The following is a 144,179-nucleotide window of genomic DNA, read 5'->3' as shown; positions in this document are numbered from 1 at the left end:
AAGAAGCAGTTGACATTCATTGTGAATATACACAATGTGATGAACATGAGGAAAACCAGCCCTAACTTCACATGTGAACTGGCATTTGCAGCTTTGTCATTACCACTCATATGTGAACTAGTGCTCTGATAAATAGTTCTGTCAAAACATCGGCTTAACATTCAGCAGTGGACAAAAAGGAATGTTAAGAATTATTACAAAAGGAAGAAAGAACAAATGCTAAATAAATGTTTATGACACTTTCTAAATATGTGCTTCATCTTCTCCTAGAATAAAATATTTTTTTCATGTCACTACAGCAGAATAAAAGCTTACAGCAGAAATCGTAAAGATTCAAATAACAAATATGGCCTAAGATTTAGAGTAACTTCAGCACGAGTAATGACTAAAGTGAATGATTTTCAAATCAAAGCTAGATGACTGGATAGATATATGGTATATCTCTACAGACTCAACTTGTCATGAGATGGCTGAGGAGAGGCTGGAGGCACCTCTTCACTGTTTTTTATAGGACAAGAACTATGGACTAATGAATAAAGCTGGAGTGAAACTAGGTCAAAACAGAAAAGATGGTTGATCATGCAATGGGGTTGCATTTCCTTTGAACTGTTTGTCAAAGGATGTTTTATATTCAAAAAATTAATATGGGCTCAAGTCACTGTAAAGATACTTAGAAATGCGATGCAAGTACTTGGGAGAGGTTATTAAATGGATAAACTACATGATGTTCAGCAATTCCATAAACTGGAAATAGTTGAGGCAAGGAAAATATAGAAAAATAGTCTTCGTCCTGTATTTACTTTTCCATAGGTACTTCATTTGTCTTTTAAAGTCAGGATACTAGGATACTTACATTACTCTGAACTCATCATCTCATAGTTTTCTGTGCTTCAGTTCTGGTTATTTATATTTTCTACTTATTATTTTTTTATATTTATTCTTGTAAAAAAAAGTTGTTTCTGCATTTGTACATTTCAGTAGTTACTTTATTGAAGTGGATTCATTTGTACCAGCATTCAAATTCGTCCAAAATTGATTCTCTGTTTCAAACAAGTGGTCTGCCAACCTCTCTATTTAACACATTCAAAAGAAGAAAAGCATACAAGTTTCATGCAATTTATTCATGTGATTAATGAGGAGTATAAGTAAAAAGCATATACTACGGTACGTATATACTGGAAATTGCTGGATAAACTTTGCCATTAAACTAAGTTAATTGATCTAATATGCCAAAAGTTCATTTAATAATTATTGTGTATGAGATTTTGTGTGGAGCTTTTTCTTGTAGATTTATACTGACTTTCCTGTTCAGAAACCATGGTAAAGGTGTGGCAACGTAGGATAAAGTGCAAGGTTGCTTTAAACTTCTATTCAGAATGTAACTAGAGAAAAAATATATCTGAATGCAGAAATTAACTTGATTCCATGTCAGATTCTTCTGGAAGGGAAAAGGGTACTTGTTAATGTTTACTAACTAGTAGTAATTGCACGCTACTACCAGCGCAGCAACAGACTTCATACTCTATGTAACCAAAACTCCAAAAACCATAATTATAAAAACCTTAGACTGGCTTTCATTATTAAGTAAGTTTTTACCTCAGGGTAATTACTACAAAAAAATGCATGCAGTGACAAGGTACTGGTAGTTTTTTCTACCCGGTAAATAAATATACCAAAAAAAGAGACCTGAAGGCATACTGTTGACCTAATCCGTTTTACCTAAAGTCAAAGCTGAAGAATCTTGCCTCTACTAAGCTTTTACTTCAGCATAGAACTGTAACTCTGGATGAAAAAATAAAGCAAAGCAAAAGAAACAATAAAAAACAATCCCTCTCAACGTACCATTTTCTAAAGTAATAAAGGAGGAAATTATCTTCACTGAAAACCAAACCAAACAGGATTTTAAGAACATTATATGTGTATGTTTCATTTGGAAAATCAGGCAAATCAACAGAACCCTGGTTTAGGATTTTAAAAGAATGTAAAACTGCAGGTTACCTGCCAGGAAAAAAATAATTTGAAAACCCCTGTACTATCCAGCCTAATTAGCAAATTTTGCTAAGAATGGTCCTTAAGAAAGGACCAATATCTATCCCCACACATAGTCCACCCCTCCAGGGGTCATTATGTATTATTTGCATCCTAACAGTTTGAGAAACTTCCTTCTTTTGTAACACTAAAATGATAAAGATTACCAGACTATTCTCAGTGTAACCATTAATAGTCTTCTTTGTTTTCAGATGAACCCTAGTTTAGACCTCAGGTAAACTGAGAGCTCTCTCATACATCTCTTCTCTCAAAAAAATCAAGGTTCTCATTACTCAGTTTAGGTAACATATGATTACCCAGATTGCCAGTATGAGGTGAAGTCCTGATGAAGTTAAGTCAGTTCATAATTTCAGCATGAATTTGGAGATCAAGCTGAAGCTTTGCTGCATCACAATCTTCTATGGCAAATAACTAATGTTCAAAAACTGCAAATTGCCTCTCTTCATTAGGAATTTCTTAGGCATTTGCTACCAGGGGTGAACACACACCTAGTTTCCCAGTGAAGACACATCCTCCACGAAAATGGCTTCCATGCTTGGAAAATATTTTGGTAGCTGCAGGCAAGCAAGCAAGCAGATTCAGGCACACAGTTTACAGCCATTAGGAGTACTTGCCTGCTTCAAATTAAGCAGCTGCCAAATGCTTTATGGCTCATAGTTTACCTTTTGGAATTTGAGGCCCTTTCCTTTCCTCCTTTGGTTTGGGAGAGCGTGCTGTCAAGATATTTATGAAGATAGTGTTATGCTGACCTATAAAGGTTTTGCTTAGAACTGGATAAAGTGGGGTTTTGTCTAATTTGGATAGCTAAGGTTTGTCTTTTTAGCAAGGTGTTCCTTATTTTTGTTTTAGTGGTTTTTTTTTGTTCTTGAGAGTATGTTCATGTTGTGGTAGAAAGGTTGTGGAACCCAAAGAAAAAAACACTAATGACGCTACAGGGTAGTTAAACAACACAGCTAAGATTGATAAGAAAACTGATAGGAACTGGTATCTAAACAAATCAGTGGGTTTTTCTTTGTTTTCAAGAAAATTAACTGAAAACAAATTTAGCAAATGGCAAGATTCCAAATGCTGTAGCTAGAACATGTTGAATTAATCTTACCTTTTTTTCAGGTGTTTGACAAATAAATGATTCATTTTGCAATAACTGTTTAATATAGTACATGATTTTTCTTTCTCTCTCTCTTTTTTTTCTCTCTTTTTTTTTCTTTTTCTATGGAAGACAGAAAATAAAAACATTGGGAAACATTACTTTGCTATGCCAGTTATGACTGAAAAAGCAGGGGATAGGGGAACAGGCTGAGGGTGTAGAAAGGTACTTCCCTTGCTTTTACGGCAAAAATTGCCAATCCATTTGCAACTTTTCTGTGTCATTCATAGAATGGTAACTTGCCCAGTTTCCAGTCTTGACATGTTTCCAGTCTCCTAATAATACAGAGTGAAATTATTGACTTCTTGTAAAATAATTACTGTCTTCTGCAGGTGTATAGGAATAACAAAGATTTCACTTAGCTGATATATGTGGTACTGTTTCCATACATGTATAGACACATGTACATAGATGTATACAATATACTAATTAAGACATATTTAGCCATATTTTTCTTACAAGTACCAGCAATTCAACATATTAAAGCAAAACATATATTAACAAAAAAATAGTTCTAGAATTAATCCAAGAATTGAAATTGACAACTATTAACAAATATTAATTATAAAAAATGCCTTATATTCTTAAGATTAGATAAACTAATATTTTATTCTCCTATTTTCTTGCAGGCTGTGGTTTGAATCAGTTGTTCCATAGCAGCAGATCATTTTGGTATCCGTTATAAAATTATGCTTACCATTGCATTTTAATTATCCCTACAATTTTTAGCATGACAGACTGTATTTCCCAAATAAAAGGATCCTTCCTGGTTTTGATGTAGCTGTTCAGTAAAGTCTCGCATTTTCAGACCAATAGTTGTAGTGAAAACAAGCCACAGTGCACCAAAGCACCAAACAACAGTGCTCTCCCACAAAAATATTTCCGTAAGAACTGCTCAGTACAGATGTTATCTGAAAGAAAACTAATTGATAGAAGAAATATTTTTTTAATTGTTTATCTATCCTTATTCAGAACCAGAACATTTTATTATCAATCTTCCTTTGGATGCTGTGTTGCTATCATGCTGATAGCTTGCAGATCACTTACTGTAGAAAAATAAGGATATTTACATTTTAGTTTGAATTTTCCTTTGTGTGTAAAACAATGCTTTCAATTAATTTGACTCTGAATTTCTCTTATATTCTAAGACTAGATGGTTTATAAATTGAAAAATAAATGGTTTGTATAAAAAATTGAGATTTTCTATGACTTTGGTTATACTTTTTTGTGCTTAAAATATCTGAACCCATTTTTTGCCTTAGTCAAATTTTCCAATAACTGGGACTTCTGTATGTAAGAGCCTGTGTTTTTGTTCACGTAGCTATTCTAGGTTATAAAAGGCAGAGTAATTTTCTGTTAAGGGTCATATATCATGTCAGGGTTACAGCCAGTGTTCTAAATTAAAGTCTTGTATACAGAGACTTCAAATTTCTAGGTCATATGTTACGTAGTAATTTCATTTAGTTTGTTTAATGGCTAAATACTAACTGCTGAGTCTGAATCAACATGAAATCTCTGGAAAGAGAGCAAACTGAATTAAACATGGTAATAAATATGAAATAAATGTTGCATACAGGATGAAGCCTCATCCTTGCAGTTTGCCTTACACAGTTGAATGTGTGTATGTGTGTATGTATATCTTATGCAGTTGTGAGTCAGCTTGTTTGCTAGTTCTGTATGTGCCTTAAATAGGTTTTTCCTTAGAGACATAGAAGAAAGTCATACTTTAGTGATATATTTGGAATTCCAGAAAGGATTTGTCTTGCTTTTTTGGTGGTTTGTGGTTATATAAATGATCTCAAGAAAAAAAGTTTATAATACTAAGATATTCATTATGTTTTAGAGCCAGTATCAAAGACCTGATGTGAATTCCACAGCTTTTTCTGTACCAATAACACTGCTGAATAAAACCCAGGGCAGCGGGAAAAGCTATGTATGTTTTGGAAGTTTTACAGATGATAAGATTAGAAACTGGAGTGTGTCCAGTAAATTCAGACAACAGTAACCTTAGTGTCACAGTGAGTGGATGATTTTTTTTTCTTGTATTATGTTCTTATATGCTATTTCTCAATATACAGTGATAAACCACATGTGTTTTAGAGGCTAACACTGGATTAAGGAACCAACCACAAAAGAAAGGATGAAGCATTAAGAGAAACAAGTGGTTTTCCATTGCGATGTTTTACTTAGTTGTGCTTTACAAAACAAGAGCTGTCCTCCTGGCAAGGTAATTTTTAGGATTATAAATACAAAAAATATATTGATATTTGAAGGTGAAAAAAGTCTGTCTTTTTTAAATGGAAAGAAGCTCATACACAAAATCAAGATGTAATTTCAGTATGCTGAAACATTGTTATTTTTAATTAGCTGTTTTATCACCAGTGGTTTGCACTGTAGGTATTAGCAATGAAAAGTAGCAATGTGAGCTTTCCAGGCACTGGAGCATATAGAAAGGTTCTCTGAAGAATTTATAGTGTTAATTAATAGCACCATCTGAAGAATGTGCTTTATGTCTCTGACGCAGTTTTGCCCAGGCAACCTAGAATTGTGCTAACAGTCTGACAATTTAAGGCAAGTTGGTACTCTTGAATTGCAGATGTTTATTCAACAAGCGATCTGAGATACTGTGTGTTATTTATTTAGTGTAGGATTTTTTACACGTATGAATGCTGAGCAACAAAATAAAACAAAACCCCATGTTATGCCATGAAAACAATCCATACCTAAGAAATTCCTGGTATCATAATCAGCCATAACTCCTGAATATTAAATCAGAAGCATTTTTCATGCAATACAGAGTGAAAACATGAAACTCCATTCTACAGATGCTGTAGATATAAAAATTTTTATCTGCTTCAAGGGAAACGTCAACAACTTCACAGGATAAGACTCCACTAAGGATTTCTAAATATACAGAAATCACCTACAGCTTTGAGATACCTGCAAACAATTGATAATCGGGATTGCTCACAAAAGTTATGTTATCTGCTTTTACTGTTCTTACACCTTTTCTATTGTCTCTTGTCACAGACATATTGGATTAGATGGCCTTTTGGTGTAAGGTGGCATGGCTGGGTTATGTTTAAGTCCGTCTCAACCGTCAGAAAATTCTAAATTTGTATTTGTTCATTATTATTGTTATTATCTGAAGCAAAACCATATATAATTTTTGCTCCATTCCAGAGTAAATTTTACAAATTTTCAAGTAGGAGAGAAGTAGACTTTATTTCACATATTTTTCTGTGATTATTCGTCACTGAGTGTTAAAATACAAGTTCTACCTTGCAGGTAGACTCTTCCTACTGTCTGTATTGTCATGCAGATGAAATTTATGCAGAAGATTGACTCATTATGCAAAAAAAAAATAATATGGAAACTATTCCCAATAGAGAAGTTGTGTACTTCCCTGAATGGCAATTATCTCATGCTTATTGTTATTAGAAGTGTATTTATTATTATTATTCTTTTGAGAAACATTTTTTTTAAATCTCAATATGCCTAGTGGTAGCCAGAAAGACAACAAGGTGTTGTCAAAGACTAACTTCAGTCTCTAAGTCTGATTTAGGAAAAGGTGTATTTTTTGGTTTAGAGGGAGAATAACTATCTGTGTCATGAAGTTGTCTTTCTATTAAGTTCTTTTTAGTAGGGGAAATAACTTCTAGTCAGTTATGACATTTATCATGTCCATATAGAATTGCTGAAAACATATTCACTGTCATATGGCAGTTTAGAGAAGGCTTCTCTCCTTAGTGTTTTGTTTTTTTTTTTTCACCAGGGGAAACAAAATTATCAGAAATCATTTTAATATCCTGTTTTCCAAGGCATTAGCTTGACATATTTCTAAGTCAACTGGAAACACTCTTGGCAAGCTTAATGAACCTAAATTTAACATGTAACAATGAACTTATTACACTTTTGGTTTTCATACTGTCCACAAGAATATGTACACAACTGAGGGCAAAGAGAATTCTAAATATAGGAGATTGCTTTAAGTTTGAGAGATGTTTGTTTAAACTGAACAGAAGACCACAGGAAAAAAGTCTATTTTGCAGAAACTTTTGTATACTATTTTCCTCCTGTCCCATGTATTTTCAGGCTGAAAGAGTTCTCCATCCTCTTCTAGTAGAAAATGTGAAATGAGCAATTTATCACTGGTAGGAAAGTTCTTCACTGGCCCAGAAACCTGCCTCTTAAGTGGTTTTGAGGTAACAGGATCAAGTGAGTGCATCACGACTTCTGTACAAAGCTGACAAGTCATGCAAACAAGCAGTTAGGTAATGATAAAATAGAAGATAAAGGTTCAGGGGAAGAGTAATCTCTCTGTCTGATTTGTAGTGGAGTCATATTTTATTTCTCTCAATCCTACCACTGTTGCCCCCCACTCCTCTAAAGACATGAAGTAAAATTCTTGTACACTAACTTCCTGTGCTATATTATTTCTTAAAAGCCATTCTTCAAGGAATATAGCAAATGCCACTTTTTCAGTCAATGGGGAAGGCAGCTCATTCAGAATTTTCCAGGGTAAAAGTTAAAAACAAAGAAACCCAAGCAAAATATAAAAGGAAAACTATAACTAAGTAAAATATTGCTTCATTTTGAAGGAAATTTGAACTACTCAAATTGAATAATTCATTTCCGCTTTCAAAAATCTACATTACCACAGGGCATTTCAGCCATATTTGGTCTCCAAATCAGTTTGGTCTCCATCTCTTCTCTGGTCTCACTGCAATCCACTTTCTGACACTGTATACTCTGAAGAGCCATTGATATGATTGCATGATAGCAATGTTTAAAGCACTGTTTCATGCCACAAAAAAAGAGAAAAGAAAATAAAAAATTGCACAAGTACTCAAATTCATCCCTTTTGAGAAAAAGGATTTTTATTACTCTTTTTTTTTGGGCGTAGAACACTCCAAAACATCTGCTGTCATACATATATAGAAAGAAATGCATTCGTGAGAGAAATTCACTTTTGAGTTTGCAGCTTGAGGAGGCAGCAGCAAGCTTAGGATACAGCTGAAGATACGAGAAGAGAAAGAAGAGCAAAGGTCTCTGGCTTTGATTACACTGATAGGGAAGCGGGTATCTATAACTTGGTTTTTGGACTTTGTGTTTACTGTTGTGTGAAATGAAGCTTTCTGGTCACATGATACAAAAGCTTAGCACTGACTCTGTGTGAAAGAGGAACCAAAAGATATTCTGACTGTAGTAATCATAAATTTTACACAGAAATTTGTTTCTGTACTTTTCTATATATTCTCTAAGAGAAAAAATAATACATTTTTAGCTTATAGTAGATCCAGTGAAGGAAGGGAAAGGGAATATTCATCACATAGAATTGTATGATGGAAGACTCTCAGTCCAGGTGTTATAAACTCTACAAAAGCAGATATATATCTGGGATTTCCATTACTTTCAGTTAGTGTTTCTTAAGAACCAGTCATGTGTTTTGACTCCATCCAGTCTGACTCATAACAAAGCACAACAATATTTCCTCAGTACACCTCCAGCACTTGTGTTTTTCATGTAATTCCCCTCACAATGGGAAACCTCTCAACAAAAATAGCTATAGAATTGGAAACTAGAGAGTTTAGGGGAAATGGAAATGTATGGTACACATAAAAATTTGATTGCAATCTGTTTATTGATGCACAAAACCTTAACTTAATCTGTAGACCATGGGTCTGATGATAACTAGTCATTGTAGCATTCCAGAAAAAAAAGAGAGCATTTCATTCTTTGGCAAAGAATTCTCAGAAGTATAAGGTATACTTATTTGAATACTTTTCAAAATTTCAAAATGAATGGTGATGAAGTATTCATCACTTCTGTGTTCATAAATAGAAACAAACCTCAAGAATTTTTCACAGTGGTACTGTAAAAATAAAAATGGAGCTGATAGGTAGTGTGCTGATCAGTATTGTGGAAAAGACACTGTATCTGTAGAACAATTAGATTCAATTAAAAGTGCAGAATGTAATGTAGAGGAACCTCAGATTTTTAGTGATGATATTTGGATTCTATTTTTTGCAGTAGTAGTGATTGAACAGCTGTTTAACTGTCCAGGTGTGCCGGATATCACAACCACCAGTCTTATCCCTGCCTTTCTTGTGGGGATTGAGGCAGTGGTTCTTCATCACAAAAGCAGTAGGCTGGCTAGAATTGTCCTGGAGGAAAGACCTTAATTAATACATGTCATTAAACGTTGGCCATTTAGGGCTCAATTTCTTTCAGCAGCAGCTCTGTCTGTGGATAGAAGAGACTACCGTAATCATGGGTGTATACTATGAAGTCCTGACAGAGACTGCTGGACTGCTGTGCCATCAGCTCTGCTTAGCTGAACTATTCGTGCAATCATTCCTGGGATCATTTCAGTCAAAATGATTCAGTTAAAGCCTAGTTGCTTAAATAACCCGAATAATTTTGTAGAAAGCTGTTTAAAGACTCAAGAAACTGAGCTAACATTGATAGTCAGAGAAAGGCCTCAAGTGAGGACTTCATCAGCTGGTTCAAGAAATACCATAATTTCTTTTGTTCTATCAAAAACCCCCTGCAGAATTATGGAGGGAATTCTACTGCTTCTTCTGGTAATTAGCTTGGTCATCATTTTGCATTCAGAGGGGCAGTTCTTGAGATGTATGTTATACACATTGGTTCAGATTGGTTTGTTAGTAGAGTCCATTCAAAAAAATTTTGGAATTTTGTAGTTCTGATCCAGTAGCTCTAGGCAGTTTGATTGCTTTCTGCTTTCATTGCTCCTAACATTAAATCTAAACCAACAGTTATTGCACAGGCATTGTCCATACCAGGGCCCGTGAATGATGCCTGTTATTTATATGATTATTCCAGGACAGTCATGTCTATTTTTAATATACTGTGTTACATAATACAGACAATAAAATTTTTTGTTACTGTTAAAGAAGTATCATGAAAATTAAATAATTAATTGAAATAAATTAGGATTGTAAACATGATGACAGTCGCAATAAGATACATGACTCTTGTCACTAATAGGAATTAAATGACTTCAGCAGCCATTAGGTTATATATATTTTGATGTTTTGTTAATGATGTGGCAATCTCACTTTAGCCATCCAGTTGAAGAATATCTGGTCAGTGAGCAGAGATAAGTTCTGTTTTCTTTTCTGTCTGTTACTTACAAATTTGAATAAACTGTATGAACACACCACTAATAATCATCTCAAAGCTGAGAACAATTTTTATGTAGCAAAATCCTGAAAGTATTTGACTTTATGTGGAGATCTGTAATGGCTTATGTTGGCCAATGAATATTGTGGAAAGAATATTTGGCTGTGTTCCTGTATGTAGACAGATATAACTGGATAATGAACATTTCAGTGTAACTAAACAATGTATTATGGTTGGTTGTCATGTTGATTGACTAATTGTCACTAATTTTAAGATTCCTACCAATCTGAGATTTATAAGCCTTATTTAAACATACCAATTTAAATCATGAGGATTTCCCATCAGTACAAGACAAATCTAATTCCAAGCAATTAAACAAAGCAGTTTGTGTATACTCTTTTTCCTTCACTTCCATACTCAAAATTGAAATTTCCAATGCCACAGGTAATTTAAGGTCTAAATGTTAATAATGGGTCTTGAAATATGAAATGAGTAGCTCAGTTCTTTATTTTTATACATATAATACACTCTCCAATACATGCACATTTTTAACTATCCAGAAGAAATCTAGATCTAAAGATTAAGTTTGCTGGAAATATACTAAATGTAAATGAGTGCATTTTTGGGTGTAATCTTGGACAAATAAGCTTTTTCCTGATCCTCAGCATTTTGGCAGAATGATTACCTAAAAGAAGTTAGAGAAAATTGTGTTACGTCTCCTGAGAAACAGTGCTTTCCATACCTTTTGTATGCATTTTCAGATGATCAAACCCACTGAAGATCATTTTAAACTAAAAGATGTAGCACTGTCTCCCACGATCCTGACTTTGAGCAGCTCAATTTGACTATTCCTTCCCTGGTTTTATTGGTGAAACAGTCAGCTTAGCAACCTGAGTTAGATTTCTGAGGGGAGGCCACTGGGATGGTAAGAGGGAGAGAGCAGGGCTGTGTATCTGGGCATCAGAGAGGACAGTGGAAGAAATGAGATCACTTCTTTCACTGGACTAACTTCATTTTTATCACACCATCTTGAAAACTATGCTGACCACAGTATAGTAAGTGAGTTAGCACCGATTTCAGTAATTCCATCAACACCATGGCTGAACTAACAATAGTAAAAAGAGGTCCCACTTGGCTTTCTTCTGACTAATTGTAAGTCCATGACAGAGCAGGAATTGAACATATTCTCCAAAGTGGGTGCCCAAGTGAGTCACTCCTAAATAATACACTGTTTTTCAGGGTGTACTAAGGTACACTAGATCCTAACTAGTTCCTGGAAAAATATATTTGTTCTTGCTTTGCCGTTGTGTTTATCTAAAATAAAAATATTGTATAACAACTTAAAGTCAATAAAAATACTGGCTCAGGGCTGTACACCCAAAGTACATATTTTGCTTTGTCCTGACAAGAGGTTATGACATTTAATTCCTAGCCAACATTTCACATATCTCTTATTTACTGTTCACATGTATACAGTCAGATCAAATACTGCACAATGCCATGGGTAAAACGCATTATATAATAACATGTAGTTTCTATGTACAGGAAAACTTGTCTGCAAATACACGTGTGTGTGTGTGTGTGTGTGTGTGTGTGTGTGTGTGTGTGTGCATGCGCACGCATAAATATTCACACAGTAACAGAAACAGTTGACTACAAGGAAATTAGTCATTGAGAGAAATCCCATTCTACTGCAAGGCAGTCACAGTATTTTCCACAAAAGGAGTTATCTTTTTGAAGGCTTTTACCTCAGTTGGTTTCACTGGAAGTCTATTCCAAATCTTGAATGCTCTATAAGTTAGAACTCCTTCTTCTATAAGGAGATTTGGTATTGTGTCTTGTGCTTCTAAAGTAGTCAAAGGATTTATTTGGCAGTAACTGTTAAATGTAACTTAATCAACTGTGTCTACTTCTTAGAAGGAGTTTTTTTTTCTACCAGGAATATCTATGCTTAAGTTTTGATAAAGGCTCTGGAATGACAGAAGCCCAGAACCACACGGGGAATTTCCATGTTCAGGGTAATGCGAGTTTACCCATATATGGAAAATTCAGCCAGTTATGCCTTTTTCTTTTTTCATTGTCTCTTTTTATTTATGGCTTTAAAAAAGAATTGTGGTATTGTGTCTTGTGCTTCTAAAGTAGTTAAAGGATTTATTTAGCAGTAACTGTTAAATGAAACTTAATTAACTGTGTCTACTTCTTAGAAGGAGTTTTTTTCTACCAGGAATATCTATGCTTAAGTTTTGATAAAGGTTCTGGAATGACAGAAGCCCAGAACCACACGGGGAATTTCCATGTTCAGGGTAATGCGAGTTTACCCATATATGGAAAATTCAGCCAGTTATGCCTTTTTCTTTTTTCATTGTCTCTTTTTATTTATGGCTTTAAAAAAGAATTGTGGTATTGTGTCTTGTGCTTCTAAAGTAGTTAAAGGATTTATTTAGCAGTAACTGTTAAATGAAACTTAATTAACTGTGTCTACTTCTTAGAAGGAGTTTTTTTCTACCAGGAATATCTATGCTTAAGTTTTGATAAAGGCTCTGGAATGACAGAAGCCCAGAACCACACGGGGAATTTCTATGTTCAGGGTAATGCGAGTTTACCTATATATGGAAAATTCAGCCAGTTATGCCTTTTTCCTTTTTCATTGTCTCTTTTTATTTATGGCTTTAAAAAAGAATTTTAAAAAAAATAAAGCAAATAGTTACAATTCATTTCCAAGCTTCCGTTAATTTCCCATCCCCAGAGACATTTCTCTGAGCAACAACACCGTCACAGTGGTTTGGCTAAAGAATTTCTTCCAGACTTATCCCTGGTCACAACCAGCCCTTCTCTTCTATTACCTTGTGTTTTTGCAGTCACTTACACCATTGCAAACATATAAAAGATCAAAGTCAAAATAGTAGCAACATCTTCGATAAGGTAAATGCAATAATACCAGACCCCTCATCCAGAAAACCCATGGTTTATAATGTATTCTATCTTCATGTCTTTTTCAAAAGGACAAGTCTCTTTCGGCACTGCAGGTATAGCATTACTAAAATAGTATGCTGCCACATAATTCAATGTATCTAGTAAACAATGACAGTCATGAAGCATAAGCCACAGTGCAAGAACCTTATTAGAAAAAAAAATCAGGTGAAAAGAACAGTAGACTTTTCGTGAAACCTTGAAATTCTCAACATATTCATTCCTAATTACTGTACTTCACAGAGGGCGCATAAACTGGTCTTCTCTCTCACACTTAGCAGTCAAGAGATGCAGCTGATACTGAACAGGGAAGCAAAAGGACAGTTCATCTTCACCAGTTAATACTTAATGCCTTTTCTTTAGAAAGTTCTTAACAGAAGAAACAACCCACAACATTGTTCAGTGAGCCTGAGACAGCTAATATCAAATCAGCCTCCAATTTCACCAAAGAGCTTGCTTTTAATAGATGAAATACTTCATTGCCCTCCATCTCAATCTTGAAATTAGCATCCTCTTGTGTACACATTTTACACAGCTAATAACTATATGATATTAAAGTAATTGAGAATCAGATCTATTACCGGTTTTGTGTCTTTAATGATTTAAAAGGAATCCTTAGCGTTGGGTTGATAATGTTTTTCAGATGTTTGAAATTACATCAGAGGAAAAGTTTGCATTTTCTGACATTTCAAGATTTTGGAAGACCACCTAGGCCTTGCCCCTCCCTGCCCCTCCTTCCCCCTCCTTCCCCCCTCCCCCCGCCAATGAGTTCTCTGAAAAAACTGCAATCCTATTCAATAATTCTTGACATGCTGAAAAGTTTGACAAGTTCAGAGAAAAACCTATAAAAATAAGTATTGATTCTGACAATATTGTCCTTAGCAACAGGAAGGAGGAAAAGAGGTGCGCTTTTAAGAAGTATTGTTAAGCAGGCTATAAGGATATTAAATTGTTGTGCTGTATTTCAATATACTTTATATTACTGCAATTATACAAAATCTCAAAAAAAATTCAATTACATCTTCTTTAAGAGCAGTGAAAAATAACTTTAAACACAGCTGTCTATGGCAGTACTACATATTTCTGTAATCCACCTTCTGCAAAGGCTATTCTTGTCACCAGATCCAGCTGTTTTTCTGTAAATGTCATCACCTTTTGGGTACAGCATCAATATAACTGTTGGGACAATGTTCAAAGTATGCTAGAAAGTTGTATTTTCTTCCCTTACTAGCTAATGGCTGAAACTCATTTATAAGAAATGTAAAGGGTCTGCAATAGGGAAACCCAAAATGTCTTTGGAATAATCCAGTGATGTGCAGATGAAATATGATGATTAAAAGAGCAGAGCTTGACTTGTTCTCCACCCTTACCAGGTAAAGTGTCAGGGGCATAGGAACCACTTTAATCAACAAAAGGGTGGGGAAATAGATGCTGGGCAATGTAGGCTGCAAGACCGGTTTATGTTCTGATCATCAACACCCCCAAAGGAATGAAAGCTATCCCAAAAATCCATAATATGTTTATTGCTAGTTTGCAGTAGGTCATTCCACTGAAATTAATGAAGTTCATTCACAGTGGGTTCTCCTGGAAGTTGTGTCTAGATATTCATACGAAAGTCAACTAGAGCATCTCGATTGCATATTAGAAATGGTTTTTTTCTGTTCTTTCCCTTATGATGATGCCACCAATGTCACCTTTGTTTAGTGACAGCAAGTTTCCTAGCACTGTGAAAGTTTAATGTTTCATTTTGTTGTATGAATAAATGAAATGTCATTACTAGTCACAAATAATCTGTTTAAGTTCTCATTTTTATAGATGGTCACTGAAGTCTTTTACTGCAGCAATACATTCTCTCTGTTAGGTGCTTGTAAATTATCCCTTAACCTGCTAAATGAATGCTGACCAGAATTCATTTAGCAGGTTAAGCATTCATTTAGCATTTGTTCTCTGTAGAAGATCAAATTTCACAGTTTGCTAACCATGCCTTCAAAACTGCAGAAAGCAACCTTAAGAAGATCCCTTTTCATAGAAGTCCCTGATGTAAGGATAACCTAACTTTTGCCAGGGAACTGCCTCCAACAGAAGTTGTCCTAAGTTATCAATGGGTGAAAAATCTGAAATTGAAAATCATCACTGTAAATCAATTTGATATTAAAAGGTTTAAAATATTTAACCTAATTGAGGAAAATCTAATGTATAAATAACTAGTTTATCATTTGATGTTTGAAAGGCATTCTTCAAGAACAGTTTTTAATTCCTTCTTAGTTGTGACATTAATAACCAGAGACAGAAAGCTGTAAATTTGACTGTTGAGCCAGAAAATAGTCAAAGGAGATGTTCACAGAAAGGTGAATATGCTTTGAGCAACACAATGTTGCTTGCAGTTTTTGTTTCATGCCAGTTGCATTGGTGTGACCCTGTTAGCTTGGTTTTACCTTGAGCTCTCATTCCTGAGAAATTAGATAATTCATATGGAGGTAGCAGAACACACAAGCTCCACAATTATTTCACAGAAATAACTACTTTCCTTAATATTTTTTTCATTTATCTTCTTACTCTGTATTTCCAATATAATCCCCCCCAAATTTTTGGTCATAAAAAATAAGCCAAGATAGTTCACTTAAAACAAACCTGTAACTTCTATGCATTCAAAATTCTTCAATAATCCAATTATTTTCAAAATTATTAAGAGTAGTGATTTATTTGTTTCACTGCATTTTGGTGACCCACTTGATCCTCTGTGTTTCAGTCAAGTTTTTTTCACGAGTCCTCTGCCTTAAGACTAGGACTTTAATATTAATCTCCAGAATACTGTTATTATGTAACACAAATATTTTGGGGAATTAAAACTAAAACATTCTGCCAACCTTTGTGACAAAAATTTTCTGTTCGTAACAGAAAGTCCTCTTCTCTAAATATTGGTTATATGCTGGAAGTATTCTAACAGCTCTCTAACAGGGACAGAATCCTGTATCCTCCATGATAAATTAATTTGTGCTCATGAGTGTACATGTGTGAAAGGGGAAGGATGGAAAAATCTGTTTTTCATTTTTCTGAAAGCAAGAAATGGCATCAAATGAATATTTACTTGAAATCTTCATGCTTTTTTCCTTAAAGCGCTGTTATTACAGCATACAAATAATATGTAGCTTGGCTGTGACAGGGATACTTCATTATTATTGAGTGATGGGGACAGTTCTACCAACACAGACAGTCTTAAAACATTTTGAAAGATCTTGTGAAGCTGGGGAAGGAATTTTAAAAGGGGCCTCTTGTTCCTTGGCATAGATTCAAACTACATTGTTTTCATGTCACTTCACACTAGAAGTGAGCAAAATGTTTTGCTCAAATAAGCAAAACAAGATACTAACTAGTATTTGCGCACAGAAGAAAGTCTATGGATTAGTACAGCTCACGTGCTGAACACGAATCATCTGAGGCATGCTGCTACGAAAAGCAAAACATATAAACAGAACTCTATCAAAATGTGCAAAATAATCCCTCTGCTCAATCCAGTGATAGGAAGGCTTGTTAGAATACTCCTTTTAGTTCTGTTTTGCTTTCCAACATTGGTGGAGGACTGGCTGAATAACATGTAAGGGAGGGCAGCAACACTGGTTTGAATTCTGGAAATCATGGTCTTTGAGGAAAGAATAAGTGAATTAGAATTTTCTGTCTTAAAGAAAATAAGACTGAAAGAATATAGCGTGGAGAAGGAAAGTGATAAATACGTTGTTAGCAGAGGAAGGTAATAATGTGATTTTATTCTTTCTTGTAGACAGAATAAAAATAATAGCCTTAAATTGCAAAAAGGAGGACTTATATTAGATATGCAGAAAAACATCTAGGAGTAAGAATAGACAAGGCTTGGAATGGAGCCTCGGGGAACAGTGAAGCTGAAATCATTTAAGTTCTTTGAAAACAGGTTTAACAAGTGTCTTCCAGATACATGTATAGCTGGTTCAATCTTAAAGCAGACACCCCTATTACTCTTGTGATTCTGTGTTTACTTACAATGCAAATTTTAGGCACAGTGAATGAATTTGTATCAGATAAATGGTATTAAACTTTGTTTAAAAAAGTACTTAAACATTTAGTTAAGGAATATTTTAAATGTAGAATCTAAAATAAGTTGAATTTTCATTTAGACTTCCAGTGAGTTTAATTAAAAATATGTCACTTATTTTTGTTTTCAGTAAAAAGTTTATTTGCTATAAAACTGAATTTTAATTTTACTAAAAATAAACAACCAGCAGAGTAAATTTTTGTGCAATTTTTTTTTGCACAGCTGCAGGAAACCCAGTTATTCAGAAAGATCTATTTCACGTGGAGTATGAACTCTCCATACGTTCTTTAGTTCGCCAGGCAACTATATCAGCTAGTGCCTCCGCATGAATGTGGGAAGAGCAGGATGAGCTTTGTAAAATCGTATTGTGCAACAGTGGTCAGAGGAATTGGATTATCTCGTTGGTGTTGTATGTTACAGCAGTGGTCTGTGCCTTTGCCTGTGCAGTCCAGACTGTGTTCTTGTAGCTTTGCTATTTATCCTTCCTTCTACTGTATTACTGATTCCTCCTGCTGTTTCTTTTTCCAGAATGTCAGTCAATTATTTTGTGTTTATATGGCAAATCCACTCCAGTAGTTGTGGGAAGACCCCTTTATCAGCTTTATAAGGTTCTTCCCTCTGGTGAGTGGAGCATGCAGGTACTTGGGTTTCTAGGAAGGAACATTTGGCAAAAGCTGAAGTGAGGTGTAAAAGCAATACCACGTGGGATGGAAAGAAAGAAATGGAAAGAGGTCTCAGTTGTGCCTTGCACTGAAAGCTACTCAGATAGCAAGAGTTCTGCAAAAGAACTAGCATGAGTGAAGAAGTCAAGGAATGGATGGTTACTGTGAGAAAGAAAGATTCCTGCTTTCAGGGTCCCAAAATAGCTCGCCCTTTTTTCCTTTGATATAAGGTTGTAATTATTGATACTGTGAGTCCTCTGGAGACTGAGTATGTACATCACTAGTGTGCAGCTAATTTGCAAGAGTCTTGAGTCCATGGAGGGAAAATGAACATCAGGGGCAAGACTGGAAGACATTTATTCTGTTTGTTTAGCATGTGCACTGTGGATGTGGCCCTATGTCTAACAGATAGCAGTAAAGTTATTTTTGGAATGAGATTGGAATGCACATAAGTTATCCTCTCTTACACTTCTACAGTTCCAGTTATTTCATGGGAGGCATCCTGGAGAAACAGGAAAGATAATTTTGTTCTACCTGATTTGTGAATGGCTGACGTTTTTCTGAAACATGCACTGAAGTTTCATAGAACTAGTCATTGGTGCTGTATGAAAAGAGTTTATAGCTTTTTCATCATTCTGTAAATAATACTGATCTTTACATCTTAGATTATTTCTCTCTGTGAGATGTGAATTTCATGGCATGAGTTCAGAATGGAGTTAATGACATGTTCCTGTTCAATAAACAGTCTTGTTTGTTTTGATTCTGCTGCTCTCAGAACTATGTGGATATAGCCATGGAGCCTGACCAGTTGGGTTAGGTTTCAAATTAACTGGTTCCAAATAACTACCTTCTCTGGATTTATTTGCATGGACAAAAGGACTGGAAATGCATCTACATATTGTTCTTCTACCTGTTTTCCCTTCTGATTCAACAGACCTACCAAAAGAAGCAAAACAAGTGTCTGTGTTATTTCTGCATCCGTTTATGGAATGGTGAATCTCCGAATTCCTCATTTTTCCAGCTAGATAATCTTAGGGATAGTGTAGTAATGTAGTTAAATGGACAGGGTTCTCATGCCTATCAAGTAGAAACAGACTATTAGAAGACCTTATCAAAAAGGAGATCTCCAAGGTTTCACTTTTTTTCTGTGTAAGTGCAACAACACCCAAGGTAAAATACAGGAAAAATCTGTTTAACCACTTCTGCTCTGGAGAGAGCTGATCAAAGCTAAGTTCCTATCAGTACAGAGACTCCAGGGAGACAGTTTACATGTTTGGACTTAGAGGAATGCTAAAGACTGCTCTGTCCCTTGGCATATCTGTTTGGAGAAGATGTCCAGATTCTGAAGATGTCCACTTCCTTCTTCAAGGGATTAAACAAAGATTTTTTTTCTTGAAGACTAGTCTCCAGGGATCCATGAAAAGGCAAGAGCTTTTGTCCTCTGCTGCATTTAAAATACTGATGGAGAAAATTTCAATGAAGACTTTCAAGTGGGAATGAAACAAAAGTCATAAATCATCATGAATATTCACGGACTCTCTGTAAAACAGGATAAATAAAAACAAATTAAGTGTTCTTTTTCTAGATCTCAACTTAAAATAAGTTGTCTAAAGCTAGGAGATTTAAGTGTCTTTCCTTGTCCTGACTTCTATGTTAACTATTTATTGTCTGGATATAAACAGAACAAAGAAAAAGGTATACTCTGTTTCCTTAGGCTTTTACCCCAAGAACAAATAATAAAAATAATAAGAGATTGAAGAATAAAAGAAGGGTCAAAGAATTCTACAATTAATTTTTTAAAAATATTTTTGGATGTTGCGTGATTACTCTCTTATTGTATCTGAGATTTTCCATATTTATTTTTTTATTTAAAATACTATAATGTAATTGAAACTTCTGAAATTTCACATCTGAGTTGAATAAGTCTTAAAGGCCTCTCCCAGCCACTGCTGAGGTCAGTAGAAATATTTCCACTTAAGACAAGAACAAAACTGGATTGCAGTAGAATTAAGAGAGGCAAGATGGCAAGCGTATTTTACAGATGTTCAAGTTCAATTAAGATTCTGCTGCACACTATTTTTATGAACACAATATTTTTTTAATAGCTGATTAACACAATGATTAGATATCAGAAAGGACTCATAATTTGCTCAAGTCCTTGAGTTCAGAACTTTTGTTTAAGGTCTGAAACAAACCGAAATTTTTCAGAATGTCTGTGTGGTGATTTGATTTCCTTTAGAAAACCAATAACTAAAGTTCCAGCTGCAATGAGATATACAACCACTGCCTTTTATAAGCAGGTAATCCAACCTGATCCAATTCCCTTGGATATTTTTCCATTGACTTCAGACCCATAGAGCAGGGCTATTGGGAACTACCCGAGCAGGCTTGACAGCAAATTCTTGTTCAAACCAGATTTACAGAAACTCCAGCCACTAAAATGGTATCAAGCACATTAAGTTCAGAAAATTGCATCATCAGGATAAACTCTGTCACTCACTGATCTCTAACACTACTGCCTGGACAATTTGGAAACTTTTCATGGGATGCATTTAACTTAAGATGGATGGGATGTGTAGTTTGTAACATTTGTAAGGAAAATGCTCTACAATTTTCCTACTCAGAGGTGACATTAGGTTTGTCTCCCAGGAAAGCAGCCCAGACTGATCAGGTAGCTGTGACAGATACCATGAAACTGGCAGGGTTCAAAGACATTACTGGTATTCTGAGAGTAAGAATAAAACAAATGAGATGCCTGTTACCTTATTAAAGACTTTCTTTTCAAAAACCTGTGACAGACTTCACACAGTAGTAACATATTAGCATTTCTTCCTCTGGTGGGTTAAATAACTGGGTAAAAGTTTGATCTGTTTTGTTTTGTTAGTTCTCTGTAATTTCTAATAGCAGCCAGCAGCAAGCCCAGCAGCTTCATCCCTAGGGAGTGCTTATTTAAAAAAAAACAAAACAAAAAAAACCCCCAAACATTTAATACTGTGCTTAGTGTTTTTTGAAAAATAAAGCATAAAACCAATGGATTGTTTGAAATATTTCACATGTGCTTCTGCAAAAATGTTATGTGGGTGGACAATTCTTTTGGAAACGTATCCTGCATTTGAGTGTACTTAACAGGCGCCCAAAGTACTGCCTGAATGCTCTGTCTGGAATATAAACAAGCCATTTCCAGCACTTCAGTAAGGCTGGTGTCTTACAGTACACTTCCCTCAGTTTGCCTTTTTTCCTTCTGCAAGCTCTGTCTGCTCTGGAGTATCTGGGTGGGCAAGTACAAGGCACTGACAGAGGTAAGAAAGCGGCAAATAAAGGTTTGGAGAACAACTCTCAGAATAATTTTCTGGTGGCTGAGTTGATGTTTTACCACCTTGCTTTCATGAAAATTAGATCATTCTGTGGTCAGTCTTGCCCAAAAATCAATGGCAGAACAACCTTTTATCTTTTATTGTTCAAGATAAATATATAAGCATAGCTTGTGAATTTGCTCACTCAATTCATTTTTGTCAAGATAAATGGATCTGCTCTATCTGGACCTGCAAAATTGTGATGCATTATGTAAATTGTTACATACTAGAACGTGGTAGGGACAAACACACAGAAAATAAGATTAACTTGCATGCTTACTAGGGCTTAAATTTGACCCTGAATTAGAAAAATGTTAGACATGAAACAAATAGTGGGAAGCACACTTTCTATGACAATGGAAAAATATTTTTTTTACTTTGGCACATGCCAAAAGAAGCTTGCAGGATACATTGCTCTGGTTGCTACAAGTAAAATAATCTGTTTTCATTTTAAAAAGGTTAAATAACTTTGTATAATTCATAGATCAACAAGTAACGTCTGTGTCTTGAAATTACTGTGCAGTCATCTTATAAATGTTAGAGAACACAATATTGTTGTATGAGGGGTAGTACAAGTTTGGGAGACATTACAGGAGAGGACAATGTATAGGATTTTCTGTGTTTACAGAGAGTGTCCAGCAATCCCTTTGGGCATCCCAAAGGAACTTTGTCTCTAAAGAGAAACCAGAGAAGAAATATATAAATTTTTTAAATTCTGATAGAATTTAGACATAGGTTTGATCCTTGGAAAACACATAGTGAGGAATGTGCTTATAATCTGTTGAGGTCTTTAGGCAACTGGGAAATGTTAATATGAAGAACTGGCTTGAACTTTTTCCAGGATTAGGTAGTAAAGAAAGGAAAGAGGTGAGGAAGGGATTTAAGCACCTGAGTTTTCTTGCAACTTTTATTCCAAGTGATTGCCTGGGGTCTCAGAGAAGAAGACAATTTTTCATGTTAAGCTGGATCTCTACATTCAGTTATAGAGGGAGCTGGAGTGTGAGCACAAGTATGAGTACTGCAGGTGAAAATGAAGTATTAAGAATTTAATAATCTGAAACACAATGTAACTATTCTCCAAGTGGAGCAGCTGTGTGAAACATTGGTGTTAATTAGAAGGGAGAAATAATTAGCAGTAAAACAGAGATAACAAACCAGTTCAAAATACTTAACTCTATGTCAGACTGTGGTGTTGAAACATATCTCCTCTCAAATTAAGGCAGCATTCTCAAGTTATTTGGTCTCATATTTGCAATAACAAAATCAAAGGGGTTTTTTTGGTACTTAGAAACTTTAAGTAAATCCGAAGCCACTGCAAAGGGGTTAAGACACTTTTAATGGTGCTTTAAAATTTATTTTCTCAAAACTGTGTTGGTATAAATTTTTTTCTATATAACCTCTGGTCACATTTGCATAAAATTAAAAAGTTTCCTGTTGAACTGAGACATGCCCTTCTCATTTTATTTTTTTACTGAGCTTCTTTTATTGGCAAGGAGTTAAATATAAAACGGTTGGTACGTCAAAGTAGTTCAGTTGAGTCATCATTCAGGACAGCCTGCAATGCCTGAGGAAAAAAAAAAAAAAAGAGTAAAACAAACACTTGATTTTTAAGTTGTAAATACTGCTATGAACCTTAACTGTATCATTCTTTAACTTTTGGCAGACAATTTATTAACCGCAATTAGATTCAAAGTTAATAGGCTTCATCATGTTCCTCTTTTACTAACACCTAAATCATGAAAAACAAGATATGTTGGACTCCATTCTGGTCTGCAACTGTTCAGTAGTACTTATCTGCTATAGTATCCTTAGTATCGTTCAGTTCAAAGTTCAGTGTGCTCTTACTGCTGTTCCCAGGAAAGTGAGAGGGTGGTGGCACTGCAAGCTGTCACAGGGCAAACTGAGTTACAGATTTACACTGTTTATGTTGCTGAAGTGTGTGTCCTTACCTCATCTTACGTACAAATGAAATGATGTATTCCTCAATGAAAGCAACATATGCTTCCTTCTTTGCATTTATTACAGGACAACTCCATAGATGTTATTAGTAATTGGAATAGCTATTGTGCATAGCTAATAGCTGTTGTGTTTGTACCTGTGCTCTGAAAGCAGCCTTAACATGAGGAATTTACTGCTAAGACCTTCTAACTTTATCAGATTGGGGACATGAGTGTATTATTTTTTTAAATTATTTAAATTAAAAGTCAAATCACAAGACTGCTTTAAAAAGTGATCAGCCATTCATTTTCTGTTGTACAAAGGCATATTTGCCACGATAAGTAGCTGAAAATCAATAGATATTAAAAAAATATTGTTTTATGATTTAAAATGCCATTTTAATAAATATACAGGAACAAAAACCTTTATATTTTAGTATAAAATAACATCCCAGTTATTTTTGTTTCTAAGCCTCAAAATGTTTACATCACTTTGAAAATGGAGTGTAATTTGTAGCATGAAAAGTGCTTATACTTTACAAATTTCTTTCCTAATAATAGATGTGAGTGCTTGGAGTTTCTCCACAGAGAACGCATTTTGCTCAAAGTTTTCTCTCCCCGAACAGGACAGAAACATCCATGACATCCCTCACTTAGTATGAGAGGGAGCCATCGTGTGGTGTAATTTACACTTGCCCCAGAAACGGCGATGCTACTGCTACAAGAAAGAAACGGATGGGGAGGGAAACCTGTTTTGCATATAATGAAATCAAGTATAATTGATAAGAATTTGCGAAATCCTCTTTCTTTATAGTAATTTCAGACAATTTCTGATAATGTAGGGATTATTCTGTTCTTCTGTAAGTCCTGGACGTGCCTGTACGTAACAGGTACAGAGGATAACTCTGTATAGGGATAAACACGCACAAAGTAACACTCTGGTTTTTAAGACAGGGCAGACGTGTGATTTGACTTGTCGAGAGAGGAACTGAAACATGACATAAGCAAGTTTCAGGCTGAGTAACCTCAGTAGAGGGTTAAAATACAGATTACTTAAATAGAAGCTAACATTAAAAGTTTTTTCAGTATTGTGAGGGAAAGTGCCAAGTCTTGCGCTAGTGAATGCTGGGGGACAATCAGGTGGAAAGCTGGTGTGCAGAAAAGGGCCTGAGGGTCCTGTAGGCACCAGACTGACCATGAGAGAGCAGTGTGCCTTCATGGCAAAGACAACTAATGGTATTCTTGGCTGCATTATGATTGTTGCTAGCAGGTTGAAGGAGGTGATACTTCCCCTCTACTTAGCACTGGTAGGACCCCAACGGGAGTGCTCTATCCAGTTCTGGGACATCTCATCAATTTATGTGAAAAATTGGACGAAGGGAGTAAAGAAGGAGCCAGGCTTTTTCCAGTGGTGCCCAGCAACAGGACAAAAAGCAGTGGGCAAAACCCAAAACACAGGAGGTTCCCTCTGAATACCAGGAAACACTTTTTTACTCTGATGGTGACTGAACACTGACACAGGTTTTCCTGTGGAGTCTCAATCCTTGGAGATTTTCAGAAACCATCTGAACGTAGCCCTGGCCAACTGCCTCTAGGTGTCCGTGCTTGAGCAGGGTGTTTGGACAATATGACTTTCAGAGGTCCTTTCCAGCCTCAGCCATTCTGTGACTTTGTGAGTGTGTGAAGTAAATGTTGAAATATCTAATTCTTGCCTATGACAAAATATATATAAAATTTATATTTGTACATTCAAACTTTGGGCATATACGATCCAAGTTTTGAAAAAGCTTCACTGTTTTCTCTCCTAGTTCTGGCCAGCCCAGTGGTAACCTCCCCAAGCAGCCAGCCCAGGTGAGCTGAGTCAGCCCCGGCTGTTTCCACACCACCTGATATCATCCCCCCATAAAAGGGGCTGGTGCCTCCAAGGCAGTCTGAGTGCAGCCTAGGGAATTAGGTCAGTTCTGCTGAAGCACTCTGTTATTGTGGTTGGTAAGGTGCTCTGTGTTATCACTGGGTGTGAGTGAAACTTGCCATGGGCTGTTATTATTCCCCTTTCATGTTTTGGTCAGTGAACTGTCCTTATCCCAAACCATGGAGGCTCTGTCTGTTTTTCCTTCAGGAGTGAGTGGAGTATGGTGCTCAGCTGCTGTTTTGGGGCAGAACCATCACAGTTTCCTAAATTAATTTTCCCCTGTAATTCTAGTTTTGTGACTGTTGGGTTATTGTCTAAGGTTTAAAGTTCACCTGCTGTGTCATACTCAGAAAAAAAAAAAGCTCTCTGATCCCTCTAATATATATAGAGTAGGATGCTATAAATAAAATCTACTTTATGGACCACATGGAATAAGGTTTTAAAGTAATTTAAAAAATAATTGGGTAGATACATATGTAATCGTGGAAAAGAAGATATTTGATATCTGGTTTTCTAGAATTCTATGTTGAAAGTTCTGCACAGCTTATGCAGCACAATCATATCTTGAGCTCTTTAATATGTCACATTACCTGCCTGTTACTTTTTAGTTAAGTTGCCTGTTGCATATCTGGTATGGTTTATTTACAGGTTTTTGTGCTCTGGGAACTGTGAACCTCAGTATGAAAGCATTTGCTACAGCAGTGGTTTCATAGCATTGTTGCTTGTGAAGATACCTGAACGATGCTAGAGGTACCAGTTATGCTTTGCTCTTGGGAAGACCAGATAGTATAGATGTGCTGGAACAACAGCTGTCATAGATGGCAGACACAGCAATTCCATGGGCTCCATGAGGGTGTGCTTGGGATTTCTACTCAGATTCCACTGGTGCTCTTTTGAGAAATTCCCCTTGCATAAAATTCCAAACCATATGTTGCTGAACTGAATTATTAGCAACAGATAATGGAAATAATTCATTTGTGTGTATGGCAAAGTTCTTGTGCTTGTATCCCCTCAACATGAAAATCAAGTTGGAAAGAGTGAACTGGTGCTGCTTTTTGTCATATGGGAGCAGGGAGTGCAAGGCATCGGTGCTGAGACTGCTAAGGTTTTCTAGCCTAAAGTGGCATCACACATCTTTGCAACAGCTTATAATTCAGTTCTAATATGCTTATGAAGACAATACAGAATGGGCTTTATAAGCATATTAGAACAGAATTATAGAATGGTTAGGGTTGGAAGGGACCTTAAAGAACATCATGTTACAAGAGGGTTTCCCTCTGCCACTGGCAGCTGCTGTAATCAGATTAGCAGAACTCAGACTGTTCTCAAAGCACTTCTCATTTGTTAGTTTCATTTCGCTTTTCTTGAAATCAGTTTTCTATGGAGGAGTACTTAGGCAGGCCCCACAGATCTATAAGGCTTCACCTTTTTGATAATTTGACCTGCAGGACTATTTTGGAGTGGCTGTACTCTTTTTCAGTAGGCATTTATCCCTAAGTTTTCAGAATAAGCTTTTTTTTAGAACTAGAGCCCATCCTCTGTCCTCTTCCATTTCTCTGGAGAGATCTTTTTTGTCCACTCACTGAAGGAAGTCTTGGAAGATCAAACTCCTCAGTGCCTGCCAACTTCTATTGTGCTCCCTGAAAACAATGCTTTCAATGTTTCATTCATGCAATTGAAGTATTTTCAAGCTTCATCTGAATAATGTAACAATTGAAAACTCTGTTCATTGTTTCTCATGTTTTAATGGTAACATACCTTAACTACTGCTGAGGGTTTCATCCTTTTTCCATTGGTGTTGATAGTCCCTCCTGTGACTTTAAACTCATTGCCCAAAATATCATAAAAATAATTGCATTGTTTCTGAAAAAAGTTAGGTTTATTCTTTTTGAACAAAATATCTACAATGACATGGGTGACACCATAAATTTCACGTATTTTATCACTCCTGTCAGCAGAGAATGTCAGTTTAAGTGCAATATGATACTGTAATACAAGAAAAAGGAATTTAATCAAATCCATGCACGACACAGTTATAGAGTTTTACCAAAAAAGTACGTTGAGATGAAATTGCCATCAGACAGAATTCACAGGAGAACATTTTGAAAATTCACAGACAAGTTATTAATACACTATCTTATTGTTTTTTCTTTTGCTTGCTGTAGCTTTTAAAATCTGTGATCACTAAAACACAAAACACTGTATATTATGTTAAACCTTTATGTCAAAAGCTTATGGCACAATTTTTTTTTTATACAGCTCACAATTACACATTCATGGAACATCAGTAGCTACTTTAGTCTGTTTCATCTCTTAACATCACTCTGTCATACATTAAAATACAAACATCAGAAATGTTTCTTGCATATTTCACAAAGATGAAAGTGAAGTGCAATAATATTCAAGAATGTCAAGAATACAGATTGAGCCAACATTTTTCTGGCATTTAACCTACTACTTCTAGCAATCTAACATGTGCCCACAAGCCTTCCAAATTGATAATATGTCAGCAACTACTGTAGGAGATGCGTGTTGCCTGAAGGCACCTTTTCCATAACCACTCCAAAATAGAATACCCATTTTACTATTAACAAGTAGTTTGGTGTGTGATTTATATTTTTCTTAGTTGTCTCAAGAAGAAAAGAAGTAGCAATGATCTGGTGTTTTCTCATCTAAGTAAACATATGATTGTACAGTAAGATGTTGATAAAGTTATTTGATTACCTCACAGGAGTGCTGTGAGTTAATAGCTCATTCAGCAGTTTCACAGTTTTAAGGCCAAATTCTGCTCTGTTGGATTAGATTAATTCCTAAAATAGCTCAAATGAGAGCAGAAGTTGCACATAAAGTATCTCTATCTTTTGCAACCAACCATCTCAGCTGGGGCTGGGAACAGTATAAATAAATTCATTTCCATCTAATATAAAATTATTGCTAAAAATAATACTTTTCTTAAGGTCAAGGAAGACTTTTATCTTTCCCTACTGCTATAAATATAAGGTTTTGCACAATTTATTAAATCCTATTTTTATCTACATTATCGACCTATGGTTCTGTAACGGGTTATAGTACAAAGTGGATGAAATACCTTACTACTTAAATTTAAAGTGCACGTCTAAATCACGTAAATATAAGTCTTTCTAGTGAGTAAACAGTCACCTCTTGCACATCACAAAGGGTTCTTAATAAAGCAGCCTATAAAAAGGTTTTGGGACAATGAGAATCCAAAGAAGCCAACAGATTGAGCTGAAAAAATAAGTAAATCCCATGTTCTTCCTGAATTCCACTAACCTTCTTAAATAATAGTGCTTACTGTCAGAGCCCCTTGAAAATAGAATGTGCTTTATTTTAGTCCTAAAATAGCTAAAGTCTAAATAGTAAAACAGCAGTATTCCTTCTTCCTTTTCTCCTTCAAGCTTACAAAAGCTATCTCTCTAACCATGCAAGCTTATTTTTGAAATGTTTGAATATATTTTTTTAAAAATAAAATGCATTTTGCTATTCAGAATCTAAGGAGGAGTTTGGTAGTTGTGGCAGTTGAGTATTATCTGCTGTACTCTAATGGACCTTTCTTATCCTCTCAAGGTCCTGTACTTTTTGGCTTTGAGGGTTGATATGGATATGGTTGTGGTCACAGCTTTCTCTAGTGTAGGAAGGAAAGACAGTCCAATGAGAGGTTCCAGGCACTGCTTTGGGCAGTGGTCCCTCTTATGCCACATATAGGCTATGGTTGTCACCCTGTACCTTCCTGCTCTGCTTTTTTTTCTGTTGAGAAAGTGGATGGTGTGTAAGTCAGGTCTCTACCCACTCAGGCAGACATTAATGTCCCAAGAGAATACTTACTTTGCATCAGTTGACATAAATTATTTCACTCTGCAGCTACTGCTCCCACCTGAACAAGTGTACCTAGGGAGAAGATACCAGGGAATAGGGAGAAGTAGTAAGGGTGCCTCGTGCTTTCTTCTCCCCCTTTATGGTGACTGTGTAAGCTTTTTGGAAGCTGTGTTATAGGAGTATTCCTCCAGAACCTACTTTCTCTGTTTTCAGTATTGCAATGATCTTTTAGTGCTCGGTATCTTATTTTTGAAGTATAGAGCTGGTCTATAGAGACCACAAAATCATGACCTGAACAGGGCAGACTCTGTACCTATGGTTTGTAATGATCTGGGGCAAAACTGCGATAGCCTGACACAGGGGTTATGCTTACAAGAAGCCTTTTTGTGTGGCTTTGCTAAGACCCTGTACTCTGCAGAGCCCAGGTTCAGTAGCAGTAAGGTGAGGTAGCTGTCTACTTCAGCCTGATGACTGGGGACTTTTCCAGATGTAGAAGTCCTGCCAGGTAGCATCCGTGCAAAGCATTATTTCCTGGATGATTATTTTTCAGCTTCTCCACTGCCTCTTTCACAGAGCTGTAGCTTAAATAGTGGTCTGATAGATACTGTTGAGTACCTTTCAGCTTTTGCATCTTTTCAATGCTACTCCATCATATGGTTACAACAGAATCCCACTGATGAGCATAGCTGTTGATTTGAGCTTTGTGCAGAGGGCTGGCATGCCTGCTGGCATTTTTTCACTTCTTTATTTCATTTCTCACCTAATCAGTGGTCAATAGCAGGCATTTGTGTCTTGAAGTTTCCTACATCAAATGACATTTTTCTCTCTTTACCATGTGCTTGTACACTATGTCATCTAGGAATAATCTAAATGAAACTTAGATTCTGTATAATCTAAATGAAATTTAGGTTCTGCTTTCTTTAGAAAAATACATTGTTCAGTGGACCACAGGGGCTTCTGTTCCATTGGCAAATGTTATGGTTCCAGTAAAAGACCCACAAAAGTGTCACTTCATAAGAAATCTTGGTCCCATTACATCAAAATAGAAAAATCTTTACTTACCTGAGGGCAGCAGAATGACATGCCCAATGTTATGTGCATTTGAGAACATTTTTTGCTTCTCCCCTCTGTTTGAAGCACTTTTTATTAATGGATTGCTAAATAAAAAGATGCTCTATCAACACTGCAGAGTTTTCATAAGGCTGTTTTAACCATATTTAATCTTCTTTATTTTCAGTATGCCCTGTTATAAGACTGAGCTTTATATATTTTATGTGTATAAATATAAAAGTTCTCAATATAAAAGTAGGGTATGTTGAACATCCCAATGTAATGGCCTGTGAAAGAAAAATATAAGAAGGGATATATAGCAGAAGGGATATATTTTCCATTGGCCAGGTCTGAGACCTCCTGTCTCACCATAGTGCATGGTTGAAGAGATGGCATCCTGAGGAGTGGCACTAGGTGCAGTCGTTCAATCTACAGTTCTCACTTATTTCAAATAGAACATACAGGTAATAATCGATTTTGCCTGTGGTGTAATCTAATCTTTTTTTTATCACTTTCAAGATTTTCTTGAATGCATAAACCTTTTCTGCCTTAAAGACAGAAGAAAGAAATCAGGGTTAAACTAGTTTAGCTCCTCATAGCTCAAATTTCTAATTGTTTTCAAACTAAGGTAGTAGTACTACCTGAGCAAGAGCAACATATTATTGAAAACTGGGCAAGAGGTAATGTGAACCAGGTACTCCACTGTTATAAACTATAACAAGGAGTTATTCTGATCTGGCCAGTGATTTTTTTTTAATGCACTTAGACTTTCAATTCAGAATTCTTTTTTGAATGCAAATCAGCTATTTTAGAGAGAACTGAGCCTGAAAGATAAGGTAATTTTTTGATTGCCTCTTAATTATGCAGTCAGTACTTCAAACAGTCCTTAAACAATATACTGTTGACTGTGCTGATGGCAGCAGCAAGTTGACATCCCTTTCCATATAATATAGCTAATGATAACTTTGAGAGATGAATATAACTGAACTGATATGTCAGCCATGGCTCACTATACACCCTCATTACAGATGAGCACCTTCACAAGTGAACAAGAAGTTTCTGAACATGCACATGAGGAAATCAAGTAAAGACACACCTCAGCAAAAAAAAATAAAATATTTGAAGTGAACTGAATTACTTTTAGATCATAAGTGAGACAAAACTATAAAAACCTCCTGTTTTAAAATAAGTGAATTATATAGCTTCTTTCTGACACAGCTGAACAAAATCGGAGAGCTACAATCTCAATCTAAGCAATCCTTGGAGGACAAAACCAAACCCAACTAAATCCAAGGCTGCAGTGTTATAATCCTCAGTGTAGAGTTGCATTGTTTGATACTTCAAATGCAGTGTGCCCTTGGCAACGCACAAGCTGGTTTTGCTTTTGTATGCAGGTACTGAACAGAAGTAAACAAAAAATCTAAAACATGTTCAAAATAATATTTTGCTATGAGTAGCCTCAGCTACTGGACCAGTAATTCTAAATGTCAGATTTCCATATCTTAGCATGGTTTTGTTTTTCAATAGACAAAATTGGCGAAAGTAAATGCTCTTGCCTGGGAGCTACGACATAAATGTAGCCTGTTGTGTTACAATTCAAAGAGAAAACTAATATGATTTATTTAATTCTAACCAGGGAAAATACCTCAAAGAGTTTTAATAGTTGTGAGGTGCAATAAATGTGGATGGCCATCTAGATCCTTTTTCTTGTTTTAGAAGAGCTGCATGTTTTTTCCAAAGTTGTGAAAAGCTTCTTAACCAGTAACAAAGTCACATCAACATACCTCAAAGAATGAGACAGCAAACTTGATATATCCATTAATTGAACTTCCTGTAGTTATTTACCTTGTAGGAGATAAATGTGCATAAACACAGCTGTACTCATCCTTCAAAGGTTTCAGTGAGGTTATTGACTATTTGCTTTTACTTTTGGTCCAAGGTCTCTTTGCATTGAATCAAAATGAAGCATTGCAAAATTTTGATGTATGGGTTTTATGAATTAAGAAAACCCTTCAAAAATATAAAAAAAGGGTTTTCGAGTATTATAATTTCATTTATCAAAGTATAGGTAATTGGAAAAAACTTCTTTCTGGGAATCAATACTTCACAAATTGTAATTTCCCATGTGTAGACTATTATGCTGTACCTACCTTGTGCTCTGAGATTATTTCAACATGCACCTTCCAGGGGAGCAGTAATATGAAGTACACTGAATAAATTATATAACTTAAATATGTAAAATGTGCTCATTGCAAAAGTACCAGTACTGTCCTTTAAAACAAGAAATTGTCCTTAAAATTATAATCTCAAATCTGTAATTTGTCATTATTTTGTAAAATTGAAATAGAGCTTACAAATACTAATCTGTTCTGTAATATTGTGGGATTTACCTGGGGTATTCTGGATCTATTAATCAAAAATACACCCTAATTAAAATAAAAAATGAAGGAACATCAGAGTACTGTACAATTATACCACTATGTAACAGTATGTATAAATACTTGGCAGTAAAGCTTCAGTAAGGAGTGATTTACAATGAAAAAGTTGTTACTATTTATTTTGACACAAAGTTTGCCATGGCAGATATATCTTCTCTGGGTGTCATTCTTCCATTCCACTGTGACTGGGCATTGCAGGCCATGCAGGATCTTCCCCCGCCCCCCTCAATGCTTTTAAGAATCCCAATTGCTCCTCTGATGCACATTTCTAACAGAAATCCTCCTGTTGAACATGGCAGCCATATCTCTGTGTACTGCAAGCCTTAATCTTGTTATTGGTGAATATCCTCGTGCCTGATGATCTTGTAAATTACCCAATAAAAAATATTGAAAATCAGAAAGGCTAATGGGAAACACGCTCTGGATATCGTGTCTATCTTCTTTGCCCGGTCAATGAATACCTTTCTCATCTCCTCAGGGCTTTTTGGTGCAGCTTGAACAGGATTATTTGACCCCTTCTGTGTTACTCCGTCTTTTGCTTGTATACACGGGCCCATTCCATATGCTGTAAAGCTAAACTGACTTTCCCTCACGTCATCATCCTGTTAAAAAAAGAAAGGAAAAAGCAATAAAGTTTTTTTTTTATTTACAGAAATCTTGCCAACTGCTAAATAGCAAGAGTTTCATCATTACCTCAGGAACTTCTTGAATCCACAGTTTATCTTAACTGGTTGAAATCTCAGCCCTGTCAGTGGCTGTCAAAAATATTGCAGCAGCTTTAACACGCAGGGAATGTTCCTATTTGTATATAGATTCTGTGGTCTATTTAAAGAGCAAGCTTAGTAAACCAGTGGTAATCAGGCACACAACTTCTGATTTGTTATGTTTTTCACGATTTACAGTTTTCAACTAGGCAAACTTCATACTAGTCTTTCAGATAACAGCCATTAACTCTACATTGCTTAATAAACTGGTATCCTGAACTATAGAGTTACTCATACAGGCACTAATAATGTTAATGTTAACTGTACAAGTGAGTATTCTGCATATTTGGTCATTTAAGGCATATAGATAGGATTAAGTATTATTTCTGCTGTTCCCTGTGAATATATTAGATAAAATAGTATATTAAATGACTTAGTTCAAAATAAAATGAATGAAAGCTAAAGACCATTTTTTTCTTCTGGTACGTTCTGTCAATTCAGAGTAAAACTGGCAAAGACATCCTGAATTCAGGGTGCTACAAGAGTTTTTTAAATGCATGGCACAAAAATAGAAGTGGTTGGTCTGAACATATACATATTTTCCCAGCATTTATTTCAATCTGAAGACATTTCACTCTTCTCTTTACCTGGTTATAGGTATTCTCAAGTAACAAAGGAGGTATAAACAGAGGCAAATAAGAGAGAGAGAGACTGCAAAGCCAGGGCCAAATTTGGTTCTGACATATATTTTAATGTATTCCTTCACTATGTATGTTACTCAAGGATAATTGTGTGATTTTGATGGCATTCACAGTTTTTTAATACTGATTTAAAATTCAGGATTTCCCATTTTTCATGGCTATCTTAGCCTAGTCGATATAGGATTCTGGACTTTCATGAAGTATGACAAATTATTATGTATATGTTATTTCTTAAAAAAGTATTTTTTGAAAAGAATTTCCATAAGTGTTAAAAAAATGAAATTAGCAGCAGCCAATTTTCCTTTTGTAAAAGAATTTTTGATATTTTGAAGCTTAAATTAAAATAAAAGAGTAAAATAAAATAAATTTACCAAAGCATGTCAAATAATTTGTGCTTCAGTTCAGTAATTCTTAAGTGCTTTTATTTTCTTTATGCCTCTTACTTTTTACAATGTAATTTCTCAGTGAACACAGTTCAAATCCAAACTTCTAAATTTGAAAGTGCTGTTGACATTAGGAAAATCTGAAGATGTTTTGTAATGGAGGATTGATTCTAAACGTATTTAAAGTTTTGGTTAAGTAGTACTTGCTAGAAGAACCATTAACTACTTTGTTTTAAAAAATTCCAGGGATGATAATTATCAGTATTAGCTAAATAACTTATCTACAAAAGAATGTAGATTGGTTACTAAGTTTGAAGTGAACTAGCTGGCAGTCAGCACAAGCCTCCAGCAGAGCTGTGCTTCTCACTCAACTGCAACAGTTTCTCATACCTGTAAATTGAATAAACTTATAGACTAATATGGTTCACTAAAACTACTACACTTCATAACTGTATTAGAATTCACCTAGAAAAACAAAAAATAATGAAAAATTAACATGAATGGAGGAGGAAAAATCACTGACTGGCTTCAATATGGAAATGAATAACAGAATTACAAAATGGTAGGATCATTATTTGATGACGTGAAAAAACAAAGATCTAATTGCTACTATAATCTTCTTCTGTCAGAAAAGCATGGGAAATAACATCTTAATAGTAGCTGTATTCCAGAAGAGCTGTAGTGTTCTATTCCCATTACCAAAAGTTACACATCCATGGACCGTAATAATTTACACTAAACTTGCTGGTTAACCCTCATACATACAATTCAGGGTTTAAATCTTTTCATGCTTCTCTAGAAAGTAATGTTTATGATTGCACAGGCTCAAAAAGTTAATAAAATAATTCTTTTGAGTCACAGCATTCAGTTGGGTATGTTTTCAGGATGAGGTACTATATAGTAAAACTTCACTGTCTCTGTTCTGTGCTTACCTGAATTGAGCTATCACCTAGAGCGATTTTAACGGCAAGGTCTCTTCTCTGCTTATTTTTTTTCCCTGTAGACATCCTGAATTTAGTCTGCAAGCAGGCTGCTTGGAAACACTCCCTGTTGTTGCAGAAGTGATGTGAAGGTCCTTCTAGGAACCTGGTATTTCTGCCCAGTGTCAGCTGAATGGTTTCTCCATGGGGGCAGGGAGGATGGTTGGAACCTGCCAAGTCAGACCTAAGTGCTAGGGAAATGGATATTCAGGAAAGGGCAACTTCCAGACCATTGCAATATGCCAGATACCACCATACTTGGGCTACCAGATGGAATATGCAAAATGTGGTTCTGCAAGTTTTCCAGCAGATTCAGAATGGAGAAAAATCATTAATTTGGCCTCAGGCTCATATCTGAGTGGTGTCAAGCACAGTAGGAAAGATGCAGTTACTGCTCTTGAGTGCTTTTTCAAAGCTGTTTTCGTAAAATGTCAGAGACACCCAGGTTGTTTTCATCAATTGACTTGGCTACAGTCCCTCTTTTTTACTAGAAATATTCCTAATGGGGTTTGTGTGTGTCTGAGTCCACAGCTGTTGAAACCATATAATGGAAGTACCCTGTATGTCTCAGTTGAGAATGTGGACAGTGAATATTCCCCTCAAACACCCTGTATTTTGGTTGATTTTTTTTTTGATCTTTTGTGTATTTTAGTGCACTGTCACTAAAGAAAATTAATGATTTCCTACTGATTTTTGCTAAAGCTTTTAAAATCTTATTATGAGAGATCTTCAAAGTTTCAATATGAATTTTTCACACACAAGGCTTTGGAATTAACAATTTGAAAATTATTCTGAATACAGCTACATAAAAATATCTCTATTAAAATTACTGTAATTAAAAATAGAAAATAAATTTAGATAACACTTTTCATTTAGAAAGTTAGAATTCTTTGGAGGCCTGAAGGAAATAATTTCAATTAGCTTATTTTTGTATCAACACTGTTCTACAAAATGCTTAACTTTAGGGTATTAGAAAGCTGTCAGTTTCTGTGGCTCTATGACTACTCTTTTCCATCCATATATTAAGCATTTTTTCTTCAGGAGTAATATGCATAAAGGCTGAAAAGATCTCACAGCCTTTTGACTGTAGTTTGTGGTAACAGCTTGAAAGCTTATTTGAAACCTTGGCTTTGATAACTGAGCACTGCATTTTTTACTGTTGATTTTTGAGAAGCAAAGTGCTACTGAACTGCTTTCCACCACAAACGGATGGGTTTTAAATGTTGATCTGTTAGCAACTGACTTCTTGAATTGATGCCATTGTTCCTTTGGGAAGAAACTAGAATTTTAATACTACGTTTTAATCCAGATTTAAACAGATCAAAACAGATTACAAAATTAACAAGACAGGTACCTTTATTAACACTTCACGTCATCACATACAGGTAGCAATGAAGGTATATGGAGTTCACATGGGAAGACACTATTTCAGACAAAAGGACAGGGCCCCTGTTAATGATTGATATCACATTATGACAAATGGGACATCTTCTTCATTGTTTACCCTTAAATTTGTACTGTAGATTTGAGGCAAAGTCCCGTCTATACGTCCTGTACATCTCAAGCCATTGCTATGCTGCAATGATTCACTGATTTCATTTCCATCAAGAACTCCCTCAAAATACTTTCATCAAAACGGATGGGTTGACCAAAAAGAAAACAAAAGAAAAGAGGTGTGATTACCATTAAAGACAATCTAGTTTGCACATCTATTTTCCTCACTAAAGATATGGTGATCTTTAGATTTTTGAAAATAGAATTAAAAGATTGACTATTCCTGAAAACGAAATAAATTAAAAGCTAATTTAAAATCAAAGTGTTATTCAGTATATGTACGCAGGTAATGTATTTCCCCAAGTAGTGCAAATGTAACTAAGAAAAAGCACTGATCATAGGTGTTTCAGTACCCTGTATGACTCCTAATGCTGCTGTTTTTCCTTTTGTCTTTCAAGACCAAAAGGAGTATAACTGCAAATTAATAATTAATATTCATTCATCCTAAAGGAACACTTCCATCACAGTAGTAATGTAAGATTTATGAAATAGTTGTGTTCAGTGTCCAGACTTTTCTCTGACAGAGACAATGCACAGTGGATCATATACAAAATGAAGCCTGAAATTAGAAACCAAAGTTCTCCTGTTCCCAGGATTTATTATACAATTTTTGTAATCATAACGAAATAAGAACCTCTTTGAAAAATCTCCTGTACCTACTGTGATACCTACTGAAAAACAGCAGTGAGTTGCATATTATGTTGCAATAACAGTTTTTATATATTTACAACACAATTCCAGACACTCAAAAATTTGTTAATTCTGTGCAAGTTGGATTTGGCCTCTGAAAGGAAACCTGCCTTTTCAGTTGGAATCATTTAGTGAGGTCCATACTTACAACCATAAAAATGGTAGCCAGAGGGTGCAGTTATACCTAAGAATCGCTGCCTTTCATGCTGCCGTTACTGTTGTCAGGGACAAGTGGCTGTGAGGGTACTAGATAGTGTAAGAGGCAATGACTGTAGGTGAGAAAAGCATAAGGAAAATGGCATGGATAGATGAGCTTCAGATGCCAAAATGCCTTGATACAGTTCTGTACATAATTAAATTTTGTATAACTTTAATTGTCTATAAACCTCAGCAGCTCTTTTTTTTTTTGCTGCACTTGTTTACTGCAAGGGTTTTTATCTGAGTTCAGTCTATACCATAAAGTCTATGCCTTTTAGGAATGAGATTCCAGTTTTCCACTATTTTTAATTGGCATTGACCAGGAATAACCTGTAGTTTAGCTTAAACTTACAAAAGACTCCAACCTGGGAAAAGCTGCAAATTTGTCTGACAGTATGCTTAGAGTTTAAACTGATTTAAATGATTTGAACAAAGAATCTGAAAAATAAAGGAGGAGACTCAATAGTTAGATGTAAAAGAGAGTGCATTTATCCAGGACTAATCTACTTAAGTTTCTGAAAATGGAAAGTGAATGGCTCTACAGTAGTTCTGGAGATCTGGGAGTTAGGGTAGGTCACAATCTTGATTTGGATCAATAGCATCCTGTTACTAAAAAGGCAAATGGCAAACTGGTTTGAATAAACAAGAGTGTAGCTTGCTTGGATGTTATCCTTTGGCTGCTCTCAACTGTTACTGGCTAGCCATTGTGTTGCAAACACAGTTTTAAGGAATTATATGGACTTCTTAGGAGAATTTCCAGGAAAGGAGAATGAGGAAAAAAAAAATAAAAAAGACTGCACCAACTGGGAATATTTAAAGACAAGAAGGTTGAATGGAAATGTGCAAATGGCTAAATAAAGGAACAAACTTGTCTGTATTCTGTGCTGCTTCTACACAAGAGATGCCAGAGGAGGCATGAGTAAAAAAACTTCCTAAACCATTGCAACAGAATGCAGGGGAGCTTGTGGAATTTTTATGACTGGAATGAATGGGGTATAACTGATCCTGACCTGGGAAATTTGATTTGTTTGCCTCCCAAGGATTTCTAGCACTGAAATTCAATCATATGGCCATTACTGAGGTTATTTGGTTAGAGTAAATATTTCTTGCAACAAGATATTTCTCTAATTACAAAGACTTTGAGAATCCTTCAGCTGTTGTATTGCAATTAGATATTATTAATACATGTTCTTTTCTGTCAACACATACCTGAAATGAGACATTCTGAACTTTTGCAGGAGAGCCAAATCACTGGAGTTTTGCTGTACCCTCACAGATAGAATCCCAGTACCAAAAATTTCTGTATTCATCAATTGGAATTCACTCAGTTGAAAAACCTAATCCTAGTAAAATGTCCCAAGATGGTAAGCATATAGGATGAAAAGGTCTAAACATTATCCCAACTGCTCTACTTCTTTAATCTATTCAGACATTAATACTGAATACCATGGTAGTTTTCACTTTGAAAAGAAAGAGAATTTAGTGTTCAAGGGATCCACTGAAGTTGATTTTAAATGCAGCAGTTTAACCTAACTTCTTTTCATGTCTCTTGACTTTGTGGTCAAATTAACATTTTTTTATACATAGTAATTTTAAAAGTCAATCCAATCTAACTCCTGAGAGCCATTGGCTGTTTGACTTTGTCCAAAGAGACAACACATACAAAATTGTGACCTATACTGACCAACTCTGAAAAAGAAGTGGAAAGAAAAGCAAGTTAATTTGACTTATGATCATAGGGCCTGCATTCCATGTTAGAAAATGTGGCAAGGAAGGCTAGTTATTAACCACTTGCTTTAATCAGTGAGACATCATTTATTTGTATACCAGAGGGCTTAGGATGTGATCCAATTTTTTAAAGAGATAAAATCTCTATGCTGTAACACTTCAAGTTGTAGTATACTTGTTGGGCAATGAATGGTTTAATAAAACATTGAGAAAAAGAGAAGCAATTAGCTGAGCAGTCCCTGGAGCTTGAGGAGGGATTTAGGGATATTGTTTAGCTTAGGATGGGAATGGTTGGACTTGATGATCTTCAAAGGTCTCTTCCAACCTTGTGATTATGTGATTTTTTCAAAGGTTAACTCGGGCCAGGAGTTCTAGCTCTACATAGAAATGGTGTCAGTGACAGAACTTTCAGTTAGACATTTTAATGAAAAGATGATTTTATCTGTCAAAATTGTAACCTTGCACTTGAACAAAACATTATTTTGGGTATATTTAGGCCTAGAAACCTGTCTCATGTTGAAACACAGATACAAGGAGGAAGGGAAAGCCATATACCCTTGAAAATAGTTAGTACCTCACCTGGGCATGTTATAAAGAAAAGCAGTGAAATGCTTGTCTTCATCCTTCAAAATCTAAGGGGAGTACTTGATACTTCGTTCTCCCTGGAGTCTCTAAGTTGAATCCTTTAATTCTGAGAACCTTACAAGCAGCCTACCAGAAGTTAAAAGTCTGTCTAATGAAGTGTAAAGTTATAATAAGGGCTTTTGAGTGTGAATTCAGAAATACTGTGATGCCAAGCACTCATCCAGCAAAACACTTAAGTCAATGAGACTATTCACATGCATATTTTCTTCTTAAGTGGTCTTCTCTTAGAAGTGCTTTATATATTGTGGATGCTTCCTCACATACCTCTATGCTGAAATTTGATTCACTGTGACTGCTGAAGAAGTGTCTTTGCTGAGATTGAACACTTGCTAAGAGGTGGCTGATTTGATTCTAAGGAAAGTAATATTGCCTGCCAGTTTCTTATCCTGTGGCTACAGTAATTGATGTCCACTTAAGGAAGGGAAAAGATATCAGTGAAGTTGGATATGGTAAATTTGCCTGATATCCAAACAACACCACAATATATGGTGAAAAATGAATGGACTAGAAGTAAAGTCACATCATCTATTGCTCACCACAGCTGTTTGCACTTGAGGCATGACACATTTGTTGTGGGTCACCTGTCCCTTGTCCAGTAATCCATCTCTGTCATCCTATTTCCCCCATTTCAAACTTCCATATTCCAAGAGCAAACTGTCACAAAAATGCTGCTTCTCTCCTGTGTGTCTCAAAGCATTTCTTTTCTGCTATGGTTAGCAAAAAGAAGGATGCAGATTTTTCACAGGGACAAATGGTGAAAGCAGGTACACGCAGTCTGAATCATCATCTAGGCTGCAGTGCATGAGTCTTTCTCTGCACCTGAAGAAGTCTTGGACTTGGCAACCAGAAACATGCAAACGTAGGAAAATGTCACTTTCATTTGACTGTCCAGCCTGCCTTTTAATGTGGAGTCCTGGTCACAGAGACTGCCTAGGAAAGCTTTACAGCATTACAGATTTTTCAGTACCTTCTAGGTAATAGGAAAAAACCCTGTACCATATCTTCTCCTTGGATGGAAGCAGTAAATGGAGGTATGCCTTCAGGAATGAAAGATGGCTAAACTGAGCCATGTTGCTGTGGTCAGACTTCGGTCCACAGTAATATTCTAGACAGAGACTGTAAGTCAATAAAAAGGTACCATGTGTCATCAGTGGTGGGTACTCATTTAATGAGTAGATTAGAGAAATATTTACTCAGAAGTAGCAGTTAGATATTGTTGTAAGAAATTTTGATCATTGCTTAATTTAATTGCGGACTTCAGGATTCAAACCTGTCGCCTCAGCTATTTGACTTTGCACATTGGTAGTGACTTTTTTACTGGTAGTCTAGATAGCTTTAGCTATAGAGCAGATGTTAAGAACTATTGCTACATTAAAAGTTTCTTACTTGTATGAAAAATTTACACTAACGTAAAAGAAGGAAAAGACTCAAACTTCTCAGTCTTAAAGTTAAATGTTTGGTTTCTCACCAATAATATTAATTAAATAAGTATATTTTAATTAAAAATATTTACATGAAGCACAGCTGTAAAGGCTTTGGACAGAATACTAGTATTACATTATTTGCTGAATCTCAGTGTAGCACAAACTGCTGCAAGTACCAGTAACATTCATCCACCAAGTATAATCTGACTCTTCTAAGACTGAAATTCATGCTTGTGCAGATGGCTCCCACATGGCCAATGCCTCATTTAAATCCCTCTTAATCCATCTTCTGAGAATTCAAGTTGGATTTATGCAGTGCATAGTCCTTGTAGTGACCCTCTGCCTGTGGTGAATTTCATTCTCTGCTGCCATTTTATTTATATTACCACTTTAAGCTGCAGTATGCTTATCAAATTAACCCTATATCCTGGCATATAGATCACTCAGACTCTTTTTCAAAGTTGTGAATACTGTTACTTTTACCTTGTTCTTCTTCCTTTTGCGTCGGAATCGCAGAAGTTCTTTATGCTGCCTTGACACAAAATTTACGGCTGCATACTCCAAAAGTGCAGAAAATACAAAGAGCAGACACACTGCCATCCAGATGTCAATCGCTTTGACATATGATACCTGTGGAGAGAATAGAGCTGAAGCCAGAATATGTTCATATTTCACGTCAAGAGGAAGATATAAATGCCTCCATATACCAATACTACTTAAAACAGACAAAATGAGATGTGAAATATAGATAAGAGGGACAATTCGTTCTATGTGAGTTAAATATTATTTGTAAAAATGTAGATTTTCCCAAAACATGTTTACTGTTTGTCATTAGCAGTTGCTCATAGTGTACTGCATATTTTGTCACAAGCAAAATAGTCCACAAGAAGCATATGCTGTTCCTCCATTTGTCCCACTGTGACTGAAGGAACTAGAGGTTGTTAGCTTACAGAGGGACCGAAGGGAATTCCTGTGTTATAATGCATCTGATGCAAAGTTCCTGGAAAAGAAATTAGGTAGAAGGGAGAAGAACTCTGGTATGTTCATTCTCTGCTAATAACGATATGGTCAATCAAAGATGTAGGTTCAAATTAGTCATAGAATCATAGAATAGTCATGCAATTTTGGCACAGTAGAAATACTGGAAATCAATTACAAAGTAAATGAACTCACTGCGATCCTTTTTTGACAAACTCAGCTGCAGGATATAATCTGAACTAGGAAAGTAGGGCCTGTTCTCCATCTGAGTGCAGATTTACAGGAGCTTTGTCTTATAAGCCAACATTGCTGGCTTCAGGCCTCATAAATGTCACATAAACATCTGTAGCTGTCTTTGGTAACCTCTTACATTATTGCTTTTCTGAGTTTCTAGATCATTACATTTTCTTATCTACTGATGCTACATCTTCATGCATTTAAATCCATGTACTTGAGGTGCAAAGCACACTCATCTAAGGGCAATTATTTTATTTAGAAAAAAAGCCAACCTAAAAATACCATGTTAAAACTAATACAGAAGTAGCATTTGTGTAATTTTATTGTACATATTTTTTATCTATTAACAGCAATAGCACATGAAGATGGTCAAAGACTAACCCTTAAAATGAAAATCTTCAAATCAATGAGAAGTCTGAAAACATAAATAATTAATCCTAGAAATATACTTTAAGATATTTACATTATGTAGTGAACCATTCTTTAGACAGTTGTTTGGAGTTATTTAGCTTCACATTTTATACATTTTAGTGTAAGTGTATTTGTAACTAGTGAGTTAATTCATGATGCAGACAGGTTTTGAGAAAGGAACATTAAGAACAGGTTGGAATCTATGACCTTTATATATTCAGTCACATTTGTTAGCATGTCATCAGATACTAGGATTTGAAAAAGAATGAGCTAGTCAACTGCTAACAAGCAATGCTTCTGTAGTACCAAATAACACTGATTTCATCGCTTGATGAGGTTTATGGATTTCAATAGGTATGCAGTTGGCTAAATAGTTGAGACAGGAGAGAAATAGAATATATTTTGTTGATGGCTCAAAAAAATCCCTAAATATTGAAAGATTATTTATTTCCTTTAGAAGATGCTTAAAGGCTAACAAAATGTGCATTATAGGGTTGACTTAAAGTGTTTATTTGCCATGTAGCATTGAGTAATGCAGTACAAAGGAAATTCTGCCTACCTTTGGAAGAGATGCTCGAGAACCTGAGCTTTGTGTTGTCATGGTCAGTACAGTTGTTATGCCTAAAGCCACTCTGGCTGGAGCTGCATCCATATTGATCCAAAATGACACCCAGGAGAGAATGACGATCAAGAGACTTGGTATGTACATCTGGATGAGATAGTAACCCATCTGCCTCTCAAGGTGAAATCGGACTTCAATACATGTAAACTTTCCTTTTTGTAACAAAGAAAAATATTCAATAGAAATAGAATGTTCTTTTACTGTCAACATCTATTGCACCCTCTAAAGAATTTACACTCCAACAAATATGTTATCTAATGAACGATGAATGTTTTGATTTCTCTTCGGTGATTTTTAGCAGTTCCCACTATAACAGGAGTATCTACTGGAAAGAAAGCAGACAGTAAAGCTGAAAATTTAAGAATTCAAGAAGCTCTGGAACTCATCTTTCCTTATAAAAGCAAAGACATGACCAAACCAAATCATTATGACATAGGAAAGTTCTTCTCTACAATCACACTTGTAATCCCACTTATTCTTTGGAAATACTGCTATCTGCAAAGAAAAGGTTTGCTCTAACATTCTATACAATCTTCTTCATATTTTGGCTCAATATTAAGGTAAAATTTATTTTTAATCCAGTGAATTTGGGAAAAATACAGTAAGATCAGTGTGACTTATCAGTAGGAGATTCCACTAAATCTCTCACTTTATCCCCATTCAAACCATTCTAACTCAAAAGTACCATGACAAATTCAAACAGATACTGACGACTTGAGATTAGGCAATTTTAGGAAGCTGATTGAATTGCCTAATTTTCCCAGGTACTGAACATCAAGCAGCTTCTAATTTAACAAAACCTTAACAAACCCCCCCCCAAAATTTGCTTTTAGAAATGCCATCAACCCATTTTTTTTCTTTTATCCAAATTGCAGGTTTTGTAGAGGTGTGTTTGTGGTTGTTGATTTTTTGTTTTTCTTTGGTCATTTTTTTACACTGAAAACTGTAGATTTTTTCACAGATCTTGACCTGGTCTCTTTAGGTTTTCTGATTTTGCTCAGTGCTCATATTAGTCGCATATGAATGGTGCTGAAGGCAATGCTGTTACTATAAATAATGCATACATAAAACAGTTTCTCACAGCAAGAAATCTTCAGATTTCTTTCCTATTTGAATGAAAGCATTTTCTGATTCTAAATTTAACATGGAAATCTATATAGTTAGTTAGTTCTTAAGTGCCACTAAGTTCTTTGGTTATGTTTTCCAGTAGTTTTTGATATATTTTTCTAATCCATTTGTATTTGCCAAAATGCCACTTTAGAGTGAATTGTTGCACATTAGGAGTACTTCAATATTTATCATATCCATAAAACTTATGTAATTGACTTATCCTATAGTAATTTAGTATACTGTGGATAATGCTGTGATGATAGTGCTCGGCATAGAGAAATTAGTTTCAGACAAATTCAAACTGTCATGTTTTTATTCTAGGCATGTTAAGTACTTGGGATATCTTCTGAACAAGATTATTTCACAATAGTTCTCCTAACAGCTGATTAGTTCTTTCTATAATGTCACAGTAAATGTGATTGTATGAAATTTTTATTTTACTGAAGAACTAAAAACATATTTAGAAAGTTGGTAGTACTCATGGTCAGTTTTAAAATGACACGATTTATCTCAGGAGTTTTATATCTGCTGGCTCAGTTATTAGTTCCATTCCTAATTGCTTGTGTTATCTGAATCCTACCTTCAGTCCTGAAATCTGTGTCCCAAATCCTGTCTCAGCCATCTGCTGCCCCAGCTTCAAAACTGATTTTTGCTTCAATCAAGGAATTAAGTCCTGGTTTAACAAAGTGAATAGGAATTTTGGTGTTTCCTTTAGAAAAGGCCAGGGTTTTTCCCTGTGTTTCTCTTCCAGTATTTTCAAAACAATATATGCTACATTCTGTTACTTAGCAGTTTAGCACACCCCAAATAACTAGTTCTTTGACTGGCCTTTATCAGAAGCATATTCTTACTTCAAGCTGGTCCTTACTCTGAAGATATCCTTTTTGTGACATTTGTACTGTTAATTTGGCAGCATCGATCTCTCATACATCACAAAAAATCATGGTGGTGAGGAGTGACAGAAATGCATCAACCAAATCCAGGTGTCTTGCAAAGCCATTTTATTTGGCATCACATCAGCAAGAGTTACAGTTCAACATTCAACATTATCTTCTTAGAAGATCCTATATTCTTCTTTCAAAACTAGGAAGAAAAGCTCAGATCATCAGAATGGGTAACATATGCATAACTGCAGTGTCAATAAACATGGGCTATAACGTGTACATTGTTTTTTTTTCTTTTCTCTAGGGAAAGGTGGGATAAGATGCCTGAATCTCTTTCCTTACTATTCAAGTGGGCTGTAAGTATTACGGAGATCTCAGCACAAAAAATACAGTGGTCTTAAACAAGAAGCAATAAATAATACATTAGCTCTGTGTCTTATTTTTATGGAGTTGCAAGTTTGCCAGGTGTGTCTGATCTAAGGAGAAGGAGGAATCACAGAATCACAGGGTTGGAAAAGACCTTTAAAATCATCAAGTCAAACCAATCCCATTCTAAGCCAAACCATATCCCTAAGTACCTCATCTACCCTTTTTTTAAACACATAGCTATAGACAGCAGAAACCTAATAAAATGAAAGAGATTCTGAATGAAAGGAGTGCAAATGTAATAAATTGTAACTGCAGAAAATTAGAGAAGAGAAATGGGATTATGAAGAGCCAGAACTATGAATGAGTGATGTGTCAGAGGAATTATACAGTTATTTTTTGCTTGGTTGTTTTTTTGCATCACAGCCCAAGGTAAAAAAAAACACAAAACCAACCAAACAAAAATAAGGAAGGTCAACGTTTCCCTCTGTTACTCCACTGACTATTGGCTTTCTCACCAGTGGAAGGCAGCAGAGGAGAGAGGCAGCAGTTGGAAGTCAGTCTTGGTGCTACAGTTGCTGATCCAAGTGCCAAAGAGTTGACTTTAGTTTTTGCCCTTCATAGCAATCAGAACCACCTGCATAAACTTCCCTAATAAACCAGAATGGAAAAAAAACCATTTGCACTAGCAGATGTGAGCTCAGAGGCAGCCAGCAGTGGCTGTGCTGTTTTTTCCCAGCTGAAACCAGAACCCAGCTGTTGGCTCCTTTTCTCTTCCTCCTGCTCCATTCCAAATTAAAAGCCAGGTTAGTTGTGGTTTAATCTATATGACTGGATGCTTGAATGGATCAGAGGAGACATACCCATTAAGTCATCTCAGCTGGGGAAGGAGGTAGACAAGCAGCTAAGAGCATTGCTCTAATAATTCATTCATAGTACATGAAAGGTAAGCTCTTGTTCATTCTGATAGGCACTGTAAATGTCATGGGGAAAGGGTAGGAGTGTATGAAACCTGTGGCTTTGCTGAGGCAAGGTAAGAGTTAAGGCATGATACTGGTTTCAGACCAGAGCAAAATGTAGATGTGCACACAATCCATACAAGGGACAGGTGCCTGTAATGCAAAAGAAAGAGGGCTTCCTAAGGGATAGGTATTTTTTCCTGAAACAGAAGTTGTGGGGGTTTTTGTGTTTGTATGTCTGGCCTAGACAGAGATGCAAGTCTGGTAAAGGTACCAAAAGTGCTGAATGCTGTACCTATGTGTATGAAGTGAACATACTAATATATAGACACATGATGGTGCATTTTTCAGTTATACGTGTTCTTTGGCAACTATGCCAAATCTGCTGGGTTAGTATGAATTCCATGCAATGCCCTCAATGAAGCCAATATTATAATGGAAAAATGCATATTCTAGTCAGTCAACATGATTTTTTTTCTTCCCCCTGAAATTATAAGTCAGTGTCTAGATCACGTACTGGGGTTTTTTTGTTCCTGCTGCTGTGGTTAACTGTGTAACTCAAAAAAAGCATTTTCTGCCTTAGCACACCTTTGCACTGCACAGCCTCCTCGGACCATGGCACGTGCTGTTCAAGCAGTGGGCTGTGCAGGCAGCAGTAACTGGCCTATCAGAAGACACCGGGGAAGTAAAGTATACGTAGTACCCAGAAAAGAGTCCTTTTCAGTTTCATCTGCCTTAAACTGCTCCAGATGCAGTAGCTGGTCGAACTTAAATATATTTGTCCCTTTTTGGAAACCCTTAAGATATACCTCTGGGGAAGGTCTTCTTACTCTACCCTCACAATGGTCATATTTGCAATTCCCAGGAAGGGAGAGTAGCTGATTTTGAAGCAACATAGACAGTTGTTGTAATGGAGAATGACTTTAAGAAACAAACAAGGAAATAGTGTGGCTGAGAAATAATTAATAAAAAGTAATAACAGTTATAAAATCTCTACAAAATAAAAAATTAAAAACATAACAAAAAGGAAATAATAAATAAGAAAAAAAAAAAACCAAAACCCTAAGTGTCCAGAGATTCAGTTTAGCCTTCCTTTTGAGAAAAGCCATTGATAATGCTAATATCTGATCTACTATGAAATATCTAATGGATGTAGAGAGGACTGTGTTGTAAAGACTATATAGTTTAATTAAATTACATTAAACTATTTATTTAAAATAAAAATTTTATACTTATTTAATAGAGAACGGTTCAAAGCTTAACAAAATCTAACTAAACTACATTAAACTAATCTGAATAAATATTTACGGAGCCCTGTAGTGCATCAATCTTAGCTCTGTGAAGCAGATATATTTTGATTCCAACACATCTGTCAATAAGTGTACACTACACAATTCCATTTTTAGTAGTGACTGATGATGGCCATCACAGAGCCAGCCCAAGGGCCAGAATACTGCTAGCTATGGAGATGTGCTAACAGATTCCTGGAGCAATTTAACTGTGTGATGGTCATTTCTAGCACTGCATTTCCCCCTCTTGAAAAACTGCTAGAGCCACAAGTTTAATGAGATTAAATACTGAGAGACAGCAGAAAGGGAGAGTGAGACTTCTTCAGTGGCTAGGATATGCTCAGCCTAAATGATTGACTTAGGTTTAGATCCCTTAATACTATACAGAGCTTCTCCCATTTGCCTGTCTTCTGAAAATCCCTCTCTTAAGCAGCTCAATTCCTCTAGTCCACATAAAGATCCTAAGCATTCAAGCTCAATCTGAGATTGAAAATTGTGTTAAGCACTTATTTCTGGGTATTATTCTGAATGTCTGCAGTGTTTAACATTTCTAGTCTTGAAAAAATCTCAGTTTCTCCTTTATCCTTTTATCGAGGAAGGAAAACATTGCAAAAGCCAGCTGACACACTTTTCTCCGTAGTGAGAAAGGTAAAGACAGTATTCTCTTCTAAAAGCAAAAGTTACACGCTTTTCTAAGACAATACCATAGTGGGGTAAAAGTCAAGAAACTGATTTTGTAAGGCTTGATGAAACGTGGCTACCACACTTTGACTTTCGCTGTTTAGAATCTCTTGGATTCACAGGCTCTCACTGAATAGTTGCACTTTGCTGTGGTCTCCCAGCTGTTCCTTAATGTTGGTTCTGGAACTCAAAGAATCGATTCGTAGACTGGGTTGGAAGTGAATTCAAAGATCATCAGATTCCAATGCCATGACATGGGCAGAGACAGGTTGCCCAAAGCCCCATCCAGCTCGGCCTTGAACACTGCCAGGGAGGGGGCAGCCACAGCTTTTCTGGGTAAGCTCTTCCAGGGCCTCACCACTCTCAGTGGGAAGAATTTCTTCCTAATATCTAATTTCAATCTACCCTCCTTCAGTTTAAAGCCAATACCCTGAAGGCTGCTTAAGGTTCCCCCGGAGCCTTCTCTTCCCCAGGCTGAACACGCCCAACTCTCTCAGCCTGTCTTCTTGTAAGAGGTGCTCTAGCCCTCTGATCACCTTCATGGTCCTCCTCTGGACTTGAACAACAGGCCCATGTCTTTCTTGCACTGACTGTCCTAGAATGGTACACAGTACTCCAGCTGGGGTCTCCTGAGAGTGGAGTAGAGGAGGGGGGAATCATCTCCCTCAACCTGCTGGCCAGCCCAGGTTGCAAATGCCTTTCTTGGCTTCCAAGAGCACATTACCGGGTCAGGTTGAGCTTTTCATCAACCAGCATGCCCAAGCCTTCCTCAGGGCTGCTCTCAATCCATTCTCTGCCCAGCCTGTAGTTGTGCTTGGGATTGCCCAGATCCATGTGCATCTCATCCTGAGTTGGGATACTTCAGTGTGCTAGGTAGTGGAAAGCTAGCCTTTTATGTATGGATGGATTAGAGCCCCAGATAGATGAAATTTAGATCAGTATTGTCCAGAAAACAAATAATTCATCATGTAACTAATAGATATTACTAATTTCTCATGTAGTTAATCAAGGCTTTTAAGTGAGCTGCGTGTGTAAGCCTTAATGTTTAGGTTATGCAGTATGTAGGGTGTAATCACCCTGGCAAAGGTTGCCTTCAGTGAGAGTGAGGGTACTGTCTCAAAGTGTCCTCAGACCAACTGAATTACTGAAAGAAGCCCCAAAACCCCAAATAGAAAGCTTTTTATTTTTAAATCATTAACACTGAAAGAAATGTCCTCAGGACAATTTTACGTTCTGAAATAGCTGTCTGAAAACAGTGTCTCAGAAAGAAATAAACTGTATTGCTGTAAGAGGCATGGCATAGACCACCAGAACTTTCCTTCTGTCTTTTATGTGCTTTGTTTTATGCTCCTGCAGCTGCTAAAATAAGATCGCAATTAAGCTCTCTTGGCGACAAGGCACATGTCACACTGCAATCATCATGGCAGATGAGAACATGGAGAATGAAATACATGATGACTTTTCTGTGAGGCAGTACGTCTCCTTTTACTTTCTCTCCTGTTTGAGTCACTACCAGAATCATCACAAGGCAAGCAGTCTATGAGTTTATGTTGTTCAGTAAATGACTCCCTTTTGATTTCTCCCAGAACATTCTACTATCACGTGAGAGGCATTCTGAGAAGCGTTACTGAAGTGCAGTTAAATGCTTTCAGTCCTTTTGCCATCCCATTATAAAATTTCTTAAATAAACTAGACATAAACTATGTCTGTGTGCAAAGCTTGTTATTTCAAGAGTCTCTACAAAACTGATTGCATATATGTGAAGTTAGCAAAAATTATTTTCATGCCTCTAAGGAGACAGGGTAATAAAAACCCACTCGGTAAGGGCAGTTTCTAGACACTGTTTGCAATTTGCACTGAAATATAAATTGCAATTGGTGTATATTTTGCTGATAAAACCTGATTATAAAACTACTTGTCTCTTCCTCACTGTAAAACATTCAGGTGTATCTGTGATCATGCAGCCTGACCAGAAATTATGATTTTGACCACCTGACATGTAGAAATAGATGAATTCTAAACTATATGGCTGGTGTCTCTATATCTAAAGCCAAGACTCATAAAATGACTTTAGGAAAGAGCTACCATTCAGTGTTTCTTCCAAGATGCCATCTGCAGATGTCAGTGGCAGATTGAAGGGTTTCAGAGCTTACGCTGTCCTCTGCCATTGACTGCATAAGTTCTTGCTCAGGAAGGATGTGACTTTGCATAGTTTGGCAACAAACAATGACGTAGGTGGCAAACTTAACATTGGTGTAAGACTGGCAGTAGTTTGCCCTGCCAAATTCTTCCAGACTTGTACCTGTAATTTTGGTGCTGTAGCTCAAAGCAGGCTGCTCTGCTCCTTCCACAGGTGAGGACATACCTCCCCTTCTGCCTGCAGCTGCTGCTGCTCAGCATTGCAATTTTTACCCCCCACCAGTCATAGGGAGGTCCCATAGCGGTGTAATTTTCTTCTCGTTCGCTGAGGTCTTTAAAAGCCTCCATCCTGAAGTGTGCAGTGGGTGCCTGCACTGAGGCATCCAAGTTTCCTGTATTAGTAAATAGCTATACTTTATATGGACAAATTAAATGGCTCAATTCTTTTTCTAACTGGAGGAACTTTAGGCATCTTTTCATGGGTGTGGGTTGCACTCACATTTTAAAGCACCTGTTTGATGACTGAATTGCTGTTTGGCCAGACAATAAAGAAACATAACAACAATATAACTGCTTCACCATCCTCTGGAGTTATGTCAGCACACCTCCCATCTTCTCCCACACTAACTTGATAAGCAAGGTTCTCTTCAGGCACACTGCAAGAGTCATGAGACCTCACACGCAGTTAAACTATATCTGTTTGTTCCTTCCATTTTGTCAGCTCAATTTAGGGTCACAGTGAAAAGCTTGGTAGATGTAAGTTGGCCCCAAAAAACTGTGTTATGCATAGGCCTAGCATGTTTTCCTTCTTTGGCTCAGAAGAAAATCAATACCAACTTAAATAGGCTTGACACAGAAGTAATGAGGAAAAAGGTAGAGACTCCAGAATATTGAAAAAACAAACTTTCATTCTAAATCGAAAGATTTAAACTACAATGATGGTAATGAAACTTCTTAAAATCAGTAAGAGCTTGGGGTGTTCATAGAGATATTTGCAAAGCACCAGAAATTCTGACATTTTAAAACAGTTTCTGCACCACACTAATATTTCAAGTCCTCAGAGATTTTTTTGTGCATAATATTGTCCAAATGAGCTTTGGAAAAATGAGGACAATATGGTCTGTCACATTATCAATTGTTGACACAATTGTTGACCACTATGCTAGTTATAGAAGAACAGTTGCAAGTGCATGGTTAAATGCCACAAAAGTAGAAAAGTCCTAAAATAGGGAGAAGAGTTTGCCTATATACGTCAAAGGAAACAAAGAATGAAAATTAGTTTTTCTTGTTTGTCATAGGGATTGTGGTAAAAAGAGGAATAATATTATATTTCATTATTATCACTAGCAAAGGGATGCTTGAAAAAATTCTACTGCTACAGCATATGTATCTCCATTTCTGGATGGTTTTTAAGGATTAGTCAGATATTAGTATTTGTGCAATAAAAGTGCACGTTATGTATTTTTAGGGAACGCTTCAAAATGTATTTACCAGTATCTTCCCACTCTAAATGGAAATTATTAGACAACCTTCCCTTCCCTGAGGGCACACCATGGCAGCTGTGATAAAACTTATTGTTGAAAAACATTCTTTCTTAATTTTGATATCAACAGGACATCCCTTACAATGTCACCTATTGAATTTTATCCCTTCTGCCATTTCAGAAAAATCCATGTAAATGAGTACTAAACTTAAATTTCAAGATATGTTCAATCTATTAAGAATCATATCAGAGAGCAAAAATTCAGAGATACAGATTAGAATGAAAGAGTTCTAGTTTATTTTTTTTCCCTGAGAAGATGGGAGCTATTCATTCTTATATGCATTCTTAGCGTTTGCTGCATGTATTTTTGAGGATTATTGTGCTTGTGATTGTTCAATTATTGAGATAACCTTTTACAACTTAAAAAATTTCAGTGACGTTAACTCCTCCCCTTCCCTTTTTCAAATAATCCCGGAGATGATGAGCTAAATATTGCAGTTCTACAAAGGCTTCACCTCAGAAAGGCCCCACCTAGTAGTGACAAGGGATCACTGTATGTTAGGGATGCTTTCAGCTTGCTTGCATTGCTCCCTTGCTGTAAGAACAAGGGCAGGGATAGCTGGCTTGGCAACCTTGTGCCCCTTTTTTCTGACCAAACCAGGCCATGCTCAGTGCATACAGACCTTGGGATTTTAGGAGTGCTAAATGTGGCCATGGTGCCCACTGCAAAAATCGTAAACTTGTGACTGAATTGCTTCTGAATTATTTCCACTACGAATTTTCCCAAATAGAAGTTTGATCAGCCTGCACGTAGTTTTGCTTTGTGGTGTCAGCTATTTAAGACTGCATTATCCTGCATAATGCACCTGTACATTGTAATCTTCTTCTGAGTTCAGTGAGGATTTTTTTTTTTAACTCAACAACTCTCCATAATAACAATGTTAAATGCCTTTCAAGTTTTAAATGCTAATATGCTTTCCTACCTGTATTGTAATGCTTTGTGCAGTAACATAAATCCTTTTCTTCTTTCAACAGAAACTGTGGCAGAGTGAGACCTTCTGCTACTTGGACTGCTCCCTTTTCTTGCCATTCAAAAATGAGATCATTCATTGTGTATCCAACTAAAAAAAAAACAAAAGAGTGAAAAACCTCTAAGTCAGATGCAACCTTTGAGATACAGTGACATAACAAATAATGATGACTTAAGTTCATGTCATAAATGGGGGCTGCTTGTACTTGTTAATCACAAAGGGTTATCTCCCATTCTACACCATACTGAACTAGACAAAATAAAAGGTAGTCTTATGCATCCTTTGGGAAATCTTAATAGTCAGGTAGCCTATTAATGGTATTCACAAAAGCATCAAAAGAACTAAACATCCAATTCTCCTGTGTGCTTGGAAAAAAGGATGATTTAATATCCATGGATATGTAATATCCACGAAGGACAAACCAGGCCTTTCACATTCAGATCTCTTTCTCCTTTTATTTGAGGTGAAATGGTGGATTGCCAATCTATGTTTATGGATTCATGTCAATTTGAATTTTTAGGTGCAAAGTCTTCAAAGAGAACTGTGAGTGAAAATTTCTGCAGGAGCGAAGCATTATTTGCATTGAAAAAATCCTTTTCTGTGAAACTGGTACAAACAAGGGAAAGCCATTGATTGCAGTCTTCTCATACTAGCTGACTGTGAAGTGCTATGGTATTAAAATGCAGTTTTAATATTCAGATTCCTGGACTTACCTGTACCTCATGCATGTGTTTATAACATTAACTTAAATAGCAAAAGCTGTAGGAGATGTACTAATCAAGGTCCAGAATGTGTAAAGGGCAAGTCCCTTTTCCTTCTATTTTCTTCTCCCACCTGAATATTTGCACAGGATATCACTGGGGAAATATCTCTACTTCCTCTGAATATGTGATATATGAACTTTCCAGCATATCCCTGGCATGTTATTTTATTTTTTTCTAAATAAATTTTAACTGCTTATGACAACTGAAAAAACCCCACTAGGCTTCCTATTCTCATTCAGGTTTCACTAAGGCTTTCTCAGGATCTAAGAGATTTGGATGAAGTGAGATTTTTAAGATTAAAATCCTGAAACTAGATATCTTCTGTTAATGCAATAGTTTGAACAAGGGCACGCTTGAGCCACATCTAATAGCTTGTACCAGAAGGAAAAAGGATGAATTTTAACATCTAAATTACATAGCTTTCATTCATCTGTTTTGCTGCTTTGCAGTATTTTTCCTTTCTGCTTTAGTCTAATGCTAATGGGCTGTTGAGGATAACCTACTGGTAACTGGAAATACCTTTTAACCTTTCAGTAACAAATTACTGTTCCAAGTTCGGAACTTTCTAAGAGTAACTGTCTACCCATAAGTATTGAAATTTTGAGTTTCAGTGAAGGAAATAACCTCTTTGGTGTGTGGGCATAAATCTTTCCTCTGTTATATACAGTGACTTTATTTCTCTTTGAATATGTCTTTAAATGTTATTCATTCATAAAGCCGTAATATGCTGACCTCAAATCTGAGACATGCTTCATCCCTTCTTATCTATGTTGAATGGACCTAAAAGCTAAGAATCTGTGTTGATAAATTTTAAAATCTTTTCAACATCTCTCCTTGTATACAGACTTGACATTTCTTTTGGGGATTAGCTTTATACAAAGTATTCACAGGCACTCAACTATTGGCTTACTTTCCTATTTTGTTGGGTCTGGATGAATATGCCAAAAGACACCATGTATTTTTAAATAACTATTAAATTAAGGTCAGACACTACTCAAGTCATTGCAAACATATATTAACTGTGCAAAGAAACACTTATTTTTCTGTTTTAATGAAGGCATGACATTCCATAAACACAATGTTAAAATTCACTATTAAATTCAATAAACTGTGAATAATCAGATGTATAGCTTAATCAGTTGTATGTAAAGCAGATTATCATTTGAAGCATGTAGATTATGGCCAGAAGTGATATCCCCTGAGTAAAACTCATTGAACTGACAAGAAACAACTGCTGTGTCAAAATGTATTTCACTAAATCAGATTCATTCATCTCTAATGCTTACATTAAATTTTGATTATCTACCTTGCCCACTAATTCTTCTCTAGTGCATTATAATAGCATTATATGTAAAGCGCTGGTGTAGTCCTTAATTTTTCTCATGTTTACATTTTAAATACCCAAATATAGCTTTAGCATTCATTTCTGTAACTTTAGTTTTGTAAGTCAAGATCACAGTTATAAATTAAAAGTGTCTTAAAATGCTTAATGGAGATGTGAGTTTGTTATACCAAAGAAATTTAAAATAGTACAATATGTATTTCCATCAGACAAATTAAATCACATTAAAACTTTATTGAATTTAAGGCCCTTTATTAAATGTGAAATACATGGCCCAATCAAATCTGTCCATTGAATCAGTGAAATCTAAAATCTTGTTATAGTCCTGTAATTGGGGAAGTGAAAAAACACAAATTATTTAAACACATTGAACTATTTGATAATAGAAATTTGACTGCTGTGTGCACAGCAGTTTTAACAAGGATAGATATTCTTGATTTTCTAGCTGAAAATACTTTGTTATATGGTATAGTTCCGAGTAAAGTGAAAATGTTTTGTTTTGTCTTCCCCCCACCCTCTAACTATTGCATCATTCTTTCTTCTTGGCATGGAGAAGGGAAGAAAGACTATAGTGGAAAGTATCCAGTCACCTACAGAAACAAAGCAGAATCAGAGAATTTGCAAGAACAACTACAGTTCGTGTTCAAGGCCCATCCCAGGATATTCTATTCATAAAAGGGATAATCCCCACATTGTCTTGTGTTAGAAATTTTTCAGGAGGTACAGGGTTGTGGTTTTGCCCAGCAATACTAACTGAGCTAACTGAATTTCTTTAATAACTCAAAAAAAGGAAAACATTGCTGGTTTTCAATTAATTTTATGAAGAAGACCTGCTAAATAGCAGAGTGCTTAACACTCAGAACACCCATGGCATTATGTGCTCTGTGCATAGGGGAAAAAGGCCTGTGTCTTGAAATGGCCCTTTAGAACAGTCAGTGGTTACCATCCTGTAATATATATTACTGCTACAGTTTAGGTGTATAGTGTAATAGATGCAACAAATCTAAAAATCTCTCCTCCAGCACCCTCATTTTAAGAGCTCTGCTGATTAATGTAATTAGCATCCCTTACTGAAGTGACTGGACTCCCAGTGGCACAATTAGATATCATGGCAGATTTTGAAAATACCTTTAAGTTCCTTCTCAGCCACAAAGTAGAGACTTATGATCCTGATATGGATAAAGTAACAAATTGCTCAGTGCGATCAGGGTAGGGGGGATGAGGGGGCTAACTGCACAGCAAGTAGATGTGTAGGGAGCTTTGGGAATGAAAATTTTGAAGCCCCAGGGGCATAGTTTTACTGCTGAGATTTAGGATCCTAGAATTGCCAACCATAAAAATTATACAGCATTAGAATTATGGGGATAACTTTAAAATTCTGATGCCACTGCCTGAGTTCAATGGGACTATACAGATCTTCCATACATATATATTTGTAGTATCAAGGCCTACATTTGCAAAATGGAACAATTAGATGCTGCAACGAAGAAGGTCTCCACTGAAATGCATTTGCCTTACTCATCTAGATGAAAAAATACACTTGTCCACCCACTGCTGAAATGAGTTTTACAGGAATAAAAATGACAAGTAGTAAATGATTTTGTCTGTGTAAGATTAGTAAGTGATTAATGAAGGAAAGGCAAATGAGAGAAATGAGTAATGGTGTTCTCTGTTCCAGGTTTATGCAGCACCAGTCAATCTAACTGATCAAGCTCATAATTAAAGCTGAGTGTTCCCAAGACAATTTAAAGTAATTGATCTGAATGCAGAAGTGCCCAAATAGCAAAACTCAGTAAGACTGGTATCTTTGTGAGGTCTCAAATTTTGCTTTGATGTTCTTGAATAATAGTACTGCTAGTAGAAAGGGCTAATTTGTTGGGTAGATATATGAAGAAGCAGTTCACACAGAATGTCTTAGGAATGGATTATTCTGCCAATGTTTGATAAATATATTATTCAGTTCAATTCTGTGCATTAATTTTTCATTAAATAATCAGAAGGTATTATAATTAAAATAAGTCAAAGCTTCTTAAACTAAATTCTAGAGCTACTAAACCTGAAGTCCACAAGAGCTTTTGGTTCCTACTTGGCCACTTGTGCTACCCAATTAACAAATTTGCATTATCTTCAAAGCAATTAAAAAAAATTATAATTCAGTAACATAACTTGCAGTAACTTAAAGTCTAAATGCCTGCTGCTGACACTGATCTGCTGTCAAAGGTTAGACATACACTGCACATACTTTCCAAATGGCCTATGTGATAAAATATCTGAGAAGCTGTATTCCATCACATGGTTAGCACTGTGCAAATGGAGCAACAGAGAATGTTTATAGGGTCAGATCACCTTCTCAGCAAACTGTAGGCTGGAAATGTAAAGTCTTCATGCTGAACAGATGTGTGGTTACCAGTACAAGCCTGCAGTCTCTGTGTTATGTTGTTAAATAGGGTCTGCCTCTTGTAAGAGCTGTATTGAAATATGTAATAGCTATAAAGAACAAGACGTTTCTCTTTATAGATTCTCTAGGGAATAAGGAAGATTCTAAGGAAGATAAGGAAGATAACGTGCTGTTAGGCCCATAAGTACTGAAATCACCAAAACTAGCTGACAGGAGAATTGATACAATTTAGGACCCTGAATTTGAGGAAATAAACCAATTCACAGCAATGTCACACCTACAGAAGCCCTATCTTCCCAATGACCCTTGTTTCTTGATTCTCCTCCTTATATTTGCACAGAAACCCATGCCAAATGTTGATGCGGTGATGAGTTTTTCCGTTTGCTTATATTTTTTTAGATTTGTTAAATTAGCAAAGACAATATTTAATCACATTTCCTGTGCGACAAACATTTTTATCAGGTGGGCACTGTATTTTACCTAGGGATATGATTTCAGCAGCCTTCTACTCAACTGTAAGAGTATAGAAAGATCTGATCCACAGCCAAATCAGAAGAGTGCTTTTATCAAGTACCCATAACTTAAAATGATTTTAACTCTTCTTATAGATGTACAGAGCAAAAATTCTGTAGTAGACAAAAAATGCTTAGTTCTTGAATTCTGGCTTCTTGGGATAAGACTTGAGTGTAAGATGTTTTCTCTCAGTGCTTTGCTTTCATAGCATTCTGCTTTCTGTAGGCAATGTGGTACGCGTACCTGAAAGGAGTCCCAGTCTATATGTCTGAAAGAAAAACCTGTGTGTCTATTTCTGAGCATACCTGTTTTTCAGGGTACACTTTGCTACATAATGCTTATTCCTGTTCTTTATAAATTCTTGCCATTCAGTCTTACTGTATTATCTCTCCTGCTGCTTCTTTGTGAATAGAACGTATGTATCTCTTATTTAATTGCATTTTATGTATCCCAACATGGTATTCAGACTCTCACTAAAAAAGATGTTTTTCTTTTTTGGCAATGAGATGGCTTTGGTGACTATTATAAATTTGGACCGGATATTTTTATTACTGGTGATTGGGAAATACAGTGTTATGGAGGAATGTTCTAGTGTCTATATTTTAGCGTAGAAAAAATGATAGTCACTGGCTCAGTTCATATATGAGGGTACAGCTCACTTTTTCATTGCTGGCTATAAAAGTGACACTCCTATACTACAGGAATAGCTCAGAGCAATAGAGGTTATCAGGTAGTACAGTGGTCTGCAGGACCAGGTCAGTGTAAACTAATTCAGGTGACTTCTGTCACTGAAATGCAGTGTTCTATAGGGTTTGGCTCTGCAAGGTGTAAATGCATGAAGATTGAGAAAGGAAGTAGGGATGCTAAACTGAGGATACAAACCTGCAGCTTTGGCTGAAGCAGAGTGCAGTTTGCAATGTATTTGTTAGTGTCTTGATACTGTCCAGGTGTTTGCTGTTACTTCATTCTATAATAGGCCGTCCCAAGAACAACTACAGGCTGGGCAGAGGATGGACTGAGAGAAGCCCTGAGGAGAAGGACTTGGGGCGGTTGGTAGATGAGAAGCTCAACATAACCTGGCAATGTGTTCTCACAGCCCAGAAAGCCGACTGTATTGTGAGATACATCAAAACCAGCATGACCAGGAGGTTAAGGGAGGTGATTCTTCCTACTGGGAGTACTGCATCCAAACCTGGGGTCCCCAGTACAAGAAAAAATTGGACTTGCTGGAGTGAGCCCACAGAAGCTGTGGCTGCCCCCTCTCTGGCAGTGTTCAAGGCCAAGTTGGAAGGGGCTTTGGGCAACCTGGTCTAGTGGAGGGTGCCCCTGCGCATGGCATGGGGTTGGAACCTGATAACAGGTCTCTTCCAACCCAAGCCATTCTATGAGTCTATGACTAAGATACTACTAATCACACAAGATGGAAGTGGTGTTATCACAGAACTGAAAAGAAAGCACAGAAAAAACATATTGTTTTGCAGAACAGCATTCAGAAGTTACAGGACTGGTTGGGTTACATTAATGCTGTTTCTATTAACCCAAAATCTGAGGTATTGCACATCTGTAATGCAAAAGCGGACGATAAATTGTGGTAATTGTATGATGTCCTGGTTTTGGTCAGGATGGAGTTAACTTCATTTGTAGCAGTGGATGGAATGCTGTGTTTGAGAGTAAAATGGGAGTAGTGCTGATAACACCCTGATGTTTTTAGTTACTGTCAAACAGTCAAGGACTTTCTCAGCATTTCATGAGAAAGGAGGGGCGAAGCCAGGACAGGTGACCCAGCTGACCAAAGAGAGTATTCCACGCCAATTACATCCTGCCCAGGATATCGGGGGCTGACGGGAGGAAGGCCGAGGGAGGCTCCGGGACGTGCGGTTCTTTGGGGACGGTCGGGTTCCGGGACGGCTCTGGGTGGCACGGCCTGAACTGTGTGGGTTCGGTGAGAAACTGCATTGTGTATCAACAGCTTCATATATTTTTCCTCTAAAGTCCTGTTAGCATTGTTACATTGTATCTTTCTGTTATCTTAGTAAACTATCCTTATCCCAACCCACGGGACTCTTAGTTTCTTGGTTTTGGGGTTATTTGCCCCTTCCTTTTCCCTTCCCTTGCCTCTCCCCCGCCCCCCTCCCCCACCTTCCCTCTTCCCCTGCTCTTTTCCTTTAAGGAGCAGGCAGCTGCGTGGATCTCGGCTCTCTGCCGGGGTAAAACCACGACATATGACAAGGCTATGATCCCAGGAGGAAACTGCCAGAGGGAGTATTTCCCAGGAAAACTCAAGAACCACGTGTGCGCATGGCACTGTAGTCTTTCAGCAAACAACTCTTTAAATAGACAACTCATTTTTAGGAGCCTGAAGCCATCTCAGGTAATTAGCCAATGAAGCATGTACTGGCAGACTGAGGCCTCTGCCTGAGTTGAATAGGAAGGACTGGCAAACTGTAGAATTTGGAATTAACTGGCAGTGTAATGGGCCTGAAACAGTTGGGAAAGTAGTATTTGGACTGCAAAAGTTATTCTTTACAAAATGGACTGTGACATAGCTGGTGATAAGTGTGAAAAAATCAAAGTAAAACTGTGTACTCACACTTATGGAGAGAGGAAGTGGAAAGAAATAAAGCAATGGATGAGGAGCGGTTGTCAGGACTTGTGCCCAGAATAGTTGATGCAGGGTTTTGAATATCTAGATATCAAAACTGTAGTGATAGTCTATTTAAATGGTCTAATCTATGCAAAACTCTTTGTCAGAAGATGGACAAGACAGACATGTAACTCTAGCCTTTACACAGCATAGAAAATTGTCCATCTAGAGTGATATTTTTCAGCATGTTCAATTACAGGTTTCAGCAAAAATTGCAGGGAAAAAAAAGTGATCCTTCTGATATATTTCTAAGTAGCAAGGGCATCTAGAGTGTTTGGAAAAGTGAAAATCAGACTTTTCCCTTGGTCTTGCTCATCTTTGCCAGAAAATCTGATCTTTTCAAAAATGATGTTGACAAGTTGTTATCAACAACTATATGAAGTCCCTGAAAGAAAAATGTAGATGGCTCTGTGTTGTTTTTTAACACCATTATTAATGGTGTTAAAGATAACCTTTTCATTAATCCAATTTTGAAAGTATAACATAACAGAGCATGCCTTAAAAATACAGGTCCACACAACACTCTACAGAACTTGTTGGAACCAAACTATTTGTATCATATGTACACATGAATGTTAAGAGTAGGAAGATTTTATTTCAGCTAATTCAATTCAGCTATAGGCATTAAAACCCCATAATCTCATAGGCAAAACAGTTGACATCCAACAAGTTTGCATTAAAGAATTATTGGAGAGTCTTGAAAGTATTGACATCTCCAGGCTGTCCAAGCACTACACCATTACAGAAAAACAAGGTTTGTTACTCAAGGCAAGCAATTCCCCTGTATCTTCAAAGACTCTACACATTTGAACCACGGTTGTCTTGGCAGTTCCAAGATAGCTCTTTTTTACTTCTGCTGACACAGTCTTATTTAAGAGGATTTTTCCTTTTAATCACCCTTAGAGTACCTTTCCAGGCCGTGAAAGGTGAAATTTTTGACCAAACTTGTGATTCACCTGAATAACAATATATTGTGAGTTTTTTACTCATTCTCTTTTATTCCAGGGAGGCCATTACTTCCTTTCTGTCATTGTACAATACCTGCAGGCACATTCAAACCTAACTATTTTCTTCTCATTCAATATACAAACTCATTCATGGCATAAAATGCTTGAGCTCAATATCTAACATTTTTGTACAAGAGACTTCACCTTGACTACAGAATTTATTTTATAGTTCTTTTAATCCCAGAGATTTATCTAAATTCCATTCTCATTTCCTTAATATTTTGTAAGGTGCAGCTCCAAGAGTGCCATTTGATTTATTCAGCAAACCAAGCAGTCCTTTAGGTATCCAGCTGAGGCAAGGACTACAGCAGTGTTAACTGGTATTATTTTACTACTCTTCTATTCTGCATCCCAACATTGTGCCTCCAGGATAGGCTGCCTGCACATTACTGTTCCTGAGATCATGACAGAGGTTTGAACAGTGCCCTAAATTCCCAGCAACACAGCAGAGGGAAGATGTGACAGAGATAACAAATCTGGGTTTAGCTGGAGGTTAGAATAAATTTTTCTAATATACATTACACATTAAATATACTAGCTTCAGAAATCAGCTGTGATGCATTTCAAGGCTAAATTTATGCTGGAGGTCTAAGAAAGCAGGTTTTTACTCTTTGTACTTCTGAGCTACTTTGCAAAGAGTCCATCCCTTGCGCTGCCCTTTAAGTTGGTCTGATGCATTGTCTCCCTCAGGAGTTCCAGGATTATCCTTCTGAGCCTGAATTTCAGAGAGAGTAACATTTTGGGCCCAGCCCAAACCTAATATTCTTTGCTGAAGCCTATAGATTTTCAGGTATTGCTTCTACATTAGCTTGTGTGGGTTCAGCAGAAGTTGTACAGTCATTACTACCCTCTCATCCTGCATTGGTTGGGAAATGAAGGCAAAAAGTAGTCACCCCCTGGCAGAGTAGAAACCATAAGCTGACTTGTTGAAAACTTGTGACCTACTGAAATGGAAAGGAGAGGCATGGTTTCCACATGTTAGGCACAGGCAGGCATTGACCTAGTGTGTCCATAATTACTGTCACTCAGGTGACAGCCTGAGGCTGCCTGGCAGATAAATAGCAGATAAATACAATCCAGTTCTATTGCTTTTTCTTATGCTTTTTGTTCTGTTGTGGGAAAGGAATGGTGCCTACAGCATTTTCTGTAATGCAGTAGCCTGCTTTCAGGTCTTCCCATTTGCACAGTCTCCAATCTAAAAACTGGGAAAGCAGAGATGGTACTATCCAGGTAACAGTATCATATAGTACAGAGTGAATTTCCTCTAAAAATCCAAAAGACTGGAGGATGATTCCTTAGGAAGACTAAAATGTTTTCATAAATCAAAAAGTAAAGAAACAAAAAAAAGCACCATTATTTAATTTATTAAGAGACACAATGAAAATAAAATTATGTGAGCAGGTGCTTTCTCCCTTAAATGTATTGCTTTTCACACTATATTTCTCTTTTTGTAACTGAGTCTTTTCACTATTCTTTGAGAATTCAGGAATATTGAATGTCACATAACGTTATAATTGTAATATATGAATAAAGGAATGCTGTGAGGTAAAAATGAAACTTTAAAAGAGAGAGACAAAAAGCTCTAGCACATGAAAGAAAAACATTTCTTTCCTAGGAGACAGGCCACAGAAATAAATATATTTCTAGCTGACATTTCTTTGTATCTTATTCAAGCAGAATGTAACTAAAATTATCTTGCATGCCTATAGGCTGTCCATGTCCAAGGCACAGAAATGTAGAATGGATTATTTCATATGTGCATTTTCATTTGCTTTCCCCCTTCTAAGATACAAAAGGAGCTCATTCTAGTTGGTAAAATAAATCCTTTAAAAATAGAAGACTTCTCCACTTAAATATTTTTCAGACACTTCATGATATAAGTGAAGTACTACCCGGGGGCAAATCCAGCTGCTGGGACTGACCTTGGAAAAAACATTACATGGGCTGGCTAAAAATAAAAATACCACTTGGGAAGAAAAGCTATACATGAATTTTCCTCATAGAGCTTTCCACGCTGGAACAACAATATCAGTATTGAAGGACAGTATCCTGTACTAAGAAAAAGTATTATTTTATAGCAGAGATAAAACTTGTGATCTCTATAAGTGAATGTCAGACTTTCTTTGAACCTGGTGGTAAGAGAAGCAAGAAAAAATGAGGATTTGCTAGAAACAGTCTAATTTGCTTAGTGACACATGCAGGAACAAGGCTTGCCAAGATCAGTAGAATTTAAAGAAACTGTGAGATAAATGGGCCTTGTAAAATCATGGCTGTACAATGTCCTACCCATGTTGGCACTCAGTGGAAAATATATCAGTGATCATCACTTTAAAAAGAAACATCTGGAAGCATTGCTGCTGCTGTTTTGCTCCTGCAACCACTTTGGGTTTTTATAACTCAGGGAAGGAGAGGCCTCTGTTCTCAGTTTTGAAACCCCATGACTGTAACTTCCACAAACAGTGCTTTAACCATCATGGTGAGGGCTTCAATCCCCCTGTTTAAGTTGCCTCAGCACCAAAAATGTAAGCCAGGCAGCAACAGGAAAGTGTGACACTGTGGCCTAGAAATTAGAGCTGCTTGGATGGATTCAGGCATTCCGAGTTATGTCACTTCTTATCTCAGGAGATTTGATATGAAGCCTGGGAAAATGCTAAATGCACCCATCCTCCTTTTGTCTTCAATAATTTTAAAGAGAACTAGATACCTATCCTTAGTCAAAGACTCTGGAATCTGAAAGTTTCTGCTCACTCTTTTCTAAGGGTTGTAAACTGGTCAGAGTTTGGACTCATATAACCTTTTTTTTTTTTTTTTTAATCTAGTTACCCTCCCATCCAGCATGTACATATTTTACTGTAACTCCACCAATGTGTCTGTCTCCCTTCCTGTACTTGTATGGAGAAATTGTTTATGGGCAGGTGAATTCTGGCTCATGAAGGTCTAGGAGTTGGGAAATTATGCCACTGTGCCTTCATTGGATCCATCCCAAAGTCATTTCAGGGAACTGCTGTCTTGTTCTTGCAAATCTAACTTGTTCTCCTTCTATCTGAGATGTTGGCATAGCCAGAGCTCCCACTTGCTGCAAAATTTTCTTCCTCAGGCCAGCTACTTTGCCCATAGTCACTATTTTTCAATGTCTGGAGTTACAGGTAAAACAGAATTAGACAAGGGGATATGAGAAAAGCTTTATTACTTGTAACTTCCTTGTGAACTCAGATTTGATCTTGCTCTGTAACTAGAAGATTTTGAAGCACTCATTTGTATTTTGTTCAGCAATCCTTTTGTGAACACTGCCTCTCTCTACCATCTGAGTGTGCAGCAGGGAGTTTACTCCCACGGAACTGAATGATTAAAAACAATACTTCAGTGAAAAATGTTCTGTTGGAAAATACAGTAGAACATCTACAGTGCTATTCAACTATAAGTATCGGTTCCCTATGGTACTGTTCATGGGAATCGTGACCTCCTGAAAGGTGTCTATAAAGCAAAACAAATGCCTGTTTGTTCAGGAATACTTGATTGTTGTATGACCTATCCTCACAAGAGCTGGAAGAGTGGAAAAATACAGCTGAGTTTTATGAAGTTGTTAAAGCAACAATTTCATAGCTTTTTAAGAACTTTTTTTTTTTTTAAATTACACCTTTTGCTTGTACAGTCAAACACTATGATACTTTCTGTTCGAAGCATAATTATACGTAGTGAATATACCTCCCATCTGTATGTACTCTGACACAACTGCCTCATGCTAACCTTTTCTTTAGTCACATTAATTACAAAGGTGACATAGGTTATTAGTGGGATTATCCGCTTGTGTTGACTGTGGAGTTCTGCTTAAATGCTGAATATATAATATTGCCCTAAATTCCCTTGACATTTGCAGCAAACGTTTTAGTCAAGAAAATTTCTGCTGTCAAATTCAGCCCTTGCCCTCATATTGAAAGCCTGCTTTATAATATTACCATCTGTCCACATAAAGAAAGATAGATCTGGCTCTCATACTCACCCTGCAATTTTTTGTAAAAGCATAACATTACCCATACAACAAACAGTTCTGACACACTGACTGATAGATAATTACCTCCCCCCATCTCTTAGATGTGACTTTGTTCTGGTAAAGGAAGAGAAAAAATGCATGACATACTTTAATCAAATTATGTATGTTGCTGGGTTTGATCTATATTTCAAATAATCCTGTATGTTCACTCTATATGTAAAAAAATAGGTTTTGGAAATATTTTACTTATTGACCCTAAAACTCTAAATCTAGATCTGACATTAAGACGGGTACTTATTTGTTTTCCCCCGTCATTAATTTTCACAAACTTCAGATTTCCAGGATCTTTTGAAAATGCTTTAGTTTTTTTTTTTTTTCACAGTATTAAGAGGATTTTTCTGCTAGGAATCTCTTCCAAAGTCCTCTCATTTTAAGGGGAAAAGGCAATTCCAAAACAATTATCACAAGAAAATGAGAATTTAATGCATATCCGTGCCATCCTTCTCCCACAACCTGTCTCAGATCATGACATCAGACAGAATCTTTGGTTTGTCTTTTTGTCTGAGTGTCTGGAAATGGCATGGCTGCTGTACGCTTTCCATCCTCTTTTGTGTTCTAAGTGAGATATCAAGGGAGATGATAAGTACAATATGGGATGGGTTAAGAAATGCTAATTCTTTTTCACACAAAAGGTAGTGCTGCTAACTGAAAGATAATTCTGCAAAGCCTGTGTTGCTTAAGGTGGCATGGCCTTCTCCTCTGCTCTCCTTGGGGTTTTTGTATATAATGTATGGAGATATTATTTAAAATATATCGAATTGCAATTTCACTTTTTCCATTGAAATTCTAGTGCAACACCAGGTGTGGTCAAACTGCTAGACCTCTGTGCTATAAAGCTATTTCTTTTGTGTTTTCTGTGTGTTTTCAACATCAAGCTATGTGTGCTGCTACAAATTCCCTTTAAGTCCAGAGTCTTTGGAAGGTTGCTAGAAAATATTCAAGTTTTACCGTTGATGATCAGGTCATACTCACATTTTATCCCTAGCAAGATGATACCTTGCATGGACTTCTTCCTCCTCATAACACAAGGGCTCTATCACACTTCCCAAGATTTTCTGGGGGTTTTTCCAGTGGTCTAAGGTGCTGACCCAGTTGAAGGGGTGAAGGCTGTGTAAGTGATATACTCTATGTAGGTACATGGGCATATGCATATATATATGTTTTGCAGTTTTTCCTTGTAGAAAACCCTTTCCCTTATCCTTTCTAGGATGATTATGCAATAGCTGCAGATATGTAGCTATGACATGAAGGCATCCTGAAGAGCTAGGGCAGGAATCTGAAGAGCAGGGACTCGGTATACATCATCTTGCTTCCAGGATACAGAGTTATTACTGATTTCAGGATAGTCACATAAATCACATACATCATTTCCTTAAGTTATTCTAGTGTTTCCTTTATGCTCTCCCATATTACTGTCCCACTGTATGTGCAAATGCAGGGAAGCCTTAATTGTGAATCACCATGTACATAAATTTTCCATAAAGCTAAACTGGCCCTGGGTACGTAAATTAGCAGTAACTATAGATTTGCAAAGAACTGTTGATTTTCAATACAAGTGAAGGCGCAAGAATCTCTTCCTTTGAAAATCACAGATTATTTTCATAAAATAGAGGATTCTTTTTTGAAAAATTATTCTTGTACCACTACAAGGGGTCTTTCTACCTCCTGCATGGCTGCTGTAATCCCTACAAAGGTATTTATAATACATTACACAAACTTACAGCTTTCCAGCTGCATTATACATGTTTGCACATCCATTGGGAAATTTTTGAGATCCATCGGACAGGACAGTATTAAAGTCAATCTGAAAAAACACAAAAGATATATTAAAAATGTACCACAAATATGCCACAGAACTCCACAGGAAGAATGCATGAAAATACTGGAAGTCATTATAAATAGAAGATAATACATTTTTTTCATTAGAATGTCCTCAAAAATGATGTATATTAGCTGAACTCATTTAATTTGCTGAGTGTAGTATGACAATCTGGAAAAAAATATATTACAGACTTCCAGAGTAACAATTGTTTCAGTAGGGTTGCCTAGCTTTATCAGAAATCTAAAGGAATGCAATAGCAACAAGTTTGGGTTTTTTTTTTGCTACAGCAGAATTATTGTACTATTACAGTATTTCAAATCCTTGACATAAAATTTACCCAGATTTGCAAGAATTTTGTAACAGATGTCAGCTGCAAATCACGGTGGCAAAGTAATTTATGTGTTATTGCCCTAAAATAAGGTGCTTAAATTCTTGTCACAAAGGTTTAAGATAGCATTTTATGATACTGATGGTAGATTGAAATATGCTTGTAACTTGGATCTGCAGTTGCATTTCCTGTTAGTCCTGATTCTGTGAAATACTTTGCAACCTGTAGGCAAAAGAGGTATTTTTGCATTTTGCATCAATGCAATACCTTTTCTTTAGAGTGCTAATTCTCAGAGAAATGAGAAAGAAGAATGTGAAAAGTAGACGTGTTTTCCTTCACTAACCATGTTTTGGTTTCCATTAATCATTCAGAGTCATGATTGTACCTTTCTTCTTTCTAGAAAATATTTTTCACAAAAATTTCTACCCATATTTAACTATCATTTCAGATGATAGAATGTTCTCCAGAAACCTGAGGGTCTTGAGTTCAATTCCTTACACATAAGGCTTTTCTAGAATGGCAGTGCTCTAATCTAATCTAATCCCTTCTTTTAAACCCTCTCCAAAGCTTTTTGAGCCCCAAGGGGAGAGTCCAGGGAGGGAACTCAGGCCCAGACCCTACTCCAAGCTATACCAAGTGCAAATTAGTAGTCTAAAAACGAGGCTAACAAGTAATTACAGAGAAGAGCAACCTGGACTTTGTGCTTCAATAAAACTTTAGGTATTTTATTTTAGACATTCTTTGAACCAGGAACTTCCTCATTATTTTATTCTCCAAATTGTTCCAATGTGGCTGGGAGAGGAAGAGACATCAGGGAATACAAGGAAGAAACAAATGTAGAATTTTTTTTTCTTTTAATTTCAGCATATTAGCAATTAACGTGTCTCCTCTCAGCAAAAGCTTAACTGACTCCAATTCACATAACTCAGCTAGATGCCAACTATATGCTTTTAAATCTGTTTTAGAAATTGTAATAGCTCTTAATTAAATCATGGCAACATAAACTTTCTGGCTCAATAAGAAAAACAGGAGCTATCTGGCATCTGCTTTCATCATAGTCAATGTTTGCTTTTATAATTTAGTATTATAATAATCCTCTTGTTTCCTATGACCAGGAACGTTGTCTGAATTGAAGTGGCAATCCAAACTTGTTGTCAGTTGAGTGGTGGTCTCTATACTCTGGCTGTACGTATCTGGCGGAACTACTGCCAGTGCCTCTCAGGGAGACTCGGGCAGTCTGGAGAATCAGAGATTTTGCTCCACTTTCTACTTGAGTGCAGAGAAAGAATCCTTTTCATTTGCTTTCCATCTCTTTCTGGTGACAGCGTACATGTTGTGACACTGAAGAATGATTATGTTCCCAGACTGGCAGACTAACCTCCTTTTGGATATGAAGTGCCGATAGGAATTGTAACCCAACCCTTTCTCCCTGAGTAAGTTTGACAAGACACTGCTCACTTGCACAGGAAGGAGGGAGGGAGGAAGGAGACTCCCTTGCTACTGATACATCCGCACAAATCACAAACTTGGTTTTCCTCTTAGGATACAAGCTGTTTTACAAATTCCTGATGCCTTTAAAAAAAGTCCAATTATTGCAGTGCCATAAAAGTATATGAAACAAAACACTAAGTGGACAAAATACATATTTATTTTGAAAAGTGTAACATTTTGCACAAGTAGGTCACTGCATTAATACTAAATCTATATTATGTCTAATGGGGCATTAGTGTACTTATATCCAATGTGTTTGTTATTGGATCAGGTTTATGAAGATCATGGCAAAACGCGTACTAATATCTGTCTTAATAAAAGGAAAATGGGGAGAAGAGAAAAGGAGTATAACTAAATGTTGTCAATACTTATGAGTGCTGTTTACAGTTTCTTAAACCTTTTCAAAATTTACCTTTCCACTTTTCTCTCCATTTCCAGCAGTAAGTGAACTACTATTTAAATGTCATGCCTCCACAAAAAATAACAATGGATTGGCAGGACATTGGAGGCTACAGTGTGTGAAACTCATACATAGGCCAGTTCATATTATAATACTCCAGGATTATTTGCTCCATGCAAGTGTCCTAGACTCAGTATCTGTACTTTAAAATGGGAAGAATACTTTAAAAATTATTTTCACTATGTGCTTGCCTAATAAGGGATTGGTTTTTATTTTAGTATAAACAATGAACATGATGATAAAGGTCTGTATTCAAAGCTCACAACTACTTTTAGTGATAGCTCTTTATGATGAGCAACTGAAGATATCTGTTAGCAATTCTTAGGTACACATTTGTGCTTTTATCTCACAAAATCCCTGTTTGTCTAGAGACTCACCTGATAGAATAAAGTACATTTCCATTTTTGAAAATTCGCAACAACTTATTATCTGTTGTAACCTCATGGAAGTTGGCACCTTTTTCATTAGCAAAGAATAAATCAGGTTTCCAAATTGAATCCAGCATGGATGGATCTAAGTCTAAAGAATCATCTGGATATTCACTGTATGCAAGGCGTGGATCATTCCAATTCTGACGGAGAAAGATGTTCACTCGGTAATCCTGAATGAAAGAGAAAACAAGCAATGCTTTATCAAGCACAGGGATTTAGCTTTTATTTCATTTCTTAGTCATGTAATCCCCTGTCCATCTGGGGATGACAAAAGAATTACTTAGCAGAATGCCAGCATGATACCTATTTGTATTCGTAGGGACACAATGGATGAGAATAAAGAGCAATTGAAAAAAATCCCAAGCTAAGGAAATACAAACTCCATGTACAGTTCATATAACTCCATATAATTTTGCCCTTAAGTAGCTTTGTCTCTAAAGCAAAAAAGATTTTGATGGAATTACCTTTTTCTGTTCAATCTCTGGTGGAGGAATTCCTACTTCCCTTTCTTAGGTAGTGAGAATGTATGGGAAGTAAAAACTAACTTCTTTTTTCTCTCCCTAATTCTTACCTATTTTAGACCCACCACTCAGAATTTCTGTGCCCCAGCTTCCTATTGAGAAGTGTGTGAGCAGTAGCTTTCCATTCATCTGTCTGAGGTGGACATGTCTTCCACCTCTGTTCAGGCATGGTGGAGAGCTTATGATAAATTAGCTTAGGTGAAAGTGGAGTCATCTTAATTCCTACGGGCAGTCGTGTATTAGTCAAGGGTACTTTTAAAGAATAGATGAGTAGAGTGCTTCAAACTTCTGTTTACGTTATTTACCTGTTACGTTATTTATCTGTTTCTGTTTAAGTTATTTACGAGTTGTATATACTGTCAGAGACAGTGTTGTATCTATGGATGCACACTTTCTTAATATTTACCACTTTGAAAGATGAAAATGTTTTTAACTAGAGGTGAATATTAGCATCTCATTACATCAAGAACTGAGAAAATTGATATGAGAACAATCTGAGAGAATTGATATGTCCTCAGTGAGCATGAGGACAGAGGGAGTATACTTTTATTGGTCATAATATGTTACACTACTGCATTAGTGAAAGAAGACAAAATAGAACTTGGAAATGTTAGCAGTGCAGAGGGGAAATGGGAGCTGGTTTTCAGAGGTTATGTGACATTTCTGAATGTAAGCAAGTAGCATCACTAGTTTATTGTTTTAAAAAAAATAACTACAATGAAAACTTTTTGAGTATGAACAGGAAATGAATTGTTCAAGGTCGAGCAATACAATTTGGCCAATAGCTATGGATAGTAGTTATTAGTGGTTAGAATAACTAATTAAAACTCCACTGGTGTAGACATTGTTAAAATTCTAGTATTGGATCAATATTTGGTCTTATGAAACTTGGACCATGTAGCCATATGGTTGCGAGAGTCATACCAACAGCTGTAATAATGGACAATAGGAGCCTCAATATTCAACAGTTACTCATGACAAATCTTCTGCATCCTGCTGTTTTGGTCAATTTAATTACTCAGCTTGAAAAAAAGCCCCCACACGTTTAGCAAGCATTTGTTGCTTGACAATCAGAAAATTCTGCATATCATACAAAGTCTGAGTAGAGGACTTTATATTCATATAACCTTATATTTTTCAAGAAAAAAACAGCAAGTGGAAAACTACACCTGGAGAATGAAATTATTGTTTTCAGCAGACATGAAAAAGGCTTTCTGGCCAAATGCAAGTATATAACATTAAATGCCAGGTAGAAAAAGCACAGGGTTTACTAATAATTTCCTTTTTTTAAAGTTAATTTGTTAACCCTCCCTTTCAGTAAAAGACTGAAAGAAATTTCCCTTTTTTTTTATCATGGCTAGTGACAGCTTCAAGTGCCATAAAAAGTTCTTAAACAGAAGCTGCCATGGACGGGTACTTTACAGATGCAGAAAAAAGCTTCTTTTTCTTCCTAAAGGAAGCCAAAACCCTTAGACAAGCTCAGTGTTGGTGGGACTGAGCTTTTGCTGTTTTCCATGCAGTATGAGGACATAATACCCCCTGAAATACCTTTATTTCTTTGCACGATATCCCAAATACCATGTAATAGCAATTCCCCTTCCAAATTCCTGTGTGAAATCAAAAGCCCAGGGAGAAGCAGGATGTGGGAATGGTCACGGCTCTACTGCCTGTCCCAACACGTGGAATCCTTTCACTGAAGGAAGCATTAGCTCTAAACCCAGGGCACTGGGTGTGAGCACTGCAGCTCTCAGGATTTGCCTGCACTCCAGCCAAACCCAAGCTTTACATTTTAATTTGCATAACCTGAAGTGTACCTATTTATTTTCCTTTTCTCTGTAGAAGATGATGAATTTATGATTTGGATTACTTAGAGAGTAAGGGACTTCTCATATGTGTAAGACAGAACTCTGCATAGCAGAGAGTTGAAATGGAAAATGGAAGAAGACAAATGGAGGAATCTGGTTTAGGTTACATGAAGCTATTCTGTGTATCTGTTTGCCTAAAGTTTATTGGTTTAAATTGTTTCCAGCTTTTAAGATTAAAAACATCCTAGTTAAATTTTTCATCGAAGCAATTGCAGGTATTTTTCATTGTTCTCTCCCCTGAAAAGTCTGAATTGGCTTTCATTATTCACAACAAGAAATAATAAATAAACCCCTAATCTATCAAAAGAAAGGAGATACATTTGACTGCTATTATATGAAGGACAAATATTCATCGTCTCAGTTTTTAATTACACATTGTGAGAATGAGGCTTAACTGTTTTAAACAAGTAGGGTTGTTTGATGCAAACTCAGAGACCAGAATTAAACTGCCAGCATTGATTTATTTTCCTACAAGAGGATTACTGTTCTCACGTGCTATTTGCCCAGAGGGGTGACTCCTAATTCAAATAACTGTGCTGGGGAGGTTCCTTGAGGGGAGAGAGAAATCATCACTTAAGTTGTGGTGAATTCCACAGCCACTTCTATAACCTCAAGGCTGCCCTTGTCTGAACAGCTGCTGTACCCTGGTTCTACAGAATGAGATTGTTTTGTCTGCGCTTGCTTCACTGTCCTTCAAAACCCATAGCAACAGGGTGAACTTTCTTAGAGAATCAGGATACTGTTTGTCTGCTTCATGGGGCTCAATAAAATAAAAATTGGGAGATCAGGTAATTACTCTTTGCTGTCCATGATGAGGCTGAAGCCATTATAGACTCCAGTACTAACATTTTGATTAGTAATTTCCAGCACACAGTGAAATCTAAAATATTTTGCTTTCTTCTTCATTATCCTGATAGAGATAGCACTGCATTCCCATTGCATACAGAGGACAGCTAGACTGCTTTATGCAAACTTTTGCAAAAATCCTCGAGATATTAGTTGCCTAACTCTCACCAGATTCTTTAATGCATTTTTAATCTGCATTGTATGTGGAATCCTTCTAGACCTGAGAGGAGGATGTCTGAAAGGAAATGTCCGAAACATGCCCTTCATTTTAGCATTGCATACCAGCTGCCCTCATGAATTTTGAATGCTATCATTCATGCATAAATGAAGAATCTTCCAGAGCTCTACTTGTTGCAGTTCCAATTATTACAACTTTGACTAATAGATCTATCTAAGTGAAATCTAGACTTGACTTTTGCATAATGTAGTCAAACGCATCTGGCTTTATTTGCTGTAGTTCACTGTAAAATGTTAACATGAAAATCTTACAGACTTTCCAAGACCACCACTAAGAGTAAATGTAAAGGTACTGTGAGAAATATTGTTCTTGTAAAGAATTTTTTTTTATCTGATAACTACAGCCCTTTTTTTTTAATGCAAGTTGGATATGATCCTCTGTTCCTGAGAAGATATCAGACATACTGGAAAAAGATGCTCACATGAAGGCTGAAGTGAGGAATGAAAATCAGCAGCATGATCCAAAGTAAAAGTCAGGCAGAACTACAGAGAACTTCTACAGTCATAGGGAGAACAGGGAATGATGTAAATGATTTAAGTACACGTTTTAAAGGAAAGAGATATGTACGGGGACGATATCACCCCATAGGGAATGAGACTAGTCATACAGTTGTATATATGTTATCTTTTCTTCTACTTCTATTTGCACTTCTCCCTTGCCTTCCCCTGAAAAAAAAAAAGGTGGCAGGTGGTAAGTTACCAGGTGTTGAGTTGCTAGTGAAATAGTATCAGAAGTTTTGTATTGCAGCAAAACATCCGTGGCACACCTAGCTATAAAGAAACATTGTAAAGTATATTTCACTTAATCTTCCATTTTGTTTCTTGGTTAGACAAAAAGCACATGTGGCATTTGTTCTACAAAAATTTATGGTTGCCTTATGCATTTTATCTTCATTATATTTTGGCTTCTTAACACTGATGTAATTTGTTAAATAGGAAGCTTGCAACAGGCTAATTAAAAGGCCTTAGTGAGTTTATGTTTGACATTTCAATTTTGATGTAATACTGTAGGAAAAAAAGTTAGACTTAAGACTAACTCTAAAGCTAGAAAATAAAATACAAAATTCAACAGAAAATAGCTATTTTCTGAATGAGATGAATGCTGCACAATCCAGTATAATACTAAATTTGTAACTGGTATATAAAAGCAGTGAAAGCATAATATCAATTTTTTTATTTTTCAGTTTTGAAGATAAGTTTTCCCCCTGTAACATATACTTTCCTGGTTTACCATTGATAAGAGTTAATTTTTGTATTTTTTATTTTTTTACTTTATAAAACCACCAGAAAAAATGTCACAAAAAGCAAAGGATGAATTTGGTTTTTTTTATACTAATAACATGTCTATGTAAGGACTTGATAGATGCAGGTTGTCATAGCTGTCTTCTCTCTCAGTTTTGCTTTCTCATTCTCCCTGCTGTACATGAAAAGCTACTATGGTACAGAACCCATTAGCAGTTTAAATTTTTACTGGTGAGATATTCTAAAGTTTCTATCCTAGTCTCTGAAAAACTTGATCTGTTTTTTATCACTACCTTGATTGGTATTATTAAGCAGGATGCTCTCTGGCATACTTGTACTTTGTGGTAACAACATCTTGTCAGTTAAAATTTGTTCACTGGTCCTCAGCATTATGGCTGTATTTCAGGTAAACCAATTACTTTGGGCAAATTGGTGGAGTTTCCTTAGTTCTCCTTTTGACATATCTGAAAATTTTAGACCAAAAGCTGTTCAGCTAATGATTTCCATATGCTTTTGATTAAATGTCCCCAGTATAGAAACTCAATATTTAATTATAATCCTTGCCCCTCAAATTGGTAAGTCATTTTCCATGCAGTTTACCAGTGTCATTGCAAAATCAAAGTAGAAGACCCTTGAAATCCACACTGACGTTTGGGAAGTATAAATATAATATATGTATTCTGAAGGATTCCCCTGTATTTCCTCATGCTTGATAGTTGGAATTCCATGATTACTGAGATTATTTATAGCAAAGCCTCATCTGTAGTCATGGGTGTTCAGAAAATCATATATGGAAGAAGGTGCAGGAAAGGGTGATATGGGACTGGGCAGGATAGAGAGTTATGTGAGAGCAGGAAAAGTTTGAATTCTTTAAAGGACTTGTATTATGACTTGATTGCCATCTGTAAATACGCTGAAGAGTAAATACTAGACGGATTAAACATTTCAAATCTAAGGACAAGACCATCCTTAAGTATCAGTGAATTTAGGCTGGACTGAAATGGTTCATCGTTTTGCTTATCATGCTAAAAAGCATTAGTGATTTTTTCATTGACATAATTTATTACTGCAAATAAGGAGACTTCCTTATTTTTTATTACATCCTTGCATTACTGCAGGTCTGAACTGCAGCAAGAGTAATATATATATCTATGTTGTATGGCTGTTCAATTAATGAGTGAAAAAAAATTGCAACAGACTACATGCTTCGCCATTAACTGTAACTCATTAATCTGTCAGAGGTTTACCATTGCAGCCAAAGAGAAATTAACTGTGATTTAAATTGATTGCTGAGTACTTAACTTTAATTGACACGTCAAATCTGTGTCAGAGTAACAAGATTTGACTAATACCAAACATCCCTAAGAACATGCTTTTCTGTACTGAATAGCTGTAGGACATTCATTACAAGAAGCAATGTAGATAGACTGTTGATTATTATAAAGAGTTTGTCTTAATCACAGAATCCTTGCTGATGATCTGTCCTTGGATAATTCCCTAGGTGGATGCTCTCTTTCCAAAACTGGTTTTGGCAGTGGGTACAAGTTAAGGATGACCTTATTGCTCTCACTTTTGAATTACAGAACCCACAGAGAGGAGGGGAACAAGGGCAGGACTGCACCACTCCCTCAGAAAGAAGAAACTCTGTGAATTTTCCATCACCACAGGATACCCCCAATCCCCCCGCCCCAAAAGGAATGTCTTCGTTGATGGGCCTTTGGAGAAAGCCTTCCTCTTGTAAGTTTTGTTTCTAATCCCGTGACTCTTGTAATTTTGATGAATAAAGGCAATTATGCGGTTCCATACATGAAGACGTGGAAAACTTTCCTGTCTAATCCTGCCTCAATGTAGTTAGCTAAGTGCTTCATTGGTGATTAGGATGTCTAGAGTTGAACTCTTGCCCACTGAGAATGAGCAGTAAGGCCCTTTTGGTTCCTGGATAAATGCTTTAATCCTACACTAGTTTGAAAATGGCCAGTGCTCTTACCCCTCCACTAAGTACGACAGGCCAGACGGTTTGAGGATTTCGGTGAGGGCTAACTTCCATTTGATTTTAGGAAGCTTTAGGAAATAATTTCAGCTATTCAGAGAAGATTGTTGGATTTTGGATGAAGAGCTCTCTCTTTCTTTGTCCATGGATGTATCAAAGCAGATTTTAAGGTGTTCATTAATATTTTTAATCTTTCTGGGTTTTTTGTTTGGTTTTATTTTTCTTATGTTTCTGAACTACTAGGTATCCAGGTGGGTGTCCTGTGAATAGTTTTGTTAAACTTTTATCTAAATGTTGCCTAATTCCTTTTCAGAGTGTGACTCCAATAACCGCCCAGCAATGCTCATACTGAAATCAATAGAATAAGAACTCGGTAAAGACCTAGCTAAAACTAGTACTTCAAAATCACTACTTGTATTATCAGATGACTCAAATCCCCTTATAAAATAAAAATTCAGTGTAATATATATATATATATATAAAGCAAAAAAACCAAGTAAGTATATACACTATTTCTTATTTTCTTTTCCCCTGGGTTGAGTAATGTCTCATTTACCATCACAGTTAATGGTTTGGATGCTGTTCTGTCACTACTTCAGTTCAGTCTTTCCTGTGCTGAAAACATGTTGTCACTTATAGGATGCTTATTAGTACAGAGCTATCAGTCTTTGTCGTTCAACTCATAGTTAAAGAAGAACATAGTAGTTGCTGACTTCATGATTTTTCTCTTCTGACTCCCTTGTCTTTATTATAAAAACCTGTTGAAATCATCAGCGTAGCGTGCTCCAAAATCTGTGTATTTTCCATATGTTTTAGCGTGAAAACATTGAAAAATGGGTAGGTATAATTAATTTTAGTGGTGGGGTTTTTTTCAGGTTTATTATCAGTAGTAATGGCTGGATTTTAGTTTCTATGCTCAGAAATAATCATCATATCAAAAGCCAAAGCTAGTTACTATCTAGGATGTTTACCCTTAAAAAAATTAATTAAACACAGTGCTCATATACTGTATAATAACGATTACCAAAGCTCTTACTGAATGTTCAAGAATACTTATTAATTGAAGAGTGAATATACTCCTTCCATTCTCAATGGAAGTTGTGTGTTCTCAACTCCTAATGCATTATGCTGAATTTACATTTTGCAACTTGTTCAACCTAATTGCTTTTTTTAAGATTTAGCTCATGGGCTTTTATAATGTTTGCACTTTCAAGTAGTAGTATAAAGGATTAGATGAAAATGGACATGACAATTACATGAACAAATACCATGCACTGAGCTTCTGTCACTGTTAATCTTTGCCATGTTCTCAGCTGACAAAAAGTTCTTGTTTTTTTTTTTTTAACAAATGATGTGTTCCTGAAAATGCTTTTACTCTAACAGCAGAAAGTATTTCTTGCTAAGTGAAATGCTGAGTTTTTCTGTGGTTATTCATTTGTTCAGATGAATTTTCAGTACTATATATTCCATGTTGTTATTAATACATTTTATATGTTAGCACTTAGAGTAGGACATGTTTCAATGAGAGACTGAATGGGCTAATAATAGAAATCTTTATTGAAACCATGTTTTTGAAATCATCCTCTTTTTCATCTCCTGTGGGAAATTTAACCCAATTAGATCAAATAGGAATTTGGGAATTCCATACTAATTTTCTCTGCAGCCTTTCTTGCATTAGTAGGTAAATATGACATTGTCTAGAATAAGATAAATTAGGTATAAGAAAAAGTAAAGCTTAATTAGCTCAAGTCAGGACCTGCTAACTCTAGCAGTTTAAACACCTACTAAAACGGGCTGTGGGAAGTAACTTTAAGCAAATTTTATTAGATATGGGTTGTCTTTAAATTTACTGATAGTCATGAATCATGCCAAGAAATCTGTTGGATTAGAGGTTCTACAGTGACACCATGCCAATACACAAAAGTGATTGTGGATCTGAACTGCACCAGTACAGAGGATGAGGAAAGGAACAATTCATTTGTCTACACAAGATAGCTAATGTCACTTGAAAATCCTTAAGATACTATGCTTTTCAGGTGCAGGTTCAAAAAGATGCACGTCTCCTGCTATCCCATGGTATCTCTACCAGCCTAGATTAACCTTAGGGATTATTAAGGCCATCTCCAAAAACATTAAATGCACGTAGGCAACAAAATAAAACTCGGACATTCACAAACTCCATTCAGTACCCATTTGCTAACCTGTTCCTTTCATGAGGAAATTAACTTTGTGAAGTTACTGCACTTGGGTCTAGACAAGTAACAAGTGAGAAAGAAGAAAAGTCAACTTCATGGGCTTCTACTAGATACATGATGAAGGGGGTGGAAGTAGAAGTTACTCATTGAAAAGGCAATTCTAACCTGATTTAGATAGATCTCAAATATCGTGGTTTGTCATATCACAATAGTTGTCACAGGCACATATCTGAAACATCTAACCTACATTTTTACTAAGCTGGGAACTAATACAGACTGACTAGAAACATTCCTTCAGTCCTACTAGGATTCAAGTAGCTAAACCCTCATTCAATTTAAATTTACAAAAGAAGACAGAGCGACTAAAAAGATTGTGAGAGATCCCATGTATTGTAGCATACAATGTTTGTAGACAGAAGGCAGCCTAGAAATCTTCTTTAACTAATCCTGTTATGCCAATAAATTAGCTTTCATATGTTCCTACACATTTACATTTTTGAAAATCTTAACTGAAAAAAATAAACTAGTGACAGAAAGATGAGGCAATGTAAAGACTGCTTATTTTTTAAAGCAAGGGAATAAATTCAGATTCCCCAGATGAGCTTTTGAAGATTATTGTTTTATGATTAAAAACAAGTAAAAAAGAAATAATGAATACACACTTTTTCTCCGTTACATCCATTCAATATATTTGGTTTTAATCCACCTTCAATATCTTCATGATTGTGATAAAGTGTTTGATCAATATTTGCTCATACCGGCTCACAGTCTCCAACAAGAAATGCCTCAAAGAAGTAGCTGGCTGTTTTTCTCTGGGAAAGAAAGATATGTCATTAAATTTGCTCCTAGGGTGTGATAATGTGTTGCAGAGGCTTGCAAGTAGGGACCTTTCCAAACTCTGGGGAGGCTGTAGCTAAAGGGAGCCAAGTTTTGTTGGCTTTGCTGTGTGGAAAGCCCTGGATGAAGTCGTTGAGTAAGTAAAAGCCTCTGCAAGCTGGAATATTAGAGGCAGAGGAGCAGAGAAGCCAGGGAACACTTGCAATTTGGAGAGAGGGAGAAAGGTGGCAACCTGTCCATCCCTATCAAGAGACACCTGTCTAGTGAATCTAGACGGCAGGGATGGGCTTCCTGGATAACACTGTTAACTAGCTGAAGGGAAGTGCTTGGGAGTGAGACAAGACGCAGAACCCAATTTCTGTAGTTCAGGAGGTGACAGGGCTTTCTGAAGACTACATGATAAATGCGACAGATTCTCAAGTCAATAGGATTATCTTGTGCTGTTTAAGAAACCAGAGGCGCTGATTTTTACTACTGTATAAATTGGTGCTAGAATCTTGAAGGTTTTAAGGGGGAAAAAAAGAAAGAGATCTAGCATTATTGTTACAATACCAGTAATGGCATATAGGGAGGTGCATGTCATTAAAATTGCATATCAGCCCATACCTTGATGTGATTCTATTGACTTTTAAGGAATATTAAGACATGATTCAGAGTTTTATAATACTTCTTGTTCTACCAGCTGTTAATGACCATATTTGATAGCATGCTGCGTATTCCCCTTGGAATAGGAAAAAGGCCATGTAGAAAGCAAATTAATACGAGCTTTTTTGATAAATCATATAATTTTGCTGCTTAAAGTATTATAAAATGGTTTCAACTTTTTTGGATATGATTTAGGATATGTCTTTGCAGTATGGTATATGATATATAAAAAAATTCTAAGTGCACAGCTTTTTAATGCTGAGTGATTTCTTTGGCCATTGTAATTAAAAATGCACACCCAGAGTGCATGAAGTACAAAGTATTGAGAATAGAACAAAGGCATGAAAGCAGAACTGAATTTTTAAATTATGCCAAAATAACTCAATCTTCTTCAAGAAAAAAGTTTCAAGGTTAATGCTTCTCATAAAGTGTTTGTACTGGAGATCATTTCTAGTGCATCTTTACTAGACTCAAGAGCAGAAATTAGGAACAAAAGTGGCAATCTGAAAACCCTTTATTTTCTTAATTCAGGTTTATTTAACAGTTATTCGAAAGTTGACCATAGCTTTTTCTGTAAATGGAATGTTAATAAATTGCAGATTCATACAAAAATGAGGGACAAAGGCTATAGTCTTACAGTGATAGACTGGGATTTGAGGACTTAACTCCTATTAGTGTTAATGGGACTTAAGGACTAAATCCCCATATATCATGATGGGATTCATTTCCATTGCTCAAATACACACCATGAGTCAGTCACGACAAAGGCATTTGAAAAAATTATTTACTTTGGCCCAGTCTTCTGATAAGATTTTTTTTTACAATGTCTTTAACATTGGCATCAATGTCCTTATAAACTAAAGAAACATCGTGAGTGTTACATAACCATCACCTTGATGGACTGAATCTTCTTGTACAATTGCATCAAAGCACACCTCATACAACGTGACCAGAGCTATGTAGTTATGATACATTCTTAATTTCACAGTTCCTCAGCTTTTCTACAACAGTGACTGGGTAGATATCAGCTTGACAATTAGTTACTTTCTCAGCTTTTTCTGGGTAATGCTGTAAAGGCCATAGCAGGATATAGACTTTTAGCCACAGATAGCCTGATTGCTGCTATTCAAACAGATTGAAAAGATTAATGTAAATCCTAACAGTAAGTATGAAAGGACTGGAGAGGATGGGAGTATTCCCATAGGCTTTCACAGTGCAGTGCTGTGTTAAGTCATGGCTTTTCCTTTGATGTGAAAAAGAGCCATCAGAGAGAGGAGAATCAATGTAAGTAAGCATAGGTAATAGGTGATAAGAGGTGTAAACTTTTCTCCAGCTTTTCTAGGACAAGCTCAGATTGGTGTAGGTAAACATTGGACATAAATATTTGATTAAAGGTTAAGTTTCCCTTGGAATGAGGAGATAAAGTTTTTGGAAGAACCTTTCATAATTAAGGGCTGGCATGTAAAGAAACTATTTGGGGTTTAGATGGCTTTAGAACAGGTCATGAATATATATATATTTATATATATTATATATATGTATATAGAGAGCTATATACCTGATTTGACTTTCATCCCAGTCAAAGCAGAAGATACTGCATGCATCTGGAGTAGCTGAGGAGAGATTTTGTGCAGCTCTATCAAGTGGAGACAGGCATTCAGGTCTCAGCACTAGGCTTGAACTGCTTGAGTATTTTCCACTTTTTGTGTGAGAGATGGTACTATAGACAGGTTGTTGTTTTTAATGAAGTATCTTGGAGATTTTATTCAACATTTAACATTTGTTGTTGCTGTTCATTAATGAAAATACTTCTTTGTGTTGGCAAAGAGTATGAAAGTGTTTAAAAATCATGTCTTGGTCTTTTGTTAAACTGAATGACAAAAACCTCCTAAAATTTAGGGAGTAATGAATATCAGTGTTTGCTTTTTAAAAATCTGTATACAATTACCTTTAATTAATTCAAGTGATAGGTATAAAACTCCATCTTCAGGTACCACAAAAATACTGTCAGTGAAGAGCAGTTGTCTTTGACATGAGAAAACTTGCTGTCAGTCTCCACGTGCTCAGAGTGCCCATCTTATGCATGTGCTAGTTTAGAAAAACTGCTCTGGCATGTTGGAAAGCCTGAGAGATTACCTCTTGTCTGTTGGTAATAAGTTGCAAAAGTTATGTCTGGAAACCTTGACAGACCATACAGGTCTGAAATGAGTTGTGTTACCCTTATAAAGGTGGGTATGAAGATCCAGACGATCTATCAGTAGGAAAAGTTAAAATTAGCCAGCAGCCTTTATTTCTGATGTAGATATTTATTCTCCATATTGCATAAGGATCCCATTGAATTTCAGCTCCAAGTTCCAGAAGACATTACAGAATTTGGCCATAACTGAGACACCAAGCCTTACAATGACAAATCTAGTCCAATTCATCATGTTCCAAAAATCTTGAAGTAAATTATGGGTCACAACCACAAAAATTAATCCAGTTTACAAATCAGAACAACTGAAATGGGAAATTTAGTATTTCATTGTGGAAATTTTCTGGTATATTATGTTTCTAGATTCTTTATTCTGTTTGTGCCCATTACATGGCTGCTGTCAGTGAAAACTGTCAGTCGGTACTTCTGCTTTACTGTAGATACTTACAATTATATTTTCAGACCTATGTCTTGTTCCTGCACAGAATATATGTTCCTTTTGCACACTAACAACTGCATCAGACCCTCTATGATGGTGCTTTCATCTAAAGCTATTGAAGATGTTTGCAACTTTTTCAACCAGCTTTTCATCATTTCAGTATCACTTGTTCTAGACCGTAACTTCACAGTCAATGTAAAGATGTTGACCACATTAGATAATTTCTTTTCATAAAGGAAGTATCACTTTTTCATACATCAGCAAAAGGTTATCTAGAAATGGCAGGTTTTGAGACATGAAAACCAGACCTTGCTATTGTTCCAGTATTTTCTCAGGGGAACACACTCTGTTATTAGGCAATATCACTCTACGACTAGAACTTTCAGCAGAATTAGGCTTCTGGATGCTATCTAAAACAAAGATTAACCTAGTGCTTAGAAAGATAAAAATGCTTATTAATTTTTTTTACTGATGTGTCTCTTCATAGTTGAATGTTAAATATACTGGCTTTCAAACATAAGAAATACGTGGAAACAGTCCCCGTAACCAAGCCTCTTTTTCAAATAATGTAATCACAGTCTATTAACCAAGGAACAAATGTTGGGCCCCAATAACTCACTGGAAAATTGGTTTGGAAAACAGTTTAAAGTCTACTGGCTTGAGAGAGCAGGGAAAGAAGCCTGGCACCAACTTCTGCAAAGGTCATCAACTGCAGTAAAGGCAAAGCTTCTGATGATTTTAAAAAAAAAAATTAATCAGCTATTTTTGGTAGTCTAAACCTAAACCAAACAACCAAAACTATTTTCTTCAGTGCAAAGTCCATTTGCTGGGCTTTTTACAAATTTCTGGAATGTAATTATCGAATGAATAATTTATAAATCATCAAAGGAATAAAAAAGGGGAAAAAACCTGACATTTCCTATACTTTTTTCCAGACCCACAAAAGGTGGCCAAAAGTCTGAACATATTTCCTGAGAAAAAATTCCAATATAGATTCCTGGCAAGAATACAGAAATATTCTCATAACACTGGAGGGTGGAAAAAGGTATAGAGTCGTACAAACATCCTCAAAAGCATCCCAAAGGCCAGGAGACAAACACAGCAAGACTATTCATCCTCATTTCTGATTGGCTGCAAAAGGATGATGCTCAGTGTTAGTATATAATTTCATATAATGAAATAGTAATGTTATTCTGTGCTTCCATATCTTTGAACCTTCAACTATTTGAGATTTCTAAATCCTTACGTGAAAAAGAGAATAGTAGCAACGTGCAGAAATGGAAGGTTGGATTGGACATAGGTTTTCTCTTTATATGTGAGAAGCAGTAAGAGTTTGATTTGGCTAGAGGATGAAATCCTTGCTTTGTGACTGTCGTTGAGACTCATTGAGACATACGCAGATCCGGTTCCACCATTTCAGTCCGTAAGACAGAAAGATTGGCCATGCTGAACCCTAAGCCATGCTGATGCTTGAAGTTTGTTTAAAGGAGTTTCAAATTATGTTATTTACTTTTTTTTTTCTGCCTCCTCAGAGTACATGTGGCATAAATTGAGTTCCTCATGTGGCCACTTAAAATTACGTAGGTTCAGCTATCATCATAGTTGGATCCAGTCCTGTTTAATATCTTCATTGACGACCTTGATGAGGGGATAGCATCCACCCTCAGTAAATACACCCGCCGATAATACAAAGAGCGGGAATACTACATAACTGTAACCCAGTACTCTAAAGAAGCTGTGAGAAATATAAAATACAATAAACCTGAAAGAACTCATATAGAGCTAACAAGCTGTAACCCAAACTAAGCTACTTTTGGGATTTGGCTTTCTCTCCTGATACATTAGACCCTCTTTAAGAGAATCCGTTTGCCCGAAAGCTGACTGTAGGTTCCCATTGCGTCCCAACAAACTCCTTGTTGAGAAGTCATGTAATGTCCGCACAGGGCTATTTTGCAGCCGATCTTGGGTTTTGGTTTTTAACGTATTTTTTCCTGGAACTGTGGACTATGTCATACATAACCGAGGCAGCAGAGGGAGCTCAAAGATTTTGGTTACCAGTTGGAGACGTAAAGAACCAACCTGACAGGGAGCAAGTGACAGGGCCAAGAACAAATACAGCAGTGAAGGACTGATGTACTCAGGGCTGACATACTTTGATTTCTTTAAATCTAACAGACTATATGCATAGCCCATTATCCAACTGCTAGTTTTAAATACCAGTGAGATTTCAAGGTACAATTTAGCGGCCAGGTTTTATTTTGCAGTTGTTGCTTACTTAAGATCTTTTCTTACTGCTTGGAAAGAAGTGCTTATCAAGAATATCTTTTTGAATCTAATAAATCATTCTAATAAGTCATTCTATGTGTAAGATTTTGAATAAATAGTAAGATAAAGGTCTGTGTATTTTAAAATAAAATTGCTAAAATAGTGACAACTGAGCAGTAGTAATTGACTTTTGTTCAACAGTGCAGAAATGGTTTGTAAAATAACACAAGATGTTTTTGATTGTAATTTTAAGATATTAATATATTTGCTTTTTTCAGAACACGCTCATCTTCAGCATTGGGCAGAAATAAGGCTAATAAAATACAAAATAGAAAATCCCATCTACACAAAAGCAGTTGTTGTTCTGCAAAGGAAGATCTGAGCCACTGAGAGATCAAGAGCTGCTGACCATAAGCAAAAGCCTGTTCTGAACTGTATCAGTGAATACATTATAAACAGGACACCAGGATCATGAAAGTAGTGTTTATCCTAAAGTCAGGGTTATGCTTAATTGTCCAGGTTTTGAATGCATATAATTGATAGAAGGAGAAAACTGGAACTATTTGTTACAGATTGGATGGTAGTCTATCTATTTTAATTGGCTTTCAAGGCAACGCAGACGTATTGTCCTAACTTACTAAATTTTACTGAAAAGAAAGATTTATAATTTTTAGTTTTTGGAGAGAGGGTGAGCAACAATGAGGCAGCTGTGAATATCACTTAAGATGTGAATTCAGGTTTCATTTTCCTAAATTCAGGACAATTTTTTTTAAGTGGGAGGAACTTTAGTTTGCCAGATATTCATTTTATAGTGATGGAATTGCTGATCTTTGCACTTTACTGACCATACAGTCTGTCTCCTGCTTTGCACCAGATTCACTCATATAGACATTAAAAAGTAGCTGTGGAGGACTATTCTAATCATGTGGGCACTGCTTAATCCTCTGATCGAACTGGAATAAATCCCCTTGAATGCCTTGCCAATCTGTTTGGGATTTGCAATCTGGCAAAGCACCCAAATCCAAATTAAAGTAATTTTCTACCTGAAAAAAATCATGTCTCCCACAGTAACATCTACCTCTATGTTCCAAGGGGAGCAAAGATGAGGCATCTGTGAATGTCACTTTGATAATAAGGGGCATAAAAATTTTACTTTATGAATTTATTGTATTGATTTTTCTAACCACAGTTCCTTGACTACATTCAGAGTTCTCGTGTTTGCTCTTGCTGTTAATTTAGAAGTATGGCTTTTAGTTAGTGTTATTCCTTTATCACCTTCTTTTCTTTTTTCTTTTTTTCTTTTTTTGCCATAACAAGTATTTTTAGTCTGTGTTCTGTCATTCCATGTACATATCCCGACCCCTGAAACTGTTACGATTTTAGATGATTTACTATACTGATGATTTAGATGAACATCTAAATTACTACATAGATGATTTAGACGATTTACTATATTTGGATCTCATAGATTCCAGATTAGTATGTAACTGTTTTCAGAGGTGTTCATTTGCTTTTCTTCAAAATACATGAGGAGATTATATAGAGAAAAAATGCTTCTATTTTAATTCTCAACAAATCTTAATGAGCAAATATGTGCTTCAAGTTATTAACAAATATGTTTCATCAGTTAAATAAGACTGTCAAAGTTATTTTTGTTCCTTCACAGTTCAATATCTAGTTCTATTATCTTTATAATTTAAGCTCTCTTTCTCCTTATTTGCTTATAATACCCAGTCCTTTTGGACTCTTATCTTCTGCCTTTCTTTTATAGAATTATAGGTGTATGTACAAGAAGTGTGCAATCTGTTTATATTCACCCCACTCTTAGAATTCATAATGAAATCTTATATAGCAGATCAGCATTTCAGTAATTCTTTTATCTCTATGCAAAAGCTCTATGAAAGAAGGACCATCTAACTACAGTATACATCCCCACATGCAGTATATATAATGAAATTCTAAAGTATTATTAACAAAGAAATTAAATGAATTTACATATTTGAGGTTAGAAAGGTGGTGTACTATATAAACGAATACCTATTAAATAGAAAAGAATTAGTTCATTAAAATTGTCAAATAAAACTTATGCAGAAATAGTAAGAAAAAATATCAACCTTCACTTTTACGTCTGTGTTTGATGATATAACAATGGATTTTCTGTTAGAACAAAATGTATCACCAAATTAAATGTTCTCACTTTCTGTTTTCAGACGCGGGTTTCCTTTGTAATTTGATTCCAGGTGAAGAGAATCCCTGGCTAGTTTTTGTGCTCATTGAACATATTTAACTTGAACTTTAAAAATTGTTTGAGGTAAAATATCTTACCATGGTTGTCTCTGCAATGGATCCAAAGCTGTTTATAAATATGTTGCATGTGACATTAACTGGAGGGCCTGGAAAAGAGAAAAAACACCAGTCTCTGTTCCAGAATCATTGCTTATTGAGTGACTGTAAAACCATTAGGAAACAATGCAAAATTAAGTTGGATGGATTCTCATAATATTCCTTTTGATTTTCTTAAAGGTACTCTGCTTGATTAGCTAGTTCTAGCAATAAAGGAAGATAGAAAGTTCATAATAAACTTGTACTGATGATTCTGTGGAAAAAAAAAGTCAACATCCCATTTGAAATACATAGCAAAACTTATAGTGACGTTCTTCATTCAAGGCACCTACTACCTTTAATGTTATCTGTCATCACTGGTAACAGAAATACGTTATTGCTGCTCTTATCTCTACTGCTTACAGGAACAAATATGGATAAGAAAGAATGACTTAGATTCTATTCTTATTTCTCTGAAATCCACAAAATGGTCAAGAATTCATTTAAACTGAATTTTCTGTTACCAGGGGTTTTCAGTCAACTGCTGTCTTATCTTGCATTTGTGAAGCATCAGTAGTGGCACAGCAGTCATTATGATAGCTAAAGCATCGTCTCTTCATGGAAAAGGTTTTAACTTATTCCTCTGTAAGTGTCTGTAAAAATGGCATTGTGGTGGAGCATACTAATTTTTCCATTATTTCTTATCAATTTTAGTCTGTGTACAGTGAAAACAAAACTTTTCCATCACAAGGTTTTTCTGGCATTCTCCTGCACTTGATAATCTTATATCAATAATCCAGTGTAGAGGTGGAGAACCTGTTGGTTTGTTGTTTTGGTTTTTTTTTGTTTGTTTGTTTGTTTGTTTTTCAGGTGTATGCAATCACAAATAATGTAAGATCTATATCTAGAATTTGAGGACTGGCCTTACAACCCCCTATGTAATATTTGGTTTTTAGGGTAGCTGACTGAAGAAGCTGCTCTGCCACTGCTAGTGGTTTACAGCTAGCAAAGTGAGATCTGATCAATAAAGTTGGAATTCAAGAATTGGAATGTCCATTTTGCCATCAGACACAACTTGGAACGTCCAGCTTTGTTTCCTCAAGGCAATAATTGTTTTGAAGGACTGTATGGCAATTGCAACCGAAAAAATCACTACGTGTGCTTCAGTAATTATCAAACACAGGACTACGCCTATGGAGCAGAACACTGGGTTAAGGAGGCATCACTCTGCAGTCACTCTGACACTATTTTCACTTTGATAACTTGGTTAATTATTCAGAGCTGTTGAGCGCATCCAATACGTCTTAGAATTCAGTAAAAGCTTGACATTGACAACTCCTGAAAAGGATCAAAACAAAAGCAGGGGAGACAAAAAAAAGCGGTCACTGAAAACTGCCAGGGAGAAAACTGTACTTTCTGGCTATGTTAGATAATCTGTGTGTAAGGCAGCTTTTCTTTCAAACACTTTCATTTTGCAGTACTTCTCATCATGTAAAACTGGGTATGATACCATCCTGTAAGTTTGCTGTATCAACAAACGTAGTTGCCTTTATAAAGAAAAAACCCTAAGTGAATAAAATGTGGATGCTTCACTTCAAAAACAGTATTACAAAAGTGTAATTAACAGTTAGTTAAAAAAAGCATAAAAGGAGAAACTAAAAGCAGCTTGCAAATAGTTCATAAATTACTTAAAGATACTGTTTTGAGAGTAAAAATGAACTTCTAAAAATGTGGTCAAATGGAAGCACAAATGAAGCTATAAAACCTGGAAGTTATACTCAAGCAAAGGAACTCAGGAAAGTTGAACATAGATTAAAGACAGGGAGAAAAATAAAATATACAGCTGAAACTAGAGACAGAAAAGCTAACAATGATAACTATCTGCAAGGCGTTAAAAGCAGAATCCTGCCAAGATCTGGAAGGTGAACTCAAGTGAAGATGATTAAGATATAAAAGTATCCATGAAAGTGAAGAAGGTCAGAGCACAAAACTAAATGAAATCTTTGTAGCAGCATTTGTCTCCAGTTGCTAGTTGTGTCAAATGCTGGAGCCATTCTGATGGAAGATTTGTATGAAGACTGTAGAAGGCATTTCAGAGTAAGTGAACAGGACCGAACTGACAGGCTGAGGAGATATCAAGCCAGACAATATAAAAATCTTTGCAAAATTCTGGAAATACGAATTCCTGTGAGCCAGCTATATCACCTGTGTCAGTTTTGTTATCTGTGGAAACATGTCCAGCAAGTATAAATTGAATTAAAAAACAGACTTCAGGTGTGATGGTGGATGACACTGACAACAAGCCTTATCCCTGCAACCCTTACATCTGTACCAGCCCAACTAAGTGGTAGACATGATGACAATTTTATGATTAATAGATATGGATTAATATTATTTTTGCTGAAATAACATCTCTCAGATGTACAAAAGATCTCTGAAACAGCTGATGAGCATGTGGACAAAGGCAGTCTGATTAATTTAAATAAACATTAATTTTAAAAACATATAATTATGTATAGCATACAATTAAAATATTAAAATAATTTACTTGGAGTTTCAAAATCTTTTCAACACAATATTTTGTCAAGCGCTTTTAAGGATATTATTCTTGATGAAGTGAGAGACAGTGGTCCTATAGGCCTTTTGCTTTATGATTATTTAACATTAGATATAAGTAGCCATTTTTCAAAGCATGAGGTGACTGCTGCTGAGTTCCCCCATGGGTCTGCAGTGAATCCCTGTAATTCGATGTTAACAACCTAGGAAAGAACATATAGCAATATAATTTCTTCTGGTGTAAAATTATTTAGGATGTTTTTATATAAAGCTGACTGCTGATCACAAAATACTGAGCTATTGAAGAATAAAATGTTTGATGAAATTCAGTGTCAGTCAAATATCAAATGATCATTGCTATGTATTCCTACAGATGCACTCCAAATTAGTGATTTATGCACAGGAAGGAGTGGCTGGATTACTTGTGAATGGTTCTCTGGATGTATGCTCTATAATCAATACAGATAGGAGACTGCAAAGACATATATTAAAAAAATATGGACTGCCATACAAGCAGACCATGAACTTCCATCTTGAATAGCTGAAAATTTCTTCTCCCTCAACAGGATATTTTAGGGAGAAAAGAGATGTCAAGAAGTCAAACAAAGATTGCAAATTGTGAGAAATACTGCCACATAAAAAATGGCCAAATTAGAACAGATTGCAAAAGGGAAATGCTAGGGAGTGATATGAAAGTATACAAATGTGTAACGATCAAAAGGAAGTAATCTTTTTCTTCCATTTCTCAGTATGTCTCCTGGCAACAGAATCCATAAAATGAGCACCAAATTCAAAGCAAACAAAACCAATAGTTTTCAGTATTCCAAAACATGAAGATTTTATTGCCATAAAATACTGGGAATGCCAAAAGAATAAACAAGTTCCAGAAGTGATCAGGGGAAAATTTTTATCTAAATTTTTTTTTTTGGTTAAGATGTGGATTAAGAAGTTCCTAAACTGATGATTGCTGAGGACAGTTTGGCAATACCAGGGCAAGGAACATTTTACACATTCCTATGTAAATCCCAAAATTTCCACCTTAATAGATTGTTATCAGTGCTGCAATGTGGGTTGTATGAATTTAATACTATAACACCTCTTCTGTATCAGGTTAATTTTGAGCATCTTGAGGCCATCACAATTTGGACATGTGGATTACATAATTGTGTCCAAATCTGAAAGACACTAAAGTATTCCTCATATAGCCTGGGATGTGGAACAGCTGAGTAAGAGAAGCACCTTGCTATAGGTTTCATGTACTGGAAATAACATTTTGTAACTGGAATCAAGATTTTACAAGAGTACTTAATTTTCTGCTTTATTCCATAGCTAAATAAATACCAGCAATCTTCTCTATTATCTGTTGAACAAGAGCAGATATGCAGAATTCCTTATCCCAAAGAGAGCACTCAGACAAAATAATTATTTATGTGTAATTTATAAGTTACTCACCAAAATTAATTATAACTGTAATATGGTAGCTAAAAATCTTGTTTATATAGGAATTTTATTGGAAGAGCAAACGGTTTAAAACAATTGTCTGGGTTTTCTTACTAGTACTTACTAGTACTTGTTCTTTCTTTAAAACTGTTGCCAGATTAAAAACTGAAGGCGGCATTAAGCCCCAGCATTTGTTCTAGGACTAATAAACTAACCAGAAAGTGGCAAAGTCACTTAAGGAGATACTTATTCTTAGCGATAGGTCTGAATCATTCTGGGCAGATTTGTTCCAACTGCATAGCTGTCTAGAAGATTTAGAATGTGCACTTTCTGAAAAAGAACAATGTCAAATTACGTTTTGTCTCTTTAAATTTCAATAGTTACAAAACAAGGCTCTAGTTCTTTTGAATTATACTTTCAAGAAGAGCTGTATTGAAGTTGCTGATCTCTAAACCATCTGCCTGTTCTTCATCGTAGAGGCAGCAGAAGACTGTGATTGCATGGTATCCATAGGAAACTCCAAAATCCAACACCTGAAACAACTGCTAAGCTGTAAGCTCCTCATTATAAGCACTTGTTTGTAGGACTTCGAGAGACTCCAAGAAGAAAGAAGAAAAACTGTAGTGCTTAGACTTTGCCTGAGGTCTTTTGCCCAGCACAACTTTACCTTAGGTTAAACCTGCAAAGAATATAATGTGGCAGCAAGTAACTTTAACAAGGAGCAAAAGTGATTTCAAAAGCTACCATTCATATAAGGAAGTAATTTTAGAAATACAGTGTTTTGCTTTACTTCACAAATATTATTTGATACATTATCTCTCCAGGAAGCCAGGCACTGCAACATTTTTCAAAGTAGTTCCGCCAAGGAAAGTCCAAGGGACTTACTCTGTATGGTTATCCAGGGTATTGATCACTGTTGCAAATCTTTCAGTGATGTCTGACTTTCCAGTGCACGTTCATAATTTTCTGAGAAATATCAGCACCACTGACTTATTAAAAGCAAAGCATTTCCAGATGCAGTAAATCCTGGGTAGTAAGTCTATATATACAGCACTGACTGTTTGTGGCTCACTGATGAGGAAGTAATGTGACAAACTATTTACTTGGTCCTTATGAATTAGTCTGGACAAATTATGGCAAACCCAGAAAACAGCAATGGTTTTAGAGTCATAACCACTTAAGCTTCTGGGACTTGGAGATGTCAAAAAATTATAAAACTTACTGCTGAATAAGAATTAAGCTGGAAAGGCAGTGACAGATGACTTAGAGAAGGAAGGCCTGTCTGCTTGAAAGAAAATTTTTGTAGTTAACATAGATTAAAACACACCTTGTAGTGAAATGTTAGAGTTAAGAGAATCTCTTGGACTCAAAAAGACAGGCATAGGAGGAGGCAGTAAAAGCAAAGTAAGAACATAATTTTTAATCACAATAGTTTTATTCTTAAAAAATATTTATATTTGGGAGAATTTAAAGACTGATAACTTGATTTAAAGATTCAGAAATAGCGTTAAATATATTTCCACTAGTTTATTGTACTATTGTAATATCTAGAATGGGTGGTATTTATCTGTACAAGAGTTTGTATATTTGTGTAACAACATAGTTTGTACAATCCTTCATTAAACTCTTTACTTTAGCCTCCCTGATTCTGGATAACATGGTTTGTGCTAGGACCCTCAGAAGATGTAACCACTGCATTTGCAAACTTTGGACTTTCAGTCTCTTCATGTCTCCTTTGTCTTGTTTGAATCGCCCTTGTGAGAAGTGCATAGAAGGCACAAGCCAGGAGACAATTCCAGGTATTGAGAACCTGCAGTTTCAGTGCAGAACTGAAAAGAGGGAAAGTAACAAGATGAAATATCATCCCTTTTGCCATTTCAGAGAAGAACTGGGGCACGATGGGAATGAGGAATATAATTTAATTTGCTGATAGATTTGGTAACTAAGACAAGCTCTCTTGATTTTGATGGTCATGTCATTAACACACTCCTTTGAGTTAGGATCAGTCAGGAATGAGTATTTGGTTTGTCTTTCACAGAATTTGATTTCTGGAGTGATTCAGGCTGTGGTAGTCCAAGATGGGAATTTGAATCCATTAACAAGCATTTCAAAAAAGAAAAAAAACCAAGCGGAACAAAACAACCAACCTCTATCAGACAATTCAAATCTAGTGATAAGCTAATTTTTGAAAGAACTGCATTTGGGCAGCTGTGACAATCACAATAATAGAGCATATTGCTGCTGAAATGAACTCTTCACAGTAAAAAAAATGGCAAAAGGCACTTTTTGTTTTTTTCTCTGAGTGTACATCTTCATTTTCATATTTGTTCCAGAAATTGCATTTATGTCACAAAACATGCTGAAATACCGAAAAATCTGAAAGCTTAGTTTTGAAATTACCTTTGAAATTTGGTCTGATCCTTGCATCGTAGCCTGACATCCTACCCATTAGCTTATCCAGGAAATCAGATGGCGACATTGGCATGCTACGAGATCTTGCACTGTCTGTTTCCTTTGTGGCTACCAAGCTAACAGCAAGGAAAAACAAACAAAGAAAAAAAAAGAAAAAATTTATTTTGTTAGAGATTTTGTTAGGGAAATTATTTTTTTATAGTCAATCACTTTGCTCAATCTTGTATGAACAGAAAAACAGGAAAACTGATTGTCTTTACTGCTAGTTTATGCTTCAAAAGTAGTAGCAGGAAAGAAATGGAAATATTTAATTTCTTTTTACAGCTGCCATTCTATATCCAATTTTTATTTTGCCAAACTGCATAGTTATAGGTTCTTGTAACCTCTTCCTCAGGACTTCTGGAGATCAGTTAACTCTTCCAGTGAACAGTAATCAATCCAAGTTAAATAATGTTATCTCCTTGAAGAGCTGTCAATGTGGAATAGTGTTACTTGGAGTCTAAAGACTGGTCTGTTTAACTGGATGTGGTGTAACAGAAGTCTAGATTAAACAAAGTAATGTAGTAAAGATCTTTCATGAAATAGTATTAGCACTGATTTTTGTTCAGCCAATGTTTTTTGCTGATATTTAAACATAATTCAACATATCAAATGGTCTCTTGGCAAACGGTATTCTTTAACATTGTCTTACAGGTTTGTTTTCTGTTAAAACAAAAGTGACTGCAGCAGTGGAAAAAAACCCAAAACTTACTGAAAGAACTATCTTAGGGCAAAATTTTCATCTCAGGGCCACATGGCAAATGTCACCTCCTATAGACTCCTCTCCATACATATGCAGAACTCCCACTGACATTCTAAAGTGTGCTCTGCACAGGCCAAGAGGAAAAGTATTGGCACTGCAAGCAGCCATGTGGACCCAAAGAAAAGGTCTTTATTGTTGTGGAACTCTTACCCAAGTAGGGGCCAACACACTGAAAAGCCAATACAATCAGTAAATAAAATCCTGAGTAACATTGTGGTACACAATGCACCTAAAACCACTTGTGGCTTTTGGTGTCTCAAAAAAACTAAAGAGATTTTCTTGTTTCTGCTGACGTCTAGTAAAAATTCTACTGCAGAAGGATGTAAATCTTTTTTACTTATCCACTTCATTGTCTCATGACAATCTACTCCTTTAGAAGTGCTTAAATATGTCTTTGTTTAGAAGCAAAGAGAGGAAATAATGTAAAACCCTTAGGAATTTTCTAACTCATAAAAAAAACCTATGCTGAACTTTGCTTGTTAACAATGGATGGAACTCCAAAACAGAAAAATTTCATAAATGTATGTGTGTATGCAGATGCTGTGTTAAGAGCAGACTGGGAATGTAATTTTTTTTTTCTTCCCAAGACTCTGTTACTCAGGACATGAAAAGGCTCAGTTTTATGGCAACTTGCATATGGAAAGTCCGCTAAAAAAATTGTCTTGAAATTTGAAATTTGAATTTAGTGTATAAATTTAAAATTATTTCATATTTTTGCATGTTATAAATTTGGAAACACAGAGAAAATGAACACAGAAAGTCATATTTTTTATTAATTTTTAAAATTCAAAGTATCAATTAAGTTTTTTAATTATATTATTAACTGAAACCAGTGAGTTAAGAATTAATGTTGTTTATTTGTTTACCTAGTGTTCATTTTATTCTATGGAGAAGTTACAGAATCATAGGGGTTGGAAGGGACCTTGAGAGATCATTGGGATGTTGATTTGCATATTCCTCTATTATTCATAAATTTCCATATTGTTGGATATTTCTAAATTGTCCTGAATAATTCAGTATCTCTTTCAACATTATCTTTTCCTAAAAATGCTTCTTTAGTCTCTTTTAGTAGCTAACCTAGTTCTCTATTTCTTCCTGTAGCTGGAGAATGTATTTCCCTTTCTGAGAAAGTAAGTACTTAACATATTCTTTTCCAAGTTCAATTTGAGATTATCCTAATGGCATCATTTCCATTATGAATCATTCTGAATACATCTGCTTCATCACATTATTGCAATTCGTACTCAAATTTCTGTAAAACATCCCATGTGTTTATAAAGAAAATTAAGTATAGAATCCAGTTACACTTTGCTGTATTTTATCTATTTACAAGGCAGAAGAAGTTACTCTGTGTGTTTGTGTTATATATAAATATATACAAAAATAAAACCAGCAAATGCTTAGATTCCTTTCTTATACTCTGGTATAAGAAAGTTATATATCTGTACTAGAGGATATGTAGAAGTCCTACAATAGCGGATATATGTATCCTATGTTTTTATTCTGGATATAAATAAATTCTCCAGAACACGAATATAGAAAGGCCTATTTTTAACTTCAACATCGACTGCTTTCTCTGCACTTCTCTGCACTTTTTCTAAAACTTTCTTTATTGTACTCGTTACTTTTAAGGGCTGCCATGGAATCAAGTACTTTGAAATTAATGTAACTAATGCTGAATAGGGAAAATACTAATTGTTGTGATTATGGATTTTCTCAAAGTGGTATTTGCCCTTTTCTATAATAGCCTCATTAATATTTGCTTTCATTATCCCCTTAAAAATTTCAGAATATTTTGAATAATTCTATTACTTGATTCTGAAAACAGTATATTCAGTATAATTAATACATTATGTATACACAAGTTATATTTTATAAATCAGCTGTAATTTGTTTTTCCTTTTTCTCAGCTTGCTGTGTTACTAAGTGACCACTCTGATCTATTCACATTTTACCAGGAAAAGTTACCAACAAGAATACAAGCCCTGGTAGTGATTCTTTGTTCCTCCGAGGCTTTTGGTAAATATTAGAATCAGAGAATCGCAGAATGATGAGGTTGGAAAAGACCTTTAAGATCATTGAGTCCAACTGTACCTGCCTTCTACTAAACCATATCTCTAAGTACCTTATCTACCTGTCTTTTAAATACATTCAAGGATGGTGACTCAAACACCTCCCTGGGCGGCCTGTTCCACATCCCAACAACTCTTCCAGTGAAGAACTTTTTCCTAGTATCTAATCTGAACATTCCCTGGCACGGCTTAAGGCCATTTCCCCTTGTCCTATCACCTGTCACTTGGCTGAAGAGACCATTGAACACTTCTCTACAACATTGAGCGCTCCCACCAGTCTTTAAAAAATATTTTACAAAAACAGAAAGGGGGAATGAAGCAGGCAACCCCAGGAGAAAGATTACAGAAAGCATTATATATTTTTAATTTTTTAAATTGTTCCTTGATGGATCAAAATCCCCCTATTGTTCGACACTTTAATATAAGCCAAGAATTTACAGAATCAAAAAAGGCACCAGTTTTAATAAGAGACCTAGAAACAGGAAAAATTTTAGGCCCTTATCCACTTGTCACCTGGGGAAGGGGTTATGCTTGTGTTTCCACAGAACGTGGCCCGCAGTGGATCCCAGCGAGGAACGTTAAACCCTTTAGAGAACCACTGACAACGACCCCAGCCGAAGAACGGGACGCGGACGTTTCGCCACCTACTTGAAAACTACTATCATGATACTCTTTTTGTTTTTGTTTGGGACCGCAGTGAAAACCAACCTTTTCCCCCCATTTTTCCCTAAGGTTAACATATGGGTTACACTGGCCAAACTAACAGGTCAAGATACTCTTTGTCTGGCCACTGCCTCCCCAGAAAACCCCTTTCTACCTGTCTGGTAGGATTACCACTTGATAATTGGACAAGATTGTGCGATCCGGCCCAACAGCTCCTGATGACCAATCCCACAGACAACTGGGATGGATGGACACCATATAGGCCACAACTTAGCTTAGAACCCCAAGAGATTGAACTATTGGGATCAGTAAAAATGGATTTTTGTGTTAAGTTCAATTATACAGGAAGGAATCAATCACGGGTATGGGACGTGTCCCCCGTGCATCCCATATTTCGTAATGAAACAGCTTGGTGTAATTATACATCGCGCATTATATCACGATCCGCAAATGCGCCTGTAGCGTTGCCACCTGGCATATTCTTTATCTGTGGGGACCGGGCGTGGGCAAGCATACCTTCACATATTAAAGGAGGCCCTTGTAGTTTGGGTCGCCTTTCACTCCTTACCCCCAACACATCTAGCATTTTACAGATGCGTAAGACTCACTCCCGGAAAAAATGGGCAACTCATGCGTTTACTTCTGAGTGTGATGACAAAATAGATTTTTGGAACTTTGGACAACGCTTTACGGCTTCATTCCTTGCCCCTGGTGTCGCGTCTGCAAAAGCACTAGGCACCTTGGACAAATTGGGGTGCTGGCTAGCAAAGCAGACCAATGCTACTAGTAAAGCACTTTCTGGTCTTTTGCTTGATGTAGATAGTGTGCGACATGCAACTCTACAAAATCGTGCCACTATAGATTTTTTACTTTTAGCTCAAGGACATGGCTGTGAGGATTTTGAAGGCATGTGTTGTATGAATCTTTTGGACCACTCGGAATCAATCCACGCCAGCATACAACAACTTAAGAACGGAGTTACGAAACTCCGAGAAGACGACAGATGGGACTGGCTAGACCAGCTGTTTTCTAGCTGGGGCTTTACAGGGTGAATAAAAAGTTTAATCAAAACAATGTTATATGTAGTACTTGTTATTTTGTTGTTTTTAATATGTTTGCCGTGCTTTTTACAGTGTGTACAGACAATGATATCTAACTCTATTCACAAGGTTCTTATTGTTCAACAGAACAGGGGAGATGTGGGAAAAGTAAACGATGATTCTGCAGCTGCGGAACTGCACAGTGGAGCGAGTGACCAAGATCTGATACAGCCTTGGTCGGACGAAAGCTGTTGGAAGCCTGATAGCCTTGGTCGGACGAAAGCTGTGGGAAACCTGAAGAACGGGATGTCTCAAAACATTGTGAAACAGGAACATTCCATTGTGGTTACTGTGTAACTACAGCTGCAGTGTGAAGATAACCCCTAGCCCTGACGACATCCGTAACCTGTAAAAAGCTGTCTGACGGTTTTACGTTAACCAATCAATGTAGAACACGCTAAGCTTTACGCATCTAGAAAACATATAAGCTGTTGTGTGTGTGCAATAAACCGAACACTTTGCTTACATTAAGCGGTGTCCCGTCTCTCAGTTGCGGCACTCTAGTGGTGTGGAAAGATTGAGTGAGTGAGTAGAAGCATGAAGGTCACTTATTATTTTATATGATATTGATGAGAACAGTTCTGAGACATTGCATTAAATTCCATGCCCAGGTTTTAAAAGGACATTAAAGCATCAGGAAAGGTACTGAACAAAACCACTAAACCAACATCTGAGAGTCAGGGAAATTTTCTTAAAGTAAGAGACATTAAGAGCTCTATCTGCTTAGTTTATCAACAAGAATATTGAAAAATAACATGACTGAGGCACGTAAATGCCTGAAAGGGGCATAAAATACCAGACATTTCTCTAAAGAAGAAAGGCAGAAGAAAAATCTATGAGAAATAACTAATCAAATGGGAATTCAGGCACACAGTTTGATAAGAAAGGTAACTTAACAGAAGACGAAACTGTACCAGCCAAGACTGTACTGCTTTCTGGAAGAAAAAATTTAGCAAAATGTAAGATTTTGTGTTTCATGTATGGCTAACTTGGTGAAAAGGAATGATGTATGGTAAGTAGAAAAGCAGGCAAAGTCAGTGTAGACATTACAAAGCTGATGCAGAAATCTTCAGATTGCCAAAAGACACCATATGAACTTAAAGAATTTAAGGGTGGGCAGTAATGGAGATAGTTCAATGTGGGAAATTGTGTCTTCTCAGGGTTCTTCCACACTGGGGCTGGGTTGCAACCTTGCAGTTGCCATTACTGTAGTCCACAATCCAAATTGCAGGTTACATGTAGTAATGTTGGGCCAGTTTGCTCAATTCCTTTCACAGCTGTGTATTTGAGTTTGCTAGCAGTTGTATGAGCATCAGCTCTTCGCGCAGTATGGAACTAAGCTTCAGAATAGAAACTGCACTTGAGCTGCCCAAATACTACAGGCAGCTTAAAAGATTGGAGATTGACCAGTACCGGGAAAAAATGAGCTAATGTTCTATCTGTGACATGCACCTGCTAGAGGAAAGAATTTTAAGCTAAATGATAACACAGTCATGAAAGCTAATGGATATGAAGAGGCTAAGGATAAATTTAGATTATCAATTAAAAGGCTTTCAACCACTGAAACACTTCAGTCTGGGAATAGTTTAGCACTTGGAGTAGAGATACAGCTCCCCTGTGTGTTTTAAGATGGACCTGGATGAGGATATTAGGATGTTGTGACATGTATGACTGTGATTGCAGGTGATGGGACTCAGTTCTTTTCTGACCTCTGGGTTGAAGATATGTTTACATTATTATTGATTCTTTCAGGCATTTAAAATAATTAGTACAACAGAACTTTGAAAAAATATATAGCTAATGCAGCTATGCAAGCAGAGCACTAACATCTGCAGAATTTAAATGGGAGATCTCATCCAGCAGCTGGCAATTTAGATAGCAAGAGAAAGCACAGGTCATGAATCTGTGTTCCTGAAATGTCTGTTTAAAGTAGGCATGTTTGTGAGAGAAAGCCTTGCTCTCTTCCCTTTCCCCAAATGAAAATGATTGAGAAAAAACTCTTCAAAAGGAATTTCATGGTCTCCACAAATGTTTCATTCTTTAAAACATTTAAAGCTCCAAAGCTAAAACTTTCCCATTCTATTTTTTAAGAACCTCTGTATTCCTACTCCAAACTGTGTCTTTTCAATCTGCCCCAAACTTCTGCATATATTAACCAAAGCACAGAGGTAAGCAACATTCCAAATGAAAAAGCTTTATATATATGCTTTATTTTCAAAGGTATATTTTCCAAAGTAATTTCAATCATACTGCCTTTGAGACTTTTGTATCATTTGTGGTTTTTTCACTGATTTCTCCTCTTTTCAACTTTTCATCTTATAGGTAGATTCCTAAAAATTCCTTTCAATGTGCTGCTTCAGTCTTAAAAGAATACCTAGTTATTTGAAAATACTAAAGAAAAGAAGTAGCGGACTACTGTCAACATTTGTAGAAGCAAGGTTGTAACCCTCCAGAAATTAATAAGAATAGTATAGAGAAAATGTGAAGGAAGAAATTGCATCTTATATCTAATGCTGATGAGGTTTAATCTGGCAGGAAGCTAAACACCACACAGCATTATTTCACCCCTGCCTCCTTCACCCCTCTCTGCCTGTAGGATGAGGGGAAAAATGGGGTGTGGGGGGAAGAAACGTAAAATTTATGGGCTAAGATAAAGACAGTGTAATAGGAGAGAAACAATAAAAACAACAACAAAAACAATAATAATAATAAAATATGCAAAAAAGTGATGTACAATATACTGATGCCCAGTCAGTCTCCGAGCAGCCCTCTCTCCCTGGCCAATTCCCCAAGTTTATATACTAAGCATTAAGCCATATGGTATGGAATATCCCTTTGGTCAGTTGGGGTCAGCTGTCCTGGCTGTGCCCAATGTCAGCTTCTTGTGCACCTCCAGCCTCCTCATTAAGTCCCTGACTTAATGTAGGCACTCCTTAGCAACTAGCAAACCATCAGTGTGTTATCAACATTATTTTCATCCTAAATCAAAACCATAGCACTATACCAGCTTTAAAGAAGAAAATTAACTCTGTCCTAGCTAAAACCAGGACAGCTGATTCTTTCCAATTTGTTGCTGCTACAGGAGACAATGAAAGAGTATGATGTGCTGTAAAGGTCCCTTCCACTGGAAACTTCCCAGGGAAGTTTCCAAGCCTCAGTTAGATCAGATTCCTAATTTAGTCAAGTGATTTCGAGAGTAGTCTCCAGAGTCTCACTAACTTACTTTCTAATACAACTGAAACATCTTTGAATTATATTGTTGCTCATTTCCTTCCCTTGGTAGTTAAGCTACCTATGTATTGTATCTTGAAAATTTTGTATTAACACCAAGATACTGTCATACTCAATTTGCTGATTTTTCTCATCTGATCATAAATGATTCCTTTCGTCTCAAACACAATCCCTGTTAGCCATTTAGAGACGTAGCATTTTTGTGTTTCATCTTATAATGCATACTACAGAGCAGTTATATGATGCTTCACATGCATTATGATGGTCCAATGGTTCTTTCGTTTCATTACTTAGCTTATTCTCTAAGACAGCAAGTGTGGCCAAACCCCTGGAGCAATCGGATCTTGTGTTTGTAGTCTATTCTCTTCAGCAGAAGCTTGAATGTTTTTAATGCACTTTACATTAAAAGGCTTTGCAGAGAAGCTCAAGGAAATTAATTACATACTCATAAGGAAAGCTGAAATTGCAGCCAGCCAATATTCACTTGTTGCATCTCACAAACATCAATACACAAAAGCATTTCAGTAAATTAATCTGAATTTGTACTTATTCACTGTTTCTCCAATTGTGGTTAAGTGAATTAATCTCATGACTACTTCTGTAACTGCAAGTCATAGTAAGAGAATTCATCAGAAAGATAAAAACTGCTTTCAATTTATAAAAAACATAAACAATATTAATTAATTTTATTTTTGTGGATAAAACTGATTCTTAATTTTTTACCCATTTTTTTTGCAGTTTCTCATCAAAATGCATTTGTTCAGTCAAGAAGCATGACACATGTTCTTCTGAGGTGTGATGTGCTTTAGCAGGTTACCTGAGATAGCTATGTCAGAAGAGAAATGCAATTCTCTGGGTTTTATTTCAATAAACAATTTTACCTTTTGAAAGCCTTGCAGATGAGGCAAATATTGTGGAATGGGAGCTCAGAAGGGGGTGACATAGGTTTAAAGCAGATATTTTTGAAGAGATTTTTAGGTCAATCTCTTCAATATTGAAAATTAAAATCCTTCACAGAAAACAGAAGATAAATAGACTTCTCTTATTGGAGTCCATTCATCAGCAATAGATTCACGAAAAGCCAGGGCCATCCTGAAAAGCAAGGAGCTGTGTCTGAGGATGACAGCTGCATGGATGCTGTCCCAAAAGAGACATACAGAATCAGCTGTCACTGTTGTCCCATTCTAGCTCACAAAGAATGAGTTTCTTTTGAGGAAGACTCCGAATTCGGCTCCTTCTCTGAATTATCTTTTGGAAGACTCCGTCTCTTCATATTACATACACTGTGAACACAGGGCAACTGAACTCCTACTTTAGATGCCTGAATTAGGTAACATTACCTTCTTCTAAGGTTTAAGGTTAATGTAAAGAGATAATTTTTCCCTCTAACTTCAAGGACAGAAGCACTTCTACTTGAGCTTTATTTGTGAATAAATTAATTTCATTCTGAGGAACTAAAAAAATTCACATCAAAGTGAATTTCCAATGGTGGAAGAGGGAGATACACTAAGTTCAAAGACATCAACTGAAAGAGAAAGAATTATGTTTGCAGTGTCTCAAATAAACCTGAGATTCTAAATGCTTTCCCTATTACTTCTACTAAAACAGGCAATAATATGATGCTTGCCAATTAGAAATGAAATGTGTTCTATTTGTTGTAGCTCATGAAGTTTTCCATTCTGAATGAAATGAAAATGCAGATTTTCGTATCCTGCAATGCTTTAGATAATAACAATTCTGTCGGATCAGAGATAAGCATTCTAAACTCAGGTTTGCCAGATAAAACACTGATACTTCAAGTAAGAGGAGCAGCAGCAAGTTTATCAGCAAGATTTTAAAGTGGTATTTTCTAAGTAAAGTCCTCAGGAAAGGCTTAAATATTTTCTGTGACAGGTTAGATTTCCAGCGACGTTTCACAGTTTTAGATTTTTCTAGTTACCCTATTATACTATTATTTTGAATAAGTTCTAATGTTCAGATTAATTTTTCAGTATAATACTGCAGAGATAAGGAGAGTTACATCAGGACACATTTTCAGCTAAACTAATAATTTTTATCTGAAACAATCAATAAATTTCCTTTTTAAGATCAATGATCAGCAATTCTTTACTATTTTGGTGGTTGGAAATTAAAACTACATGAAAAATACGTGTGATTGCATTTTAATGCAACTATTCAGAATGTCTTTCAGATTTGCAAAAAGTCTCTGTTTCAGTGACTGAAATAACATTTTAGTGCTTTTTTAGGTTAGGAAATGTTTACAGGCAGTTTTTTTAGGATGTTCCTGATACCTTTATGGTGTCATATTTTCTTCCTCTTTTGTTCATACAGTTGAGAATTCCTCCAGCTCTACAGTCTACAAGTCCTGTTTATCATGGAAGTAAAATAGTGTAATGTCTATAGCTTATTTATTTTGTGTATTACAGTTTAAAAAAAAGCTTTGGATTGCTGTGGAATGTTTCAGATTTTCTTAATGGAGAGAAATAATACAAAATAATGGGGTTTAAAGTATTCTGATTAAGTCACTCTGACCTGATCACCATTCTGTAGGTCAAAGGGCTATATAGTCTAGATGAAGCTAAATTGGTGTATACTAGTTTTTGCTATTGACTCTGTACATATAAATAAAAGCACAATGCTCAATTAACACCCCCTTTAGAAAAAAAATAAAGGTAAAGGAAGAAAAAGAATTTGTCAGCATTCTTCTTCCTATGGGCATGTCTTGTTTCCTTAATTAAGATATGGATTCAATAAAACACAGGTGTTACTCTAATTTTGCTTTCTTGGCCAAGACAATTTGCTGATTTCAATTTCAGCCATGCAACATGTGAATTTTCTTAAGAAATTTTATTAATTATGACTTTAGTCAGTAATTTATTCATTGCTTTCCCAGAAGCACCAAATTCCTTAGTAGTCTTTTGTGCCTGTTGCACACCTTATTTTTATCAATGTTCTAAACTTGGGTCTTAATTTCTTGATGTACTTAATTTTTACAACATCTCGGGGGTGTGGGGGGGTGGGGGGTTGTGGAGCTGACTCAAAAAGCTACATGAAGAGCAGTGAATGTTTCAAATATTCAATATCTTTTAAATATTCAAATGTCTTCAAAAGACCTACTGCACAGGTTAAGTTTTTGATAGAATCACCTCCCTTCATCTGCTGGTCACGTTTTTGATGCTGCCCAGGTTCCAGCTGGCTTTCTTGGCTGCAAGCACACACATTGCTGGGTCATATTTCATCAATCAACACCCCAAATCCTTCTTCTCAGAGCTGCTCTCAATTCATTCACTGCCCAACCTGTAGTTGTACTTGAGATTGTGTCAATCCGTGATCAGGACCTTGCTCTTGGCCTTGTTAAATGTCATGCAGCTTGTATGGCCCCATCTCTCAAGAATGTCAAGGTCCCTCTGGATAGCATGTCTTTCCTCCAGTCTCTCAACTGCACCACAGAGCTTGGTGTGGTCACAACACTGCTCGGTGTTTTCAGTAAATTTGCTGAGAATGCGGTCAGTCCCACTGTTCCTGTCTTGACAAAGATGTTAAACAGTGCCAGTCCCGGTACTGACCCCTGAGGAACACCACTCATCACTGATCTCACTTGGACTTTGAGTCAATGACCACAATTTGAGCGTGACCATTCAGCCAATTCCTTATCCACCGAATGGTCCATCCATCAAATCCATGTCTCTCCAATTTAAAACAACTATGCCATGTGGGACAGTCTCAAATGCTTTGCACAAGTCCAGGTAATGTCTGTCACACTTTCCTTACACCTCAATGCTGTAACCCCATATAGAAGGCCTCCAAATTTGTTATAATTGAATAATGGAGAAGAGTTATTGGAGTAATGGATAGATAGCAAAATGACCAAGTAAAATAATTTCAGAATATTATCTTTCGTAACACCTGATATCCTTCTATAAAAGCATGTCAGAGCTCTACAACTGCATTTATTTTTGATTAATGAATCATTCCTCTAACCAATTGAACTTGTGCAGGAACTGACTGATTTTTTTCACCACCATAATGAACACCATAATAACATTCAACTGTTGTCAATGAGGCAACACTAGACTGAAAGGAGAATTAATTAAAATCAGACTTTCACTTGCATAAAAACTCCAAACTTGTTTCCCAAAGCAAACTAGGAGCAACCAGTGAATACTGAAAACAGATTTCTATAGATTGTAGCTGTTTGGTTGATCCTGTATTTTGAATGCACCCCAAAATGTGCTTTAAATTGTAGAGCTGCATATTACTATGTTTTCTAGTTCTAATTCATTGCCTTGATCTCTTACTGTTGCTGTGGCATCGCCCCTTCAGCTTACTTTGCATCCACTAGGTTACTCTACTGTCATTCAATATAAACAGGAACAGTGTCCACTGAATTGTGTATCTGTAGAACAAGGATCGTAATCATAATTAATGACTGTTTAGAATGTCATAAGTCTTCTGTTCCTCAATTGCCTTGTTTTGCTTTAAAATCCACTTTTATGAGTTTAAAACCATAACTGAATCTGAAAATTTGGGTTCTTTGATATGTTACTTGTCCAAGAATTCTTTCAGCAATTATAAAAATGTCCCCAGAAAATATGATAATAGAATGAAATGGTTTTGGTTTATCAAAACTAGATAAAAGTTTGATTTTGAAGTATAACCCAAGGGTTTGTGAGGACAATTCAACTAAACACTATTCCATTTGGTTTAGGAAAGCTGTTTGTAACTGTGTTGTCCTGTATCTTCAGTGAGCATGTCAGATGGCTGTTTAGAAGATGACACTTTTTCTCCAAAATAAGTGTGCTAAGATCTATGTTCAGTTCAAGAAAAGATGAATATAGCCTGAAGAATTACTCACCTTAAAATAAAGTATTTAAACAAGCAGGACTATAGCCTAAACAAGTCAAGATTTATCACTAGTGGAACTGTGCTATATAAATTTATTTCCCAAAATACTTCAGATGAAATTGTTTATTTTGATTAGTCAGCTAATGATAGTGTAAATACTATGTCATTACTATTGATTAAGAATTTTCAATTAAGACAAAATTGTTCTAGTTGGAAAAATACTGATTTCTTGAACTAGCTTTTTACAAAAATGCATCTGTTTCGGTGTTGTTTAATGAAATGCTGGCAGGCTTGGGTGGAATAAAGTCCAGTGTCCTTTCTTTTCTGCCAGCCACAATGAGTTTTCTAATGCTGATAGGCACTGAAGGTGGAGTCTCGGGGTCTATCTGAACATCTCCCCCCCAGATTTTTTTTCCCCTGCTTTCTGCATCTTCGTTTTCCCTTTATGGATTGAAAAGGCAATAAAACCATTCCAGAGCTTTGGAAGTTTCTGTGAGACAGGAATGCTGATGTTCAGCCAGCTATGGTAATTTACATAACATAAATGGGCTAAGCATTTTTTTTTCCTTTTCATTTATTCTACCTAGAATCAACTCTGTAATAATTCAATGTAAGACTTCAAGGAAAAACAGGGTTGAGCTTCAGGGTGATGACGAGAGTGGCAGGATTCATGCCACATGATGACAGAACTCAGTTTTCCTAATGCATGCACTGAAGCATATTCCTTACTGAAAAAGTCAGAGAAAATATTGTGAAGGTTAAAAAACAGTGCTGCTAGCCTTTCTTGTTTCCACTAAAATTACCCTGGTCTACTACACATATCCACATTTTCTTTCACACTCAGAAAGTGGTGCTTAAACTTGCCCTAAGATAAATATTTTGTCTTTGCTACAGTAGTCTTGCTTTTGCCATGTATCCAGCACCCTCTAAATTATCATCTGAGGTTTATAAGCCCCATATGAACAAACAGAAACATGCTGTGTGAATGAAAGACCATGACTGAATGCCTTCTGGTCTTTAGTGTGTGCAGGACAGTTCTGAAGGAGTCGTCACTATTAAAAGCTAAGGAAAAGGCCATTCTGCAAACCATTACTTAGAGAATCTGAACAAAAGTAAAACAGAAGATGGTTTATTTTACTTTAATTCTTGCAAATTAAGAGTGAAAAAAACCTGATAAATCTGCTTCCTTTCTTTTTTTTTGCACACCCCTCCCACCCAACTTTGCATAAAGCATTCCTTCTGATAGGTAAAGCAATGAAAATCCTGAGTATGATTTCAAAAGAAGTCTTTTATGGGATGTAGTCCAGATGTGATGTTGAAATCTGCCTTCTCTGATTTTAGTTCTAATGCTGCTGAGTCAGAGGTAATGACCTGACCCAATAACATCAGGGGAAACATTGCTCACTTCTTGGAGGTGTTACATAGCTGCTTAGGCAGAGAATTAACATTTACCTTAAAGTACTGTATTTAGCTATGGGAAGTCAGTGCTTTAGTAACAATTTATATGAAAATTTTCATTTTTCCCTTCAAAAAATGAAGTTTTACCCTACTTTTGCCAGTGAGTTATCAGTTGGTGACATCTATTTTATTTATCCAGTAGGGCACCCTTAGGCAGCAGATACGTTGCTCACAAAACTGGAAGTTTAGTTAGTCCCTGCGGATATATCTTAGCCTACATATGCCCAGAGCATGGACACTCCTGTGCATTACTGAATCGAACAGATGACAGTGCAATTTCGGAAACTTGATGAAATTAAAAGCCTTAGAAGGACAAAAAACTCAGGATCTTTTTAATAATCAAGCTTGACTATATTCTAGAATATAAACTAGCTTTTCACCAAAAAAAAAAAATCCCTAAGTTCTGCAGTCACCTGTGGGGATGTAGAGAGCTAATGCTTTTTAAAATCCCAGCCTCCTGAAGAAGCATGCTGGTATAACTGTATTTACTAGGCATTTCTGCTGAGTGGTTAATTGTGAAATTAAAATTAATTAAAGTTAATTGCTGGTAAAAAATATACAAATTTGTAAACAGACAATTTTATAGAAAGTCTTGGAAATGAGATATTCTGGTACCAATGGATTTCTTTAGGCTCATATTTTACTTTTCAAGATTCTGTAAAAGAGAAAAAAATGTTTATAAAAACTGGAAATATATTCTAGACATAGTGGGGTCTTATGCAAACTGTACATAGTATGTGAAGTCTTGGGCAATGATGAGATGGGTGGCATAGTCCGATATTATTTCTTTTATATATATTTCTTTTTAATAAACATATTTTTATCAAAGATGGAATGCAACAAAGCACAAAATCTTAAGACAGTAGGTTATGTAGCTGTAACTGCAGCTTGAATTTCAATCAGGAAGACTTTTCATATCTGTACTGATTTTGCTTTTGATACCTTTACTAAATTAGTTATAGCTGTAAGAATCATGTACAGGTTAATAGCAATTAACTCAGCCTCATAGTCTGAGATGATTTAGTACTCCTGTGTTTGCTTTCTACTCACTTTACTGTTTCCCTGAAGCAGTCTCAGGATAATCTGCAGGTTTGCTTTTCTCTATAGCCATTGATTTGCCCACTACTTGTGCAGCTCCACTCTTTCAACAGCCTCATCTTGACAGACACTTCTTGGAAATTTTCTATATTTTCAGTGGTCTCCCACTGTTTCCCTTGGAAACTGCATTTCCCTGATATTTCATGTCACCAAATAACTTTAGGGAAGTTCCTGCCTGGAAATAGCACTCACTCTGTCCCTGCTCATTTTTTACCTCTGTGGTAGGGCTAGGGGAATAACAGGATAGTATGTGGCGTAGGAGAATTACATAGAAAGTGTTCTTTACATAGAAAGTCCACTGCAATGTACACCGAGTAATATTACCCTGTTTGCTGTTGAATAATGTTGGAGCAATTCATTATACAGATGACTGGAAGAGCAATAACAAAATTAATTCTTTTATACTTTTATAACTACATGCTCTCCATTTTTGTACTTTCTCCCTTCATTCTTTCTTTTTACACACACTACTTAGCATTTGTATTGACACAGCATCTAAAGACACCAGTCAGGAGGGATAGCATTGCTTCAGAAGTCATACAAAATAATGGATAATAGTCTTTGCTAGAAAAAAGTACAGTCTCAAAGATTCTTGTGTTCTTGTTACACACAGTTTCTAGCTGAGTCTTTCCCTGCTCTCTGGGATGTTCCCTTTCTACTGGTCATTGATACTCGTCCTCAAAACAATGCCTTTTGCTTGATCTCTTCACAACACCTACAGATCAGTGAAAGAAAAAAAATACTCCTTTTTAGTTCCTTCCTCCTTTTACTGATTCCTCCAATAAACATTATGAAGATCAGTAGAAGACTCAACACCACATGGAAGGGCTCTTCATCGTTCATTACTTGAGAAAAGCTGATTTGTGGGAATCATTCCCTATAGATACTATTACATAATGCTCAGTAAGGTCATTTGAAGCTTGTATTCTACATCTGTTAAAATAAGAAGCTCTAATCTTATAAAAGTTTTCATTTTCTCTAATTGTTGTGATTCCAGGATGTCTGGACAAGATTAATCTGATAAAAGAGCTATTACATTTTTCATCATACAGAAGTAGAGCACTTATCTCACAATATAACTTGCTTTCTGTTGTTGTTAGCATCAATTGGCTAGGAATGAATTGGAAGAAATTGGAAAGTCAAAATGTCAGTAGAACAGTTAGAATCGAAAGACTCATGGTTTTAATTGAAATGTCTTTGTTATTTAATTTTCTCACAGCTTATAATATTCTACACAGAATCCTTTCTTAAAACTCTAAACATCATAGTCACTTACAAAAATAAGGTTTTAAAAAAGAACTAAAAAATGGATGGTAAAAGTTCTGATCGAATTTGTACTCGTGACAAAAGTTGTATTTGGCTCAAAGAGATTGCAGTGCTTTCGCTGGTATAGTAGAAATATGAGTGCATTTGAATGACGTATTCTCGGTTACAAAAAAACCCCACATCCTTTTTGTCTGAGTTTTGGAAGGTACAATGCCTGCCTGTGGGTACATCCTGCAAGGAAACCCTAATTCCTCTCTGCTTGACATTTTAGAAGGACCCTGCACACATTTCCTTTATCCCAGGGGTTTGGCTACCCTGGCTCAGCACCAGCTATTATAATGAAGGAGCCCAGCTTTGAAGCACAACTGTTTGATAAAAAGCTGTAGAAGCCTCAGCAGGGGTTCACCCCTCTTCTTCCAGGAGCTGTTTTTTCCCTTTTTTCTCTATTTGCTTCTATTTTTTTCCTTTTCTTTTTTTTTTTTTTTTTTTTTTTCAGGAGTGCTGGGAAGATGCTCTCAGTCTGTGCGAGCTACTGTCCAAGTACACCTTCAGCTAGTCTTGTCCCTTCCTAATTCTGATCCTCAGCCTGATCTGCTGACCCTGCTTTTGGTTTTACCTTGCACCTGCCTCATCACTACCAACTGTGCCTGTCAATCTGAACTGTTGTCTGGGGTGGATCTGCTCTGCTCCTGCACAGGTTCTGAAGGACTGCGAGCTTTGTTGGTAAGACCCTGCTGCTGAATGCTTTGCTGTGAGCCTGAACTCCCAGCTCACATTCCCTTCCTTTGCCGCTCCCTGACATGTACTCAATCCTTTTCATTAGGACCTGGAGTTCATTGACTGATTTATCCCACAGAAACCGAACTTCTCAAATTGAGTCTGGGCTGCTGAGGGGAGGTACTGTGCTGTAGTGCTCTCATCGTGAATCACTGGATTTTCTTTCACATAAAATTTTATTCACATCCTGATTTTAACAAGCACTTTTAGTTCTTGAATAGTATTGTACATATAATTCTTATACTAATGTGTTAATCCTTACTAATGTATTTGTAAGATACTGAATCTTAGAGTCATAGACTGGTTTGGGTTGGAAGGGACCTCAAAGATATCTAGTTCCAACCCAGAACATCTAACCATCTGAAAATGTTTATTTTCAAGGGTGGTTGTGATGATATGTCAGATTTAGTATTTTTAACTGCTTTTTTTCTTTCTTTCTTTCATTATTTGGATTCATTAATGCTGTCTTAGAGAATACAGACTTTTTCTTAAAGCTATTAATCTGAAATCAATTTGCAATGCAAAGTGATGCAAGAATAATTTTAAAATAAGTTAAGTGTGAGCTCAGACATGCCCCTGAGTTAGGTTACACAGAGGGAGTTTTTCCACAACAATCTGACTTCTAAGTGCAACTGGCTGTCTCTGTGTTACCGGTTCCTTCAATATAATGCCAACAGGGCTGCAAGCAGAACAAGAGGCAATAACCTAATCATAGCTTGCCTCTTGGTCTATGGTAATATGGATACTTACAGAAATATCATATAGGAAGAATCTATTTTGCATTTCCACAGTGCCACCTACCTATTCATGCTCTGTTTCCCCATACACAGGTCTACATATAAAATACCTATACTGTGCTTTTTAAGGAGAAAGCAGAGCCCCTGGACAGTCCCTGAAAGTTCAGGTCTAACAGAGCTGTGCTGGTGCCCTTGCAAGATTGAGATCTGTCATAAAACTGTTTGACTCACAAATATGATGTTCCTGTTGATTCTAGCAATGCGATCTTGCTTTCAGCATGATCTCTTAGAATCCAGGCAAATCCAGAGGAATTTTTGTTAACATTGTTACTTTAATGAAAACAGAGGAATACTCAGTCTTAGGGATTATCATAAATTCAAACTATATTTTAGAAGTGTTTATTTTCCTTCTTTGGTAGTGAATTACAGGTTTTGGTTTTTTTTTTACTCCATTCAATTATTTTTCCTAGCTTTTACTCTCATTTTTACATCTCCACCATCACACCAGGGCTTGGCCTGGCAGTCATTAATAAACAGTAATTTTAAAAAATTTTGGCTCTGATGATAGCTTTCTTCCCAGTCCTGAAATATATCACTGAAGAAAAGGGATTGCTATATGCTTATAACCTTTGTTTTCATGTCTAAACTCTACTAATATATTACCAATAAGCACGTTATTAATCTAAGATATAGTAGTACAAGCATGCACAATATTGTGAAACACTTTTAACATTTTATTCTCTCTACAATATCTTTCAGAAATAATATTAATAATATCCTACTATGACCAATATACATCTTATTTCAGTGATTTCAGTTTGAAGACCCTTTAGTTATTGGATCAAAAATTATAATTGAAAAACTATAATTAAAAAATAATAACAATGGGGTACAGTTTCCTCTTGTGAAGCATGGCCATCCAGAGACCTTGCTCATTAAAGTAGAAAGCCTCTAACTTCACACTGAAAAAAAAAAATCCTTTTTTTTTTGTTTTCATTGGATCTCTACTGAAAACTAAATTACTATCTTCACAGGAATATAATTTAAACAATCACTTTAAACACCCTCGGGGCTGTAGGACAAGAATTGAAGGTTCTTCCTCTTAGGTTTCTTCAATCTTCTCACACAGCCTTGAGTGTTTGTTAATTAAGAGCAGAAAAGTTTTAATGGTGCACAGTTTAAAATGAGATACATTATTTTTTCAATAATGTTTGAGCAAGTGACACACTTAAGGTTTGGCTGTCCCTAGAAATACATAGCACATCCATCTCACTGAGGGTGTTAAGCAGTGGTAAGGCTGGAGTCTGTGTGTCTGACAGGGTAGAAGCAGCATCCTATTGTTCCCTTTGCTCTAATGCTACTAAATTTCACAAGGCTTAGGTTACAAAAGAACTAGAATTAATGGCTCCAGAAAGCTTGGGTATTTTATAAGTTTTAATACTCTAACTTTTTTTTTCTTTTTTTTTTATCTTCCCTCCCATTACAAAGCATGGAAAGGACTCCTGTGTGACTCAAGTGATTCAGGTTTCTCAGGTATTATTGCTGGACATAAAGTCATCAGCAGTCTCTATATTGAGAGAGATACAGATGTGTGTGCATGTGTATACATATATGTATATATATATACACACGTGTATATATATACACTATGTGTGTATATATATAAGATATAAAGATTCTGAGGAACTCTCTGAAGTCCTTCTCAGACTGTGTAGTCCTTGTGCACAGTAACCATGGTCATTGGGATAAAATGACGATTTAAGAGCAGATAGCTATTGCAATACTGTGGCTATCTGGCCATTTTAATTTATGCAAAATAAGATGCCTGCATACATTTTGAAACAATTAAATGTTAGTCAAAAAATATATATAATGCTAAGTACATGTATGCTTTCTAAAACAGACTTTTTCATGTTTTTTTTTTCCTTGAAAGATAATGTGCAGTTTTATATCATTAAAATAAAGGATAAATCATTCAACTCTAGGATGGCATTTAAATAATATATAGAGGGAAAAAAATCTCTAAGCACACTGAAATAGAATAATAACAACACATTACTACTTGTATTGCCTACACTACACAGAAGTTTGGTCATCTACTATGAACATTAAATACTCAATGTCACTGGAAAATTTAAATTTACTGCTTACTTTAAATTTAAATTTACTCTTCCCTCCCAGTGTCAATCCCCTGTAATCCAGTTTCTTAAAATCTTTTTTCTTTTGGCACAGTTAGAATAAAATTACATTATAAACCACATTGCACATGTTGATGCAAAACCACTCTTTAAACAAACTTAAAAAAGGAAAGATTTGCTAAAGAACCTGTGAGCATCTGTGAAGTATGCCATCATTGTGGGGCAATACACGCTGCTGCTTTACTTGGTGGTGATAAATCCCTTACTTGTATAATCCCCAAACTCTCCCTGGAGAACCACTTTTCAAATTTAAGTGTCCTTCCTTATCTTTGTCAAGTAGCAATGTGATTCTTAAAATAGTCTGGCATTGTCATGCTATATGCCATAGCCTGTTTATTGTGATACTGAGCTAGAATGTTTGTTGATAACAGGCACGGTTGACTCTGCATCAGCAGCAAACATATGATGACACTGAAGTCGCCTCTTTACATGTCTGATTTTCCTGTGTGAGTTTTCCCCTTGCCTTAAACAGAGGTTTCAAGTTTACTTTAGCCTGCTACCACCACACTTTTAGAGCTATGTATTTAAAGAACGCTTGCATTGATACCATGACACTACTTTTAGCTATAAAAAGTGTGCTGGCCAGAAAGTAGAAAAAGCCATGTGAACCTTGGTTTTCTATTTGGGTCATCATTCATGGGTATGTTGCTATCTTTCCTAATACAAACCCTGGATTGTCAGTGGTTTGGCAAATGCTTTCCCTCTTGAGAGAAATTCTGTACACCACATCCTCTGTTCAGTCAGCTATTGTATCTTCTCTTTCAGTATAAGACTTCTGTGTCCTCACACAATCCCTGCTTTTCCTTTTACTGGGAAGAACTGAGAGTAATGAATTAATCTACATATTCTCAACTCAGATCGTCTCCTGTAACTTTTACAGACACTTTGCACCCGAAGAATGTTCAAGATCATTAGCGTTACCCTGCCTGCCAAAAGAAGGGTGATAAAGCGCAGTCAGGAAGCCCTGACTGCGAACAGGTGAGGGAGATGCACAACCCTCAGCGCACAAAGCCGAGGCGAAGCAACGTTACAAAGTCATGTGCGGAGTGTCGACCCCCCGCGTTTACTTTCCGTGCCCCGAGTGCGGCTGCCGGAGGTAGTCGGGCGTTAGCGGGGAGAAAGGCAGCGACCGCGGACACTTTTAGCGCAAGTACCAGGCATTTCAGCCGCCCGAGAAAACCGGCGCGGGGGATGGGGGGAACATGGGGGGTGCGTGTGTGCGATCGTCGCTTCCCCAAAGAAAACAAACTCACCTGAGCAGTACGGCGGCTTCCCATAGATAAAATCCCGAGACGGCCGCGCGGAGGTACCCAATCCGGGCCATGGTGCTCGGAGGCGCCCCGGTGCCCTGGAGCGGTATCCGAGGCATCGGCGGGGATCCGCGGCGCGGCACTGCGCGGCGGGCGAAGGCGGCGGCGCGGCTCCCCGCGGGCGGGCGGCTCCCCAGCACCCTGGAGAGCTCCAGCGGCTCCGCGCCCGCCGCCCGCCTAGTGCCCGTCGGACCCCCGCGCCCTCCCGCTGGGCCCCGCCGCGCCGGCCCCGCCGCTCCGCATCGCAGCCGAGCGGAAGCTTAATCCCAGCCGCGGCGGCGGCTCCGAGCCGCAGCGGCGGCGGGAGACCACCTCCCCGCCCGCCAGACTACAGATCCTGCCAGCAGCCGGCACCCCGCTGCCGGCCGCATGCCGGGCGCGGGGGGTGCCGCGGCCCCGTCGGTGGCGGGGCGGGCGGGGAGGCAGGGCGGGGGGCCGGACCCGGCCGCCCCCAGATTCGGCCCCCCCGCCCACCACCCCTTCCTTCCTCGAAGCGCGCTGCTGTCGCGGAGCTTGGCGCGGCGGGAGCGGGACCGGGACCGGCGGCGGCGAGGGGGCGCCCTGGAGGGGCTGCCCCTGGAAGGGGAGATGGCCCCCTGGGAAGGGGGTGGGCTTCGCTGGGCTCGTGTTGATGGCTGTGCACAGAATAGCCCTGCCGGAGTGCCTCTCCGGTGCGGGAAGAGGGGCGGGTAGGCGGGGGGGGCGGGTGTGTGGGGAGGTAGGGGGGTGGGGGGCGATGCCTGCACAGGGCAGGGCAGCTATCATTCAAGAGCTGGGGTGATTTCACTGGACCTCGGGTCTCGAAAGGATTGAGGAAAGACCGGTGGGAGTTATTCTGCTTTGCTCGTAGAGCTGGTGGTACGCTTTTTCTCAGGAAGAGGGGGGAAATACCCATCTCTCTGTTTCAGCGTCTTCTTTCACTGTACAGTGTGTATGGACACAAGTAATACATATATATCCTGTTCATATATCCTTTTCCACTTTCCTGTAAAGAGAGAAGATCTAGTGGCATGAAGTGGACTACTAGGGAAATCTGGATTTTGAAAGTTTGGCTGGGGAGGATAGTGGAAGGGATTATTGGAAGGAATAAGGGAAAAAACATTGTAAAAGGGAATCAGGGAAGTTACTGCAGAGAAGAGGCCAGAACTGACATTTGCATATAGTGTTACAAAAGGCAAACAACATTTCATGCAAGTCAGGAGGTGCTTGAATTAGAAAAAGATAGGATTTATGAGTTGACACTGAGAAACATTGTTGCAGAAATACTCGTGGGAGTCTGTATGGTTTGCGCATGAAGTAAGATGAAAGAAAGATGTGTGAGAACGGGACACAAGAAGAAAATATGCCGAAGGTTGTAGAGTAGGGATACTCTCTGCAAGCCCAACACCTAGATAATATCTAGTAGAGCCAATTAAAGCAGAAAATCTGGGACAGATCTCTGCACATGTGAAATGTACCTGGCTGGGCATACCCCCCTCTCAGTGTTTGCCCCAGTATTATCTGCTGGTTTGCTTTTCCTTATAGCCACTAATTTGTGTTAGACTGCAGCCTCATTACTTGTGCAGCTCCACTACTTGCCCAGCCCACATAATTGTCTCAGGCCAGGATATTACTTAAACAATCAAAAAGCTATAGAATGCTCAAATGCTGAAGAAGGGAGCAGATGTGGAAAAAGGCAAAGGTTCAGCAAGATACATGAAAAACAGAGTAAAATAAACTGAAATTTCAAGGAAATATGATAAACTCATTGCAGCAAAAGGAAGATGGAAAGACGGGGTGAATTATAGAATAACTTTTTAGAAACAGAAAAAATAAAAAGTCATTGTGTGGAGGAGATGCAGTAAGTTTATGGATTAAGGATTTTATGTGTTCCTTAAATCCAAGGATAGGGTCTGTGTTAGAAATAGGGTATTTCATTAGAAATCTTTAGAGACAACTAGGTGTTCCTCCAGGTATTTTTTGTTTCAGAAATATCCCATGTGTAGCTTTCACCTCAGTTCTTAACTTGTCTTTTCCACTTTGGCCACATCCTTATTTTAGCTCCTTTTCAATGTTGTTCCAGCAGGTATCACTAAATAATAACACTTACCACACACTTTAGAACTATTTGGATTTCTTTGTCAATACCTATCAGGTGTATGGCTGAAAAATGTACTCAGATATCAGTAATTCTTTTCGTCTATCCCTTGAACTTTTTTTTTTTTTTAATTAGGAGTGGTTACATAAAGTCAGGGGCTCTTAAGGTTCCAGGTCCACTTTGCAAAATGTGTATCCTTTTGTTTTCGTTCTCCCCTTTGCCCTGGGTGGGAACATGAAAAGAATTTCAACCCTCGACAGAAAATATAATAGCAAACAAAGTAAGGAGTCCCTGTAATTGCTCAAGGACAGTCTGTCAGTGCAGGTGCTCAGTGTAGAGTACTTTGTATGTCCAGAACTGTTGATTCTTATCTCTTCCCCTTAAAATAAGCGTTTAATGAGGCTCATCTCCAGGCACAGTTTGTCTTCATATTTATGTACTTCAATGCAGAATCGGTCACCCTTATTTGCACTGAGGCAAGTGCATTTTTCATATGATGCTATTAGTTAAAACTGCCAGCACAAACTCTCCAGGTCTTCAATCCGAACAGTTCTATTAATTATAAATATAGATTACGCTTTAGATATGCAAAATCCAAACTTCTCAAAATCCCTGTGGGAAAAACATACACTTGCTCATCCTTTAAGTAGCACTTTTGCAGTTGCAACATTTTGTTCTGCTAAATATGAATTTTGTTTTCAAGCATTTGAAAATTTTCGTATGGGTAGTGTTGAATATTAAAATACTCTTTGCTGAGTGTATTCAAAGAACTGGCCTTGATTTACAAAAAGTTCCAGTTCAGCAAAGCTCCCAAGCATGTACTGTTGATTTCAATGAGATCAGAAGCATAGAAGCATACTTAAGTTTTTAATCACAAGCTTTGATAAAATATTCCTAAATTGTTTTAAGTGGTTTAATTCACTGTTGGTTTAATAGCCATCATTTTATTCTTTCCATGTCACTACTTGTAGACTTACCAGCTGACTATACAAAGATGATCACATGGCTATGCCCAATCTTTGGAAGATCTTTACGGTGTTGCTTTATATTTTTGGTAGATACAGTAAATTGAAAGGTGAGACCTGTTTGGACATCCATTTTAAAAACAAAATCCATAGAGTGCCAGTGGGGTATGAATCTGTCTCAAATATTAATGTTGCATTTATATATGCCTCATCTACCTGGATAACAACATCTTTACATATTACTCATCATTCAAAACGTGACAGCTGGTACGTGTATACCATCTGTGTACAAATCAGAGCTGTATAATTTCCTTTCAGTAGTATTCTAGGTTAATTGAAGCATATTCTTTGCAAATGGAGAGAATTAATATTTTGAAATGAGAAGTTTTCACTAAAATATTGTTGTGTCAATCTCTAAAATATCTAATTCTCCTATCCATCAGGCTGTATAGCTACTCTTTCTCTGGTCCAACTGGTATTTAGGTGTATCTGAAAGTAAACCACTTGTATTTATGAGCTTAAGGGGTGTTCACTAGGAGTAGCCTGAGAGCGAAAAATGCTTTAAGGTTACTAGAAGTAGATGATCTTAATGTCTATCATAACAGTAGGTTACATTTTTGGTCCTAAAAATGGGGATACTTGAAAAATTTTGTGTGTTTGCACTCAACAAGGGATAAGCATCAGTCCATTTTTTAGAGTAGCTCACTGTAATAACTCACAATTTATCAACTGAATGCAAGATCATGAACCTACTCAATAGTATTCATACAGAGAAGCCAACTTGCAGATATGGATTGAAGGATTACTGAATGTACATTTTTGTGTGATAGAATCCTCGTGGAATATTAAGACCAACTAATCATAGTGGTAACTCTGAGAAGTTATTATCATTTTAGTGTGCCCAATCCTGGAACATATTATGGTTCAATTTGTTTAAATAATCATTCTGTAAGAAGGCTGTTGACAAATCTGAAACATTTCTGAAGAGCTACAAGAACATTACAATTTGCTAACATTTGCTAACACTAAAGCAGTTTGGTTTGTAAAATATAGAAAGGTTTAGAGGTGTCTTTCGAATTCAGAGTAGGAAAAAAATCCTACTTCAAAGCAATTAAAAGGTTGAAATAACTGAAGAGGGAGAAGAACTGAGCACCATTAAAATGTTTAAATCTAGGTCAGCTGTGTGTTCTGGGTTTGATCCAGAAGCTGCTGGGTAGAATTTGATGAGCCTTGAGAGTTAGAAGTTCTATCAATGATCAGTAAAGTGTTAAAACATGTGTATCAGTAAACCCACAATGTTTTGTCATGGCATATTCACCTACAGTGTTAAAGTTATTTACTTTCTTGTAAAAGCAATAAATTGACCTTACAAACATTACATTGGCTTCCGAGATGATGGAGTTGGAAACCACATATAGCATAATGGTAAGGAATAAAGATCTCATGTATGTAGTCTTTAGCATGCTTGTGTTGCCACTTTGAACACTCCAGCATTTTAAGAGAGGGGTTGTGATGGGATATGACATCACTGTAGTTTTAGATCCTGTTTTTACTGAGACATGTTTGATTATGTTAATTAATCTGGCTTTCTTAGTACACAGGTTTCCCCAGGATGCAATTCATTCAAGTGTGAAACCCCAGAGGCTTTGACCTATTACTAAACACAAAACTACAGATAGAATAGAGTTGGTTTTTTGTTTGTTTTTTTTTTTTTTTTTTTTTTTGTAGACTCAATCCTAAAATAGAAAGACCAACTTCAAAATATGGGAACAAAGTCACTAAAAAGAAAGATGCGGTTGTTCAGTGTACCTGAATAAGTGACAAAAGGCTTAGAGTCTATGTAAGAGCATCTGCTGGTTTTCTCCATAAGAAGTATAGGTGCTCACCACAATTCTTCAAAATGTGTACCTCAAAAGTGAGTCTTGGGGTAACTAAAACAAATAGGGTTTTTTAGTCTGGTTTGCTTAACTGTTGGCTGTTGCATTTAATTTCTGGATGCATACAAATAAATTGTTTCTACTTCATGGTTAATTAAACTATGCCTTTTAATAAACTGAGATATGACCAACAGATTGCATACATTTTTCTGCAGAAAATAATTTTTCTTCTCAAGCACCTTCTATTTTAAGCCTTAATTCTCTTAATTCAGATGGAGTTCCCCAATTCCACTAGCAACTGATGTTCTTCTATCCATCATGGTGTTTAGATCTGTGTTAAACACTATTAGTAGCTAATCTCTAGGGGAGTGGGTTATAGTAGTAGCAGAAATTAATACAGATAGATGGCCTATATTTAGCTCTCAGTGCTAAAGGTCATCCAATGCTAATGAGTGGTATGTTTCAGAATAATAACACATGTACATGTCAAGTGTACATAGAGCTGAATATGAAAAATATATAGATACAGGGAGAACAGATTGGAAACTTCAATGAAAAACCCAACAGTCTGATAAATAACAGGCATGTCTACACAAAAATACAACCCTGAAAGTATCTAATACCTAAATATAATATTATTATTATTACACCCTATATATACTATTATAATTTTAGTATAATATTATATATTATATATTTAATAATTGTAATAGTATAGGTAAATGTATTATTATCGTAGCCTATATATAGACTATTATTATAGCCATTATGTTTACAAAGTGGGTGCACATATATTCACTAAGTAATCATCGCTGGAAAGAAGCACTGAGGTGTAGCTGATATGTTTATATTCACTTATAGTGTCTTGCCTGCCTTGGAGCAAAATCCGGTCTTTTCTTTATGTGCTTATAAACAGAATTTCTGTTAGATAATGAGTCAATGGGAAGTTAGTATTTTCTCTATGCTTTACACATAAAAGAATGGAACAAACCGTGGTCTAAAAAAGTGGCAGGAAATGCCCATGATTGGCTGTGCATAGAGTCCAATCAAAAGCAGAAAGATTTTCAAACTAATTTCATACTTTATTATTAGCTCTGTTTATTAATTGAAGTTTCAATCCATTAAACTCTGTTTAGCTCAGAGCCAGTGAGCTGCTCTGCTGCAGTCAGCGGCCCTGTGAATGCTTTGCTGGCTCAAGCCTCAAGGGACACAGTTCCTGCTTGTTAGTGAGTGCTCCTCTTTTTTATTTAATTACTCCTTGTAATCATAGCAGAACGATGCTTAAATATCCAGAGTAGCCTGCCATTTCACAGTGCAAAATGTCAAGTTTCCTTCAGTTTTCTGAGTGTTATTTTTTTTCTTTTGCCAATGGGATAGTTTTGCATAAAAATAAAACTTTGAGAAGCAAATTGCACCTGTATAAATTGCCTCCCATAGATACTGATGCTAGAAATGTGATTGCTTGCACATGTAAAACATAGCATAATTTGGGACCATTTTAATGATACAGCTGAAACTGTGTGGATCTTGTAATGAGTGGAACTGTTATTTTTTAATATTTTAGTCTGTATTGTCATTTGTGCTTCAAGGCAGGGGTTTAGACACAACATTTTCCAAATCTGCTGGTGTTGAACTACCTCTGTTTCTGTTGGAATGTTTTACATTAAAATTAAGAAACCCCTGATGCTTTTGAATAATCACTTCTCAGTGCCCACAAACATGCAGCCAAGTCTTAGTGACAGCAGGTGTGTGTGAAATGGAAGGCATCAAACCCGGGAGCCCAGATTGTCTCATCCCACCACACTTCAAACTGGTTTCCTCATTCATCTTTGAGAGTGAACGGATTTTGCAGCATGTTCTGTAAGCTAACAAACACAGGTATGTATTTAGGGAGAATATGAATCCTGAAGACATAACCAGAGTGGAAAGTTTGCCATGAACTGTTTTCTCTCTCTTGCTATGGCCTGTGCTAGCTCAAATATTTGTACCAACTATACATGCTACACCTAGCATAAGCACAGGGAAAGTACATAAATCTAATAAAATTATGAGTTATATAAAGTGTCAGTGACTATTCAAATTCCTGTATGACTTCAGTAACTTGCAGGGGATCTTTTATAATGGTTAGGGAGGTGATTGCAAGACGTAAGACTTGGGTTAGCTTAGTGCTAGTTGGTTGTTACTTTATAAACACTTACTCCAAACCAGTCTTCAGAGTTGTGACTGACAACCAAATGGTTTTGTCCACTTTTCCTGAGTAGCTCATCTTAAACATATTTTGTTTATGACCTACTGACCTATTTCAGCTAATTAATTTACTTGAAAATGTGTGTGGGTGGGTGTTTTGTCATAATTACATAAATTTGTTTATATATATTACTTTTTATATGGATATGTTTGACAACATATTTTGACTTGTTTGTAATGGCTTGGGCAACTGGATCATCTACACTGAGGTATAATTATCCAACTGTCTGACCTTGCCTCTTCACCAGCCTGCTCAAGAATCTTGCCTTTGGAAGCTCTTTCAAGACTTAATAGCAGTTGAACATTATCCCTGAAACTAAACAACAGGTCAAAGTGAGATCTTCTTTGATTATTCTGTACAACAAGTGACCTATTAGACATTTCCATTTGGGCAGAATATAAGTTATAATAACTTGAAAAATGGATCTAGCATGTTAAGTGATAGTTTATCAGCAGAAAGTATTGCTATAAGACACCTTAATGTACATTCCTTTTGCAGCAAGTGACTTGGTACCTTAGGACTTTTGAAAATGTCTTTATGTGAGCAATCCTGATGAGGTAAATCAGAAACTTCGTCATTAAAAGTACTGAAATTTTCACAGAGGAATTTATGAATACCTGTAAGAACTTCCTCAAGGGAACATGAATATATCTCCCTCAGACTTATTGCAGAAACAGTTTAGGGTAAAGATCCAGAAAGAATAAGAAGTCAAACTTTGACTTAAGACCCAGTTTCAGTTTGAATGTTTCTCGACCCTTGTAAATGCAGCCCTTAATCTCATAATTCATTAATTTGGGATAAACTAAAATACCTCATAGGTCACAAGATTTTGAATGTGTTTTGAATACATTCATGTTCTATGTCAGAGACAAATACTCACAGTTTAGTGATCTGTGTTAAATTTTTCCTTTTTGCTGAACTTTAAAATTGTAGTTTCCATAAAAAGGTAACAGTTGAATCCATAGTTGTCAGGGAGAAGGATTTAAAGCATCAAAGTCAATGATGCATGATACCTTGACATTACATAATAGCAAGCAACTTCACATAAATAATTTTCATCATTGGCACCAGGTCTTGAGATAAAGTGTTGCAACAGTATTAACAAAAGATTGAACAATTTCCGTTACAAAGTACAAGTTTTACATTTAGCAACTTTCCTTTTAGAATTGATTTTAGTACAGTCTTATAGTGGTATAGTTTACTGGTGGAATTTAGTATAATTAATTAGTATTATAATAAATGAATTTTACAATTAATTGCTAAATGTGATCAATGCATTAAAAACTAGAAAAGTAACACAAGACTCAAATGTTAACAATTAATCGTGGTTATGGTTATTTTAACTTAATGCTTAACCTAGCATCCACTTGACTCTTTTCACAGTGTTTTCAGTACTCCTGACTACAAATGGGTGTTGTGGTTTAGCCCTAGATGGCAGCTAAACCCCATGCAGTCACTCACTCACACAAGCAATTAATTCCCCACTTCCCATGGGCAGACAGGTGTTCAGCCATCCCTAGGAAAGCAGGTCTCTGGCATGTGTCCCATCAGTGACTTGGTGCTGTCGATGGATCCTGTTGCAGGCACTTGCCCATGCCTGTCCTGCTCGGGTGCTGTGGGAACCATCAGAGAGGGCGTGGCTTGTACTGGGTATGTTCTTGGACTTGTTTTTGACTTCTGTCTAGGGTCAGCCAGCCCTTGTGTGCTCCTGGGGCCTTGCTGTATGTGATGCTGAAAACACATGTAGGCTTCTAGGAAAATGAAAATCCTCTGTGAAAGTGTATTGCAAAGTGGGTACGAAAAGCTTCTTTTCTCAAATGGTAGTGCTTTACACCTGCTTTGATCCTACAAAAGGCCAGACTGTGACTACTCAGCAGCACTGTATACCCATATCCATGCTTTGATGATTTAAAAAAATATGCTAGTGATGGCAACTCTCAGAGAATATATTCTCCATTGGTTTACTCCTCTCATGTTAGCTTCAATGGTAGATATGTCTAGCTTTCAAACTAAAAGTACTACAGAAATTGATATATCTGACTGAATTTAATTTTTTTTCTGTATTAATTAATATTTATTAATACAGAAATTTATAGCATGAAAAAATATGTTTATGTACATTACTCTTCTGATTTCAAAGCTGATATGCTGTTCATACGTGGACAACCACAATCTATTGATGATGGATATTATCTTTAAAAAACTTTAATGTCATATCAAAATATAAACAAAATTAAAATGTGTACACCAAACATATTTAAAATTCATAAACATCATACAGCAACAACTTCTTTGTCTCCTACAAAAGAATAGTTTTGAGAAAAAGCTTCTGATAATAAAATATTACAAAAATCCACTGGTGGTGGGGGAAGTGTCTCCAGATTATTTCTTCCCAACCACACCCCCACCTCTCAGCTGTAACTCACACTCCAGGCAGAAGCAGGAACAATTACAGCCAGAATCAGACATTCACAGGAGAATTAAGTTATTCAATTAAGCTTTTAACAAGGTAAGTAGAAAACCTGGTCTCAGCTGTTACTTCTCTCTTTGTGTTAGGCAGACTAGATCAGATCAGATGAACTTTTCTCATGCCCTAACTTGCTGAAAGGCTCCCAGAAAGGTAATGAACAGATGGTTTGTGGCTTTTTTTTTTCAGATTTTGTTTGTTGTTTGGGTTTATTTTTAATTAAATGTTTCTTGTTGATAGGTTGCTATTTGTTCCTTGGGAATATCATAGAATCATAGGGGTCAGAAGGGACCTTGAGGGATCATCGGGTCCAACCCCCCTTCCAGAGCAGGCTCCCTAGCTCATATTGCACAGATAGGCATCCAAATGGGTCTTGAATATCTCCAGAAAAGGAGACTCCACCACATCCCTGGGCAGCCCATTCCAGTGCTCTTGTCAGCCTCACTGTGTGAAAGTTCTTCTGCATGTTGGTGTGGAACTTCCTATACTCTTAACTTGCAGCCATTGCCCCTTGTCCTGTCTCCACAGACCACTGAAAAGGGGCTGGCCATGTCTGTATGTATCCCATATATAAACATTAATAAGGTCCCCCCCTTAGTGTGCTTTTCTATAGGCTGAACAGTCCCAGCTCAGCCTTTCCTCACAGGGGAGATGCTCTGGGACCTTAATCATCTTTGTAGTACTCCTCTGGACTCTCTCCAGGAGATTCCTGTCCTTTTGATACCAGGGAGCCCAGAACTGGACACAAAACTCCAGGTGGGACCTGACCAGGACAGAGTAGAGGGGGAGGATCACCTCCTTAGACCTGCTGGCCACACTCCTCTTGATGCACCCCAGGATCCCATTGGCTCTCTTAGCCACCAGGGCACACTGCTGGTTCTTTTTAGTTGCCTTATGATGTGGTAACTATTGTATGTTTTGATTTTGTTCTTTGAATACTTTTTAAGTACTGGGACCTGCTACACACAGTAATGATTTCTTAAGGTAGGGAACCTTAATGGGGTTGATAATTTGCTGTTTCTTTGTAACGCGCTTCTTTGATAAATTCAAGGAGTGCCTTGAAATCTTGACAAATCTAATTCTGGCTTTGGATGCCAAGGGACATTTTCAGGTGTTTTATAGCTGTACCTATGTATTTCTTTCGAATAAAGAGATCAGAGACAGTCTCTGGCTTCCTGTTGGCTTTTTTTCTGTTTCAGTTTTCCATGTGGAGCTTACTGTGAAGAGACAATGCTAAAGGGAAGGGGGCTGTACTGACAGTATTTAGCTGACATGGGTGATTATTTGACTGCCTACACTGCTGTTATTTCCCTGCTTACTCATTTCATTGTATTAATTCTCAAATCCATCTACACCTAAACTTAAGCTTTTACTGGTGTATACTTTATTTCACAATTGTAGGATCTGTAACTGACATCTGTAAAAGCAATTATGTATAGTTTTCTGATTTATTGCTTTTTTACATGAAAGATGATTATAGCCTTTGGTTTCTACCTAAATATTTCCAGCTACTCCTGTTTATCACTAAAATACAGATGTCGTGAGAGGAAGCACGTATTTAAAAGGCCTTATAATAGGGTTGTTGGTCTTAGTATAGCATTTCCTGTGTCCGCATTGGTTTTGTTCCTATGTTTGGGAATTATTTCTAGGAGCTGTTTGGCACTGTATTTACCTTAAATACAGCCTATTTAGATTACTCCACTTCAAACCTGAGTGCAAATAATGTGGATGTGGGCTCAAGGAGTACTGCTTCTTGAATTCATGTGAACAAACAGGACAGTGGTCCTGGAGTGCTAGTGCTTTTCTATGACTAGGCTTAATGTATTCTGAAATCCAGCTCTGCAACTAAACCAGAGGCCGATGTATATCCATGTATGTATATTTTTCTACCGAACAGTAGCTAGATGGTGAGGGGGAGGAGGGAGGTTGTTTCCATAATTGACCACAGGGTTTCCTTAGAAGATGTGCTACCCTCCCTTTCTGTCAAGCTTTTATTTGTGTGTGGCAACTTGCTTTATCCAGGAAGGGTCCTAGGAGAGCTCTGAGAAACATAGCTCTGTGCAGTTTCTCCTGCTTTCTTGATGGACTTCATGCAACCATTAGTTGCATTAATCTTTGTAATGAGGTTTTTTTAGTCTCATTATTCTGGGTGAGAAGAAAGGGTAAGTCCGTCACGTACCTTTATCTTAATGGGATGGAATTTGAAAGCATGTAAGTATTGAGACCTTAAACTTTCAGTAGTGCTAAAGCTCTGTAAGGGACATATTGCACAGGGGGTTCTTTAATAGTAGAAAACAAAACCAAATATGAATTGCTGCTTTAGGTGACTTGTTTCACTAGTATTATAGAACAAGTCTGTTGGCTCTTTTGAGGCTCACTCCTCTAGGACTGGCTTATGCAGGCTGTGGGGCTGCTGTTCTTCAGCACGTGTAATAAAAGTAGAAATCTTAAAGGACAGAGTTTTGACAATACCAAACAACGGATTGAAAATAGTTAATGTTTTGTCTATGTTGAACATCTTAAAACGGTTTTATACAAAACTGTGTTTTTGAAGTTCAATTCAGTGCCCAAGTGATCACTTAATGAATTCAAAGTGCTCATGTCTACTGATAAGAAACTGGATGTAATTCAAAATCAATAGTTGTTTTTACAGAGCTGTGATAATTATCACCCTGCTATGATATGTGATTCTGGCATCTGTGCACTGCTGTATTCAAGTACCCATATCCAATGAATAATCTACAGCTGAGTCAAATATACACTTGATTTTAATCCTGTAAAAGGGAGAGCACAGGAAAACTTCTGTACTCGCCTGTTTTGTTTGTTACTGGCGCGTTTTACAATATAACAGCCGGGTCTTTTTTTTTTTTTAGGCTGGATTTTTAAATGATAGAATAAATTAGTGTCACAGTGAAAGTGTTTATTCGCTGATGGGTCTCCAGCACTTATTGACTACCAAGTAGCTTTTATCAAATATACAATGTTCCGTTCTTTAAAACCTGACTTCATAAGTATTCTTGCAGATAGCCTAATCGGTAACCTACAAAATTCCTATTAACAGGATTAGGTCATTAATAAACAAGATAATTAAACACCAATTTTAATTTCTTTTTAAAGATACAGACTTGAAGGGTAACTACTGTGTTTCTATAACTTGCATATGCTTGTATATAATGTATTAGAGAAGTGAAACCTTTTTCACCTCTGAATGGTCTGCAGCTGTAGCCCTTTGCCTCAGTGATACTCATCCCATTTCCAGACTATCATTCATTGTTATAAGAAATAGGTGATTTTATTGTTTAACACTATATCCAGTAACTTTACACTTTTTTTTAAGGTTCCAGTTCAGCAGTCAGCATTTCCTTTGTGTATGTGCTGATCATGCTTGTGATGTGTTTTGCCTCTTAAAATATCTAGAAACAACCGAATCTTATCAAATTGACACTTGGAATATTTTAAGTGAATAAAAACTTTTCTTTGAGTTTGGCTCCTCTTCAGTACCTCTCTTCTGACCCAGTGACAATTGTTTTCTTCCTCAGTGACCCAGTTTCTGAAAATATGCTCTCTATGCTTGTGGAGGCTTCATCAGCAGGAGGTTAGAGTGACCCCCAGATGCTTACTGGTAGAAAGCTGTAATGACTTCTTTGTTCGTAGTCAGAGTGTAGGTGGAGGAGAGATGTGACAGCTTCGACTGTTTAGCTGTACGTAATGTTTTATTTCTCTTCCTGTTTTATTGAGTTATGTGGCCCAAATAAAACGTGTATTTGATTTGAATGAGCATGTATACACGTAGCGTATCCTTATATATGATGTAGGATTAAGTTCTCTCTGAAATACTTTTACAATAACAAAAACCTATTCTTAATGACTGATCATATTTATAACTTGGTTTCAGGTATTTTCTGTTGTCTCTGTTACATGATAATTGAGTGGAGACAATTTTAGAATTTGCAAGTCCCTTTTTTGATGTAGTCACAACATTAAATCATGACCCCAGAAACATAAAAATGTCAGTGAACCATAAAAACATGTTCTTTTTTAGTGTCAGATATTTCACATGCTGAAGTTAATGTTCTTCAGTTGCATTTTCAGTTCAACACAAAGTGAGTCTTCAGCTATGGATATGAAGTTGATGTGGAACTTAAGACTGTGATAGATGGTTTACATTAATAGATAAAGTTAAGTTGGGGACTTATTGATGTAACCACTTTGAGAGGATAGCTGCTGGGAAATGAAGGAGGACCCTTATTGCAGACTTCTGCTCACTTAGATGTTTTCCAACTATAGAAACACTCTTTTGATGCTGAGTAGGTGCTTGTGAAGCACAGGTGTGTGAGAAACCCTGTGGTACTGCCCTGCATAGTGGTGTCTGCTCTATTAGCAAACTGATGTGTGGTCATACAGAGTGGTGTTTCAGAGGAAGTTTTTGCATGGCAGGGTTACAACTGTGAGGCTTCTGAGGATACATTTTACAGTAGCTTTAATACTTCAGCTAGTAAGAAATTATCTTCCTACTTAAAGTTTCTAATTTTTCTAAGATGGTTAACTTACAATATCCTGAAAGATGGCCTGGGATGTGAAGATAAGGTTGGTGGAAATCTGTAGCTTTGCATGCTTATGTTGGAGTTCATGTAGAATCAAAATGCCTGGTTATTTCCAGGTGGGAAAAAAAATCTTTTTACATATACAAAACAGAATGTGTGAAGTGGTGCTCTATGCATCTGGGCAGGATGGTGATTTACTGTGTATTTTCCAGTTTTAGCCTTTCTGGAGTTTGGGAATGATGAAAGCAAGCTTTGACTGAGAAGCTTGAGAAATGGGAAATCATGATTTATTTGTATACTTTACGAATACTCTTGAGTGGCCTTCACAGATGCATTCTGAAAGCACGGCAATATCTCTTGTGATTATCAGCCGTCTTTGTGTAGATAAGGGGGAGAAATATTTATTGTTTTCATTTAGGAGGAATGTTAGGGGAAGAAATGCATTTTTTTGTAAATGGAGTTTACTGTGAGATTTTGAACAAAAAACATCACAAACCAGAAACCACCAAGAAAAAGACTAAAATGATAAAGCCCAGAAAAATCAATTTGTCATCTTCTGTTACTATAGGTGTGATTACAGAATAGAAGATTTACGTTCATAAGGAAAATTAACCTATATTTGTGATCTCAAGCTGTCAATGGCTTCTAAATATTTTTTTTGGCAAAGCATTATTTGGTTGAATTGTAGAAGAATGTATATTCTGTGTACAGACATGCCCTCCTTCCCCTTTCCCCTTAATAGATTTTTTTTTTTTTTGTTCTCATTCTCCCACACCTCAAATAATTCCATTTGGAGGAGAAATGTAGTTTTAGAAATTACTACTACAGACTCTGGGACTGTATTGAGTTGTTCCCCATTTAGTGTGTTTAAACCTTCAGAAGGAAAAAGTGCATTTCATTTGACTTCCCTTTTGTGTAGTCAGGGTTACTTCAGCCACTTTTCCTTCTCTATACGTGAGTAGACTATTTGCATGTCTCTGGGATAATTCTTGGGTAGGAGTTCTTAAGGGTTGACTGCCTCTCTTAATCAGATTTTTTTTTCTTTAAAAATAATTTTTATGTGCTATTTGCTTGTCAAGCAAGACTCATTTCTTCCTTTTACAAACTAGACAAGATCTGATGTGCATCCTCTCATGAATCCAGCTTGATCTCAATAAAAATTGAAACTGTCTGTATCTCAACAGCTCCCTGGTGATGTCATTTATCTCAGAGAGTTGAGTCCATGCACTCCACACTGGTGTGGTCTGCAATATCCTTCAGCAGTCTGTGACAGTTTAAGATTCACCACCTGTGTGATGGGGGTCTGGAACAGCTCATAGCTTCAGGAGACTGGGATGCACTGCTGGGAGTGATAAACAGTAGGAGTAGGGAAGGGGAAGAGGAAAACTGAGATGAGTTTCTGCAACTCTTCTGCCATTCATCATTCCACACATATTGTCTAAATTGTGTCTCACCTTCTCAGAACAGATGAGGGATGGAAGATGACTTCACTCTCATCCTGACTGTATTGGCTGGGAGGCAGGAAGTAAAAGACATCTCTTGTTTATATGAACTGCAGAAAAAATATGAGACTGCCAACAAAAAAGCAGTAAACCAGCTACTATGTATTTGTTTCAGGGGAAGAGGGGTGTGACGTGGTTTTTGCTGACTTAAGAACCTTGCTTCATTGGATAATATTTTGATTCTGTTTGTATTCTACTCCAATCTTCATCCTGAATGAACTTTCTGGTTTGTATTTGCACCTTAGGGTTTTTTTCTGAGAAGCTGCAGAACATGACACAAATCTGTTTCAGTTGCAGACAGACATAAAGGTTCAGATTCAATGGAAATTTTCAAATCATTGGGGAATCGGAGTGTTGTAGTATAACTTTTAATACTGCTGTTTGTTTGAACCCTGAACAATGGTAAAGATATTAAAAGAATGAATGAGATTATAGAATCATCGAATTGTCTTGGTTGGAAGAGACCCTTTAGATCATCATCAAGTCCAACCATAACCCAAACCTGTGAACCAACACAAAACCATGTACCTCAGCACCACATCAAGCCATCTTTAAAATACCTCCGGGGTGGAGACTCCATCTCCTCCTCAGACAGCCTGTTCCAATGCTTAATGATTAATCAAAATCAAACAAGATTAATTGAAGCAGTGATGCTGAATTTTATGTAGGTGGTATTTCCAGCCATCATTCTCAGTAAGGGTACTCCTTGCTGTAAATGTCATCAAAATACATTTTTTTAAATAAATGGTCCTGTATGTCAGCACAAGAGGTGAGACAAGTGAGGACTGTGCCTGTATTTTTACTAGGTGTAAGATCTCAGAACAGATAAAACCCTGCTGGATCAACTTCAAATCCATTCATAAATGGTGATAAGGAGCTATATTCTCAATGTGGAAATGATGTTGAAAAGGGATTCATGCTTTCAATCTGGGCCTGTAAACGTGCAGGGCTCAAATAGTCTCTGGCTGGTGACCTGATCCTTGGGATAAAAGAGGTTTGATGAAAAACTGGAATGCGAATGTGAATACCCTTGCATTACAAATGTACTGAGTCAGTTCACCAATTAGGATGTTGAGCGATACATCAGGCCTGTTACCAAGGGAACAGGAATGCAGTAATGGCAAAAAGTAAATTAAGCTGCTATGTGTTTCCTAGGCCTCAGTAGGGTTAGAATATACTCCTCAGGAGTACAGGTTGAAACTGATGCTGTCAGCAGTCCTGGGCTTGTCTCCTTGGCATTGCTTCATATTACTTTTCTGGAAACGCTGAAATATGAAAATCGGCAAGAGAGTTATCTGTTCTTTCTCAGAAGAAACTGTCTCCAAATCCCTTGGAGAGGATAATGTTGTTTAATCTGAAGAACGCGTATATCTATTTTCAAAATCTGTTATATAGCTTTGCTTTATTTTTTCAATGTGAAAAATGGGGGTAAAAATTCTGTTCTTTCATATTTGCTTCTTGGAATAGCTGAGTGACCGAATACAGATTTGAGATCCACACAGCTTGCCAATGGTGGTTGTAAAGGAGAAATCCCATTAGTAATACATAGGACTTCCAGATAAACCTGAACCTGCTGGAAATATTGCTAATTTTTCATTAATGTCAACATTTCTGGTAGAGGAAGTAACAAAATAATTTTGCTGTATAGAAACTTAGCAAAAAAAAAAAAATCTCATTCAACAAGAGCTTTTAAGAACGGCTGAACTGCTAAAGCCTTTAAGACATCATTGTAAGCTGATAAGGTAACAAACCACACTTGGGAAAAAGGTAACTGGTCCCTCCACTCTGAACAGCATTCAGAAGCAATAGTAACAACAAATGTTGACACGCTTCAGGAGCCCTGTTTGCTTCATTCATAAAACAGCAATAATACGAATTACGCATAAAACAAACCCAAGCTAATTCATACTGGTGTCTCGAAAGCATCTCAGTTCCTTACTTCCTCAGGCTCGAGTAAATTTTTTACTTGTTTTGCAATGTATTTCAGTATCTCACAAAGATAAGCAGTGAACTAATCAAACTCCGGTGTTACTAAAGAATGTGAATACCACAAAAAAGCCCAGAATCCTTAAAAATAAGATGCAAGCAATTTCTGCATTCCAAATACCAGGGTGTCCATAAAGAATTCAGGCTTCAACTATGATGATTATTTTCCTTTCAGTATTAAAACATCAGGCAAAGTATTTTTGTTCTAATGCTGTCGTGGGTGCAGAAAGAGGATGAACGCTTCAGAAATGTACTTAGACTTTTTCCGGCAGTTATGGTTTTACTATTGTGTTTTATTGAAATTATTGTGTTTAAAACTACTGACGAGATCAAGCAGTGTGCTTGAAAAAACCACACCACACCACAAACTTCAATTCAATATAAACAGCATGACTTTTGTTTCTCAGTGTTCTTTCTTAAAGGCAGTACACTTTGGCTTATTACTTCAGAAAAATGTTTTCTAATTATCATGCATGCTTAGATACCTGTGGGAGTCTGCTTGAAATAAGGGAAGGCTGTTAGGTGAAAGAAATGTGGAATAGAAAAAGTGTTGGGTTACTAGAAGTAATAGCAAAGTTTACTGGTGGCTATTGCCACTATTTTGGCATAATATTGTTTAGAGGAAGGATGTACATGTAATATCCTGAAGTTAACTGTAATACAGACATATTGCAAATTCAGAAATGGAAATAAACTTCCTCTGGAAACCATGAGCCTTTTTTTGGAGTGTAGCATTACAGTGAACAGATTTTTCCAGCCAAGAAAGGCAAAAATCAGTACTTTGAAACATTTCATCTGAAAATAAGCTATTTGCAAAGAGCTTATCTCAACAGAAGTGAAAGTTCAGTAAGGAAGATGACTAAGTGTCCCCATTTTTCTTTTTCAGCATAATGTTCAAACAGGTTTTTAAGACAATGCTATTGCATGCAAATGAGTCAAACTGTGAATGTCACTTTAAAAAAAAAAAAAAATGCCACAACCCTATTATTGAAAGAAGGCAAGTGGGAGGAATTTCAGAATGCTGTGGATATCCTAGTATAAAATACTAGGATAGTGGGAGCAACCTCCCCAGCGATGTGGTAGATTCCCCAATGATAAAGGTTTTCAAGATGTGACTGGACAGGCATTAGATATTACAATCTAAACTCCCTTCCCACAAAAGGCTGGACCAGATGATCTAGCAAAATCTCTTCCAGTGTGGAATAGGTTATGATTCCTCTGAAATAAACATGATATTTTGGTTGCACTGGGGCTCCAGCTGACCATGTCCAGATGTTGATGCTTCTTGTCAGTGACTTCTGTTTACTTCTATCCAGCTGAGGCTAGAGGAGACTATTTTTATCTTGAGAATAGTTTTGAAATATGGTTGGGGTTTTTTTTGTAATGACAGTTTGTCAAAGTCCACCCTAATTTATGTTCAGTAGCAGTTGAAATATCTTGTGTGAGATGATTCACTTCCAGACAGTGATATAAATGGCAAACTACCTGTAGTGTGTCAGTTCGTTTATGGAAAAGATCATACTGTTTCCGTGACTGACTAGCTCTAAGACATGGCCGTTCTGCCAGGGCAATGTTGACTAGAGCTCCTTGCCAGCTCATAAAAATAAGTGAGACACAAAAAGCTTTAGTTGAGATGAGGTGAATCCAGATAAAGCCTGAGAGCGGGCTTCTAAAGCAGCCTGTGAAATGCAACACTGCTTAACAATGAGGGACTCCATGGGACTTGGAGTTTGGCCTTCAGTGTCAGGTGATTTTAAAGATATTTTTGCATCTCCTACTTCATGAAAATTAGTTTATGCTGTGTTGTTCTGGCACCAGATTGCTGATGACACTAAATGGTCCTGAAGTGAGTGTTGTTGCATTTGCAAAAGTGAACTGGCCAGGAAAATAACTTGATCTTGCCATAGCTTTTCCTCACTGAAGGTGGTACTTTTTCTCCAGTGGAAAACAGAAGCTGAAGAACCAATTGGTGTTCTTTTCAGCTTTCTGTTCCAGTGAGCATAAAGACAGCCTGTTGAGGTAACATAAGTATTTGTACATGTTTCTGATTAAAATTTAAGAAGAATGATGTGAATCAACTTGCATGCATAAATGTAAGCTAGTCACCTTCTTAGACTTTTTGTATCACCTACTGGATGCCAATAGACAGACTGAAAGCTGCTGAGTATGTTTTATTGAATCTAGGGAAAACTGCTGTGATAGGCTGAATTAATCTTTTCTGATAGTCTATCTCTAATGGCACTTGCTGCTGTGTCCAAAAATCTGCCAGATTCAGAAAACTTCCTTGCCTACAGAGGAAACAGTGCTGCAGTTTTTAATGGCTTATAAGCAAGCTTCCAGTGCAATTACATCAGTTTTTCAGCTGAGTGGTAGAGGGAGGTAAATGCAGGCAAAACCCAAAATGTCTTGATCATTTTTTTTCCCCTCAGGATGGTGTAAATGTGTGTTAATGTAATATTTCACCAAGGCTTTGGACAGATTCTTCAAAGACTGGAAAGTCATGTGTACTGATTCCTGATGTGCTTGTGCATGTTGGAGATTGTAAATGTTTATCTGTTGTTATTGCTAATTCTAGCGGAGCTCTGACATATGGTGTCACGCTGGAGATCACTAACACCATGTTGCCTAACTGCCAATTTCCAAATAGTGTGTAACCATGAAAGCTGTTAATGTGCTATGAACTTGTAGAATCCCTTTAAAAGGTTATCTGAAGTGATTTCTCCAATGTGTTCAGTGGGATGCCTGGTTGAGGGTGTTGACTAAACATCATCTATGCAGTTTGAGTACAAACAGAAGCTTTGAAGCAGTTCACATGGATGAAGTCACAGCTTTCCACCAGCAGACAAATGGTTTCAGTCTTTCAGAATAACCAAGCATTACTACAGCTTCTAGTTCTAAGGCTGCAATAGAAATCAAATAAGTTGTAAATGGCATAGCTGAAATGTCTGCTTTCCTGCCTCCAGAATAGGACAGACAGAATAGTCTTACACAGGCAAAACACAATTCCCAGGGCTGTGAAGTGTAAAGAAAATAATTCATAGTGATTCACCATTATTGGAACATGAGCTACTTGTAACAATTTAATAATTGCAATGAAGTACTGGGCTGGTTTATAACAATGTCCTTTGATTTACCGTGTCTATGCTTCCCATAAGAAGAAATCTCTTTGCACTTGTTAACGCAACACATAAAGGGAAGCTTTTATGGAGCTAAAAAATGAAAAAATGCGGCAGCCTCATGGGTCACTCTGTAGAGCTAAACATGTATATAAAATGGATTATGGGAAAAGAGTACACATCAGGCTAGAAATACTACGTAGCTGATTCCCCGTGGTTTATTTCAATAGGAAAAATAATCCAAAGTACAGATAATGGAGTGTTAGTTGATCATATTTAAAAGTTGTTATTGAATCCTAAAACCCAGAAAGGATCTCTTAACATTTCCAGCTTCACCCCCACTCCTGCTCAAGCAGAGTCATTTAGAGTAGGTTACCTAGGACCGTATCCAGATGTTTTTTGATTACTTCCAAGAATAGAGACTCCACCACTTCTCTGGATAAACAATTTAGTAAACAAATCCCACTTAGGTGTTCCTTGGTAGAATAAGCACTGGAAGGCACGGAGTTGTGGATATGACTTCTGTGAGTTGCGTAGAAAAGCATTTTATTAGAGTTTCTAGCTGTCCCATAACTTCTGGCTTGTACCAATTCAAAGAGGATTTTTTTTTTTTTATTCTTACAGTCTTTCCTTAACCCTGTCCTGCTCTACAGTATGTTGTAGAATTGCCTGGGATAGTGCCCTCTTTACAGGATAGCTGAGCAATGAAACAAAAGTAGAAGCCATGCATATCAAGTTGTAAGCTGCCTCAAGTTACCTTTTCACAGCAAAAGACCGAGTTCAACATGTAAAGTATTCACTACAAATTTAAAATCACTATTTGATGTCTATGTGTACTCAGTCTTAATATAATCTACTTGTATCAGATAACTACTGAAAATAACAAGTGAAGTTGTTCTTCCCATCCTCCAGCAGATACTGGAAAATACATGGTAAAGCCAGGTAAATATAAAATATAAATATATAAAAAAATTGAATGTCAAACAGTACCGACTGAAATACCTACTTAGGGGCCTGTCCAAAGAATCATACTGCCTCCAAAAACTATTTAAAATGTATGTACGTTTTTTTGAAGTTAACGAATGAACTTTCTGTTGCACTGAGCAGCTTCCCAAACAAACTTTTTAAGTGAAAAATTACTTGGTAACCTTTAAACCTGATTCTGTGCACTTAAAAATTCTCCCATTTTTGTTCTTTTTTTTTTTTTCTTTTAAGGAATACCACTGGCAAACTGACTTTGGATATATAGTATTTATGATGCACATAAAAATGCTTCCTTTATAGTTTAAGTTGTGGTTAAATTTCTGTGTTCACCTTTTAATCCTTGCTTAATATTTAGGAAAATAAGACTTGTTTTAGATTCATTGCACTGCATACTTGTGACACAGAGATTCTGTATAATAGTAAGATGTAATGGCTCTTGTAGCTGCAAATAATATTCAATCTTCTTTTGCAATGTTTTATCTTAACAGAGTTAACAATACAGGATTTTCCACATATCCTGTGCAAATATTGCCTCTGAGTCTTGGCTAGGCCTTCAGTATCTGAGCATGGTAATCTTAATTTTAGAGCTGAAGTCTTGAGTTCATCTTTGTACTACAAGAATGTGTAAGGCAAAATCCTCACTTGTGAGTGCTTCACATCCTGCAGAATTGGGCAGACTGCTGACTAGGTGTAACAGCAATATTGTTGAATTCAGGTCCTGAGGATACATGCTTGGAATTCCTCCATGGAGCAGCTAATGTTTTAAAGGTAGAACTGTTGTAGTAGAGCATGTAGTACAATGAACTGTGGGACAGCACGAGTAAACATTTTGTGCATTAATTGCTCTTCCACCTGAGCTGTATCACTACACAGCACAACATAATGCTCAAGTGCTACAGTTATTTACAGTTAAACCTAATTTTGTGTGTCAGATGGGCTTGTAGTTCCGTTACGTTGGGATTGCTGATCAAGGCATACTTTAAACAAAAGCTGTGGCAAATACTGTGAGTGCCTTTGAGCCTAGGAGGTCTGAAATACAGCCACTGTCGTTCTTGAACTTTGCTGGTGTTCAGTATCTCTGTCATCATGTTATACTGATCTGTGAACAATTCAATTAAAAAGCTAAGAATGCGAGTTTTCTCTCTTCAAATATTTGCTAATATGATTCAGTAATAAGACAAATATTAAAAAGGAGCATGGGAGAATATCTGTAAAAGTTCCTGTCTGAGAAAAGTTTGTGGCAGAAGAATAACTTGACACCTTCTTCTATCAATCGGGGTTTCCACGTGGCAATGAAGTTTTTTCTGTCAGGTTTTGGGTATAACTTACTCCATGGACCCAAATGACTAAATGAGCCAGACACTGAATATACAGTGTAGGAACTCCTCAACTACCTTGTGTGTACCCATGTATTTAACTCTAAGGTAGAATTCTTCCTTGGAGTTAATATTTCCACAGAGTTGTAGAAAACCTAAATGCACTTGATCAATTTTGTAGCAAGAGCTAGTAAAGCCTTAAACCAGTGTCCCTTATCCCAATTTTTCTTTGTGCTGTCATTAATTATGTTACTACCTAAATATGATTGTGAGGTGCAGGGAGTTGGACCCAGTGATCCTTGTGGGTCCCTTTCCACTTGATGTATTCTTTGATTTTATAAATTGCAGATGTAACTTTTTCTGATTGGCTAAACAAGAACTTTAAAATTTGGGGGTTTTATAATTCTAGATTTGATGCTGGTGTATTTCTGGTATATGCTCTTTGCTCGTAACAAAATAAAAGCTTTGGGAAGTGGAAATTGAGGAGGATTCAATAGTTTTCAGATGGAAATTGAAACTTCCAGTGGCTTCTTGAAGAAATATCATTCAGAATCAGTTTTACACAATATTACTTGTAACAAAACTTATTCAAAAGTGTCATAGTATGCTATTGCATATCTATAGAGTTATTAATTTTAAAATAACTGTGCCTAGTTGGTTCATTCAGATGCAGAACTAGAACTCTTGGAAGCCAAGAGACAGCTGAAAGTCTCTAATCCCAAATGCTGAGTTCTGAAAGAAAGGTCTTTTGATGAAATCTCTAGCCTGTTTTTTTTTAATTTTCCCAACTGTAAATTTGATGGCTTCTCGTGTTTGCAAGGTCTTGAGAAAATGTTGAATGCTTGAATAATCTTTATACTGCTTTGTTTTATGCTTTGCTCTTGTCTGTCTTTTGCCTCTTCAGTCTGTTGGTGTTTTCCCTACAGCACTTCTAGTAGCAGATCTGTTTTTGTAAAGCACTTTGAGAGAAGCCAACACTCATAAAGAAAATATATGTTGATTTCTGCACTGTTCTGACATCTAACAGAAAGTTAAAGGAATGGCCACAATAAAATTCCCCTGCGATTCATACTGCATGTGTTGTTTGTGGATGTGTGATTTTTCTTTTGGGCTAGAATATCATTCTGATTTTAATGGGCTTTTTGCTTGTGAACAAGATGGTAATGAAATGAAACACAACTGGGTTCCAGTCCAGAAATCCGGTCTCGCTTTTTCATAAAGGCAAAGCTTTCACTGACGTCAGTGACAGTTTTGCCGGAGTCAGAAGTGCAGGATGGGGCTGATAGTGTCTGACTTAATGAATTTCAAAGAGATTTCATTTTATGACCAGGCAAATCATTTTAGAGTGTCTTTCACAGCCAGTGGAAGTGCTTCTTGTGATTATGTTTTTGTTTTCTTTTTGTTTTCATGTTTCTCAAAAGGTTGCTTGCTTGGGGTTTTTATTCCTTCCCCCTAGGAGATAATACTCTAACAAATGAACAAAATGTTTTCAGTGAAATGATGGCAATGAGATTACTGAAAGAGCATTTCAAAATCTTACTGAAATATGTGTGGATCTTGTTTGCTGGTGGTTTGGGGTTTTTTGGTAGTAAGACTAAAAAAAGTATTGTTTTAATTTCTTTTGGTAGAAATTTGAATTGCTGCTTGGTATCTGAGCCAAGGCTTAGCTAATTAAACAAACCCCAAAATGGGCCTGCACGTTTGAATCTTAAGATTGGCTTCCAGTTACAGACATCAAACAAGAAGGTGCAGAGAAAAGAAGAGGCAGTTTGAAAACCTATAGCAAAAGAGGAAAGAAGTATGGGGAGGTGGTTTTTCTTGTTGTTGGATGGGTTTTTTTCCCATTTTCTTTAGCAGAATTTGCTCCCTGTTCAGCCTAATATGTACTACCCTGCAACTATTGCCTTTTTTAGAAGTAATAAATGCAAGCACTCTTAAGGTGAGAGCAGGCTTTAGCCTGTGGGATTGGATACAGGGAAAATACTTTTTTTAAGTAGACCTGCTATGTGAAATTTATGATACCTGTTTGCATGGTTTGTTTAGGGCTTTTTGTTGTTTCATTTTAAACTCACAGGCAGTCTTTGCATATGAAACTCTTTACCAGGCTTTGCAAGTGAACTTAACCAAAGGTTGCCTTTTGCTGAAGTGAGGCCCCTCAGCAGTTTTTCAGCTGTGGGGTCTCTCATAGATTATATTACCTAGTAGTACGCAATCTATAGCTTGTCATGGTACTGAGAGTTGAATTCTAATGACCAGTGCACTCTCTTAGTCAAATGTGGAACAGTGTGAGCAACACAATGGGCATTTGTTGAAAATGCAAATAAGGTAACTGTGACTGTTTCCATGTGCATGTGAAGGGTAAGATGTAAAGCCATTATTGCCGCCAAAATGTTAAACACAGAAGTCTGGGTAGTAATTGAACTTATGTTCCAGGCTTCTGATAAAAAATTCAGGGATGATCTATTTCTTCCTGGCTTGATTCGGGAAAAATACACTTAAAAGCTTTGAAACACTGTATCTCAACCCTCATACTAGTTAAAAAACCATAGTGTAAGTGCCAAAAGATCTGTTTTCTACAATGAAAAGGTTTGGGAGGGGGAGTGCTGGAAAGTACTTCAGAAAACAATCATACTAATGCAAAAAAAAAACCAAAAACAAATCATCCTGTGATGTGCCAAACAGCTTTGCTAGCCACAAAAATAACACGATTCTGGAGCATCTGAATATTTTTGACTTACAAGGGTTCAAGAGAATGAGTGCCTAGTCTGATGGTTTCTAACTACTGTGTGAATTCTGCTCCTTGCTTGAAAGCTGAACCCCATCTGTGGCAACACCAGTGCAGTATCTCACATCAACAGTAGTTTGGCTTTGCAATAGTTGTTCCTAGCTAGGTGAAATCTTTTGTGTTGGTGCTTTTTAAACTGTTACGGGCTTCTGAGAACTGATAAATGCACAGTGACAAATAAGTTACCCAGCTCGGGTATATTAAGAGCTTAGTGAGTTGTTAAGATTTTTTGCACCTGTCCTTTTGTATTATATTTTTATTACTTTGAGTCATCTACAGAAAGTCATTTTATATTGGTCCTCAGCTAATGTTCCTTTCCTTCCGAGTACTCTACATTAGAGCAATTCTTGAGGTACTTGTTAATTTGCAAACACAGATGTGTCTCTTAATAGGCCTATTTTTCAGTGTTATATCTATTACCAGATAAAAGTGATTCAACTATAAAATTGATGTTTGAAATCTGGAAAAAAAATACAAATGAGGGTTTTGATATCTACCTTGGCAAATGGGAGTTTACGCATAAAAGTAGACAGTGTTAGTTTGGGAATCAAAACTTGATTTATGTGCTTGAGAAGCAGATATAGACAGAAAGAAGGTTTGGATGTTCTGAAAAATCCTATAAACCTAATGCTGTTCTGGAACAGTGATATGTCATGTTGGCATCTGACAGATTTGGAGCAGCTAGTGCACCTGCAAATGATATGATATGGAACACTCTGGAACTTAGTTTGAAATGCTGGTATCCAGGATCTTCCAAACTCTTACATCTAGAAACAAATCACTTATAATGGCATGGATGTTTAAATATCTTTGTTGGATTTGTGAAGAGCTACTTAGCTGTGTAATAATTCTTGAATACATTTCCATAGTTTGTTCTTACTGTTATTGAAATCCTTGTGTCATATGTGATAGAAATAGTAGGGATGTGTAAATTGACAAGGGGAGATATTTGTTTTCTCTTTTTCCCTTCTGGGCTGGTAGAGGAAAGGCATCTTAATTTTCATTGCCTTTGTGTAGTCCTGTGTTGTCTTGCTGGAATATAAATGTGTTTTTTTAAGGGCAGCTTTGAAATGGGAGATCATGGAATCATAGAATGTACTGGGTTGGAAGGGACCTTTGAAGGTCATCTAGTCCGACCTTCCTGCAGCGATCTTTACTAGATAGAGGTGCTGAGAGCCCTGTCAAGCCTGACCTTGAATATCTCCAGGGATGGGGCCTCTACTACCTTTCTGGGCAACATCTTTCCAGTGATCTACCACCCTCGCATTGAAGATTTTTTTTCCTAATATCCAACCTAAATTTCCCCTTTTCTGGTTTAAAATCATTACATCCCTTGTTCTATTGCTGCAAGGTCTTGTGAACAATTCTTCACCAGCTTTCTTACAATGTCACTTCAGGTGCTAGAAGGCCACTATAAAGTAGTCCCAGAGCCTTTTCTTCTTCAGGCCAAACAAGCCCAACTCTCTCAGCCTGTCTTCACAGGAGAGGTGCTCCAGCCCTTTGATCATTTTTGTGGCCCTTCTCTGGATGTACTCCAACAGGTCAATGTCCTTCTTGTGTTGATGGTTCTGAAGCTGGACACAGTATTCCAGGTGAGGCCTCAGCAGAGTAGAGGAGCAGAATCCACTTCTCTTGATCTGCTGGCCACACTTCTTTTGGTGCAGCCCAGGATGTGGTTGGCCGTCTGGACTACAGATGCACATTGGTGGCTCATGTCTAACTTTTCATCCTCGA

At 36.7% G+C, this 144,179-nt stretch overlaps 1 protein-coding gene across 1 annotated transcript; it reads right to left on the bottom strand.

Annotated features, from left to right (window-relative positions):
- Positions 1-32,899: 32,899 nt before the first annotated feature.
- On the bottom strand, positions 32,900-116,637 carry GLRA3 (glycine receptor alpha 3; the record flags this gene model as incomplete). The annotated part of the gene is made up of 9 exons (XM_084263964.1): positions 32,900-33,169; positions 42,058-42,204; positions 43,760-43,974; positions 53,717-53,854; positions 68,205-68,287; positions 70,962-71,185; positions 88,617-88,684; positions 95,010-95,137; positions 116,522-116,637. The coding sequence occupies 9 exons, from the start codon at positions 116,635-116,637 to the stop codon at positions 32,900-32,902; spliced, it is 1,389 nt and encodes a 462-aa protein (XP_084120090.1).
- Positions 116,638-144,179: the final 27,542 nt, after the last annotated feature.

The sequence above is a fragment of the Gallinula chloropus genome, assembly GCF_964237585.1.
Source record: "Gallinula chloropus genome assembly, chromosome: 4".
Taxonomy (NCBI): domain Eukaryota; kingdom Metazoa; phylum Chordata; class Aves; order Gruiformes; family Rallidae; genus Gallinula; species Gallinula chloropus.
This window is presented reverse-complemented; position numbering and strand designations above follow the sequence as displayed.